General features: G+C 44.2%; 6 protein-coding genes across 13 annotated transcripts in view; 3 read left to right on the top strand and 3 right to left on the bottom strand.

The window, feature by feature from the left end:
• HTR3B (5-hydroxytryptamine receptor 3B) overlaps positions 1-7,560 on the bottom strand; it is a 23,254-nt gene extending 15,694 nt beyond the window's left edge. The window contains exon 1 of one of the 3 annotated variants that reach the window (XM_080983589.1): positions 6,876-7,560. In XM_080983589.1, coding sequence (XP_080839715.1) covers positions 6,876-6,985 — 110 coding nt within the window. In that variant the 5' untranslated portion in view covers positions 6,986-7,560. The remainder of the gene's footprint in view (positions 1-6,875) is intronic. The other 2 variants (XM_080983590.1, XM_080983588.1) reach the window with 2 other exon arrangements.
• Positions 7,561-26,593: 19,033 nt separating this feature from the next.
• USP28 (ubiquitin specific peptidase 28) lies at positions 26,594-59,320 on the top strand. 2 transcript variants are annotated; one of them, XM_080983404.1, is made up of 26 exons: positions 26,594-26,742; positions 31,849-31,926; positions 32,610-32,742; positions 33,471-33,588; positions 34,158-34,320; positions 35,730-35,816; positions 36,316-36,453; positions 37,481-37,554; positions 38,464-38,543; positions 39,430-39,578; positions 41,295-41,422; positions 41,602-41,697; positions 42,665-42,829; positions 43,194-43,405; positions 44,855-44,925; positions 45,896-46,127; positions 48,033-48,221; positions 48,721-48,866; positions 49,027-49,212; positions 50,200-50,295; positions 51,770-51,948; positions 52,297-52,375; positions 54,011-54,090; positions 55,321-55,444; positions 56,358-56,553; positions 57,918-59,320. In XM_080983404.1, exons 1-26 carry the CDS (start codon positions 26,680-26,682, stop codon positions 58,091-58,093), a joined length of 3,438 nt encoding a protein of 1,145 aa, XP_080839530.1. In that variant the 5' UTR covers positions 26,594-26,679; the 3' UTR covers positions 58,094-59,320. The 2 variants fall into 2 exon arrangements, with proteins under 2 accessions (XP_080839530.1, XP_080839531.1); XM_080983405.1 differs by lacking the exons at positions 49,027-49,212; positions 50,200-50,295.
• A 1,791-nt stretch (positions 59,321-61,111) lies between these two features.
• Positions 61,112-62,487, bottom strand: CLDN25 (claudin 25). The gene has a single exon (XM_080983818.1). It carries the CDS (start codon positions 62,112-62,114, stop codon positions 61,404-61,406), a length of 711 nt encoding a protein of 236 aa, XP_080839944.1. The 5' UTR covers positions 62,115-62,487; the 3' UTR covers positions 61,112-61,403.
• A 6,580-nt stretch (positions 62,488-69,067) lies between these two features.
• Positions 69,068-105,660, top strand: LOC308464283 (G protein-activated inward rectifier potassium channel 4-like). 4 transcript variants are annotated; one of them, XM_080983521.1, is made up of 5 exons: positions 69,068-69,116; positions 69,560-69,727; positions 88,404-88,682; positions 90,890-92,138; positions 104,187-105,660. In XM_080983521.1, the coding sequence occupies exons 3-5, from the start codon at positions 88,464-88,466 to the stop codon at positions 104,543-104,545; spliced, it is 1,827 nt and encodes a 608-aa protein (XP_080839647.1). In that variant the 5' UTR covers positions 69,068-69,116; positions 69,560-69,727; positions 88,404-88,463; the 3' UTR covers positions 104,546-105,660. The 4 variants fall into 4 exon arrangements, with proteins under 4 accessions (XP_080839647.1, XP_080839646.1, XP_080839645.1 ...); XM_080983520.1 differs by lacking the exons at positions 69,068-69,116; positions 69,560-69,727 and adding an exon at positions 74,473-74,628; XM_080983519.1 differs by lacking the exons at positions 69,068-69,116; positions 69,560-69,727 and adding an exon at positions 74,473-74,628 and having other exon boundaries at positions 88,342-88,682.
• A 5,656-nt stretch (positions 105,661-111,316) lies between these two features.
• On the top strand, positions 111,317-127,168 carry ZW10 (zw10 kinetochore protein). Of its 2 annotated transcripts, none has more exons than XM_080983459.1 (16): positions 111,317-111,588; positions 113,680-113,814; positions 114,218-114,319; positions 114,430-114,507; positions 114,643-114,802; positions 116,661-116,810; positions 117,443-117,634; positions 118,020-118,183; positions 118,605-118,787; positions 119,969-120,207; positions 120,417-120,488; positions 121,205-121,362; positions 121,967-122,097; positions 122,924-123,055; positions 124,021-124,223; positions 125,618-127,168. In XM_080983459.1, exons 1-16 carry the CDS (start codon positions 111,454-111,456, stop codon positions 125,736-125,738), a joined length of 2,355 nt encoding a protein of 784 aa, XP_080839585.1. In that variant the 5' UTR covers positions 111,317-111,453; the 3' UTR covers positions 125,739-127,168. The 2 variants fall into 2 exon arrangements, with proteins under 2 accessions (XP_080839585.1, XP_080839586.1); XM_080983460.1 differs by lacking the exon at positions 111,317-111,588 and adding an exon at positions 111,869-111,901.
• Positions 127,169-129,213: 2,045 nt separating this feature from the next.
• TMPRSS5 (transmembrane serine protease 5) lies at positions 129,214-140,257 on the bottom strand. Its single transcript, XM_080983585.1, is given in 13 exon segments — positions 129,214-129,959; positions 129,962-130,135; positions 131,237-131,385; positions 131,482-131,580; positions 132,325-132,488; positions 133,313-133,469; positions 134,052-134,095; positions 134,791-134,904; positions 135,893-136,028; positions 137,075-137,218; positions 137,373-137,480; positions 138,520-138,592; positions 140,130-140,257. Coding segments are annotated over 13 exon segments (1,455 nt in total). The 5' UTR covers positions 140,133-140,257; the 3' UTR covers positions 129,214-129,869.
• Positions 140,258-142,639: the final 2,382 nt, after the last annotated feature.

Here is a 142,639-nt window from a genome sequence, read left to right as displayed (position 1 = left end):
TCTAATCTGCAGGGTCCGAGATGTACGCTTTCTCCCGCTTGCCGGGCCTCTGATAGCTGTTTTGATGAGCTGCTGAAGGGACCAGAGTTCCAGCAGGAAACTGTAAATGAGATGTCCTCTCTCAGCACGCTGAGGCTGCTTATGTCCATTTTTTATGAAGGATGCCATGTCAGGAGCTGGGCTGGGAAGCGATCCCTATCTTTGATCAATGTCACAGCAACCAGAATGTTACGGACAGGGCTGCAGGTGTGTTATCCTCAGCAGAGCCTGCGGAATAGCAAGCCCTGGTTTCATCTCAGCCAGGAGGCAAAAGCATATTTCCTTCCTTAACTGGAATCAGAATGCTAAAAGGAATGTTTTAAAGGGGAAACTGGAATCAAAGCGGCCTGAAGAATAAATTTAGTTTCTAAACTCAGGGAATATACCCTAGAACAGGCATGTCCAACAGGTAGATCATGATCTACTGGTAGATGGCAGGGTGTTCCTGGTAGATCCTGGTAGATCTCTGACCCCTTAGTGATCCCTCCTCAAAAAAAATGCCCAACAACTTTGGCTTTCCCAAAAAAGCTCAACTCTGGCTTCCTAAAAGAAGCTCAACAAATTTGCCTTTCCAAAACAAGATCAACAACCTCAACAACTCTGGTAGATCACTGCCAGTTTTTTTACACTGTGAGTAGATTGCAGTCTATTAGGAGTTGGATGTCCCTGCCCCAGAAATATGGTTTGTGTTCTTGTTAAAGACTTGGTTGGGGGATATAGTTAGAGTACAGACTAGGATGAGGGAAACCGGGGTCAAATCCCCACTCAGCCATGAAGCTCACTGGCTGACCTTGGGCCTCTGTTCGTTAGAGAAAGAGGTATGATCAATAAATAAATGCATGGATCAATAAATAAACGTGTCAGCTGTTAAGAGAGCAGGTGCTCAAAGTGCCAAAATATTTTATTATGCACAACATGCTTCAGAATTATGAGCTTGCTTCATTAGTGGCTGTGCTTCTCATCACCAACCTGTAAATATAAACACCTGTGGCTTTCACCTTTGCCATTTTATACAGCATCTGTTGATTGATTTCATAAAATTCAAAAACGACTTGATTATAAGAAACCTCAAAGTGGTTCACAAAAGATAAAACAGTAAAAAAAAAATTGTAACTTTACTTTAAAGGACCCAAAACTTAAAATACGAAAACAGATTAAAATTACCTCAACTTTCTAAGCATCTGTGTAGGCTTGTTGAAACAGAAATGTTTTCAGGAGGCACTGAAAAGAGTACAGTGGAACCTCGGGTTGCGAACGTGATCCGTGCGGGAGGCACGTTCACAACCCGCAGCGTTCGCAACCCGCAGCGCTGAGTCTGCACACACGTGTGACGTGATTCGGCGCTTCTGCACACAATGCCGAAACCCAGAAGTAACCCATTCCGGTACTTCCAGGTTTCAGCACGTCCGTAACCTGAAAACGTGTAACCCAAAGCGTCTGTAACCCAAGGTACCACTGTACAGTGAAGGCACCTGCTTAATCTCAATAAGCAGTGAATCCCAAATATGCACACATTACGAATTGCAGTAGTCTTAACTTGGAAGTTGTCAGATGTCTCTGCCCAGGAATGGCTGTAGCAGCTGACTATCAGGCTGCTGCCAGCGACTCCCATGTCTGGTTTCCCAGGAATGTACAAAGACAAGGAAATGTTTCTTACCACTCACTTTTTATTCAGTATTTACAGAGAGAGGCTATAGAACCCAGCCTCTTGGATTGTCCTGAGTGACTCTCTACCCCCCGTCTCTTCCACTTCCTCTTTCGTCACTTCTATGGGTGCTGCTACGTGCCTTTTGCCTTTGAGCTCTCTGCTCTCCTACTTTCAAGGCTCACCAGGTTCTGGGAGAGGGGGGATCTGGAATGCTTTCTAAAGACACTGAGTCCATCAGCTATCGCCCCCTTGGTGCTCCCTCTTCCTCCTCCTCCTCTCCCATGATTTCCCAGCTTTCCCCCTCATCTGCCTCTGAGCTGTGACCTCCCTCAAACCCCTGTAGTAATTCTAAACTGTCTTCCCTTTCCTCCTCCCTGGAAGGGTCAAGCTGGGGAGGCAGTCTCCACCATTTCTCCTCTGCCCAGTCCCTGACACGGACACACCAGTCTCATCTGGTAAAAGGCACTCTACCACACCTGGGCCTCTATGACAAAGCTGGGTTGAGGAGCACCCCACATTGTGAACCTGATCTTTTGGGACATTTGTTCCAAAACTCTTCCCATCATGGACCAGCAGAAAATTCCTGAGGATCTTGGAGAACCACTTAAAGATTTTTTTTTTTGCCCACCGTAGCAATTGGAGAGCACCGTGCTAAACGATGTGTGCTTTTTAATTGTGCTTTTGCAGACACAGACCACCCGACTGAAGCTCACGGACCACCAAGGGTTCACAGACCAGTTTGGGAAGTCCTGCTTTGGGGCACAGATGGGGAATCTGTGGCCCTCCATATCTTGTTGGACCACAGCTCCTATCACTCCTGCCCACTGGCCAGGTTGGCTGGGGCAGATGGGAGATGGAGCCTACCAACATCTAGAAGGCTACGGCTTCCCCATCCCTGCTTTGGGGTAAGTGCTGCCCCATTCATAAATACGGCTGCCCCATTCATAAAATCTGCATCAAGCAGATTTTTAAGCTTGATGCAATCCCAAAAACAGTGCAATGCGTGGAAGTCCTGCTGAAGACTCAGCGCCCGCTGGCCTGTGTCCAAAATGGAACCAGGTTAGAGACTTTAACCTGCTACACCGATTCAGAAGTCAAAACCGGACGTTTCCATGGGGACAGCAATGCTCGATGGAGTTAATGATGGTGCTAAAAATAAGCCTAATAATGATCAATTGTCGGCTGTGGCGCAATATCATTGCGAGCTTTGTGCCCACCTGTCCCCATTGTGGCTACCACCAAGGAACGTGATGCTTCTGGGCTGCGTTCCAGCAAGAACTGTGGAAACAAGCAACATGCTTGAGCTAATGTCAGGGACAGAGACGGCTCTCATCATTAGCAGCTGCACATTTCCTTCGGCAGCCTGGAAGCGTTGCAAATGAGGCTCCTAAAACTCAACTGTCAACGGAGCTAAACGAATAGACGTTGTTGATAATAACAACATCTCCCCGGTGTAGGAGCACACAGGGAAGTAAGGTTGAAGTGGCCACATTTCAAAGCTGCAAAGTATCTTTTGGGTATTAGCCCCCTGTAGCAAACATTCACGTGCTTTAATCCTACCCTCTGGGAGTGTCAGAAACATTCCTCGCCAGTTTGGCCGCAGCTTCGGAGTTTTGTGCTGCTTCGGTGAGACTCTGGGTTGTGATAGAGAGAGACCACCAGAAGTGTGACGCAATCAAGGGAAGGGAGCCGCTTACACAAGACTTTAGCATCATTGGAGCAACTCAGAGAGGGAGAAATACTTGCTCCTCATCAAGAACCAGGAATGTCTGCTTGGCTTCTCAGTACATTGGCTCCCAGTATGTTTCTGAGCACAATTCAAAGTGATGGTGTTGACCTTTAAAGCCCTAAACGGCCTCGGCCCAGTATACCTGAAGGCGCATCTCCACCCCCATCGTTCTACCCGGACGCTGAGGTCCAGCGCCGAGGGCCTTCTGGCGGCTCCCTCATTGCGAGAAGGAAAGCTACAGGGAACCAGACAGAGGGCCTTCTTGGTAGTGGCATCCGCCCTGTGGAACACCCTCCCATCAGATGTCAAAGAGATAAACAACTACCTGACATTCAGAAGACATCTTAAGGCAGCCCTGTTCAGGGAAGTTTTTAATGTGTGACATTTTAGTGTATTTTTGGTCTCTGTGGAAGCCGCCTAGAGTGGCTGGGGAAACCCAGCCAGATGGGCGGGGTACAAATAAATTATTATTATTATTATTATTATTATCCTTGAGATTTTATTTATTTCATAAGATTTATACACTTGACAGGGGACGGGGGACCTCAAAGTAGTTCACAGATAGAATAAAAAGATAAAATTGTAAGCAAGAAGAATTAGCAACAATAATTTAAGACTTTCGAAAAGTTAAAATAACAATAAACTAAAAGCAGATTAAAGCTTGCCTCAGCTTTCTAAAGATCGGATCAGGCTTGCCTAAACAAAAAAGTTTCATCAGGTGCTGAAAAGTGTGCAGCAAAGATGCCTGCCTGATATCATTAGGCAGGGAGTTCCAAAGGGTAGGTGCTGCCCCACTAAAAGACTGAGTTCTTACAAATGCAGAATGAGTGTTACGTGACACCTGTAATTCTACCAATTCTACCAATCAAAGCAGTCAAAAGGGAGTATATGGAGTAAGGCCATCTTGTAGGTGCCTGAGACACAAACTAGATTTAATGAACACTCATTTCAGAGTGCTTTGTAAACTGATAGTCATAGCCTCTTATATACTAACATTTTATGCTCTTCCACTTCCATTTAGTGCTCCTAACCCTTCTTTTAGATTCTTATAGTACCTTCTGTTTTAATAATTTTAGATCTTCAAAATGTTTTACAGATTTTAAATGATTGTACCCCACCCTATTGATGCTAGTCTATGACCGTAATAAAGATTTGATGATGAATCTTGAAGATAAACTGGTCCCAAGTTGTTAAGGGTTTTATATACTAACACCCAGTGCTATTTTTCTAGAAAAAGAAGTGCCAGAACTCACTATGAACACCTCCCTTGTTCTCTTCTAATGGCAATGGCGCCCACCTGAGAGGTGCCGGAACTGAGTTCCAGTGAGTTCTGGCTGAAAAAAAGAGCCCTGGTAACACCTTGAACTTTGCCCAGTTCCAAATAGACAACCAGTGCAGGTCTCTGAGCACAGGTGTAATATGCTGACAAGGCCTCACTCCCATCAGCAGTCGTGGAGAATCACTCTGCACTAGCTGCAGCTTCTGGATCAAGCACAAGGAAAGCCCCACAGTAATCTAGTCAAGAAGTAACCAACGTATGAACTACTGTGGCCAGCCTTTCCTGGGTAACTGTATTCTGCACCCATGACTCCCAGTTGCCTCTGTTTTGTGCAAAATCATAGGTTCACACACACAGAATGTCCTGACTATAATAGTCTTGAACATAGAGAATTTCCTTCCCTAAAGGCGTTGAAATCCAGCATCTCTGCACTCATTCCACCTCCTGCAAATATGTGCAAGGCATGAGTCCTGCTTTTGTGCATGCACAAAAATCATGGGGGCAAACCTTCTCATAGGCTGTGCCACTTCAGACTGCAGGGGGAAGCTGGCAGTTTCAGATGCCCCCATAAAGAAAACAATCACCCTGCTTGTATTGGTTTGTTTGCTTACTTGTAGCATTTGTACGGCTGCCCATCATTCCCTGAACGGCTCACAAGCAAAAAGCCAGGAAATGCAAGATGAAACTATCAAGATTTTAAATATAAAACCCAGCAAATGGCAGCATAAATATTTGATCAGCAGAGAAGAGTAAAAAAAAAACAGTTCTGCAGCAGAAGTAACGGTAACATGACGGTAAAGAGGGGATTACAAGTGAGATATTAAAATCACAATTTTAAAAGTCCGGAGAGAACAACACCAAAAAGTATTCAAGAGGCACTCACGAGGCCAAAATGTAAGCTCAAAGCAAGCCTCATGGGAGTGGAATAAGGGCAGATGGATTTTACGACCATCAAAAATGTCTTCTCCTTTGGGTGACTGCTCCATCACCAAGAAAAGAACAATGCACATCACTTTAAAAAGAGGACTAAAAGGGGACACTGATTTGCATGTAAAAATTTTACATAGACTAAGTTATATGTATAGATGTGCATTTGGAGACAATTACTCTAGCTTTAATAGAAATACAGTATATCTCCCCTCAGTGGAGAAGACATGGGGCAGGTAGCCTGTGTTTATGCTCAGTTTGCTGTCCAGGTGCTGAAATCTGTTGACAGGCAACTTCTAATTGCCCCCTTGCTCTTGTTCCGTAGAATTCTTTAAACTGGGTAGCCCATCAAATAGAGAACTGTCTTCTGTGCAGCAAAACACGTGGCCACCCTACCTTGGTAGCCACCTGTTGCACCCCACTTGACAGGACACTCAGAGTAGGGCCTGGGAAATGGATCTTGAGTTTCAGGTGGAGGTCTCTATGGGAGAATACGATCTTTCGGGCACCCCAATGCCATGAAGGCTTTAAAGGTGAGAAACAGCAGCTTGAACTGGGTCTGCAGATGGACTGGGAGCCAGCGCAGCTGACAAAGCACAGAAGTCATGTGATCAAATCACCCAATCCCCGCTGTATTATGGACCAAGTGCAGTTCAGATACATGTAAAATCCGGCATGTTTGAAAGAAGTGCTCTCACCAGCAACCAAATTTTCTGCTTGCTTCTACACCTCCCCCCCAAACAGCACTAAAGCATGCAAAGTGCTACATTCCAGGTCAAGCATTATTGCCACCTGATTTTGCTGCATGTTTGAACAGGGGCCTTAGTGGCTATAACATCAAGGAGAATTCCACCTCCTTATTACCTTTCAGGGTGGACTTCTGGCTAGTCTGCTGGTTCCTTTTCTAGATCACTGGTTGTTTTGTGTGTATTTTAACCTCTTGCATTAGCTGACACAAACCACCCTGAACTGTGAAAAGGTGGCTCAGAAGCGTGCTAAATGAATAACTTATGACTCGCATACTTGACTGCTCAGGTGTTCAGCTGAGAGTCATCACCAAGTGCTAAGTTACTGAGCAAGGAGTGTGAGTGTATGAATTGACCCAGTGATCAAATCTTCCCTTCCCTTCCACTCTCTCCCCAAGTACTGAAGTCAAAACTGTAGCCTCCTCAGGGCAAGGACCTGCTTAGGTTGCCCTGAAAGATGCCATGTATACAGATGGCAATGTAATAATAACATACCTGAAATCTTACCTGCAACAAAAATGAGGAGCAGGAATACCTTCATCATCATCATAGCTACCACCTGGTAACTCACAGAATCTGATTTTTCCCAGGAAAGGACTGATTCTCCAGCATCTCATCAGAGGAGCAGACAATTCTTAAGCAGGAAGTTCACCTTCTCTCTTCTTGTCCGTTTCTTCATTGCACATCAATGAAATGTCCAGCACCACCAGTATTTCAAGCTCTGAAAGCCTTTCTGCACTCCCACGAGATCTAACACTCGCCACCTCTTCTGCTTGGGAAAGTGATCGCAGACAGCATTTTAATTCCGCTGACGTGCTGGTGCTAAGTGGCTGATGGCAATTGGTCTGAAGATGGAGAGTTGAGGTTGTGGGGAGTAAGAAATCCTACTCCTAACAGGATTTCGCAGAATGCTTTTACCTGGGAAGCTGCCTTATGCGACGGTCTTTGCAATAATAATAATAATAGCATCCCAAATAGATCCTCTGCATCAGACTTATGCACTGGCATCTCTGGCATTGACAGCAATTAACCTCACTGTCTTGAATTACCTCAGGTAATGGAAGCTTTCTATTGTCTAATGAAGAACAATCACTAACACCGTAAGCCAAGGAGGAGGGAGGCTGGTGTTGGGAGATCCAGACTGCATGTCATCTTCTCGTCTCAGCTCCCTTTAATTAAAAGACATGCTGTGCTGTGATGGATGGGAGAACTTAACAGCCTCATCTCAGAAGGGAAAGGAAAGCCCTCTTTTCAAGCAAGGTTATTCCAGGGGACCTGTCCTCTACTGGACTGGCACTGAGGTGTTGGCAAACACTTTTTTAAAACAAGGGCAATGTTTTAGAGGGAGCCAGTGACTTGGGGAGCAATTCAAAGGGGCACCATCTATTGCCTCTCTTCCCATGTGTACCAATATAGCAGCAAAAGACTCTTTAACACACACACCCTTTCCACTTTGATGGACCAACTGTTCCTTCTTATCCACTCATTTCACTTACATTCTTACAAATGGGGATGACCATTTTAATTAATTTTATTGCCCACCCTCCACCAGTAAGTCCCAGGACAGGTTACAACAATTTAATATTGTTTTTGAAATTGTTTTTATTTGATTTTACAAGTGTAAAGTTATAACAATACCAGGTACACATCCATATATATTTATCTGAATCTTGAGACTTCTCACCTTCTCCTCCATGGGTCCTATTGTCAACATTTTGAACTGCATACTATTTCATAATCTATATTTTGTATCTGACCATATTGTCTGTAACATTTGTTACATTTGCAAGCGTTATTAAAATCCTGCTAAAGTTTTTATCTGCTTACAGTGCTCTCCTAAATAAATTATAAATTTTCCTATTCTTTCTTGAAGTTTTTGTCTTCTTGGTTCCTGAGCTTTCTGGTCAGCTTTGCCTTTTGAGCATAGCCCACAGCTTGTTTTGCCATTCCTCTCCGGTAGAGACTCCTTCTTTCCATCTCTGGGCTAGTAGAATCCATGTGGCTGTTGTCACATACATAAAAAGTCTTTTCTGCTCCTCAGGGATGTTGGCACCTACAATTCCTAATAAAAAAAGCTTCTTTTTTTACAGAAGTTATTTTAAACATTCTTTTTCCAATTCATTATATATCATTTCCCAGAAAGCTTTTATTACCATCCACGACCACCACATATTGTAAAAGGTACCTTCTTTTTCTTTACATTTCCAGCAGGTATTTGTACTTGAGGTTACAACAATTTAAAATACAGTATCAAAAACAGTTGAAACAAATGACAGTCACATGAATTTGGGTGGATCCAGAAAGCACACATCTCAAGTGTCAAAGACCAGGGCAAAGAGGTGTGTTGGAGGCCTGGCTGAGCCTCTTGCCAGGTCTGGGGAAACACAGGGCCAGGAACTGCAAGCAGCCCCCAGGCCCTTCAATCCAGTCCCTGGGACTCTCTCGAGACTATGCCTGCTCTCCCTGGACTACATTCTTCACTAGTCCTGCTCAATGTCCTCCTTCAGTTCTTTAGCCTGGCAGGAATGTGCCCCTCAATTGCTTCCCGGGATGAAGACTGAGAGATGCACATGTATAGAGAAACTTTCGGCTTTTGCATGGCTGGAATTTAGGCTCCTCTGCAAAGGTGGAAGTACGCCCATTGCTGTGCCCACTTTCGCCTCTGGCCTTGCCCTGTTTGATGTGCCTTCCCTCAAACCAGTTTCTTTCTTTTTATATATATAATTTTTATTCGATTTTCTGTTTTACAATTTAGAATATTCATTTATACAACCTTAAAATATCAATGACTTCCCTTCTTCTCTCTCCATGGTTCATTTTACATAGCATAAATCCTTGCATATTTTATATAAACTAAACCATTCAGAATTTCATTACAGTCATACCTTGGGTTACAGATGCTTCAGGTTGTATTTTTTCAGGTTGCGGACCACTGAAACCCAGAAGCGCCAAATCACAACCCACGTGTGCGCAGAAGCGCCGCTGCGGGTTGCAAACGCTGTGGGTTGCGAACGTGCATCCCGCACGGATCACGTTTGCAACCCGAGTGTTCACTGTATTACTTCCATCAAAACTTATTTGCACTGTTGAATTTATCTTCATGCTGACAACATTTTCAAGCGTACACAATTTCCCCCCATATATCCAGTAAACACTTTTTCCAATCTTCTTTAAAAGAATGTTCTTCTTGTTCTCTTATTCTATATGTTAGATCCGCAAGCTGCGCATATTCCATCGGTTTAAGTTGCCATTCTCCTTTGGTTGGGACCTCGCTCGTTTTCCATTTTGGGGCTAACAAAACATGGGCCGCCTTAGTGGCATACATAAATAGCCATTTTTGACACCTGGGAATTTCCATCCGACACTCAAACCAGTTTCTATCTGATTAGGAAGCAGAAGCCACAGTTAAGCCGAGATGTGTGTGAGAGGTTTTTCAGGCAGCCGTTGCTCACGTGTGGATGACAGTTTTAGTGAGCTGGAGTTCATCACAGAAAGATAAATCAGAGAATGCAAACAGGGCGAAGGCACACACAAACACCTGCAATGCAAGAAAGTAATTTGTAATACAACTGGCAGGGTGGGGTGGGGGGAGAAATGCCTTGCTGCATTTCTAGCTGCTAACATGTACATAGCCTCTGATCCCACCAAAGTGAAGGGCTTGGACAGATACACTTTGCCACGTGCCTGCGATACCCCTGTGGCTCAGGACTCTGCACCATCACCCAGCGGCAGAGCAAGCCGATTGGGCGCCTGGGGCGGTGTGTGTGCCCTGCGCCCAGGGGCGGGGCCACATGCATGCTGGGGTGGGGCCAGATGTGGGGGGGGAGCCGGGGCAGGACGCTCCGTGGGGCCTCCAAGGAGTCTGCCTGCCTCCTCCCACTCAGGCGCCCTACAGCTGAGGGGGAGGCGGCAGGCGGACCATTTGGGGCAGCACGGAGCCTGCAGGCACCCAAGCCACCGCTTCACTCCCAGGAGAGATGCATGGCTTGGGAGAGCTGCAGCCTGGCATCAGTGGTGACCCCTGCGGCGGCCCACCCCCACCGCACCCCCTTCCTCCGTCCCTGCCATCACCTCCTGCACCCCAAGGGAAAAGGCAGCAATGAACCCAGACCAACTCCACAATTAGCAGTGCTGGATTGCCCAGTAGGCAGACTAAGTACATGCATATGGCACCAGCAAAGCAGGGGCGCTGAAAAAAAGAAGATAAAAAATGATAAGAACTTTGTTCAACTTCCTTACACTCCGCTACACACTCTTCCCCAATTTTTCTATTCTGTTTCTAATATTTATTCCCACACACCTGTATGTGTCGTACAAACGTAGATCAAATTAATGTGGGGAGATCAGATTCTGTCATGTGTTGCAATAAATCTTTGTTGTTGTTTTTATTTTAAACTTTTATTTCACAGTTTACTGTTGCTTTTATTTTGCATTATCTAATGAGGGGGTCCCATATAGATATATATTTAGGGTTTCAGCCCCTAAATGTCTTAATCTGGCCCTGGACATTATAGTGTGGAGAATTGCCCAAAGTTCATCAGACTCAGCTTCTGAAAATGAAGCTTTGACTTTGTGGTTCCCAATGTGGGGCACATGCCCCACAGCGGGGCAATTTGGTTTTTAAGGGGGGCAATTCAAGAATGAGTTATTAACAGTGAATGGCCTTTTAGGCTTCCTCCACGTGAATAGGAGTTCACTTTTTGAATAATAAGAATGATATGTCACGGGGGAGGGGGTATCAGGATTTTAGAGATGCTTAGGTGGGGCATGGCCAAAAAAAGTTTGGGAACCACTGCTTTATAGACTTCCAGGATCAGAGCCTTGCTTGGAAGAGACCTAATAGAGGAAGCCTCAGTTCCTTTCTTGCTGATGCAACACTTATCCTCTCTAGTTCTGCAGGTTTTTAACTCTCTTTTGGACAGTTCCTTGGCTGCACCTGCTGTTGTGCCCAACCCCTTAACTCTAGTAGGTTTCCCTACTAGCCTGACAACTCCCCTATCTGGGTTCCTCAGGCTCCTTCGGGAGGAAGGGCAGGACAGCAGTGGAAGAAATAAATAATAATCCCCCTTGCAAACTGCAGCATGGCTGTCTTACCAAGAGCAGAAGTACTGTAGCTGGCTGCTTCATAAATCACAATTCTGAAGGGTCAAAACAGATGATGAGATCATGCAGCCAGAAACTCCCAAATGAATAATGGGCAGTAGATCAGACTAAACCAGCTTTCCCCAACGTGGTGCCCTCAAGCTGTTTTGGACAGCAACTTCTGTCAGCCACAGTCTAAAGAGCCAACCCTGACAATGGAAGAAGCAGTACAGATTCTCTGAACTGTATCCATTTGATCATTCAGCCTGATTCTACATAGCCGTTGGGTTGGTTTGTGCTGCACATACAAAGAAGATCAGGATCTGCTGAATCAGGCCATTGGCCCATCTAGTCCACCATCCTTTTCCTGGTGGCCAACCAGGTGCCTATTATGGGAAGCCTGCAAGCAGGACATTGGTGTTAACAGCAGCACTTTCCCTACCTGCATTTCTATGCAACGGGTCTTCAAAGGTATATTGCCATCAGTGTTGTGGCTAGTAGTCATTCGAGCCTTACCTTCATGCAAACATGATTTGGGTTGTCCTCACAGCACCCCATATATATATATATATATATGTGTGTGTGTGTGTGTGTATATGTGTGTGTGTGTGTGTGTGTATATATATATATGTGTGTGTGTGTGTGTATATATATATATATATATATATGTATATGTATATATATATATATATATATAAACCTTTCACACTCTGCCTTCTGCTTCATCCCAGGGAAGGAGGCAGCAAGATTCAATGAAATGAAGATTCAATGAAAAGAAAAGGGAAGCAATAGTTTTATGGGGGCACCAGGAAAATCATTCATATTGTCTTGAAGTTACTAGCCAAGCTTGCAAACATGTTCAGCAGCCAAGATGGGTTTAAAAGGCGGGGGACAGATTCAGATTACCATATTTTTCGCTCTATAAGACGCACCAGACCACAAGACGCACCTAATTTTTGGAGGAGGAAAACAAGAAAAAAAATACTCTGAATCTCAGAAGCCAGAACAGCAAGAGGGATCGCTGCGCAGTGAAAGCAGCAATCCCTCTTGCTGTTCTGGCTTCTGGGATAGCTGCACAGCCTGCATTTGCTCCATAAGACGCACACACATTTCCCCTTACTTTTTAGGAGGGAAAAAGTGAGTCTTATAGAGCAAAAAATACGGTATCTCATAGATTTGGGCCACCTCAACATCCTGTTGCAAACAAGGCCACTTTTGCCTCCAAAAATCAGGCCAAAGGAAGCTCAACCGATCTCTCTGAGTGCCCCCCCCCCGCCCAAGAAGAAACAAATGTTTGCAAAATTTTCCAAATGTCATTGTTATCCAGATTTGGAATGCAGGAGTTTGAATTTGTGCTTTAACCATATACTTCAAAACTGCAAGAGGTCCTAGGCATCTGGTGCTGCTATTTGGGGCAGTGAAATGTCTCAGGCGTTGGGATGAAGTACTAAAATAGAGAGGTGACACCTTGTTGAAGACCTAGGAAGATTTGAACCACTTTTTGTGGGTTTGCAAACAGAGCCAGTTCAAGACATTTTGCTGCCCGCAGCAATGGACAAGGTGGCAACCCCTCCCGGTTCTGTGCACAGAAGCCAAAAGGAATGACAGCTGAATCTTCCTTAAGAACATAAGAAGAGCCCACTGGATCAGGCCAATGACTCACTGAGTTCAACACCCTTTTCTTACAGTGGCAACTCAGATGCCTGTGGGAAACCTGCAGCGAAGGAGTTCTCTCCACTCCTGTGGTTTTTAGCAGCTGGTATTCAGAAGCATCACTGCCTCTGATCCTGGAGGCAGAGCATGGCTAGTAGTCACTGGTAGTCTTGTATGCCATGAATTTGGAACTAGCTTGGTATCATTTACACTCAATGGCATTTCAGACTCTCCCATTGCTACCTGGAGAGACCAGGGAATGAACCTGGGACCTTTTACACTCAAAGTACTTTCTCTGCTCCTGAGCTATGGTCCTCCATCCCTCATCAATGTCCTAGAGGTTGAAGCTGGCAAGAGAGGAGTTGGGTGCATGGGACGATCTCTTCCATTCCCTTCTAGGATCTTCTGTGTGCCTTCTCCCTCTCTCTCCCTCTGCTGCACCCTTCATGCTGCTCAGTAGGAAAGCAACAATCTAGCCCTGGCCCCTCCGGAATGGCCATCTGAATTATCGAGATGGTGAAAGGTTTATTATGCAAACATAATAAACGTAATAAGGGACGTGTTTATTATGCAAACAGCAACTGAGTTATGTGTCCTTTAAGACTACTAAATAGTTTTTAATTACTGCTATATCAGTAAATCCCATAAATATGCAAATGCAATTAGTTCACAAAATAGGCCCTAAATATCTTTATTCCTCTCCAACAAAGTTCTTTGAAGTTAATCGCCAGCTCCCTTTGTTCACTCCCTTGGCAGCGGAGCCGAAAATGATGGGAATTATGACAGATGTACACATTTTTGGGAGGGGAGAAGTGTATTTTCCCACCCCCCCCTCATCCAAATGCCACATCTGGACAGGCAGAGATGGGATATGGAGGAGGGGAAGAAGAGATGGATGAGGAAACACCCCCTCCCAGAGAACAACTTCATCATTTGGCTCACAGCAAAGTGTTTTGTGCTGTGCACAACAGACATATCACAACAAGTGGGTCTTGCAACAAGATGCAAATGCACATAGTGTTCCCTTTCTGGATTCCAAACAGTTTAATTTCCTCTTCCCCCGGTTTTCTGTTCTCCCCCCCCCCCAAAAAAGAGAGAGCAGCCTGTTAGCATCCCATGCCCTCCAAGCATGCTCTGCTCACATTGACCCATTTTAAGCACACAGATGGTTGCACCCCCTGCTAAAGTTTTTGCTGTACCTTTGGAAACCTTGAAATTCTCCTAAGCTTCCTGACAGCTCCCACGTGTGTGTGTGTGTGTGTGTGTGTGTGCCCATTTGGCTACATAAGGAGCAACACTCAAAGACTTTGGATCATTTCTTCTTCTTTGGTGATCGTAGCCAAGTAAGATTGTCTTCCATGAACATGGTCTTAACAGTGAGTTAAGTAAGTGTCTGTGGAGGCCAATTCCGGATCCCCACGTCCTTCCACAGTGGGGACATTGGTTTCCGGGCAGGAGTTGATCACAGTGAGGGTTTGCCAAGCGTGCCTTCCTCTTAACACGTTTCTCCATTTCGTCCTGAGTTCGAGCGTCTTCAAAGCCCATGACACCTTTGGTAAAGGCTGTTCTCTAATTGGAGCACTCTCAGACCAGTGATCCCCAGTTGTTGGTGTTTAAACTACTTTTTTTTTAGATTTGCCTTGAGAGAATCTTTAAACTTCTTTTGTTGACCACCAGCATTAAGCTTTCCATTTTAAGTTCGGAATGCAGTAGTTGCTTTGGAAGATGATAATCAGTCATTCAAACAATATGACCAGTCCAACAAAGTTGATGTTGAAGGATCATTGCTTCAGCGCTGGTGATCTTTGCTTCTTCCAGTACACTGGCATTAGTTCGCCTGTCTTCCCAAATGATGTGTAAAAATTTTCGGAGACACCATTGATGGAGCTTATAAGTGGTCCATGTTTCACAAGCTTACAGTAACATTGGTAGTACAATAGCTTTGTAAACAAGCATTTTTGTTTCCCTGCAGATGTCCCAGTCCTCAAACACTCTGCACTTCAGTCTGGAGAAAGCTGCACAAGAGGTACCTACAGCAAAATGTCACCATACAGAATGCATCGGCTTCTGTTCAGCATGCCAGTGGTTCCATCCCATTCCACCACCACAGCTTTCCATCCTCTTCCCCCAAACAAGTCAGCATTCAGTGGCCACTGAGCATACTCAGACCTCATTTGGCTGTTTTGGGTGGGTGTGTTTGTGCAACAAATCTCAGGTTTCTCCATTGATTTCTGCAGGCAGCATTCACTTCTGTTCCTGGGAATGTTCAAAAATAGCTTCTCAGGCAGGCTGAACCAAAGAATTGCTTAACCAGAAAAGAAGAGAATTCTCTCTGACTTTTTAATATCTGTGTGTATCTCTTCCATCTTTTTTCCAAGATAGTCAACCCTCTCTTTTTTTGCTACCCCCACCTCAGTCACCATTGCACGGGCACTAAGTAAACACATTTCTCATTAGGGGTTTTCTTTGGGGCGGGGTGTAACTTCTTAGAGGTTTCCCTCCTGAAACTTTGTTGTACTGGTGCATATAACACTGGTCCCTAAAGACCTACATTGGCTCCCAGTATGTTTCTGAGCACAATTCAAAGTCTTGGTGCTGACCTTTAAAGTCCTAAAGGGCCTCGGCCCAGTATACCTGAAAGAGCGTTTCCACTCCCATCATTCAGTCCGGACACTGAGGTCCAGCTCCAAGGGCCTTCTGGCGGTTCCCTCACTGTGAGAAGCGAAGTTACAAGGAACCAGGCAGAGGGCCTTCTCAGTAGTGTCGCCCGCCCTGTGGAACGCCATTCCATCAGATGTCAAGGAAATAAACAACTATTTGACTTTTAGAAGATATCTGAAGGCAGCCCTGGTTGGGGAAGTTTTTAATGTTTGATGGTGTTTTTAATATTCTGTTGGAAGCTGCCCAGAGTGGCTAGGGAAACCCAGCCCAATGGGCGGGGTATAAATAAGATATTATTATTATTATTATTATTATTATTATTATTATTATTATTATTATTATTAAAAGCTTGGGGTCCTCCTCTGTATGCTGGTGCCTTCTGCTTGTGGCGTGGGTAGCATCTGTGGCAGATGCTGGGTGGGGAATATCAGTAGCCCCCTATTTGTTCCTTCTGAGTCCCCTGGCTATACATTTCTTTCAGAGAACAAAGCTATGAGTCATGCAGCTCCAAAAAGAGCCTGCTGCTCTCACGTGGGATGGAGGAGGAGGACAGTGTACTCCTGGCTAGTATTGAAACAAGATCCAACTGTCAACCCTGTTGGATTCTGTAAGTGTAATGGGGCCACAGGTTCCATCTTGACTTTTGTTGCAGTCAACCAAATGCCTTGGCCAGCTCTAATTAGAAGGAGCTGGTTTGCCAATTTAAACTGCAACCCTATGCCAAACATAATTATGCTGGAGTAAGTCCCTTTGAAAGGGACGCGGTTGGCACTGTGGGTTAAACCACAGAGCCTAGGACTTGTTGATCAGAAGGTCGGCGGTTCGAATCCCCGCGACGGGTGAGCTCCCCTTGCTCGGTCCCTGCTCCTGCCAACCTAGCAGTTCGAAAGCATGTCAAAGTGCAAGTAGATAAATAGGTACCGCTCTGGTGGGAAGGTAAACGGTGTTTCCATGCACTCCTCTGGTTTGCCAGAAGCGGCTTAGTCATGCTGGCCACATGACCCGGCCACATGACCCGGAAGTTGTACACCGCCTCCCTCGGCCAATAAAGCGAGATGAGCGCCGCAACCCCAGAGTCGGTCACAACTGGACCTAATGGTCAGGGGTCCCTTTACCTTTCCCTTTTAAGTCCCTTTGAACAGTACAGTGGGACTTAAATCTGCAAAGATGTTCATAGGATTGTACCATTAATTAGGTAAAATGGTCCTAGGGAGAGGTGTTCCCATGTATCCTCCTGCAGAATTAAATCAGCCTCTCCCAGCATGGGACCTTCCAAATGTTATGAACATCAGCTCTCAAAAGTCCCACCCAGCATGGTCTTGCTTCAATCCATCCTAGCATGCTATAGCTCTATGGGCTGATGCTGACTTGGGTTGCAGTAGAAACAATATGAAGGGCACCAGGCTGGGGAAAGCTGACTTCAATTCAAATCTTTATTACTGTCATAAAGGTAAAGGTAAAGGTCCATTAGGTCCAGTCGTGACCGACTCTGGGGTTGTGGCGCTCATCTCACTGTATTGGCCGAGGGAGCTGCCGTAAAGCTTCCAGGTCATGTGGCCAGCATGACTAAGCCGCTTCTGGCGAACCAGAGCAACACACGGAAACGCCGTTTACCTTCCTGCCAGAGCAGTACCTATTTATTTACTTGCACTTTTGGGGGTGCTTTCGAACTGCTAGGTTGGCAGGAACAGGGACTGAGCAACAGGAGCTCACCCCATCGTGGGGATTCGAACCGCCGACCTTCTGATCAGCAAGTCCTAGGCTCTGTGGTTTAACCCACAGCGCCACCCGCGTCCCTATTACTGCCATAGACCAGCATAAAAGGGTGGGATACAGTCATTTAAATACTGAAAAGCGTTTTGGAATGCTTAAAGGTATTAAAACAGAAGGTGAATATAAAAGTCTATAAGAATTTAAAAGAAGCTAAAAGAGTATGAGCATTGGGGTGGGTGTGGAAGAGCATAAAAGGTTGATACAGTGGTACCTCAGGTTACAGATGCTTCAGGTTACAGACGCTTCAGGTTACAGACTCTGCTAACCCGGAAGTAGTACCTCGGGTTAAGAACTTTGCTTCAGGATGAGAACAGAAATAGCGCGGTGGCAGCGCGGCAGCAGCAGGAGGCCCCATTAGCTAAAGTGGTGCTTCAGGTTAAGAACAGTTTCAGGTTAAGAACGGACCTCCGGAACGAATTAAGTTCTTAACCCGAGGTACCACTGTATATAAAAGACTTTACTAATTTACAGTGCAATCTGATATGTTCATTAAATCTAGTTTGGCACAGGTAGTCCTTGGACAAATTTTGAGCGCTGCTGTGCAGAATCTAGCAACATTGTATATTGTAGCAGGATTGGTATCTGAGAGCAGCAGGGAGGTATAGGATTGCCCTGTGCACCCTGAGCGCTTATGAAGTAGTGGGGAACTCAGGCTAATACGAATGTCTCTGTAATACAGGCACTGGAGAAGGACATGCTCTACCGTTAAAGTTGACTTAGAGAAATGTACTCAGACAGCTCTGAGGCGGCAACACTCTCTAGCTCCATTTACTGATGTGTTGGTCAGTTTGGGGGTCTTTTAAAATGTAATTTCTACCACCACCACCCCTTTCACCATAAAACAGCCTCAAGGTGGCATATAATAATAAGATACAATAATAAATAGAATTATAGAGAAAAGCAGTAAATAATAAGACAGCACGTTAAACCAGCAGATAAAAGCCAGTGGAAGGTCTGGGGCAGTGCTTGGTTTAAAGGGTTGCTTCATCCAAGTTCAGTTTAAAGGTAGCAATCCCTAAGAAGGAAGAAGAGACCTTGCAGTTGTCCATCCAGACAATGAGAAAACTAGGAGGACTCCACTGGAATCTGAAGGGTAAGAGTTGGTGACGGTATCTGGGGAGAGAATTTTATAATGTGGAGGTTGCCAATAAGTACCCACCTTACATTAGGAGGTGGTGACAGCTGGAAAAAGCCCTCTGTTGAATGAACCAATGCATGGATAGTGAGACAAGGCAGTTTTAAAGGTCAAATCCAGCACTTTGGAAACAAATTGGGAGCCAGTGCAAAGCTGCCCAGAGGCATATGGAAAGGGTAAGTGTGTAGAAACCATTTAGTGGACCTGCCGCATGTTTTAATATTCAAAATATACCCCTGTCCTGTTCAGAATTACCGTAATTTGTTATCCCTAAAGTTTTTGCAAAGCTACTGCTGCCATGCACATTTTGCATAGTCAGAGTGCCATCTGGGGGCCAAATCGGATTTTTCTGGTGTGTGTGATTTGCTGTCTGATAAATGATGGGGTGGTAACACAGCATGTCCTGCTTTCATTTTAGGTGCCATTTGTTGTGTGATTTTAATCGGAGGATTCATTATTTTGTTATTGAATCACTTCACTTGACAGGGGAACCCAGAGCAGGACCCCTGAAGTGGATCTCAAGATTCAGGTCAGTGTATGTGGAAGAAGGCCATGTCATCGATATCCTGGTTCCAGGCCATCAAGGGTTAAAACCAGCATTTTAAAATTGGGCCACAAAAATGGGTTTGGAGACAGTGGAGCTTCCTTAAATTTGTAGGAGACATTTTCCCAAAATGGTGGTTGGCCATTCTGTTGCAACCCTGATCACACTAACCATGGTGCCTAAAAACATTTTTTTTAATCAAAGTATATGTTTTGGGATGTTTCAATAACAGTCAATCTATTATTATAAAATAATATAATTACATCAGGAAGTATGAAAGAGAGTCAGGGCTTGTAGATGGGGTCTTTTCTAGCCCTGCCTGGGGATGCCATGATTTGAACATGAGACCTTCCGCATGCAAAGAGAGCCACTATGTTGTGTAATGGATAGAGTGTCGGTCCAGGATTCAAATCCCCACTCAGCCATGAGGCTCACTGAGTAAACCTGGGGCCAGACAATGCTTCTTAGTCTAGCCTACCTCACAGGACTGTTGTGAAGATTAAATGAGGAGGGGGAAACCTCATTCACCACCTCGAGCTCTTTGGAGAGAAAAATGAGATGTAAAAGCAATAAAAATTTTTTAAAGAATGTGTGAGCAATGGCCTGTTCCTTGCAAGATAAGCAGAAACACACCTGAGACCTGGTCAGTGCTGTAGCAGAGCTGCGGGAGACAGGGACGAAGCACTACTATTTAATTCACAGAAGGGATGATAATGTCATCTCCTGGGGTGCTTATTTGCCAGTCCTCCGCATGCCAAATAGATAAGCTTTTAACAGAGAGAAACACACCAAATAAGCTAAGCAGAGGAAGAGAGATAGATTACAATACAGTACATAGCTCTGGGTTAAACTGACATTTATATTTTGGAAATTTCCAAAGCCTCTTTATTACAACCAACAAAATGGTTCCAAAATAGTGATAAAGCACTTGAGTCCACTAGAATGCTTCACCATGTTAAGCAAGGGGCAGGGGGAGGATGGATCAACACCATATTCTTAATTATTATTTATTGAATTCATACATTGCCCTATACCTAGAAGTCTCAGGGTGGTTCACATAACAAAAACAAAATATAAAACCACAAAATATATAATCAAAATAAAAACAACAGCCCAATAACGCCCCCCCCCAAACCCCACATTTTAAAAGGGCATAGGATGTCATACCACTCCCACAAAAAAATCTTGGGAACTGTAGTTTGTTGAGGGTGCTGGGAATTGTAGCTCTAGGACAGGAAAATACAGTTCCTGTGAAGTCATGTGCTATAAACGGGTGCTGAATGTGTGTTAAGTATTATTATCTGTCCAAAGCTGCTGGGTACTGAAGCCATAAATATTCCCTGGATCCTTTCCCACTACTCCCTCAGATCCCCCCCCCCCACTCCTTTGCAACTCTCCAGATCCTTGATCCAGTTTTCCCACATAGGGTGCCCTCGAAATGATGCTGGACTCCAACTCCCATCAGCCCCAGCCAGTGTAACCACTGATAGGGAATGATAGGAATTGGAGTCCAGCTGCATCTCAATAGTAGGTTGTAGGCTGGCCATGACATGTCCCTCGTTCCAAAATGAGAGGGCGTTTTAAAACGGCAATAAGCACAACCCCTGTTGTTTCAAACTGCCCACCGCCCTGAAGGGTCTTGTGTTGAATGTGTGTATACAAAGAGAGAGAGAGAGATACATAACTCAGGTTACAGATGCTTCAGGTTGTGCGTTTTCAGGTTATGGACGCGCCAAAACCCAGAAGTACCGGAACGGGTTACTTCTGGATTTTGGAGCTCATGCATGCACAGAAGCACTAAATAACGCTTTGCACATAAGCGTCGAATTGCAACCCGCGCGTGCGCAGATGCAGCGCTGCAGGTTGCGGACGCTGAGGGTGGCGAATGTGCCTCCCGTACGGATCACATTTGCAATCTGAGCATCCACTGTATCTCCATTATTATTTTTGAATACAATTTTTAATTAAATTTTCTGTTTTGCCATTTAGAATACTCATTTTTACATCCTTAAGATATCAAGGACATTCCTTCTTCTCTTTCCATGGTTCATTTACATATCATAAATCCCTGCATATTTTACAAAAACTATACAATTCAGTATTCCATTGTTGCATCTATCAAAACTTATTTACACTGTTGAATTTATCTTAACGCTGACACCGTTTTCAGGTGTACACAATTCCCCCCCCATATATTAAATAAACGTTTTCCAATCTTCTCTAAACATACGTTCTTCTTGTTCTCTTATTCTATAGGTTAAGTTTGCAAGTTGTGCATATTCTGTCAACTTAAGTTGCTATTCTTCTTTGGTTGGGAGGGACCTCACTCATTTTCCATTTTGGGGCTAACTAAACACGGGCCCCAGTAGTGGGCATACATAAATAACCTTTTCTGACACCTGGGGATTTCAGACCGAATAATGCTTGGGGGGTGGGGGGGAATCTATCTAAAGATAGTTTTTTATTTAAGTTACATTATAGTCCAAAGGCTATTCATCAGGAAATAAGGATTTAAATTTTTCATGTGTGCAAAAACTCAAGTCTGTTTTTTTAGTCGTTTATTTTTTTTTTATAGAAATTTATTGGGTTTTACAATAACAATACACATAATAAACAATGTAACATATATCTTGACATAATTTCACATTTTCTTTGGACTTCCTCACATCTCCCGCTCCCACTTTCATCGTTATAACATTTTGTCAGCAATTTATTATCTTATTTGCAATCTTGTATCCCTTCTATGTTTCATAAGCTTCTACTTCTCAAAAAGAGTTATATTTTCTCAATCTCACTTATTTTCTTAAAATCATCTAAGTTTAGTGGTGCTCAGTTATATTAATCTAGCGTCCTGTTTAGCATTCACTCAAATTGCAATATTTTTGTAAATAGTTCTTAAATTTCTTCCAATCCTCCTCAGTCCTCTCTTCTCCCAGGTCTCGAATTCTGCCGGTCATCTCAGCCAGTTCCATGTAGTCTATCAGTTGCATCTGCCATTCTTCCAGTGTGGGTAGATCTTGAGCTTTCCAATGCTTTGCGAGTAGTATCCTTGCTGCTGTTGTTGCATACATAAAAAATGTCTGGTCCTTCTTTACCACCTCTTGGCCGACAATACCCAAAAGAAAGGCCTCTGGTTTCTTAGTGAAGGTATATTTAAATACCTTTTTCAGTTCATTATAAATCATTTCCCAGAACGCCTTCACTTTAGGGCAAGTCCACCAGAGGTGGAAGAATGTTCCTTCACACTCTTTACATTTCCAACACTTATTGTCAGTCAGGTGGTAAATTTTTGCAAGTTTGACTGGGGTCATATACCATCTGTATATCATTTTCATTACATTTTCTTTCAAAGCGTTACATGCAGTAAATTTCAATCCAGTACTCCACAACCTTTCCCAGTCCTCAAACATAATGTTATGCCCAATGTCCTGCGCCCACCTTATCATAGCCGATTTAACCATTTCGTCTTGTGTGTTCCATTTTAACAGCAAGTTATACATCCTTGAAAGTACCTTACTCTTAGGTTCTAACAATTCTGTTTCTATTTTCGATTTCTCCACCTGGAACCCTAATTTCTTGTCATTTTTAAAAACTTCTTTAATCTGAGCGTAATGTAACCAATCTCGCACTTTATCCTTCATTTTCTCCAAACTCTGCAGTTTCCAATTGTCTCCATCTTTTTCTAGAATTTCCCAATATTTTGGCCATTTGGCCTCCATATTGGGTCTTTTTCGGGCCTTAGCTTCCAAAGGTGAAATCCACCTTGGGGTCTTATTTTCCAGCAAGTCTTTATATTTTGTCCAGACATTAAACAGTGATTTTCTGACAATATGGTTCTTAAAGGCCTTATTTGCTTTAACCTTGTCATACCACAAATATGCATGCCATCCAAAAGCATTGTTAAACCCTTCCAAATCCAACACATCAGTGTCTTCAAGAAGTAGCCAGTCTCTTAGCCAGCAAAACGCCGCGGCTTCATAATACAGCTTTAAGTCTGGCAGGGCAAAGCCCCCTCTTTGTTTTGCATCGGTTAATACCTTAAACTTAATTCTGGGCTTTTTGCCCTGCCAGACAAACTTAGAAATATCTCTCTGCCACTTCTGAAAGCACTCCGTCTTGTCCAAAACCTGAAGTGTTTGAAATAAAAACAGCATCCTTGGCAATACATTCATCTTGATAGCAGCAATTCGGCCTAACAAATAAAGTTTCAATTTTGACCAACTATCTAGGTCTCTCTTAATTTCTACCCAACATTTTTCATAATTATCCTTAAATAGACTTAGGTTTTTTGCTGTTATGTTTACCCCTAGGTATTTTACTTTTTTAACCACATTAAGTTCCGTCTCATTCTGAAACCGTTCTGACTCTGTATCAGTCAAATTTTTTCCCAAAACCTTAGTTTTCTGTTTATTTAATTTAAATCCAGCCACCCGACCAAAATCATTAATCAGTTGTAATACTCTTTTCGTACTAGGCTCTGGCTTCTGCAAGGTCAAAACCAGGTCATCTGCAAAAGCTTTTAATTTGTATTGTTTCTGTCCGACCTGAATTCCTTCCACCAACCGATCCCCTCTAATCATGTTCAATAGCACCTCCAGAACCGAAATGAATAACAAAGGGGAGATAGGGCAACCTTGTCGTGTCCCTTTTTCAATTTTGAACTCTTCTGTAACCACATTATTAACTATCAATTTAGCTTTCTGTTCTGAATATATCGCCTCAATCCCATTCTCAAAACCCCGTCCCACTCCCATCTCTTTTAAATTTCCCATCATAAATTTCCAGGAGATATTGTCAAAGGCCTTCTCCGCATCTATAAAAATTAAAACTGCTTTTGTATTTATATCTGTTTGCAAAAGTTCCAAAATGTCAATAATGTTCCTTGTATTAGCAAACAAATGTCTACCTGGGAGAAAGCCAGCCTGGTCCTTATGGATTACTTCATTCAAAACTTTTTTAAATCTACTTGCCAAAATGTCTGCAAATATTTTGTAATCCACATTTAGAAGGGAGATGGGACGGTAGTTCTTAAGTTGTGTCTTTTCAGCTTCCGACTTTGGTATTAATGTGATAAACGCTTCCTTCCACGACTCCGGTGCCCTGTTCCCCTCCATAATTTCATTGCTGAAACAAGACTCCGAGGTGGTTATCACCGATGGAGGCTAAGGCCACAAAAATACTTAATATGGGGGGTGGCTGGGCAAAATACTGTGAAATAATAGAAAGAGAGGGTGACACTTGGAGGTTGCAGAGTTTTGAAAAATTGAAAGGAAAGGTGCGAGACTGGTTTCATTATGCCCAACTTTTAGAGATCTTTAAAAAGGACAAAAAAAATGGTTTCCAGGTGGAAAAATCAAAATTAGAGTTGGAACTACTTGAACCTAAGACGAAAGTGCTTTCAAGAATGTATAACTTGTTGCTAAAATGGAATACTCAAGATGAGATGGTTAAATCAGCCATGATAAAATGGGCACAAGATACTGGGTACAACATTATGTTTGAAGACTGGGAAAGGTTATGGACCACCGGTATGAAATTTACGGCATGTAGTGCCTTAAAAGAAAACATTATGAAAATGATGTACAGGTGGTACATGACCCCAGTCAAACTCGCAAAGATATACCATTTGTCAGACAATAAATGTTGGAAATGTAAGGAGGCTGAAGGAACATTCTTTCACCTCTGGTGGACATGCCCGAGGGTGAAGGCCTTTTGGGAAATGATTTATAACGAGTTGAAAAAGGTATTTAGGTATACCTTTCATAAGAAACCAGAGGCCTTCCTCCTGGGCATTGTAGGCCAGAGAGTGTCAAAGAAAGACAGAACTTTCTTTTTATATGCAACTACAGCAGCAAGAATTCTTATAGCCAAATATTGGAAGGCACAGGAGCTACCCACGCTGGAAGAGTGGCATACGCAACTGATGGACTACATGGAATTAGCTGAAATGACTGGCAGAATCCGAGACCTGGGAGAAGAGGCAGTGGAAGAGGATTGGAAAAAATTTAAGGACTATCTACAAAAACATTATAAGTTATATGAAAGTTGAGAATTTGCTAAGTTTTGGGAAAAACATGCTTCAGTATTGAGATTTGAAAATGATTGAAATTAAGTTATGACTGTGAAAAGTTTAAATTTAGAGTATATAATTGGATGAAAGTACAAAAACACATGAAACAAGGTATTAATTTGCTGTATAATTTTCTTTTATTGTAAAGAATGCAGGGATGGAAGATGTGGGGAAGTCCAGTTGACTATGAAAAAAGATTTGGAAAAGTGAATTTTCTTTTATTTAACTTTTTCTTTTTCTTTGTAAAATCGCTTTTGTTGTGTAATTGACGATGTATCCTGACCTTGGAAAAAAAAGCAATAAAAAAATATTATTAAAAAAATAAAAAAAAACATAATTTCATTGCTGACCTCCATCAACGGTTGTATCAAATAGTCTTTTAATGTCTTATAGTACTTGGAGGTCAGCCCATCTGTTTTTTTTTTTAGTCGTTTAACCACATCAGTTAACAAACATGGATACATATGCTATGCTATTGTTTTAGTTAAATAAATTGTTTGAATTGCTATTAAGGAAATGATTACTTTTCTCCTTCCAATAAAGTACAGCAGAAAGGTTGTCCAAATATAAACAATAATTTCATAATTAACTGTCTATGTATTTCTAATAGTATAACCAAATCAGTAATTTTTGATATAACTGTAAAAACCACTCTGAAAATTTATTATTCCATATATGAAACCTTCATCTGGTTGTAAATATTAAGATTATACCAGCAAGAATGAGTCTTTCTGTGAAAAAAAATGATTGAAATCAAGTCTCACTGACTAATGATTTAAATCAATTCTTACTGACTAGTGATTTAAATCGTGATTTAAATCGATTTGATTTAAATCAAATCCACCCTGACAGAAACCCATTCTGACGTGCATAAATATTTAATGAATGCAGCGTATTAGAAGAACTGAAGTAAATATACTGTATCTGAGGGCGAGATTTAAAACTTTCGCCTCACGTTTAGCGGGGGGGGGGGGGGAGGGAATGCGGACTATTACCGGCCGCCTCGAGCGAAGGCGACTCGTCGTCGGGAGCGAAGCAGCCGCGAGGCGGAGCGACCCGCGCGGTTTTCGGCTCGCGCTCAGCCAAAACGAACGGGAAGAGGCGCTAGGCAAAAAAAGCTCTCTCGTGGGCATGCGCACCGCGCTTCGGGGGGGGGAGCTCCCGGAGGAGGCTCGAACCCGACACGCCCCCTCGCGCGCCCGCGCGCGCTCCTCTTTTCGGAAATATTTGTTTTTCGTTTGGGTGAGGGGCAGCGTGCGCCGCCCTGTGCCGCCCGCTGATAGGTCGGCGGCGTGGGCGGGGCTTGGCGTGGGCGGCGGTTTGCGGGGAGCGGGGAGAGTGGAGAGCTCGGGCCGCCTCTGTGGTGGTTGAGGAGGAGGCGGCGGCGGGCGCGATGACGGCCGAGCTGCAGCAGGCCCAGGAGGGGGGCGCGGCTGCCGTCGAGAGCCAAGGACGGGTGAGGGATTGGGGGCCTGTCCGGGGGGGGGGGGTGTTGTTCGTGAGAGAGAGAGAGAGTCCGAGCTGGGTCGCCTACTTTGGTCCGCCACCCGCGACGGTATACTGAGGAGAGGGAAGAAACCCGCGCCTCCTTTCCTTTTCACTTCTCTGCCTTCTCCCTTCTATCATCCCCCCCTACAAAAAAACAAAACAAAACCCTACTCTGGGTCTCAGTCTGTATACAATCAGATATAGCCGTTAATATTAGCAATATTCATTAGTATTGCGATTATTATTTATTGCTGTTATATTCATCGCTGGTCACATATCTATATAACCTTTTCCTGTAAACACAAAAAAGTCTGCTGGTTCAATATTGCGTGTAGAAGTGTGCTTTGAGCGCCCTAAATAGAGCGCCCTAGATACTTGATGGATGAAGCTGTAAGTGGCAGAAGAAGAGGAGGGCCTGCATGGGTTTACAGGACTTTTTTCTTTGTGCGTCTTCTGTTCCCCTAAACGGAAAACTCTGAAAGTGGGGTCGTATCATTAGCAGGCAAACAAAGAGGAAGGAAGAAATTTCAGGTGCTACGAATCAGTTTATTGCTAGATGAGGCAGGTTTTTTGCCTCCCCTGCAGTCACTTTTTAAAAAGTGCTATTTTTCTAGAAAAAGAGATGCCGTAACTCACCCTTGTTCTCTTATAATGGCAGTGGCAGCCACCTGAGAGGTGCTTGAACTGAGTTCTGGTGCTTTCCAGTGGGGAGGGGGGAAAGCCCCGCTCTTCTCTAAACTACTTAAAGTATCTTAATACTTGCTTGCTGTTTTTCCTTTCACACACCTCAGAGATGCATGTCTTCATGGTGTATCTGTTAGTTTTGTATACACTTTTCTTTCGTCAGCTGGGTTTTACGTTTCTTGTGCACCTTTGACATTTATAGATATGAACCTCCCTTGCTACTCCTCAGAATCCCCTTTCGGATTCCTGCATCACTGTGGGTAGGGGGATAATTAAAATTTATGGCTGCTTTAAATGGATTCTAGATGTGTGATTTTAAGGTGGTGTTCTTACATTGCTCTAGAACTCTCTGAGGACCTTGGGCCCAGTGAAAGTAGTAAAGACTTTGCTTGGTTTTTATAGGAAAGTTCAGCTGGGCAAGCGGCAAGCAGTAGTCATGAGCTCGCTCTGATACGTAGGAATATTGCAGATCTGTTGATTCTGCCTTGTGGATTTCAGTGGCAAAAATTCAGCTAAGCAAGATCCACTTTGCACACTGAAATGTGCTGCTGCTAGTGGTGCTGTTTGAAAAAGGTAGCTGTGACTTTATCTGTACATAGGTAGCAAACCCTGTGGTTGGATTGCTGCTTGTGGTGGTGATGCCCTGGTAATACAACCATCCCTTAAATTTGTGGTGCATATGACTTTTTTGCTCCTGTTAAGACTGTCTTTGTTTCATTTATGTCAGGATAAGATGTCTATACACTTAGTAGGAAAAGTTGCTGCTAGGCTGCTAAGTGGGGCAACCCAATTGGACTATGGGTCACTGGTCCTGAATGTGCTACAGTGGTTGGCAATGACCTACCAGGCCAAATTCAAAGTATTAGTCCTTGCGTATGAAGCCTATCCACTATGTCTGACCCTACAATTGGCAGGTGAGACCTTATTGGTGGTGGTGCCACTCAGGGCTGCCTGGTTGTTGACCTTTGACAGGGTCTTTTCAGTGTCAGTTTACCGTTTTTGGAATGTCATCCCTAATGAGGCACTTCTCTATCTCTTATCATTGACTTTCAGGAGAAATTTTAAAACATTCCTGTTTATTCAGGAATGAATATTTATTCAGATGACTGAAATATACTGTTCTTGGCCATCCCAAGATCGTTGGAAGGAACTGTTTTTAGATTGCTTTTTAATGTTTTATCATTGTTGTGCCTGGTGTCCTGGGCCACTTCAGGAGATGGGCATGATATAAATCAAATGAATAAAATAAACAGTTAGATAAAACATACAGGTGATGAGCAGGATTTGTTTTTGGCCTGGCAACCCATTTTGTGGTACCAAATGAAGCTTGTGAATCTGATAACTATAAATATTTTTTATTTACTTGAACTTAAGATGTTTCCTAGTCACCTCAATGGATCTAAGTTTCCTTTAAGAAAGAAAGATAGATAATTGTTACAGATTTTTAAAAGATTAACAAAGCCATATTTGGGTCTGGCCTTCACTCTTCTAAACAGAAGTACGTAGTTTTCACTAATAGTTATTAACAACTACCAATGTGGTTTGACCAACCAGTGGTAGGTAAGCTTTGTCACTGAACCTAAAATAAAACTTACTAAACCTCTGGGTAATGAAATTCCTTTCACAGTTGCTTGTTACAGTGAATATTAATCATAGTCTAATACTAATTTTAATTATCTGTCATGATGATGTCAAATTATTTTCTGAGGAGCAGACAGCTTTTTGGCAGGCTTGTAACATCTTCACAGAATGATGGTGTTCCCAGTATTACAAAAATGACTTGCTGTGTGCCATTGGATGTTGACGAGTTGTGTGTGACACTCAGTGAATGATATTCCCGTGATTAGTATTTTATTGAGCTAGATGCTTCTTTAGTGCTGATTTTAGTGTTCTATTCTGATATTTTTTGGAAATTGTCTTGGTGAGAATTTCGGCCCTTAAGGGCAGCCTATAAATATTTCAATTTGTTTTTAAAAAAGAAACCAGTTCCTGACAAATAATTTAACAGGGTGCCTTAGGGACATAAACTGATCTAAATAAGTTGGAACTTGAATGATGTCTTTGTATCTGGAGTATACTCTTTTTGGGGGAGAGGGGTTGCGTGAACATAGTGAGAGTGGGATAATTATGTATAATGTAATGATTCCTAAACTGTATTTTAATTTCCTTCTGGGACTCTGGATGTGAGATTCATAATTGCCAGTATCTGAGTAAGGGGGTTCTTTACCATTCAGTTTGTCTTTACCTGTTTTCCTTGCTGTTTAAAAATGTTGAATATCCACCCTTTCTGAATGCTAGCCAAACTTTTCTGAAAATCAGCTATTTGATCTCCGGTATTTGGGCCCAGCTTGGTTTGTTAATAGGTGAATTTGCATGCCTTTTTCATATTTTGATAAAAAGGACCAGATAACTTTTTAGCCCTTGGGAATTAATGAGACCTGGTTCCTGACTTCTTTTTCTTCTCATTACCTGAATGGAAATTTATCAGTGTAGAATATTATACAGTCACACCTTGGGTTAAATGTGCTTCTGGTTGAGCGTTTTCAAGTTATGCTCCACAGCGACCCGGAAGTAACAGAACGCGTTACTTCCGGGTTTCGCCGCTCGTGCATGCACAGATGCTCAAAATGACGTCATGCGCGGAAGCAGCGAAACGCGACCCGCGCAGACGCGTCTTATGTTCTACTCAGGATCTGAATGGGGCTCCGGAACGGATCTCGTTCGCATCCAAGGGTACCAATTTGGAGTAATTTGACCCTAGATGCTGCTATGCAACTACTCCTTAATCTGCTTGCCTACTTCATAGAACCTCTAGAGTGAAGAAAAGCTGTATTGTTGTTGTTGTTGTTTAGTTGTGTCCGACTCTTCATGACCCCATGGACCAGAGCACGCCAGGCACTTCTGTCTTCCACTGCCTCCCACAGTTTTGTCAAACGCATGTTAGTAGCTTCGAGAACACTGTCCAACCATCTCGTCCTCTGTCATCCCCGTCTTGTGCCCTCAATCTTCCCAACATCAGGGTCTTTTCCAGGGAGTCTTCTCTTCTCATGAGGTGGCCAGAGTATTGGAGCCATAGCTTCAGGATCTGTCCTTCCAGTGAGCACTCAGGGCTGATTTCCTTCAGAATGGATAGGTTTGATCTTCTTGCAGTCCATTGGACTCTCAAGAGTCTCCTCCAGCACCATAATTCAAAAGCATCAATTCTTCGGCGATCAGCCCTCTTTATGGTCCAGCTCTCACTTCCATACATCACTACTGGGGAAACCATAGCTTTAACTATACGGACCTTAGTCGGCAAGGTTATGTCTCTGTTTTTTAAGAGAGAAAAGCTAGATCATGCTAACTCCACCAGCCAACTGGTTACAGGGCAGTTTGGAGAGGGTCTAGCATGCTGTATATCTTTGGCACCTTGTTGTAAGTGAGAAATGACAAACCTAAATGGCATGTGCAGCCAGCTTAAAATAGCTCCTCATCAAACCCCTGCAAATTCCTGGACTGCTTACGTTTGATAGCATATGCTGCTGCTTTTTGGTAGAATAAATATGTAGACTGCTGGTCCCTTGCCCTGGTAAAGGGATATTTGAACTGGTATTGCTTAGGCCTGGCTATAATTCCTCCTTTAAAGGGCACATGCTCCTTTCTAATCAGGAGCTAGCTTTCACTGAGGCATAAAATGGAACATGTTGCATTTAAATGTATTGATGCCTACTGGTATTTGGAGACTGTAAACTTTTGAGTTGGACAGAATGCTTAATGGCATGTCTAGGTGATCAAATGTCTGCATCTAGAAAGGTCCAGAAAGGTACATTGACCTGTGGAGGCAACCATTGAACTTTCCCTTTTTGTGCTTCACGCATAGAGCCATTGGTCTGCCCTCCTTCCTTGTATGCAGAAGAAACAAACCACACTTTCTGGCTTAGCTGCATGTCCAGCCTAGGGCGTGATGCGTTTTTCTCAAACTGCAGTTGATAAGCCAAGATCAAACCCCGGCTACAGTTCATGGTTTAGGAACAAAACAAAACAAACAAAAAACCATGGTCACTTGTTTTGGATGTAAATCTTGATTTAGGGATTGTAATTTTTTTCTTCACAGTTCAAGCTTAGGCGTATGCATGGTTATTGAATCATTAGCTCTAGCTCATGTGTGAACTGTGCTGATGTTTCAACTTTCCCCAGCCTGGTACCCACCCTCCAGATGTTGATAGACTCCATCTTCCATCAGCCCAGCCTGTGTGGCCATGGTGAAGGCTGATGGGAGCTGTAGTCCAGCAACATCACCAGGGCACTGGATTGGAGAAGGCTGGTCTACAATGTTGGTATTGCCTCACTGTAAGTATTCTATTGTTATTCCCTTATTGACATGTACTTTCTTTGTCCCGTGTGACTGTAGAATGGCAATGTGCTCATCAACCAGCTCAGAGAGATCACAGGCATTCAGGATCCTTTGTTCCTCCACACAGCCCTGAAGGTAAGCATTCTTCTGCCATTTTGGTAGCACTGGTTGTTGCACTATGAATGTCAGACCTGCTCACCAAGCACCTTTCCTCTGCCTCCTCCTTCACTGTTGGGTCCTAATCACCCTCCCCTTAATCTCTGCTGCCTGTGTTCTAGCTGTGCTCTTGGCACTCTTTGTGTTGACCCCGTAGAGCCAGCAGAGGCAGCCATGTTTCCCCAAAGGGATTGCTTCAAGCCAGGAAAAACAACAGTATAAAGACAGCTGTCCACGCTGCCACTCCTGACCTTTAAAAGCACCATCTTAACATGTCACATTTGCTTCAAGTTCGAATAAGAAGAATGCAGAGAGAGCTTTTTAGTGGGCATTATCTTGCACTTGTATTGCATTTCCGGAGAGGATCACTACCATTTACTGAGCCTCTCCTAGCTCAGGATATAATAGGACCCTTTTAGGAGCATGTATGAAAATGTGGTTCCTGTTTGAAATGCTCTTTTCATTTTCATTGCCCTTCTTTAAAGCTGGACCCCACATCTCTTTAGAATAGTGTATAGACAGGGCAGGATGGGAATTGTACTGTACTTTAAATCTTAATTTTTCCAGTGAGTGTCCTGCATAAGCAATTGTTGACCTGAAATACTTTGTCCTGTACATATTTTCTTCCCGTGTTGCACAAATGCTTCGTTCTTTGTCCTTAGGCTGCTGATGGAAACTTAATTCAAGCCGTTAGTTTCCTCACAGAACACCACGCTAAAGAGTCAGGGCAAGAAGCCGTTGCTGCAGAACCATCTGACAGTGAAGGAAGTGCAGTCGGCAAAAATCAGGCAACCAGTAGGTGACTTCTTGCCTTTACCTGAAATATTCTTGCCACAGTTGGATGCATTTTTTGGGAATGCTATATATAGGTTGTGAAAACTTGAGCTATAGGCTCCCATTTATAAAGAGACACTTTGCTGGGGCTAATGAAAGACAAGTATGGACCCATTAACAATTGGATTAGATGAAGAGGCTTGATCATTCCATTTTCATTGTTATGATGATGGGGTGAAGGGGCAATAGATTGAAACGGAAACATTGCGATGAGATAGCAATAGGAACAGTGTTTTTGTAATTATATGCTTACATGGATGAGAGCACATTAATTCTGTTAGATGGGAAATGAGCTTACATGTGGCTGGCTGCAAGCCAGGACCTCATCTAGAACTCCAGACACTTCAGTTGCACACAGTCCTCCAGTCAAAATCTGGATTAAACTGCTTTGACCATCTGTGGGATGTGTGTCCTCATCATTGGAGTGAGTTTGAAAACCATTGTCTTAACATGACGGTCCAAGTTTAATTGTCCATAGAAAGCCTCTGTGTTTGGGTGGTGTTTGGAGTTTGTCTTTTCCAGTGCTTTTGGAAAGCATCAGATGGGGAAGTTTGAAAATGCCTATGCAGTGTTTTGCTTTTAAACTGTTGCCTCCCTGTTTGAAAACCAGTAAAATACTGTGTCTTGGACTGGCTTTGTGAGGGGCACCTTCACTCTACTTAAATAGTGATAGCCACTTTGGTTTCCAGGTCCAGCTGAAGCAACAGAAGATGATGAAGCTAATCTGCAGGAAGCTGTTTCTTCTGGAGCCCTTGATTTTCCAAGTGTTCAAGTTGTAGAGAAAGATCCAGATGCAACAGTGAATGTGTATGCTGTGCTCTGCCTTTTTCTTTTCTTTGTGCATGTTGTTATCAAATTCCTAACCTGCCCTTTCTTCTAAGGATCCAAGGGCAGCAAACAACCAAACAGTAAAACAATACACCAGTCAGCACAGAAAGGGCAGCAGATACCGGTGTCATCGCCATATTCACTCCTTAAGTTTCTGTGAAGTGTATTGGACTATATTTTATTCACACTGTGGAAGAATGGTCTTTATTGCCACTGTTTACCCAGGTTGTGTTAGAGTCAGCAAGATGTTCTCCTCTTGTACATCTCCCACACAGTCTGGTCCTCCCCTGCCGCATTCCATTGTTATCCCAGATAATGTAATCTGATCCCTACAGAATATGATCAAAAGTCAGCCCAAAAAGGTGTGCCCTGCCACAACACCTCTACAGCTGACCACAACAGCCTATGCTGTTAATTGGGGGTGGGTTAAATATAGCTACTCTTCAGTTTTGCAGTTTCCAGTCAGAAGCATGGGAAGTTTTGTGTGAACACAACCCGAATACAATGTAATTTTTGTCACTGACTTGCTGATTTGTGTTCCCTGGCAGAGTTTATGAACCAAGTGTGGCTGAAAGCAACAATCGGTCCAAACGGAAACGGTGTGATGTCTGGGGAGAGACTGCTGCCCAGAGTGAGTGGAGGAGAGCAGGCGACTGGCCAGTAGGGATGAAAAACATTGGAAATACTTGCTGGTTCAGTGCAGTCATACAGGTAAGATGGCGCCTCTAGTTCTTGAGTGCCATCTGCCAGGGCAAAATGGAGAACTTGTGGCCCTCTAGATGTTGCTGGACTCTGAGATTACTTGGGCCATTGGGTACATTTCAAATTGTGATTGAGTGCTGTGGGCACTAGTCACAAACTGACTGCCATGGGGGCATGGTATAACACAACTTGACTGCACTAGGGGGGTATAGTATAGCATAGCACACAATTAGAGTGAGTAGAGTCATTATTGCTCTATTCCCCTGCCCCAAGACTACCTCATGTTTCCTATAGGGAGTCAGCTATTTCCTGCTGGTCAAATGGTGGAGTTAAAGGCCCAAGAACCCTTGTACATTCTTTCCCTGATCCATAAAATTGGATGCTGCTTTTATGATGTTTTATACTATTTATACACTGCTTAGGGTTTGTTTTTTTAAAAAAGTGGCTTTGAAGTACTTTTAAATAAACCATCCTTGACCATTGGCCATGCCTGCTGGGGCTGATGGGAGTTCCAACCCTGTGCTAGGGCAATGCTTCTAGGGTATTTGATACTTTGTGTTAATTTAAGGTTGGTTGTGGTCAGACATATTATTCCATTGCATTCAGCATTCTCTTTAATACCTATGTATTTAATACCTATGGTGTGATGTGTGAAAAACAGGTAAGCATTATTATGGCTTCCACTTGCAATTTACCAATTGGTGTTTGAATTCTAGGTGCCACATATATGGCACATCAGGAAAAGCCAGAGATCAGGATTCTGCCAGAGACTTGTCTTATAATGGGGGTGGGGTGCAGAGGTTACTGCACACTCATTCTAACAGGGATCCATGGTAGTTGGGCAGGACTTTTTAATATAAGAGTTGGTGTGTGTGTGAGAGAGAGACCCTGGCCGCCTTATGGGAGAAAATGGTGTCAAGCTCTCTCCGATGCCTATTTGCCACGGGGTCCAGTAATAATAGTAATAATAATAATTAATAATAATAATTTAAGTATTTATTATTTATACCCCGCCCACCTGGCTGGGTTTCCCCAGCCGCTTTGGGCAGCTCCCAACAGAATTAAAAGCACAATACAACATCAAACATTAAAAACCTCCCTAAAGAGGGCTGCCTTCAGATGTCTTCTAAAAGTCAGTAGGATTGGGAGTGCTTTGTATGTTTCACTGGCTTTAGTGGGAGAGCTGAGCACATGCCAACATCTTTCTGTTACAATGATTAAGGTCTACTTCAGAGCAGCAGTTTGTCTCTGCACAGTGTACATGCTTCTGTGACATCAAAAAATGTGTAGGAAACGCATAGCCTTTGAACTTATCATGAACGCTGGCCTACAAAGAGTGTTGTGTTCTGAACTGAGATCCAATTACAGTCTTGCTTTGATCAGATGAGGCAGTGGTTTAATTTAAGGGTTTTTGTCAGTCTCTCTTCCAGCTGCCAGAATTCCGCCGGTTGGTTCTTAGCTACTCCCTTCCAGAGAGCGTACTGGAAAATTGTCAAAGCCAAAGCGTAAGTGCTGTCTGAACAAGGTCAGGTTGCTCATTTTCTTGTAGTTGTACTGTCTAAAATTAGAATGAACCTGGATGATTTTGATAAGTTTATGAATCTAAAACATGTACTTGGTTTGAAACTGGCTTCAGACTTATCAGAGTTTGAGGCTGGTTTGTTTTGCCACAGCTGGTATCATGCTTTCTTCAATATCTAGTTTATTATTTCAGGCAGAGTAAGGGACTGTATATGAATATTCTTAAACATTTTTGCATTGTAATACATTAGGCGTTCTCTAACTGCTTACTTTCAATGTTTCCAAACCTCTCAGCCTCCTTGAATATTGCCCTGAGTACTAAATGGGCAGTTTCCCAGTACTTGTCCTTTTCTTTGTTTATACCTTGCCTTTGCCATCAGCAATCTTGACCTCTGTGCTATTTCTGTTGGTAAAATGCTAGATCCTGTTACAATGGATTGCTCAGGTTGTCATTTCTGCAATTCATTGTGCTTTTTCATTCAGAAAAAGAGGAACATCGCGTTCATGCAGGAACTTCAGTATCTCTTTGCTTTAATGCTGGGAACACCCTGTAAATTTGTAGACCCTTCCGCAGCCCTGGACCGTCTCAGATGTGCGTTCAGTTCACCTGAGGAGCAGCAGGTAATTAGGATGGTTGTGCCACCAACCTTGATTGCGATCTATAAAGTGGGTGTGTGACTTTAAAACATAGCAGAGGCATCTCAACCTCTCTCCCTACATCTTAGATGGGATGTTTTCTAGTCCCTGAGCCCCACCATGAAGACATGCTTAAAGTGGCTTGGGGCAGGAGGCTTCCCTTTGTCTTCCCCCTTTCCCAGCTATTACCTTATGAGGATTCTGGGAATCATCCCGGACCTATTTGCTTGTGCTTGAAGAGAACCTTGTCAAAATTTAGTTGGCCTCTGCTAAAAGATCAGGGTGGTTTGTGTGTAGCTAACTAGTGTGGTGATGATGATGGTGATGATAATAACAATTTTATTATTTATAACCCGCCCATCTGGCTGGGTTTCCCAGCAGAATATTAAAAACACGATAAAACATCAAACATTAAAAACTTCCCTAAACAGGGCTGCCTTCAGATGTCTTCTAAAAGTCAGATAGTTGTTTATTTCCTTGACATCTGATGGAAGGGTGGTACACAGGGCGGGCACCACCACCAAGAAGGCCCTCTGCCTGGTTCCCTTAATCTCACTTCTTGCAGTGAGGGAACTGCCAGAAGGCCCTCGGCACTGGACCTCAGTGTCTGGGCTGAACGATGGGGGTGGAGACACTCCTTCAGGTATACTGGGCCAAGGCTGTTTAGGGCTTTAAAGGTCAGCACCAACACTTTGAATTGTGCTCGGAAACCTACTGGGAGCCAATGTACTTCTTTTAGGACCAGTGTTATATGGTCTTGGTGGTCACTCCCATTCACCAGTCTAGCTGCCGCATTCTGCATTAGTCTGATGGCTCTTCCTGTGCATATGTGCCTTGAAATGCCTCTCTTTATTTATGCATGTATTCAGTCAGTCTCTGTGTTACAGCTCACAAGAATAGGAACAGTGGGTTCTGTTGCAAACACAATGCAAAAACAGTAGTTGCTAAAAACAACAGACTAAACTTGCTGGTAATTAGCATTTTGGCATTAAGTGTCTTGTCTTTCTTCTAGCAAGATGTGAGTGAGTTCACCCACAAACTTCTGGATTGGTTGGAGGATGCTTTTCAGCTGGCTGTGAATGTTAAGTGAGTCTGGAGAAACTTTAGTTGAACAATAAGTTTGGTATATGACACATCATTGAATACCCTTTCCTTCTTTCCATTGAGAATAGGGTAGCATTTAACATTGTGAGATTATAGCAATATTTCCTACCATGTGCTGCAGCTTGTTTAGGTGGTGGGGAAGACATCTTGAATTAAGCAAGAAGCTCTAGTTCATATTTCAATACATGATGAACTTTCTAAGCAAATGGGGCATTCCAAATCATGTAAGTTGCCCGTATTAATAGCTCCCTGTTCAACTTCCTATGACTCTAGGAGCTTGACATAGTTGGCTTTTGTAGCTAAACTGTCTGTTGAAACTTGGGAAGCATCATTTTCATAATAGCTAGAGTCAGTATGGCAGAATGTGAGTATCTGAAACAGTGTTTGAGACTCTGAATATTCCGGGCTATGTCACTTTAGACTACAGGAGAAAACTCACGGGATGAAATGCTTTCTCACGGGGGAGGGGGACGAATTCCCTGCCTGTAGAAGACTGGTTCATTTGGGGAGAACAGTTCTAGCCTGCCCTCCTTGGTAACACGCTAGTTTTGGGTGGAGCATGGAATCTGTTATATAGAGGAACATTCCATCACATGATTCCATCATCTGCAGCCTTGGCAAAGGTCTCCTGTCTGAGTGGGACCTAGGCCTAAACCATAGTTTTCTAACAAACTGATAACTGCATATTTCAAGTTCATATCCCCTGTCCTTTTATACAGGCCACCTGTCATTTTATTCCATTTTCAGGCACCTAAGGATTGTTGATAAAAGCCTTGGTTTTTATTTTATTTTATTTTATTTTATTTTATTTTATTTTATTTAAAAAAACACTTTGTATTCCTGAGTCCAATGAATTTGTCATGTCTTTATTTGATTGATTGATTTCTGCAGTGGTAACTCACAGGACAAATCTGAGAACCCAATGGTTCAGCTTTTTTATGGAACTTTCCTTACTGAAGGTATTCATGAAGGTAAGGTAGAAGGGTGTTAATTTAATCCTCTTTACATTGATTTGTGTCCTTAGCTGGACTCTATCTGGGCACTGTTGCAGATAGGTCTGTTTTGGCCGCAGTCCAAGCAAAATTAAGCATTTGCAGCTCCCTCTTATGTCAGTAGTGGGACATTTAAATATCCACATTAGCTTACTATTGAAATTAATGAAAGTGCTCAATTACCATGGTTATGAAGATCCTTTCCAAGGGCTAGAGCCTTGAGCAGGAGCACTCCAAGGAATTGACGGTGGGTTCACAGCAATATTTTGTTCTTGTAGATTTCTACTTCTTAAATTCTGAAGCAAGCAGTCATGCATGCTGTTCACTCATATGCAGAAATGTGTGTCTCCCTGTCTTAGAAGGTTTGGTGAACTGCATCACTAGGAAGTTTATATGTTCATGAGAGAACTATCACTAATCTTGACTATTACAAAAAAAAAAAAAAAATCTTACCAAAAAATACAAAACTAATATCCTCATATGTTATCCACATGCGATGAGAATGTAAGGAATACTTGCAATATTCCCAAATTTGTTATTAATATTGGCCCTAAATCAGGAAAAAGTAGGAAAGAATAAGAATTATTATTTTATTATTTATATGCCACTCATCTTACTGGGTTGCCCCAGCCACTCTGGGCAGCTCCCAGCAAAATCTATAGAGCCATTGCACTGTGCTGAAGGCTTATTAAAAACTGTAATATGTTTATATTGACCAGTCAGTTGAAAAAAACCAAAACCCTTGTTTGGCTTAGCTTTAATAAAAACCTCTTTGCAATATCTAGATATATCTGTAAAGAGATATTCTGGTGTGTGCTTGGTTTTATGAAAAGCTGGCTTTTGACTTTTCTCCTTTCATGTTCAGGCAAGACCTTTTCCAAAATAGAGACATTTGGCCAGTACCCCCTGCAGGTAAATGGTTATAAGAACTTGCATGGATGTTTGGAAGGCGCCATGGTAGAGGGGGAGACTGAACCGTCGTCATCTAATCAGTCAGTGAAGTATGGGCAAGAGGTTAGTTCTACACGATTCATCAATTTTACTTACAGGCAACAGAGCAAAGACAAACATGATCCCAAATGAGAAATTGTAAAAAGTATTGTGAAGCTCACATTTTACGTGGGAATAGTTAAGCGTACAGTATTTCGTGGCTGACATGTTCATCAAAGCTAGCATGCCTGGGTTGTATAATTGCTGACTTCCCACATAACCTGTCCAGCATTTACTTTGCAGTAAAAGGGTCTGCTTATTATGTGTAAGTGTGATAAAGTGTTTCTCTTTCTATTGAAGCCTACCCGTACCCGAGTAGGGAGGAACCACTGCCTCCATATTTTCGGAGGGTAAAAGTACAGTTCTTAACTTTATGGTATGCTTTTTTTGTAATTCATCTTTTCCCTCTTCGTGTACACTACACTTTTCATTTTCATCCTAAATAAAATAAAAAATCTTCTGCCTCCACCTATCTTGCTCTTTCTGCTTTTTGATTTAAATCATGACCCAATCATATGCTGCTTAGACATATTTGAAAGCTATTCAGAACTACTTTAAACTACCTAAAGCATCTCTCTTTATAAGAATTGTTTATGAACACATGGCAAAGAATGAAAAATTTGTATTCTGGCATGCAGCTTGAAAGAGAGGAGACTCTGCTGCTGTTTAAGGCCCATTTGTGCAATATTGGTACTTTCTTCTGCAGCATGTGATGTTCCTTGATAGAGCTGATTGGCTCTATGTTGAAAATAATGTCAGGTTTTTTAAATTGCCCACCTAATCTCCCAGGGCTTCACTGTAAGGCAAATCATCTTGAGTGATTTCAGCTCCGTAGTTTAGGATCCCAGGAAGCTTAAAAGCAAAAATCTTAGCCAGAGGCAATTTTTTACTTAACCCTTTAAGTCTTTTTTGTATATCTCCAGCCATCTTAGAACTGCATCTTAAATCGGAACCTTTCTGTTCACATTGCGAAGAAGGCTTTAGGAGGCTGATGTGTTGGGAATAGTCAGGAATGCTCTTACACTGTTCAGTTAATAGAAGTTAGTTCTGCTTTCTCGTCTATAGTTAAATTATCAGCTTTTGTAGCACAAAGAATAAGGATTGCTTTTTAAGAAACATAGATTTTTTTTAAAAAAATTGTCCCTATGTTACATTCAACTGCCAAGGTAAAAGTTGTGGCAACTAGGATAACTTTTAAAAAGTGCATCAGGCCAACTAATTACAAATAGCTCTAAACAGAGGGTGTGATTTATTTATTTTTTATCATGCAAGCTTTGTCTAGCTCTAGATGCCAGAAGGCTATTAAAAGCTTAGAAGATGGAACCATTGGCAGGATATTTCCATTGTGGATTTTAATATCAGCAGCTAGAAAACTCTTCTGCTCAGTGTCTATTTGAAACAGTTTCCGACTTGGCAGTTTTTAGTTGTGATTGTAAGGCTTGTTTGGGTTGCTCTGTAACCTTAAGCCTTTGTACACACCCAGCAATTTAAGGTGGGCTCAGCTTGACTTTAAAATCAGTATTCAGAAATACCCTATAACTAAATGTACAAAATAACATACATGGATCATCCCTCCCCCCTGGGTATGGCACATGACTTCCTATGGTCGATAGATATGGTGAGATCTCTGGTATCTTACATATTTTCTCTAATTAAGTCCTGCTTGAAGCTGCTTGAAAATTACGTGAAGAAAGTCTAGTATCCTTCTCCTGTCCTAAAACCTTTTTTTGTGTGTTCCAGCGCTGGTTTACAAAACTTCCTCCCGTGTTGACTTTTGAACTTTCCCGTTTTGAGTTCAATCAGTCGCTTGGGCAGCCAGAGAAGATACACAACAAGCTAGAATTTCCACAGATAATTTATATGGACAGGTGAGATGTTAACTGGTAGTATCATATGCAAAAGCTCAGACCATCAGACTTTACCCTCAAGGCCTGCTAAAGTAATATTGGCATGACTGCATCAGTCTTCATAATGATTCATGTGTACTTTTGAATGGGAGGATTGATGCTACAAAAAGAGACCACACAAATAAGTGTTTCTCCTTTAGGTTCCTGTATGGTAACAAAAAGCTTGTTCAAGCCAAAAGAGAAAAGATCAAGAAACTGAAGGATCAGATAACGGTTCTACAACAGAAATTGGAAAGGTAGGTGGTCAGCTTTTCGAACTACAAAACTTCATGTTTCCATATTCGGACTGTTATGTATGGTGGTCAGTCCATGATTAGAGCAGCAGTGTCTATATCACCTTTCCCCACATGTAATTAATATGAACGCATTGGACTGGTGTGTTTTTCACTCAGTTTGGGATCTGTGAGTGCAATCTTGGCGGGAGCCTCCACATCTCTCCAGTCATTTCAATGATCTCTCAGAGTGGCAAGGAAAAGCTTTCTATGACACCTCCCTATTCTCCAGCCCACAAAGGATCATATGACTACATACTGCTTCTATCTAGCCACATTTATTATAGCTGCTGGGTGTGTCCAAAGCAAATTTCCTGAAGAGGACAAGCTTTTATCCAGCATTGGACACACACACACACACACACACACACACACACAAGGACATGGATTGAAGGCTTGGCTGTTAAGCTTCTCATGGCTGAGTAACAGTGGCTTGTAGTTGAGACACAATAAGTTCCTTAACTGGTCCTTGGCATTCCACCATGAACAATAACTTTTACTTTATATTACTGTTGGGTAATATAGGCAAATACTGCACTAATTAACACTGCTTGTTTTGGGGCCCATCTTATGTTCAAGGAAGTGGTCTCCATGCGTGTTGACTGACTTTTAGAAAGGCCTACAAACAGATGCCTCTTCCTTCTTGGGTTATTATGCCTGACGTTATAGAATCCAACTTTCAGTGGTAGTTTATCATGCAGTTTTTCTTGGTAGTTAAAATTTAAATTAGATTTACAGTAGTACTTGGGCATATGCCAGATATTTAAAGGGAAAGCCCAATTGGTCGCTAATGCTTCCTTAAATAACTATTGTAGCTTTGATCCCGTTAGAATAATTTAAAGTATACAGGGATTCAATAAACTTAATTGGTGTTTTTATAAAGTAGGATATAAATAACATGTCATAATTCTCTTTGATTTACTCTCTTTAGGTACACAAGATACGGTTCTGGTGCCAGCTGCTTCCCTTTGCCAGACATGCTGCAGTATGTTCTTGAATTTGCAGGTACTAGGCTGCCCGGGGCTGCCCCCTGCACTCAAGACTTGACACCAGTAGCTGAATGCCAAACTTCAGAGACTCCTCCAACGCAAAGCAGGTAAAGAACTGATTTTCCTAAGATATCATTTGCAGCCTCACCTTGACTCCAGAAATCTTGGGATCCTTTTATATATCCTTTCCATTTCCTTGCTTTCCATATTTCCAATGAAGGACTTGGTTGAAAGCTGAGTGATGCCATTCTGACAGAGGTTGGTTTTCCATCGGGGTTGATTTAAAATGAGAAAAATAACATGTCAGCAATTCAAATTGTTGTAACTTGATGTATGCTTCTTTTGGGGGGGTCTTTGGCCAAAAAAGCATCATACTATAGCTCATTAGGTGGCTGCTGAGTTCAGAGAAGTGTTGGTTTCCATTTGCTGGGAACTGTAGCATTGATTATCTTTCTATCCTTCTCTTAATAGGGTGACAGTAACACAAGCTGAAAGTGCCAAGGACGTAGCCTCTGCCCTAGCCACATCTCACCAGGAACCAAACAACAAACCCCTCCAGTTTCCCAGACTTCCTGTGAAGGTGCCAGAAGGCCATGTCCCTCATGAGATCACAAAGGATGAAATAAGTCTTGTTGTGGCCTGCCTGCAACGATGGAGAGAAGAGGTTGAACAAGACATAAAAGGTCTGTGCCCAGATAGTGCCCTCCCTATTACAGTGGTACCTTGGTTCCCGAATGGCTTAGTTGACAAATAAATCGGTTCCCAAACGCCACAAACCTGGAAGTATTCCAGTTTGCAAATGCTTTTCAGAAGCCAAACACCCATTTTGGCTGTCGGTATCGTTTCCGGGGCTAATCAGCCAATCAGAAGCCACACCTTGGTTTTTGAATGTTTTGGAAGTCGAATGGACTTTCAGAATGGATTGAGTTTGAGAATCAAGGTACCACTGTATTGCGTTTGTTTTTTGTTTTTTAAATTGTAAGCTTTTACTGTATTTTAAATGGTCCTGGGAGCTTATGGTGAAAGGTGGACAGAAATTAACAACAACAATTTTCAGTTGGAGCTAGAGTCACTGACTTTCATTGGGTGTGTTCAGGGCTGTTCATTCTCTGCCCCATGCCAATGCAAAATAAACAGTGTCAACTTTCATGGAAACATGCTTATTCTAAATTCAGTTATTTCACCTGCTTGCTTCATTTGACGTTTGAAAGCTTAGTAAGTGTTGGCATATTGTAGGATGCAGACTCTGAGCTGGAGGAGCCTGTATCCTATTATATGTGATGCAGTTTTCACTTGATTATCAGCTGCTTTAGAGACCTGCTGAAAGGCAATAAATAAATACTTTAAATGCAGCCTGCTCTTAATCTGCCTGCACACTTTTGTCTATTAAACCTCCACAGCAATTGAGACTTCTGCAGGTAACCGTATTCTTCACAAAACATCAATAGCCTTGGCAATTTTCATGATTATTTTCTTTATAAATGGAAGTAATTTCTAACCCATTCTTCATTGTTCACCCAATCCCAGAGTGGGATGTGACATTCAAATACAGTAAATGTGAAAATGGACAATATGCTAACAAAGCTACAGCAGCTGAACCAAGGGCACTCCTTTAGTCAAATGCTTGGGCGAAATCATTCACCTTTGTGTGAATAGAGTTTTGGAAATAGGAGCTGAACTACTGTAAATCAATGCTTCCAACGTCATTCTCTGAAGCTGCTCTTGAAGAATGGTGTGGTTAGTAGTATCAAAAGCCACTGAGAGATTGAGGAGAATCAACAGAGCTGCACTTCTCCATCTTTCTTCTGATGAAGGCCTAATTTCAGGCTGGAGTGGGTCTTCTAGATAATCAGTTTCTTCTAAGAATGTCTGGAGTTGAGAGGCCCCTCCCTGTTAATCACTTCCCTAAGGAACGAGGCATGTGGGCTTAGAGTTATTAAGATTGTCCAGGTCCAGGGAGAACTTTCAAAGAATGGGTGCACCGGTGCCTCCTTCAAGGCAGCCAGAAACTACCTGTCATGCAGCAGTGCATGGATTTGAATGTGGGTAGATATTTGTGTTGTCTGTGTCCTAGAAATGCTTAACAGTTAACGCAAGATCAAACATAAGTATTGAATTGTTTTGATTAACAGACCTGAATGCTTCTATTGCACTGCTTTCCCAATCTATTGACCAGATGTACTCAGATCCTTTGCTTCATCAGGTAAGATATTTTGTCTTTTCATTGAGATTATGTTTTTCTGGTCTTGTGCTAGCACTGGTACATGCAAGCAGTGCATGCTGTTAATTGAGTTCATTTAGAATTTTCTTGAAAGTGATATCATCTTATTGGGAGATGGGGCATAACTGCTGTTGTTGAACCTAAAGTAATTCTCTGATCTGTCCACGTAAAACTAGTTTACTAAAGCCCAGCCTTTTCAAGCAGGCATTTGGATTCTATATGATATCCTGCAAATAATGAAATTACCTTGCTGTGGAATGGTATTGCTAATGGGATTCATTAAAACTTGTTCTTAGACACAGGCACTTTCCATTTTTCTACCTTACGCTATTTCCTGTGCTTGTTTCAGTGAGCTGTAGATGCTGTTGTAAATATTAATAACTGGGGGAGTTGGTTCAGTTTTCTCTCCTTACCCCTTCAAAATACATTACTAGGACTGTTCAGATACTGTACCTTGCTGAAAGACGGAGAGCTGCTTCTTTCATGCTTAGAGGTGTTTCTGCCCTTTTCCTCCAGCACGTAATGAATCAAATGCTGGGTGTGTCCTGGATTATACAGTGTCTGCCTCTTGGCTCCTCATCTTAAAAGGCTTGGGTTTCAAGATTCTGCCATCATATTAGTGGAGTTACGTTGTATAATCTTGGTTTTTTCCAATAAATGGTTTGTAATCCTCTGTGTCAATCTGCCAAGTGTTTTCTGGGTAGTCGGGCTTTGACCCCTAAAGTTCACACTTGTCACAATGACTCTGAAGCACTGCTTTCTGCCAACTAAAACCATATTACTCTGGGAAGAAAAGAATCTGTCCCTCTCTGTGTGAAGCCAGGATTGTATGAATGGATAGTTCTTAAAAGGCACAACAGCTGGGAATGTGCCTGGCTGAATCTGGCCTGAGGTCATGTTACTTCACCTGCTAAAAATAAGCCTGTTGTGTATGTGTGTGCATATTTTGCAGGTCCCTTACCACTTGCATGCTGTCTTGGTCCATGAAGGCCAGGCCAACGCTGGCCATTACTGGGCCTACATCTACAACCAGCCCCGAAAAAGCTGGCTCAAGTATAATGACATCTCTGTGACAGAGTCGTCTTGGGAAGAACTGGAGAGGGACTCTTTTGGAGGCCTGAGGAACGCCAGTGCCTACTGCCTGATGTACATAAATAAAAAGCTACCACACTTTGCTGCTGCTGGTAAGGACTTTGAAATGCTTACTTGTCTGAGTGATCTTGAGCTATTGGTTCTGTAAGCACTTTTCTGCAATGCACCCAGTCCCTGCTTGTGGCTCATGGTTGATTCTTGATTGTATGGGAAGGTCTGTAGGGACTTGGGGTTTGGGCTAAGTGATCTCTTCTAAGCAACTGTTTTTCTAGACGCATCTAGTTGTGTATAGAAATGGTACAGTAAAAAGGGTACAGTACTGGAGTGTAAGATGTCTAGCCTGCATTTAATGCTGTTTGAAATCACGAGAGAGAGGATGTCTTGACCTCCTTCTGCAATGCAGGAGTGAGTGCTGAGAGTAATCCTAACTGGGCCAAAGTAACAGCCAACATCCATATGGGGACAGAGATGTTGGCTTAGCCCAGTACATGCTTCCTTCAGGTTGATGATATGCTCTATTCAGATACCTGTCTTCTGGAGCAGTCTAGAAAATTAGCTTGTGCAGAGTAAAAAGATGAACAAGTAAAGAGCGTGCAGGCAAGCAGTTGACCATTGCCATCTCTCATGGCATCTTCCTCCTTTTCTCTGGAACACTGAAAAGACATCTAGTCCATTGGGGTTTGGGAGGTGGTGTGAAACACACCTAAGTAGTCCAGCTGATCTCTCACCACCTCTCACCATCTTTGCCCTGGATGTTGGTGGTTGGAAACCATCATTGGGTGCCAGTTGGATTGAAATGAGGTATTTTATTTTCCCTACTTCCTACATGCATCCCCCATCTTTGCTGTAAGGAGCTTCGGGTGTCCTGTATAGTGCTCATCCTTCCATTTTTAACCTCACAACAACCCTATGAGAGAGGTTAGGCTGAGAGATCTAGTAACTGGCCCGAGATAACCCAGTTGAGCTTCATGGTCCAGCTGGGTTCTGAATCCTGGTTTTTCAGGTCCTGCTTCTGACATTCTTTAACTATACTGGCTCTAAACCCCATACCAGTTGTGCGTGTTTGGGATAGCAGCAGCTTCAGTTTATTTGTATCTCCTGTTCAGGATTGTTCTGGATCAAAAGGCAGCACAGAGATCATCTTAATAAAATTCCATTCCAACCAACCCTACCCCAATTTAAATGTAGACGTGGACCAGGATAAGCATAAGGTTTGATAAGAAGCTGAAAGAATCCTCCAGGCATTGATGGGTTGACAGAGCAGAGGAGTAATAAATTAGGAGCTAATGGTTTGGGAGAAGTTGGGGCTTTCCCTAGGTCCCTTTATACATCATTTGCATTTTGAGCCTTAGCAGTAGGTGTGTGGATGTGTAAAAGGTAAAGAACCCCTGGATGGTTAAGTCCAGTCAAAGACAACTATGAGGTTGCAGCGCTCATCTCACTTTCAGGCCGAGGGAGCCGGTGTTTGTCCACAGGCAGCTTTCCAGGTCATGTGGCCAGCATGACTAAACTGCTTCTGGCGCAACGGAACACCATGACAGAAACCAGAATGTACGGAAACGCTGTTTACCTTCCCGCCGCATTAATACCTATTTATTTACACTGGCATGCTTTCAAACCGTTAGGTGGGCAGGGGCTGGGACAGAGCAACAGGAGCTCACTCCATCGCAGGGATTCGAACCGCCAACCTTCTGATTGGCAAGCCCAAGAGGCTCTGGTATAGACCACAGTGCCACCCACGTACCGTGGGTGTGTAGCCCCCTCCCCCCCATAGGGTGGTGTGTAAACCCAAATCCATTTCTATAACTGTCTGCAACTTCTATCCAAGGTGCTCAGATAAGTAGGGGTGACCCGTAGTATTAATAAACAAAGGTTTCACTGTAGGCTATTCTTTCACAAAGTGTCTTGGTTTAATAGTGAGCCCGACAAGTATTCAGAGGTAGGATGCAAGGGGCAAACGAGCACCAGCACCTTCTGGATATTTTCCCTTTGATTAGATTATGTTAATGGGCAGACCCAGAGAGAAGTGGAATCTCTGCCTCTGGAGCTCCAGCACTACATCCAAGAAGACAACTGGAGGCTTGAACAAGAGGTGGCAGAGTGGGAGGAGCAGTCGAGCAAGATGGCACAGATGGATCAGTCATCACCAGCAGAGTCTCAGGACCTCTCTTCTGACTTGGGACAAGGTGAGAAAAGCAGTCAGTCTTTTTGCGTGCCTCTCCCAATCCCGGTTGTTCAGCCCTCTGACTTACTGGATTGCTGAGAGTGATGCTTAAGAGTCCTGGTGCTTAAATTTCTATAAGAAGCCCTGTGTGGACTTGCCCCATGTATTGAGATGATTTTCAGAGGTTCTTCCAAAGCCCATGCTATTTAGAGGTAATGCAGATTGGTTGCTATCTGTAGAATTTCCTCACTGGGGATGATCCTTGGCACCAGCCTTGTTATCTTTTTATTCTTCCAGATTTATTAATGCATTACTTATAAGACACAGGCTGCTGTTTTTGTCCCGTTCATTGGGAGCATTGCTCAAAAGGTAGAATATAAATCTTTGCCCTCCCACACTAGCTGTAGCTCAGGGCCAGGCACGACCCAGCTTCTAACATTTTGTCTGGTTCTATGTTTTTCTAAATGTCTTGCTGGACGTAGAGAGTAAATTGTGCACTACGCTTATTTTTCTCCCCTCAGAAAGATCTTGTTCCTCCAGCTCTGAACGGATGGCACATTCCCTCTCCTCCGAACATGCCATGATTGCCAAGGAACAGACGGCTCAAGCCATTGCCAAGACAGCTGATGCATATGAGAAGGCTGGTGGATTGGCAGCTCTTGACAAGGTGAAAATAGCAATTGTTGGGCTTCCGGACCTTTGTATCCACCCTTTTCCATGCCTCTGCTCCCTGCCTCCTCTTGCTTGAACCTTTTTTTGCTTTGCTGGCTTGCCTTTCATTTCCCTTTCTGATTTCTTTCTGTTTTCTTATCTCTGTGTGGCAACAGTCAAAGGAGGCAGAACCAGTGCAGCACCTCCCAGAAGAAGCAAACCCCACCACTCAGGCAGAAGAGCCACAGGATGCTAAGGGGATGGAGCTTTCTGCCCCACCTAGCTCACAGATCTCTGAAGTGGATATCCCCAGTGTGGGAAAGATTCTAGTTAGATCAGATGCAGATGGATATAATGAAGAGGTACACAGCTATGTGTCTGTGTGTCTTTTTTGCAGCAAGCAAAAATGTTGGGGATGAGATCTTTCATTCTGAAGCATTGCGAACTAGGGAAGATGCCAGACACTGCGCTCACGGGCTGCATCTTTCCCATTTCAGATGGGTTATGCTTGGAAGTAAACATCCCAGAGCTGTCTCTCAAACCATCCAAATGGTGGTGCTTAGGATTGCAGACTTTCCCACCAGTGGTTTGGTTTCTTTGACACGAGATTACTCCCCAAGGTTGCTCACTTAAAAATAAAAATACTAAAGCTGTTTTACCTCTACTGAGGTCTTTTTGACATCCAAGGCCACAGATGGTGAAGCCACATAACATTCTGAAAACGTGGCAGCATTCCCAGTCCTAAATTTTGACTGCTCTCCTGTGCACAGAAGCAATCCTGACAGCACCATCATTTTTGTCTCCGGATTAAATGGACAGTATGTTTTAGGGCTGGGGGTTTTCAGCATGTGGGTGAGGACTGGTAGGTTAAGTAAGCCAGTTGCTAGCAACCTGCTGTGGAACAAGTGGACCTGCGCATTATGCCACTGTCATCCCATACAGGAAACGGGCATGGGTCAGGACTTGGGTGACGTATCTCTGCATCCCCTTAATTGCCCTTAATTCCTGCTCATCTTTCATTAGACCCTCTCAATGCATATGTGGACACTTAAGTCATAGTTGGTAGAGGGGCACAAAGTTGAGGTGTGTCTACAAATGTGTGAACAAATCAAAGTAACTTAATAATCATGCAGGGCAGTCTTCAACTGGCTGCTTCCATGACCATACTGGTTGGGGCTGTGGGAGTTGCAGTTCAGAATTCAAACATCTGGAAGGCCCCAGGTATGGAAGAAGATAGAACCCTGACTCTGGACTCTGCATGTCTTAGCTCTTGCCTGTTCCGACTCTTTCATCATGTAGCATTTTTCATTTTTCCTCTCTCCATCTTTCTTTTTTCTTCTTTCTGTCAGATGATGCTCAGTCCTGCCATGCAAGGTGTGATCCTGGCTATTGCTAAAGCCCGTCAAACCTTTGATCGGGATGGGTCTGAAGCAGGGCTAGTTAAGGTACTATTGTATACATTGGCCTCTTGGCAGTGGAGAAATGCAATGAAACATTGGCTACGGATGCCACGTGGCTGTTCCTTACTTCGTTTTTCCGTCCTGTGATGTCTTGATTGCAGAGATCATTTGTTCCGTCACAAGAGGTTGATATTCCACTTTGAGGAAGCAGGTCTTCACTGATTTTTGAAGTTTCTCCTCCCAGGAGTCTTCTTAATATCTGTCTTCCACTGAGATAACAAGACTGCTGCTGCTCTTAAAGCATAAACATTCCACTCTGAGTAGAAGTTTGTTGCATGCACCCCAAAGTGCAGCTCCCTCCCCTACTGCTATTGGATATATATATTACAAGGTGTGGTCTTCTCATGACCAAGGGAAGCACTGGACTGGCTTGTGAAGCTTCTTTCTAGTCCTAGAGAGGGTGGCATCCTGATTTTCCTTCATTCATCCTTCCTCTACATAAGGAGGGCTTCTCCTTGTAGTTAGAAAACTTAGAACCTAGAGATAACCATTTATCCTATTCTGCTTTTTCCCCTGCTTGGGGGTATTGTTAGGGGTTGAGGGGGCAGGGATTGCTGCTTTTATTGATTTTTTTGTATATTTATTTTAGATCTTATGATTTTTATGCAAATTCCTTAATTTGGTTGTACTTTTTGATGTTTTATTTATTGTTTATGACTACTTTTGTTACGTTTGTAATTGTGTGGGGGTTTTTTAACATGTTGTAAGCCACCTTGAGTGTGGTTTTAACCTTGGAAAGGCAACATATAAATAAAACGATGCATGCATGTATGTATATTGTTAAGAAATCTTTTGTCTGGTATCCATTGAGCCTGTTTCTCAGCTGTAGAAGTCTCCAAATGAGGACTCATGTTTCTAGCTTAGGTTGTGGACATCTCAAGAAATCTTGCTGTCTCAAAGTGGAGAGGTGGAAATTGCCCATCTTTCAGGAAATCCTCTGAATGATTGGTGAAGGCCAACGCGCTGGGAATTTTCTTAGTAGCCCTGCAGCCTTCCGGAAACAGCCCAAAGTGCCAACTGCCGTCAGAAGCAAAACTTGCATGATATTATTATTATTAATGTTTATTGAGTTTATATACCGTCCTATACCCGGAGGTCTCAGGGCGGTTCACAGAAAAGATCACAGTTGTAGAGATCAGTTTGTTCCTGTTGTTGTTGGAGTTGTGCGCTGAATAAAATCCTCGGTATTGCTGCAGTAGATCATATGGCACTAACTTTTGCATACCAGTTCCAAGGAGCTACTTTGACATGGTTGGAGCAAGGCCTCATGACGGTCATCTGCAAAGCAAAACAAGACCTTGCAGTTGCTTGGCTTCATAGGACTTTAATTTCAGCACATCCAGCTTAAGTTGGTCATGAGCAGCTTATTGATAAGAATGTCCCTCAAAGTCTAAGAATTGCTTGCATTGTGGATTCATAATTGTCAGGCTGATATTGTTCCAATTTTTGGCTTTATTAGGCATTCCATGAAGAATACTCCAGGCTGTACTCGCTGTCAACAGAGACTCCAACACCACAAAATGACCCCCGGCTTCAGCACGTCCTAGTTTACTTCCTGCAGAACAATGCGCCAAAGCAAGTGGTGGAACGGACTCTTCTGGAGCAGTTTGCAGACAAAAACCTCAGCTATGATGAAAGGTTTGTTCAGAACACGTAAGCTGGAATGTCTTCTGTGTGAATAAAAGAAGGGCACAGAATTGCTTTGAAAGTGCTACATGGGGGCTTTGTTTGGTAGGAGTGGTAGCACTGATCAGTATTAGATGGTTAAAGAGATTTTTATTGTTCTGTGTTTTAGCTCTCCGTTTCTAACTTGCATTTCCCCCTCAATGGGCCAAGAAGGCAGCTTCCAGCAAGTCAGCGCTGCTTGCACCTCTGAAATATATAGATGTAATATCAAAACAAGCTAAATCTAAGAGATGTTTCAGTTGACATTCTCTGGCTTTTGGGTATCACTTCACTAAGCTTTCTCCTCCTTTCTGTGAACAGATCAATTAGCATTATGAAGGTAGCTCGAGCTAAGTTGAAAGAGATTGGTCCTGATGAGGTGGACATGGAAGAGTATAAGGTAAGGAGCCTCAGCCCTAAAGTTTTAGGTCTGGTTTATATCTTTGTGTCAAAGCTGCAGCCTAATTGTTAGGTGAGCAAACGCTACTCTTGTGACCAAAAAAGGAAAATTGGTTTCCTTCAGATAAATGGTGATCACTTAAGTTTCTTCAGAGTTGTGTTTTGAGGGTTACTTGCTCTGTCTGAAGGGACACGGGTGGCGCTGTGGGTTAAACAGACAGAGCCTAGGACTTGCCGATCAGAAGGTCGGCGGTTCGAATCCCCACGAGGGGGTGAGCTCCCGTTGCTCGGTCCCTGCTCCTGCCAACCTAGCAGTTTGAAAGCACGTCAAAGTACAAGTAGATAAATAAGTACCGCTCCGATGGGAAGGTAAATGGTGTTTCCGTGCGCTGCTCTGGTTCACCAGAAGCGGCTTAGTCATGCTGGCCACATGACCCAGAATCTCATGACCCGGCCAATAAAGTGAGATGAGCGCCGCAACCCCAGAGTTGGCCATGACTGGACCTAATGGTCAGGGCTCCCTTTACCTTTACCTGCTCTGTCTGAGATGTCTATATTTCCTCTTGCCCTGTTCCGTATCCTGGATAAAATCTGTTCCATTCCACACATAAACAGTAGCAGAAATAAGAGTGCCCTGCCTCCCCTCCACATCCCATTTAGATATTATGGTAAATTTAGTAGCATTCTGTTCATCCATTTTCAGTAGAAACGTGTCTACAGCATTTTTAAAGCGTCTGGCTTGCTGAGACACTACAGAGTGTTTCAGGTGCTCCCTTTGCTGTCTTGTAGATATCCTGCTTCACATTCACTTCAGGATTCATCTGAATCCAGCGCACAGCCTTACTGCATATACCCAAAATGAGGGTGAAGTGCATAATAGGCATCTTATAATTTGTAAGTGGGCTATGATTCCTGCCTCTCTCCACCTGACCTAGGGCGCGGCCTGACAGGTTTCATAAGAACTGCTGCTTCTGCTGCTGCCCAGCAAGGACTGGGGTATTTTGGGGGAAATTTTGTCAGGAGTTTTTGCTGTTATTGATACTAATTTTTTGTATATTTTTATGTGGAAATTGTTCAGTTTGGTTATGTAGTCTTGATGTGTGTTATTTATTTTTATGACTACTTTGCTATGTTTGTAACTGTAAATCTTTTCATAGTGTAAGCTGCCTTGAGCTTTATTTTAACTGTGGAAAGGTGGCATACAAATGATGATGATGATGATTACCATATTTTTTCCGTGTACTAGACAAGGTTTTTTGAATCAAAAATCATGTCCAAAAACAGGGGACGTCCTATACATGGATGGGGGGGGTGGCGCACGCACCGGTTGGAGGGAGCGCAACTTCCCACAATGCCACTGCACGCGGAAACGATCTAGGGAGTGTTTTCTGCCCGCAATTGCATGGGGGGAGAAGTTCAACAACTTTGGGCCATCTCCCCTCATTTTCTTAAAATTGAGTCCCCCAAACTAGGGGGGGGGGGGCGTTTCTTATACATGGGGATGTCTTATAGATGGAAAAATGTGATGCCCAAAAGCAACAAGAGAAAAGGAGCAATATGAGAAAAGCCAGGTGTGAATAAAGTGGGACTTACTGAACCAATAATGGATTGTGACCGTTTTCTTTTTCTGGCACAGAAATGGCACGAAGACTACAGTTTGTTTCGCAAAGTATCTATTTACCTCTTAACAGGCTTGGAACTGTATCAGAATAAACAGTAAGTTTGTGTAAATTGCTTCTAAAGGTTGTGATGAAGATTTGGAGGGTAGCTGAGGATTGGTGGATATATTCTTAGACCCAACGCAGACTGTTGAAATCTGTGGTGGTGCATCATAGCAAGTAGAAATTAGGGACGACCTGAGTGGGGAAGTACTACTTTTCCACTGTGTATAATCATAATTTATTATTTATGCCCCGCCCATCCCCGGGCGGCTTCCAGCAAAATATTAAAATACATGATGTTGCCACTTCTGCATCTGTATCTTCTCATGAACACTTAGGCTCAGAAGGTTTCATTAGTAAGGTGAATTAGTAAGACTCCAGCAAACTTGGACAAGCCTTCTTCTAATGGACACAGGAGTGTCCATAGTCTATATATAAAGATGGTGAAGAAGGGTGGTGCTAGGATGCTTGTGGTAATCCCTCATGCACTGAGGGGAGAGCAGGAACTTCTGAACAGGGTACAGTTGTGTTCCTGTGACTTTTGGTAAATGTTCTAGTTTGTGGGCCAGCTCTTACTAGGCAGCTGTCCTCCTACAGAGTGGTGCATGGGCTACACACTGGGAAAATGTTCCTAGCTCGTTTAAGCAAAGCATCGCTTCCCAGTTATTTGTATTCCAGAAGGGCTTATTTTCTGAACACGGGGAAGTAGTGAACAGATAGGTATAGCCAGTGCTTTTTTAGGGGTACTCTCATTTTGACTCAAGAAAATCACCATTTTATAGTTCAAATCAGGAAAAATTAAATGCACAAAAGTACAAAGAACATGCATTACTTCATATTACACAGCTCACAGTCACTTCCACATTGGCATGAGGTTGTGTGCACTAACATCTTCCCGATTCCTCTACTAGATTCCAACTCCTACTTCACACATTAAAACACTTGCTTTAGTCTGAAACACTGTGACAGGAAATGAGGCTGCCATCGGGGGTAGCAACGGAACTGACGATTCACCATGTTATTCAATGGAACTGACAATTCACCGTGCTAGAGAAGAAACAAAATTTTTTAAAATTTTTGGGTTCTTCCATTAGATTCACAAAATGTTTAGGGGTATGCGTTACCCCCGTGTACCCCCAGAAAAAAAAGCACTGGGTATAGCCATGTGTCCCAGGCAAGTATAAGAGCTATGAATGGCTGCTGTAGTTTGCAATAAATGTTTGCTTGCACAACCTGTTTTAATTCCGAAGATTGCAACTCTCACCCTCTTTCCTGTTCTTATAAGGTACTATGAAGCTCTGACCTATCTGGTGTATGCCTATCAGAGCAATCTGACCTTGCGGAGGAAGGGAGCCAACAGAGGCGCCAATGCATCTTTAATTGCTCTGTACAGAAGAAAATGTCTCTTGGTTGGTATTAACCCCTTCTCCCCTCCCACCACCCCTTCAAGGAGCTTGCTGGTAGAATGATCTGCTTCCAAATCATTGCTTTGTTTTCAATCTTCGTCTTATTCTCATGTGCAGATCCAATTCTTTATGGAAATGGAGTTTACTGCTTTAATACACTGTTGTCCTCACAGTGCCATTGCTCTTCCTTGCATAGTTTTAATTTTCTGGTGGTCTTGGCTCTTATATGGGTGCTGCTTTCTCCACCCCTTCACGTATTGCCTTTATAGTATGCTAAGGGATGTGGGTGGCGCTGTAGTCTAAACCACTGAGCCTCTTGGGCTTGCCGATTAGAAGGTCGGCAGTTCGAATCCCCACAATGGGGTGAGCTCCCGTTACTCTGTCCCAGCTCCTGCCAACCTAGCAGTTTGAAAGCACACCAGCGCAAGTAGATAAATAGGTACCGCTGTGGCGGGAAGGTAAACATCGTTTTTGTGCATTCTGGTTTCCATCACGGTGTTCTGTTGCACCAGCAGTGGTTTAGTCCTGCTGGTCACATGACCCGGAACGCTGTCTGTGGACAAATGCCGGCTCCCTCGGCCTGAGATGAGCACCGCAACCCCATAGTCGCCTTTGACTGGACTTAATAGCTTAGGGGTCCTTTACCTTTATAGTGTGCTCTATCTCTTGGTTCCTGAATGGATTAGTGAAAACCTGTCTCAGGTTGGGGCACTTTGCAGGGAGGGGAATATCCGGCAGATGTTTGGGCTCTTTTTTGCCATGGCAATGTAAAAAGTTCTTTTAAGCAGACAAAAACCCCTAAATGTTCAGCTGCACTCTAAAACTTGCCACAGGAAGCATTGCGGAAAGTGACAGACACCAATCTGAGCTGTTGCCAAAGACCCATAAATGTGTTTCTCGTATTGTTTTGCCACAGAAGTTGAACGATGCTGCAGCAGCTCTGTTTGAAAGTAGCAATGAGTTGAGCGTGGATGAAGGTGTGAACATCTTGAATGAGCTGATCATCCCCTGCATGCACCTCCTCATCAGCAATGATACCTCAAAGGATGACCTGGATGCCGTTGAGGTCATGAGAAATCGTTGGTGTGCTTACCTGGGAAAGGACATGAATGGTAAGAAGGGGGTCCTGGACCTCTTACTCTGTGCTGCTATCATCCTGTCTCTCGCCTAGTATTGCTAGTCTTTATGTACCTCCTGACTGTTTTTCGAAAGACTGTCAGTAAAATGCCCTTGCACAATTACGATAATCCGCAACATTTGCATTTTGCTTAGCCCTGAAGCCAAGGTGGCAAATGTGGCCCTCCAGATGTCAGCTGGACTACAGCTCCTATCATATCTGGCCATTGGCCATGCTGGCTGAGGCTGATGGGAGTTGGAGTTCAACAGCATCTGCTGGGCTACAGCATCTAAAATTTACTGGAGAGACTGCCTTCTTGAATTACTAGATCTTTGTGTTCAAAATATGGGATTTGATTCTTTCATTTCCCCTCTTGTTCGCAAGTAGAAGTAACACCTGCCTCTCAACAGTCATACTTGTATGGGGCGTTCCAGTTATAGCAGCTTGCAGTGTAAGCCAAGCAGCTTTCTCCTGGGGTGAGGAATGATAGAAAATGTTTTGTTGCTGCCAGAAATTACTTGTACATGTTGCATCTGTACCTGGCACATCCTGTGATCAGAGGGACACACTGATCAGAAAACTTACTTTTAAATCTTCATGTGGCATGTCAGTCTTTACCCCAGAGATTCTGGGGCAGGGGGCAGAATATTACTGAACATATCATGAATTAAAATAAGCACACATGACCTGGAAGTTAATCTGTTGTGCATTTTTCTTTGCTAGATTATTATAAATTGGTTAAACTTTGTTCACTTCAGCCAGCAGGGGGTGTCAGGAAGAAGTATTGGCCCTAAAATACTATTTCAAAATAGACAAAAGCTCTGGTTTCTGCAGTTGAGTTTGCTTGTGTTCTGCTTTCATGAACAAGCTTTTTCACATCTGCAATTCAGACTTGCAGATAGTTGCTTACGGTGAGAAATATTTCCTTTTAGACAAGTGGCTTATCTAACCAGTACCACCTTGTAAAATGCAGGTGGTTGTGAATTGGGTACAACTTAAAAGGTATCTCTTACTGTGCACTGAGAATGAGGTGCTGTTGTAAGTGTTTGCAAGTTGGGTTTGTAGACATCTGTGATGTCTGCAACACTGTCTTCACAAGTGTTTATGGGAAGTGCTTGGTGAAGTTGTGAATAAGTTCCCTATTTTAACTTGTAAGTGCCATTATGTTGCTTTGAAGGAGTGGGAGAAGGGGAAACATGATTGAGGGAGCTTCCAGATTGACATACAGATAAGCATTCCAGAGTTTTTCCTGCATCTTCTTACATTTCACAATCTTAGTTTCAACAAGATTTCAAAGCATTGCTATTGGGTTGTTGTTGTTGTTGTTGTTGTTGTTATTTGGCTCTTCTTGTCTTACAGAGGACCTGCAGCTAAAACTGAGTGAATTCCTACCCCGCCTGCTAGATTGTTCCTCCGAGGGCATAGTTCTGAAAGAACCACCCAAGATCCGCCCCAATTCTCCCTACGATCTCTGCAGCCGATTTGCAGCTGTCATGGAATCTATTCACGGGGCCTCGACTGTCACTGTCAAATAAAAACTGCCGACTGTACTGCATTAAGCTCTGGAGACCACAGGCCCACCAGCGTGTGGAATCCAGCTGCCGACCACCTTTTGGAATGGAGCAAGGAAGAGAGATGCTACATTGAGACAATCCACATTCAGACCTAACCAAAACTGTGCTAAGAAAAGGGCTAAATGGGACATGACACCCCCTGGTGTGCACCATATATGGGCAGGCACTAAATTAGAACATGTCTTGAGGTTTCACTGTTTTACGTTGCCTATAACTGCGTTTGCCTTGGCTTCCTACAAGAACACGGTAGGAAGACACTTATTTTTTTAAACGGAAATTTTAAACACAGCATATTGTACATATTCTGTTGTGCTCAATTCTTATGGAGTATACAGTGGTTTGATATGCTCATTGTGAGCATTCCATGCACGCTCTGTTATATTTTGAATGCACTTGCCACACATGCTGGTCTATTCATATGTCATAATGCCAGCAGTATGTTATCAGTGCTGATAGCTTTTGTGCTGTCACTGCATATGACTGGGCCAACACAAGGGAGTGCATTTAAAGCACAATGGGGAGCATGTAACCTGGAGCCTGTTTAAACTGGACCTCATTGACATCGAAGCAGGACTGATTCAGGGAATAAGCCAGACAGTCGTAGGTAATTTTAAGAGCAATAATTCACATTCACCTTTTTCGTGGAAAAACACCTTAAAATGGGAGCCTATCAGTTGAGGCCCTTTCCGTCAGATATCTCCTGATGTGGCGGTAACAGAAGAACCTGGTAGCCTGGGTCGTAAAAAATACAGGCATTCATGCACACTGCATTTGTGTATGCTAGCAACTCAAAACACAGTTGATGCCATCAGGAGAAATGGTGATGGTGGCAATATTTTACAGTTGCTACAGAATTGCAAAAGTCATTCCAGGACAAGAATAGAGATGCAAAACAAAACCCCTAAGGAAACTGCTTTCTCTGACCTCCCAAAGCATATTTCCTTTATTACCAATCACTGAATTTTCATTATCAGGCTAGTATTGGCAGTGACAAGGGCTCTGAAGTCAGGAATAATAAACCTTTATAAAAAGATACTGCTTAACTGGCAAAGTCTACTGCCAATATTTTTAAGCAATCTTTGTTTTACTGGAATACATTGGCAATCGGGATGTAAATGGAAATACATATTTGAGAAGCCTTTTTCTGTTTTAATTAAATGTGCAATAAAGAATTTTACCCTATTTAAATTTGTAGTGGATTGCTTTGTTTCTTTTGAGTGTATAGACCAGGGGTCAGCAAACTTTTTCAGCAGGGGGCCGGTCCACTGTCCCTCAGACCTTGTGGGGGGCCAGACTATATGGGGGGGGGGGAGAACAAATTCCTATGTCCCACAAATAACCCAGAGATGCATTTTAAATAAAAGCACACATTTTACTCATGTAAAAACACAGAGATTCCCAGACCGTCCGCGGGCTGGATTTAGAAGGCGATTGGGCCAGATCAAGGCCTTAGTTTGGCTACCCATGGTCTAGACTTTATCTTTCTCCTTTTCTCAACTGTGTTTGAACACTGGGAGTGTTTGCTATTGGATAATTTTTGCAAAGGTCACCACTGGATTAGCCATATAACATGACTTAGTCTGCATCCTACTTGCTTTGGTGCTAAGAATAGATTAATTGCTCCACTACTTCCAGTTGTGGTGTGCCTCATTATTTAGCCTGTGATGCTGATCCTTGGTCAATCTAAAACATTGACTGGTTAGTTTGGGGTGGACTGCTGTGCACATACGCTGGGCCCCTATGATTACATAGGTGTAAGGTTCCTGGAAAAGATCCTGATGTTGGGAAAGATTGAGGGCAGAAGGAGAAGGGGACGACAGAAGACGAGATGGTTGGACAGTGTTCTCGAAGCTACCAGCATGAGTTTGACCAAACTGCGGGAGGCAGTGGAAGACAGGAGTGCCTGGCGTGCTCTGGTCCATGGGGTCACGAAGAGTCGGACACAACTAAACGACTAAACAACAACAAGCCTCCTGGAGAAAATGTTGTTTGCCTTTACTTTTTACATTTTAGATTTGGGCGTTGCCAGGACTAACGAGGAGCCTAACCATGGGCCTCTTAACCATCCAAGTATTCATGCTGTTTTTGCTCTGATTAACTTGTAGAATTCAGAAGAGAGACTTATAAAACTCTTTCCCCCTCCCTGCCCCCAAATGAGAGCATCTGTGTTATCAACAGAATCAGGCTTGCAAGTGATCCAGGCCTACCTAACCTTTCCTTGAAATCTGCCCAAGAAAGGAATTATATGTTGTTGATGAATGCAATTTAAAGGAGCTTCTGCCAAAGTTTCAATCTAGAATTACTTTCTTGAAGTTCAAAATCACTGCCGTGTTCAGTGTACTCATCTCACCTGCTACCTGCTTCAGTGCATAGGTAGGTTGAACAGTAAAGAGATCATCTTCATTCAACACCTACCATATGGATCCTAGGTTGCAAGCCTTTGCCTACTTGCAATGGAGTAAGACCCATTGAGTTCGAGGTGGGGTGGGCTTCTAAGCAGACCAGTATAAGATTGCACCGTTAGTAGGTGAAGTCAGGAGCAGAGACACCACAAATAATGAAACTGTAATTCGCAAGGTCTTTTTCTCTATGCTTCATGCTTCTATTTGAGAAGTGTCCTTTTAGCCATTTCCCCCAAAACCCTATTACTGTATTGTCTCAAAAGACAGAGATTTCTGATTCATGTGAAAAGCAAACAAACGGTTCATTATTTTTTTACAGTGCAATTAAGTACTCCTTAAAAGGTTTGACAATGCTTGTTGAATAAAACTTGATACCTTGCTATTGACATTGGATATCATAACTACAGTCAGTCTCCTTGACAAAAATTCTTTCCAGCGAAGGGGTATGTCATTAAACAGCCACTTTCCTGATTGTTTAGACTGAGGAAAAATTAGTCTTGCACAGGAAAGAACTGGGATTCTAATCCTGTATCCATTCCCCCTGTCCCCATCTTAATATATTAATAATACTCTTGCGAATTTTGAAGGAAAACAATTTATTTCTATGCATTCATGTTTAAGTTTCCCACATTGCAGTAATTGAGATGGGTATCCCTGTTGCCACTGAAAATGCCACACAAAATGGTATGACACATGTAAGTACAGAATGTTTGCTTCCCCAAGCATATTTTTCAAAAAAAAAAGTGCTCCATAAAGGATGCTTGGAAGGATCCTAGACAATAACCCAGTTTCCAGCCAGTCAGATATAAGCCATTCTGGCCATCTCAAATGGTTCTCATGAAACCTGTAAAGAGACATTAGTAGGCAGCTCAGATTACAAGGTCTGCATTTTTAGGTGGCAAGTACTGATGATGACTTTGTAACCTGGGATCCTTTCGCACTTCTGGCTTACGGTGGACAGCGAACTGCTTGGACTTTGTTTGGGTTTGTAGGAAACAAGTTGAGCAGATCAGAAGAAACCCACCTAGTATGAGGAAAAACCCAGCAAACCAGCCCAGGAATAATGCTTCACCGAATCCCCACCTTGGGACAATCTCTGGCACAGTTTTATCCCAGAATTCTTGCACTACGTTGTAGGCAACCCAGGAGACAGGCACAAGGGTTGCCATTCCGGAAATGCAGAAGAGAATTCCTCCGGCGATTCCGAGGCGTTTTTTCAGTTCCAGGTTTTGTTCCCTTATCTTCAGACAGTTCAACCCCAAAATAGAAATACAGAGGGCAAGGAATCCCAGTCCATTAGAGAGAACCATTACAATCCTAGAGATTCTGAACTCCAAAGGGAGGGTTAAGAGGGAGCCATAGCTTTTGCACTCCATTATGTTTTCATCCTGAATGACGCAGGCATGCCAAAGCCCTGTGTTCCATGTCTCCAGTTCATTCAATTCCAAGTTGAGGTTCTTCCAAAAAGGTATAGAAGTTGTAACACAAGAGGAGACCCAGCCGAAGAGAGAGATAATTAATCCCCCCAATTGGCCTATGGTACTGTAGTGCCAAGCCATATTTGGACTCTCGACCAGCATACAAAACTCTCTGCCTTTGAATGTTCTCTATTCCAGATGAGCTTGATTCTTGCGGCAGAAGTTTTGATAGAGCTACGGTGCCATCAATATGCTGTAGGTTTCAATGGAGCCCATCTGAACTGGTGCTAGTTTTTTAAAAGAGCTGTGGAGGAGGAGCTGAAGAGAATACCACTCATTCCAAGGTGTGGCCAAGCTTTTCACATCTGGTTGGTTTTGCCTTTATCTGGAGGGGAAAAAATACAAATCCTAATTCAACTTAATTCATGTGCAAGGCAGAAATGTCAACGTTAATTGAATTGATGCAATCGACCAAGTCCCTTTCAGCATGCGGACGGGCACAGATGAGGCTGATGGAGCAACTTCTTCAAACAGATTCACCGAAACGTGGCACAAAGATAACTGTAAGCTTTGCAGTTTGAAATCCCACTATGCAGGTGTTCATTTCTACATACCCTTTTGGGTTCAGAAACACTTTGTGCAGTACCGCCTCTGCAGAATTACCATATTACTGGCAGAGCATGTTGATCTTTTCACCAATTAGCCGGGGGATTTTAACTCATATTTTGCTCGTCTCTTCAAGTTAGCTGGGACAGATGGTCTCTGTTACGCTAAATGCTCCATTGTCCAGAAGCTCTGGATAGGAAATAAGGGAGATGACTATAGAAGGAAAGGAAAAACATGGATGGGAGATGAGTTGATCTGGATAATGGGGAAGGAAGGAAGAAACAAACCAGTGTCTCTCTGTCCCGTGCGAAGTTCCAAACCATAGTTGGCAACAGTAGAAGACCAACATCTACCAACGAGCCCTTGGGCTGAGGAAATGTTTCTTTAAAATGAGCTTTGAAAGGTTCTCTTGAGTGGTGCTTGAGCCTTTTTTCCCCATTGCAGAGGGTGGAGTATTTGTCATTTCTCAGATTCCCCCCCAAAAACCTGGCCATTCTCCAGATACTGAGTAAATACACAAAGCTCAGAGAAAACAGCTGTGTATAGATTGTGATTCTACTTAAGGATCCAAGAGACCACTCAGGGGTCAGAGGTGACGGGCCCAGTTTGCTCAAGGAGCAGCTTACGAAGGTCGCTTGCTGGATAACTTTTGCAATCAGTGTAATGCACATGCCACCTGTCTTTTCAAGTAGCTTCTTGGGACCTGTGCACTAGTTAATAAATGGAGAGGTTGTTGGAAACAGTTCATTCAAGGTGGGAGCAATCAACGGCAACCTTCCCTGCTTCTGTGTGGGACTGTGTATGCACACAGTGAACTCCTTTTAAGTTTATAAACTGCTAACTTTTTTTTAATGAGGAGGGAACTAAATATAGAATAATCTTGCTTCCTAGGTTGCAATATCGGTTCTTCTGCATGCTATTAGCCAAATGCTGACAAAACCGCACTGCAATAATCAGTCAACTCATCTCCTAAACCAACCTTCCCTAGCCAGGTCCTCTACACATCTTAGACTGCGTGGAGTGCTGGCTGGGGTTGATGGGAGCTTTTGCTTAATATAGACAGAGCCCTCTAAGGCTGGGGAAGGCTACCCTAACCAAGCACATTCCAGCCTCCAAACATCCTTGGGGGTTCATTCAGCCACCCTATATGATTTCCCCATCTGTTTCTCCACGTGTGGATTTGTCTAGCATTGAGATTTAACGTGTTTATTTGCCCTGTCTCTTCTTACTCGTCTGCCTACTTTATTGTCAAGTAAAGTACAAGTAGTCAATGCTGATAAATTTCCACATCTTCCAAAAGCTTCACTTTGGCCTGGACTTAGCACTGAAACATGGGCTGTGTCTTCAGAGCTCAGCCCTAAGATGTTTATGTACGTATTAAGAATAAGGAACCTCTAAACATGTAGGAACATCCTTCTTTGTTAAGCAAGGGGTGTGGATTTGATTATCCTTCTGGTTCTTTTCCAACTCTACAATTCTTTGATTCTAGGATGAAGTTACCTACTAACTCCGAGACTGAGGTCTTTCTATAAATCTGCTTTTTACAAATCAAACTATTGCATTTTTTATTATGATGTTTTAATTTGTTGGAAGCTGCCCAGAGTGGCTGGGGGACCCAGTCAGATGGGCAGCATATAAACAAATTGTTATTATTGTTTCAGGTGACAGCCTTGCCTTTCCCCACAAGCTTTCTTGTTTCCTCCTAGTTACAAGACAGAAACACTTGTGTTGTGGTTGCTGCAGAGGTATAAGTTATTTTAAGCAAAGCATACAGCTGGAGTGATCAGCTAGCAATTCCAGTGAAATCTACCGCAGAGCTCCTCTCCCATTGCAACATATACACACTCTCATGAATTTAGAAATGGTTCTCAAGAAATTCACAGGAACAAAAATTTTGTTTTACTGAACTGAGACCTAAAGATGCAATAGACTGCAAAGTCTGTTTTAAAACATCCAGATCCGATTCCCTGTGGTTGTGCTGTGCTGCCCGGGGCTGATTGGAGTGGTAGTCCAAACAGGTGGAGACCAGTAGGTGCGTAAGGCTAACTTGAAAGAACATGGCTTCATCAACTTTATGCCAAGATGCATCTTCAAAGGGGACATACCGTTCCAGTTTTAAAACAAGATAAAATTCATTTTGCTTAAAACAGCCATTACAAAGTATGCCAACAGGGTAGGCACTTAGCAGATCATTTTGGACTCACAGCTGTCCATGGAGGCACAGGTCAATTCTGTGTCCAGGGCAGCTGTCTACCAGGTCCATCTGGTACGCAGGCTGAGACCCTACCTGCCTGCAGACTGTCTTGCCAGAGTGGTGCATGTTCTGGTTATCTCTCGTTTGGACTACTGCAAATACGCTCTATGTGAGGCTACCTTTGAAGGTGACCCAGAAACTACAACTAATCCAGAATGCGGCAGCTAGACTGATGACTGGGAGCGGCCACCAAGACCACATAACACCGGTCTTGAAAGACCTACATTGGCTCCCAGTATGTTTCTGAGTACAATTCAAAGTGTTGGTGCTGACCTTTAAAGCCCTAAACGGCCTCAGTCCAGTATACCTGAAGGAGTGTCTCCACCCCCATCGTTCTGCCCAGACACTGAGGTCCAGCTCTGAGGGCCTTCTGGTGGTTCCCTCACTGTGAGAAGCGAAGTTACAGGGAACCAGGCCGAGGGCCTTCTCGGTAGTGGCGCCCACCCTGTGGAACACCCTCCCATCAGATGTCAAGGAAACAAACAACTATCTGACTTTTAGAAGACAGCTGAAGGCAGCCTTGTTTAGGGAAGCTTTTAATGTTTGACACACTATTGTATTTTAATATTTTGTTGGAAGCCTCCCAGAGTGGCTGGGGAAACCCAGCCAGATGGGTGATGTATAAATAAATTATTATTATTATTATTATTATTATTATTATTATTATTATTATCATCATCATCATCATCATCACATCAGCGAGGTCGGTGTGTGTGTGTCTTTTCATCTGGGTAGCACAGGATCTCTATACACACTGCTTAACTTCACACCCAGAGATGCACTCCATTGTCTCTTGAGAATGAAACTAGCAAAGTTTGTTCCCAGACTCTGGAACTCCCTCCCTAAAGAAGTTCAATTGGCTTCCTCCTTGTCGTCCTTCTGATGGCAGATGAAGACTTCCTTGTCCCAACAGGCTTTGTGGAACTGACTGCTTTTAATGAAAGGACTTGGTGCCAAGCTGTTTTTATTGTAATGTTTTAATCGTTTCTGTGTGTTTCATTCCCCCCCCCACACTTTTTTGTTACCAAAAACATCTATTCAAAAGTTGGAATACATCTTTGTCCACTGCCATCATTGTATTAAATTATTGATTAAAAAAAATGTTTTTTAAAAGATAATTTTTATCTTTAAGCCACTTTGACTCCCTGTTGGGGGAAAGACAGGGTACAGTGGTACCTCGGGTTAAGCACTTAATTCGTTCCAGAGGTCCGTTCTTAACCTGAATATTTTCTTAACCTGAAGCACCACTTTAGCTAATGGGGCCTCCTGCTGCCACTGCGCCGCCACTGCATGATTTCTGTTCTCACCTGAAGCAAAGTTCTTAACCCGAGGTAATATTTCTGGGTTAGCGGAGGCTGTAACCTGAAGCATATGTAATCCAAGGTACCACTGTATAAATAAATAAATATAGAATAATGTTAAGAATGATGCTCTAATGTCAGAAGAGGAGAGCAACATAATGCAAGACCTCAAAGGGAAATATTTGTACAGGAATGAACACCTTAGGACTTTTAGATTAAAGCCAATACTTTGAATTGCACCCAGAAACATACTGAATGGGATACACAAAAGCGGAAATGTTTTAAGTACCAGTGATCTATTTATTGTCAGCATGGTGGGTCCTGGTTTGAGGATCTCCATGACCCTCTCCTTGCATCAATACATGGTGCCATGCATGCAGATTAGGAAAAGAGGGAGACTGCATTTATCCCTGAAACCACAAATGCAAATTGCAGTTGAAGCAGATGCCTCTAGACATCGTTTACCTGAACTCTGGCAGTAAGCAACTAAGTGATTAAAACCTTCCATATGTATTAATAATCCTCGAGCCGTTTACAACACTGGCTAAGTAGTTATTTATAACCAACAGGTTAACCATTGCTATTTTTAACCCGCCCCCCTCCCTGTGTGGCTGGAGACAGGTTTAAATGTAGTCTGCAGATTTTCCTGGCTTTTATCCTCTCCCTGTCTCTGGACTTAGAATATTTCATAGACCACAAAGCGACTTACGATTCACTTAGTACCATCGCGGCCTCAGAGCTGGGTTGAGAATTTTTCCGCCCCAGTGCAGTGAAAGGGAGTCCCTGTCAGTCTCTACATAGAAGGCAAGATGGTGTCTTGCAGGAAGAGTTTAGTGTTGTACCATTCTATGCATCACTGCAGGGCTGTGGTGGTCTTAGATGAGATTCTCAAAAACCTTCTCTAGCCACAGAGTTTACACTGGGCAAATGGCACCCTCTCAAAGACTTTTCATGAGGAATGGGATTGTTTTCAGTCTACCAGGCAAGTTTTATTCTGAGGGTGATAATTGCTGTAGGAATAGGAAGGGCGAAACTTACTGGAAAAATAAGAAATCAAGATAACGAACTTTTAATAAAAGAATGGAAATGGTTTATTGAATATTTACAAACAAACTGTAAACAGATAAGACCATTGGCAGGATTGTTGTAATAACCTGCAGTTTTATTAGAGTATACATTTAAAGTAGATGAATAAATGGTTAAGGTAATTTGGAATAAGCAGGAAATAGAAAAAATAAATTTAAAGAACTGCAGAAAGAGGCGGAAGGAAGTTGAGTTTCGGAATGTTAAAATGATTGTAAAATTATTGAAATGTATAAAATTGAAAAACATAAAAATTGTTTTTTAAAAAGATAATTCCTACAGGAACTCCACTGATTTTGTGATGCACAGCTCTTTGTTGTTCTGGCATCCTATTGACCAATCTTATTGACGAAAAAGGAGGGTGCCACCCCCCACTCCCCACTTCCCAGGGTATAGTATGTGCTTTCTATGAGATGCTGATAGAGTTGACTGCCTCCCCCACCCCCATTACTTTACTCTTGCACGATATATAGAGTTGCCATATTACAAAAAGTGTAAATTCGGACACAGAAGTTGAGCTTTTGTTTTGTGGCAAAGTTGTTGAGCTTTCTGTGCAAAATCTCCGCACAAAAATGAAGTTCTTTTAGCTAATTTTTGGGAAATTCGCTAAAAGAAACAACTCCTGATATGGTCTGCCATACACCTGGGTTTTCCTGGACATTTATAACCAATACTCGATAATTCTGCCCAGACGCTATATTTGACAGACGAATCCCAGCTATGGCAGACCTAATGTAGGCAGTTATGGCCCAAGACATTTTGGTGACTGTGGAAGAGGTCTGGGTGATACCTGGTTTTCAACATCGTGATATATCACCAGCTAAACACTGTGATATATCAATATATCATGATACATTTTATTCAAGTTGGCACCCCTGCCCCTACCAGTCAAGGCCCTGGCGCCCCTCCAAAATTGTAATTTTTTATAGCTGATGTTTTGGAAATTAATTCTTTTACCCGGGTTGAAGGGGATGCTGATCTGACTGGAAAGCTCAGTTCAGTTCTCCTGACCTCTTACTTCCTCTTCCCCAGAATGCTTTAGGCTCTGTTTGGGGGTTCTTTCCCTGCTCTAGTTTGAGAGCGAGTTGCCTGCTTTTCCTTTCGTTTTGGAATATTGGGATTTTGCCTCTTTGGGATGGAAGCTGTTGCTTGCTTTCTGGCCTGTGATTTTGTTTTGTTTTGTTTTTGGAGGGGGAAAGAGAGGTGCAGATGTTTTACCTGTCTTTTGGATGGGCTGGTTAATAATAATAATAATAATAATAATAATAATAATAATTTATTTGTACCCTGCCCATCTGGCTGGGTTTCCCCAGCCACTCTGGGCGGCTTCCACAGAGACCAAAAATACATTAAAATGTCACACATTTAAAACTTCCCTGAACAGGGCTGCCTTAAGATGTCTTCTGAATGTCAGGTAGTTGTTTATCACTTTGACATCTGATGGGAGGGTGTTCCACAGGGCGGGTGCCACTACCGAGAAGGCCCTCTGCCTGGTTCCCTGTAGCTTTGCTTCTCGCAATGAGGGTTCTGAGCATCACTCACTTTGGTCCTGTGAAGTAGCTATTCTGTGGAGCCCATGATGCTTTTTTCCATTTCCAAATCTGCTCCATACACCAATCAAGGTGGGGACCCCTAATGTCTCCTAGCATCATTCCTCAGGCATTCAGCAGCCGACTCCTTGCGAGGGCCACCACTGAATGTCTTCTTTCTCCTTTCTCTTCCACTTGCCTTCTCCGTGAGCACATCTCCTCCTATCTCCTTCATAAGCAGGCGTAAATATAGACTCTTAATCTCTCCTCTCGGTAGGTGTCATTCAGGCCTTTTTCTAGGTGCGGAAAGCGAAACTCGGGCCGTTGGGGTAGACAGGTTCTGTCCTGGTTCTCTGGAGGAGCAGAAATCCAGACACCTTTCCCCACTCAGGTCAGGAATTGTGTCTTACTCTCCCCTTTAAATTACCATCGCTTTCTCATTCTAGTTGACGGTTAGCATTTCAGTCTGTCCCACACAACGCATGGAAGAGCTTGGAAGTTTAGAGCAGATGCCGGCAGATGTGCATGTGGGGAGGGGGGCAGGGGGCAACATGGACCCACCATGTGCCTCAGTCTCCAAGAGATTAACCCTGTGGGGCCTGGAGTCTCCCAGCCAGCGTCTCTCCTCCTTGCCCAGGCCTCTCTGATTAAATCATCTTGAGGTAATTCTGCGTGTCATTGAGACAGATTAACGGGTGACCTTCTTCTCCCAGAACAGGATTGGAAGGCTGCCGCCTGGCTCTCTCCATCTCCCCCACCAGCTCTGAACGCACAAACTGGGGAAGAAAAAAGGGGGTTTTTTGATTGGCTTTTTTTTTTTTTTGCCTCTTCCAGAATGGATGGGAACGCGTTGGGGAGTGCAATGACCCCGGAGATGAAGACCTAGCAAGGGGCTCTAGATTAACAATCCGGTAGGAGCGACAGCAGAAAGGACGGGAATTTGCTGTGCCTTTGGGGCTCGCTGGATCCGGCCCCCGCAGCACACTCCGCTGGAGAGATGAGGTAGGTGTACTGCTTGCCACCAACTCTGAACGCCGAGGGGCTGGAATGGGATGGTGGTTGGGTCTCTCGTTTTGGCTGAAGTCAACCGGGGGAAACTCTTGGAGGAAAGTGACAGTTCTACAGTGGATAAGTGAATATATAGGATATATGGCTTCCCCATATAGGCTATATAGACAGACATAGATATATGATCAGGTTTCTTCCTCTCCCAATGAAGAGGGGTTCCCCCAGTCTCCTCTCCTGTCTATAAGGTAATTCAATGTATGTCTGTGTCCCTCAGAATTTAGCATGGCAGCTGACTCCTTTCTTGGGTGTTGTTTAGGATGGGGGTGATGGGGTGGTGCCCCCCATCCCAGTGTTTCAGACCACATCCTATTTCCTTGCGGCTACCTATATCTTATAATAGGTGTACCGATATATCCTGGTTCATAGCTAAACATCTTTAAATCCGATGCTATTTGCAATGCGATTTTACATTTATCTTAAAGGAAGCTCCCTTGAGCCTCTCTGTGGATCTTACCTTTCCCCATCACACACACACCTCTGCTTTAGTGGGATCACTGCCTGGTGGTTTACAGAAATGCCCCCCTCCCAATCCCAGCTCATGAATCCAGAAAGGAAAAGGAAATTATCCTGTGAGCACACTTAACTACTTGAAGGCCCTCCTGGATGACTTTAATAAAAAAAAAAAAAATCCGTCTTTGTGCAAGTAGGAAGCCATTTAATGTTCCCACTGACATTTCACAGATGAAAACTGGAACATTCTTGGGTACTGCTTGTAACAGGCCTCTGCTTTCCCCAGGCGTCATTGCCTGAGGTACTGTACATTCTTCCACTGCCCACTGTTGCTTGCTGCCCATTAACCTGACCATAGCAGTTGACTTAAAATAACAATTAAGCTTGTTGTCCTATGCACACTTACACACAAGTAAATTCCACCAAGCCTACTGAGACTTAGTTGCCAATAAATACAGATGGAATTGCTCTGTGAGAGTGTTTTGGTAGGATATTTGGGTTGGATTCACACACACACACTTAGTTCTTGTAGGGAGTAAACCCCATTGAACTTAAGGGGAGATAGGCTGTGATCCATTACCCACTTGCCTTAAACTAAGCATCACTGAATACAGTGGGACTTGCTTCTGAGTAAACATGCCCAGGACTGTGCTGCTGTTTCCAACTAAATACGCCTACAGGGTTTTGCTAGAGAATTCTCGTATTTGTCGGAGAGTAGGTGTTACGCAAAACACAGCCAGTATTTGCTACCCAGGTGCAGGGAGTGAAGGGGCAAATGGTCGTGGGGATTTTTGCATCCACACATGTGTGTGATTGGTGCACAAATTTTTTACTCACTAGGTATATACTCCTCTTTACCTCCAAGGGGTTTCGTGCCCTCCTCCTGTTTTATCTTCATGGCAGAACTCTCAGAAAGGTAAAACTAAGAGAAGGTCCGAGTGGGGATTCCAGCTGGTGTTTTTGTGACCCTGGTCTGACACTCTCACCACCCCACTGCTGGCATTCAGATACCTCCCATCTGATGTATTAAAACAATAGGTGCAGGAGATATTTGAAACCCGAAGAATTCTAGCGTGTGCATCTTTGTGCCCACTAACAGAATAGAGCAGCTTTCAAAATGGCAAAAAAATACAGGAAGGGTTTTGTCAGGAACAGGGATTGGCAATGCCCCTGAAAAATGGGCTAGTTGGGTGCATGGGATATAGCAAGTGGCTTGCATTTTGTCAGGTCAAAGAGAGCAGGCAGGAGTTGGGGAGGACCTGAAATGCTGTCAGGAGTGGGAAGGAACTATTTCTGCTTTCTGCCTGTATTTTCCTAGGCCAGCCTTTCCCAGTCTAGTCCCCTCCAGCCCTGGCTGGGCTGATAGAGTTGGTAGTCCAAAACCTTGGGTGGGCACCAGCTTGGAAACTCATCTTGGTTGTTTCTGCAGCACCTGATTCCCTTGTGAACACCTTGATTCTTTCCCTGATCAGGCCCACCGTCTCTTGTTAGGCATTGTCTTTCCAAAACTGCCTGGAAGCAGCTGGATGAATTTCCAACCAGCTTTTGCAAGCCATTCCCAATCCCTGCTGCATAGATGACAATTTGGAGGGAGGGATCCAGAGTGGGGTGGGTCTTGGAATCTTGTATCATTTCCGGGAAGTGAGGCCAAAGGCATCTGTCAGTTTTGGTTCCTCACTGTTCCTCATTTTTTCAGGCTTTACTTTGGTTCTCCACATTTCCACACCAGCTTGCCATTGTTAATATTATTCTTATTTAAAAAGCCATTCTGGAAATTCATCAGCATTTTAGTGCCAAGTTCTTCCAGTGTATGGTTGTCTCAAAAGTTGAGCTGTGCAACTCATTCTGTTGGTGCAAGGATTTCCACTTTCCCAAAGGAGCTTTCTCTCCTCCTTTTCCCCACCATGCTCCCCCTAAATTTGCTCTAAAGGTCCCCCCCAACTCTCTGGAGCAGATGGGGGGGTGCTGATGGAGACAGGTAAGGGGGAAGTCTTTGCTTTATCACTGACACTTTAGTTGGATACCACTCAACTGTTTTGGTATGCAATTTTGCCTAATATACACATGTCTGCAACACAATTTTCCCAGTATAATGCATTTTTAGACCATTTTCACTAATATGTGCATTTTTATGCAAGCCCTAAATGCATTTTTATACACAAAGCTTGGCTAGAAAACTGCATTGCAAAATTCATTGAAGTGCAGATTTTGATGAATTTTGGTTCATGAATTGTTGCTCATTCTCACAGTGAATATCAGAGGAAGTGAGAGAGCAGCAGAGACCTGTTGCCTTCAAACTCTCCTTGCTGGGTTCCTAGAGGCCTATGGTAGTATGTAGGAGGCTGGGCTAGATGGACCTGTGTTCTCATCCAGCTTCAGGTCTCTTCTGATAGGCACATATTGTGTGTGATGCAGACCAGCCTTCTGCAACCTCATGCCCTCCAGATGTTTTGGACTTCAGTGCCTATCATCTGCTGGGCCTCCCAAGACTCACTCTTGAGAGTCAAATTCTGAACCAGGCTGTCCTCTGTTTAGATCTAGCCACTGCCATTTGCCAAGTAGCCCTAAATAAGTCACTTGTTTGTGGCCTCAATTGGGCACCTATGTTATGGTCGTAACAGCATTGATGCAATAGGGGTGCCATCTGCCAAGAGATAGTCTCTGGACCTTCCAAAGTGCTGTGTAGAATAAAATACTATAACTACCGCCATTGCATTCCTTCAAAAGATGCAGCTTCATGGAGGCAAAAAGGAAGCAGTTTGGCTCCTTGGGAAGATAGGGTGGCAATCTTTATTTATACCCCCATGGTTCTTCTCCTTCTCATTTAATCCCCAGAACCTGTGAGGTAGGTAGGACCAGTCACTATCTCTCAGCCTAAGGTCACCCAGTGAGCTTCATTGCCGAACCTTGGCCTCCCAGGTCCCAGCCCAGCCTGGTACTGTCACTACACTGCTTCTTCTGACTACTTGGGGCAAGGAGGGGGAAGAACTTGGAATCTGCCTGCCAGAATAACACCATCATTCTGAAGTGCAGGCGCTCCTCATAACAACCTCCATAGGCATGATCCTTCTAAGACTGTACAACAAAAAATGGTTTGGTTTGATTTTGAAAGCTGATTTATCAGTGTAGGTATTATGGCACAAATAGAGCCCTCCAGATGTTGCCCAACCTCAACTGCCACCACCCCCAGCCAACATGGCCACAGTGATCAGGGATGATGATGGGAGAGTCTCACAGTATCTGAAGGGCCTCAAGGTTCCCATCCTTGGATTATGACTTCAAAACCAATTCAGCTTTTAAAAAACCCATATCCCTGCTCCCCTCCTGCTCTGCTCAGTGTCCAGCCTGATGAAGAGTTCTGGTGGACCTAGAAACTTACTTGCTGTTTTGTGACATTTTGGTTCGTCATAATCATGGTTTCCCAAACTTGGGTCTCCAGTTAGGTTTGGACTACTGTTCCCATCACCCCTGACCACTGGTCCTGCTAGCTAGGCATCATGGGAGTCCAAAAACAGCTGGAGACCCAAGTTTGGGAAACCCTGGTCATAATAAATGGATTTTCAAAAGAGAAAAATGCCAGGTTTTAGGGGAAGAGACACTGATCAGTTGTAGGGCATCTGCTGTGCACACAGAAGGTCCCAGGTTCAATGCCTGGCATATCCAGGTTGGACTGGTAGTACCCTCTGGCAGTGTGGACACAACTGAACTAGGTGGACCAATAGTCTCACCTCTGTATAAGGCAGCTTCTTACGTTACCACAGCATGCAAGACTAAGGGAAACCACCTCTCTCCCTCTGCTTAGGTTTTGATGGGTTTCTCTCTGAGAAACTTCATTCACCTGGTCTGCAGAAGGTTGGCAAATATCCCCCCAGGTGACAGGGGCACCACCCTCATCCCTCTTGCTCCACTGCAGCACGGGATACAAGTACTGCTTGTGTTGCCAATCAGGGTTTCTCCCCGCGGTGTTGCCTGCCAGCTCTCTCACCGCTGAAGGATTTCCAGGAACTTGGCATTTCATAATATGTGCGCCAGCAAGGATTACAGCAAGAACGGCTAGGAACACCACAAATCCGATTGGTGCAGAGAAGCTGGGTTTCCCTTCTCCCTCCTCCTCCTCCTCCTCCTCCTCCTCCTCCTCCTCCTCCTGGGTTTGAAACATAACCCCGACTCAATATGTTCATAAGGAGGAGGTGGTGGGTCAATTGGCAATCTTTGCCAGGTGTGTTCACCTTTCTTCTTTTGGAGGGGCTATGCATGCATGAGCAGCCTAGGCACATGGTATATTTTGTGAGTAGTAAGAGGAGGGAATCCTTACTCCATCGACTTCTGTCTGGACCAAGGAGGATTTCCTTGTGAGCCGCCGAGATCTGCAAAAGGCAGACGGGGTAAGCTAAGTCAGACATACACAGCCTGTGTGCACAGATAGGCTTTTATCAGTGGTAGCCGGTGATCAGTGGAACTGATGGGGCAGAAGGCAGGGAGACCAGCTGTCTTTGGGGCCTGGGCTAATGACTGGCAAAGCCACCCCTTGACCGGTTGCCAGTGTGTTTAGAGTGCTGGACTAGGACCTGGGAGACTGGAGTTCAAATCCCCACTTAGCCACAAGGCTCACATTGGGGGACTTTAGATCAATCACTGTCTGCCTCAGCCTAAGCTACCTCATATGCTATTTAACACTTTCATGAGACCACTGGGAGAAGTTGTCCGGAGTTTTGAGGTTTCCAGTATGCTGACGACACCCAGATTTATTTCTCCTTTCCACCTGAATCCAAGGAAGGTGTCTCTGTCTGTCAGTGTCTGTGCCTCCTCCACAAGAGGTCCAGAGGGTGGCAACATGAGAACGGGCCTTTTCTGCCGCAGTTCCCCATTTGTGGAGTGCTCTCCCCAGGGGGCTTTGTCTGGCACCTTCGTTATACAATGGTACCTCAGGTTACATACGCTTCAGGTTACAGACTCCGCTAACCCAGAAATAGTACCTCAGGTTAAGAACTTTGCTTCAGGATGAGAACAGAAATCGTGCTCTGGTGGTGCGGCAGCAGCAGGAGGCCCCATTAGCTAAAGTGGTGCTTCAGGTTAAGAACAATTTCGTGTTAAGAACAGGCCTCCAGAACGAATTAAGTACTTAACCAGAGGTACCACTGTACATCTTTAGGCGCCAGGCGAAAATGTTCCTTTTCAACCAGGCTTTGGCTAACATCCTATACCCTTTTAAATGTGTTTATGAGAGAGCATGGGGAGTATTGTTTTGCTTTTTTTAACGATTTATTTTGTGGTTTTATGCTGTGTTTTTATTTTGTCAACTGCCCTGAGATCTCTGGGTGAAGGGTAGTATAATAATCATCATCAGCATCATCATTATCCAGGCAGACAAAACAAGACAACGCAGGGATGCCCTTGGTCAGATGGAGGAAGGGACAGCGGTGGTGCCGTGGGTTAGACCACTGTGCCGCTTGGGCTTGCCGATCAAAAGGTCGGTGGTTCGAATCCCCGCAACAGGATGAGCTCCCGTTGCTCGGTCCCAGCTCCTGCCAACCTAGCAGTTCGAAAGCACACAGTGCAAGTAGATAAATAGGTACCGCTCGGGTGGGAAGGTAAACAGCATTTCCATGCACTGCTCTGGTTTCGCCAGAAGCGGCTTAGTCATGCTGGCCACATGACCTGGAAAAACTGTCTGCGGAAGTGGACGAACGCTGGCTCCCTCGGCCTGTAAAGCAAGATGAGCGCCGCAACCCCAGAGTCAATCACGACTGGACTTAATTGTCAGGGGTCCCTTTACCTTTACCTTTAGAGCAGGGAAGAGGGATTGAGTCTGTGCTGGATGGGTTAATACTCCTCCTGAAGACACAGGTTCACAGTTTAGGCATGCGACTCCTTTGCTGCAACAGTTCCACTGGCTGTTTCCCAGCACAATTCAAAGTGCAGGTTATGACCACTTTTAAAAAATTCTTTATTTGGTTTTTCAAATTAAATTTTTACAGAGATATATCAAACATAAATCATTAAAACACGATTCCAAGGAATCTCCTGGACTTCCATCCTCCCCTTTGTGGGTCCTGTTATTAATCACTTCCTTCTACATCTTTTATGATGATCCAAATCTTTTACATTTCCATTGTGTCCAGAATTCACCCTTAAACTACAAGTGATATTCCAATCCTGCTAACGATTTTAACTGTTTACAATGGTCTTTAAGATAAGTTATACATTTTTCCCATTCCTTATTAAGATTTTGGTTTTCCTGTTTTCTTACTCTTCCGGTCATTTTAGCCATTTCAGCCTACTCCATCAAGTTCATCTGCCATTCTTCTCTGATAGGAACTTTATCTTCTTTCCATCTCTGGGCCAGTAATATCTGTGCAGCCATGGTTGCATATTACCTCTAAAGCCCTACATGGCTTAGGCCCAAGCTATCTGAAAGACCACCTGCCTGGGCTTTGAGATTTTTAGGGAAGGTCTGTCTCTTAATTTTGCCATGCTTGCAGGCTCACAGGTGAGGGCCTTCTCAATGGCTGCTCCCAGACTCTGGAATGGTCTCCCTGGAGAATCTAGACAGGCTCCCTCTTTGTTGTCCTTCTGCCGGCAGGTGAAGACTTTCTTGTTCCAACAGGCTTTGGGGGGATTGACTGATTTATTGAAAAGACTGGGGGACATGCTGATTTCATTGCAATCATTTGTATGCTTTTATACAGATGTTATATATATATATATAGTTTGAATTCTATGTTTTATTTTAGTGGTTCCCATTTTTATCTGCAAGCCACCTTGAGTCCTGCTAGGGATATAACACTGTAGCAGTAGTAGTAATAATAATAATAGGAATAAAACAGGGAGAATTATGTAAGCCACATTGAGCTCCTTGGATGAAAGGTGGAATATAAGTGTAATAATAATCATAATAAAGTAAGAAGGCAGGCAGGTGGGGGCTCGCTGAGGCAGACAGAGGTTGGTGGCAAAGTGCTCCATTTTCCTTAATGGACCACCCTCTGCTAGTTTTAATCCTTATGGGGCCATGGAACCTGTGTGTATGTGTAGAGATTTTCATTAGGAAAATGGCAGTGGGGCAAAAAGGTGCTTGAGAATCCCCCCTCTGTCTCCACAGACATACTTGCTAAAATATAAGACATTGTAGTTTCAATCAAGGCGCCCTTTGCCTTGTCTGGTTGGACTGTCAGACTTACCTTTGGTTTCTTACCTTTTTACACATGCTTGCCTTAAAATCCACACCTCAGTATGATCATCGATGTCACTTGGCATTTTCTGTCCCTTCAAGGGCTTTGTCAAGGAGTGCATGAATGGGCTTGCTCCATTTGGCCCTCCCACTAACCCTGCAGGGTAGGGTAGGCTGACAGGGAAGGGCTTGCCTGATGCCACCCAATGTTTTTGGTGTCTGTCCCAATTCCATGATGCCACCCACCCTCACTCCAATAGGCACCTTCAGAGTCTAAACTTGACATTAATGTGTTTGCACTTAACATGCATATTTCTTTTCTTTTCTTTTTCTAAATGCAAATAGTATTAGCTGGCTGTGCATATGCGTGTGATAATTCTTGGCGTCATAACTGCCGTGAAGAATATATGTCATTCTTTCCTGCCCTGCCATAGTTCTGATGAAAATCTCTCTTCTGAAATTGACATTTGCTTTGGGAGGTGCAAAGAGGAAAATCCCCCTCCCTCCTGCAGAGAACATCTTCAGAAGAAGGATTTTGCTCAGGACGGTAGCAGGGGAGGAAAGGGTTACACCCCCCCTCCCCAGCTGCTATCATCCTGATTCTTCTTAGAGCTGTGCCCCTGCATGTTTAATTCCAAGAACACATTTAGTTCATTCTCAGGATGCATATACAGAAAGATGCCAGAACCGAGATCCTTGCTGGTGGAGAGAACCTATATATACCTGTATCTTGGTCCCAAGGTGTGTAGGACTCTATAAACCAAAACCAGCACCTTGGGCTTAGCCCAGTAGCTAATTGGCAGTCACGTTGGGGTCCAACATCTGGAGATCTACAGATGTTTCCCAGCCGCTGCTCTAAATGTATTGCCTTTCTCCTCTGCTTCTGACTTCTTCCTTGACAGGACTCAACATTCCTAAGGTCCTGTTGTTTTGTTGTTTGAGTGTTCCAAACTGATGTTCCAACTGATGTCGGGGCGCGGAGGGAAGAACCAATACAAATAGCTGTGATGCCACACTCTTAGGCCTATGTTCATATGAACATAGGCAGCTGCCTTATGCTGACTGAGACAGGCAACTGGTCCATTGGAGTCCAACACCCTTTTAGGTGGAGACATGGGGGATCTACCCGGAAGACTTCCTTGGTTCTTCAGTTGAGCGATTCCCCCATCCAATTCCCCAGACCATTCCAATTCTCCAGTTTCACAACTGAGCCACTGAACCACTGTGTTCATATCCCTTTCTCAGCTGCCGTGTCTCCAGATGTCTTTTCACATACACCTGATCAGGAAGGATCAGAAAGGTGGCTTGGACAGGTGTGCCTGCGGGTACTCTGAACCTCTGGCATGTATTTTGAGCATCTAGGATGAGATGTATTAGAAGTAGAGCATCGCAGGAGCTTTAGTACTGCAGTCACAAGGCACTTGTAAAGGGTAGGAAATATGTGGCCAACTCCCCCCAGGATAGCCAGTTCATCGGGGATGATGGGAGTTGTAGTACAGCAAGATATGGAGAGCTGCAGGTTCCCCATATTTGCTCTAAGGAATCCGTCATGGTTGCTAGCCAGTCATTCCTTTGATTGGGAAATTGCTTGATAATGCCTCACAGTGGGTGGCTGATGTTTTCTCAGCAGAAGCTAGTAGTTGGAAGAGGTCACCTCTTGCAAGAATTAGCCACCAGAGCTTTGAGAAGGTGACCTGCTAAGGGGACGGACTGATGTAAAGTATGAAGGGTAAATAAAATGTGCATTTTATGGGACAAGAGAAACAGGTGAGAGTGAGATGAGGACTTTGGTGATGTTAGGGAGTGGATCTCTTGCCTGGCAGCAGTGCTTATGCTGTTTTGGATCGTACCCTCATCTAGTCCAGGCTCATCTAGTCCAGCATCCAATTCTCATGAAGGATCAATGTGTATATTGTCCCTTAATTCGAACTAGTTGGCCTTCTGTCGCAGTTTTCCACTCTTGCACAATGCGAACACTTGCAGAATCGTAGGGTTTAAAAATTTCCCAGCAAGAAAATTCTCACCCAAAAAGGGGGGGGAGTGAAGCACAGGACCAGCATGCTGAAGAAATTGTGCAAATATGTACGTGAAAGTGTGCATCTATTTGCATGAATGCTGGATGGAACCAGTTCCCTGACTAAGTGTTGTGAAATGCTGCCAGGGTCACGGGGCAGAAGGTTCTCAGGCTTCACCCATCCAACCTCCTCCTCCTCCTCCTCCCACCTGGCACCTGCTCAGACTGCTTTGAACCTGGAGGGAAGGGCTAAGAGATGCTTGCTGCCTCTTCAGCCTGGGCAATGCTATTATGTCACATAATTGGCTTAGCCATCTGCTATTACACTGTCAGCCCCCACACCCTAACCAAACATGGATGTGCAACTGGACTTGGCTGTAAACCCATTATTTTGACACACCAGGGACTGAGACGGGAGATCCCTCACCAGAGCGGTCAAACCCAACCTCTAACCTGCCACCACTTGCCATCTGGCATGGGTGGCGGGGTGTGATGGGGAGGGGGAAGGCAAATCACAGCAAATGACCAGCTAAAGGAAAGGCTGTTTTTCTCGCTAGACTTTAGACTGCTTAGCTTTCGTCCTCTTTTGCCCCAGCTAGTTCCAGCTGGGAGCATTACGGTTGCCCTGTGGGGGTCTGTGCAAATACAGGCATCCTCTTTCCACAGAGAGGCATGCAGATTACTTCTGTGGATTATATATGTTGTGGGTAGCAAGAGCTCTTCTAATGGATCATTCTTAGCACCCTCACCAAATGTTCTTGGGAGAGAAGATAAAAAACACTAATGCCCATCTGCAGTATAGATTCCCTGGTGGGTCCCCCCTTTTTTTCTTTTGCGGTTTTGGCAATGCTATGGGTTCAAGCATTTCTTGCAGAGCAGTCAATAGGAATGGGGGAGAAATTTGGTTTTGTGCATGTTTAACGAGAAACTATCAAGTTTGCACTTCTTGAATTGAAAGAAAGCAAACCTTTGCATTTTGCAATGCAATTTTCCACCCAAACATTAGGCTGTATCAGCTAAGTTCTACTAAGAGTAGATCCATTGAGATCTAAGTTAGATGCATCCATTAACTTTAATGGGTTTACTCTGAATAGAATGAGTATTGGACACAAGGCAATATGTACAAAAAAATGCATATATTAGAGCAAGTGACATACAAAAAATGCATTGCCTTAGGGGGAAATTGCTTGCAAATAGGTGTATATTAGTCACCATTGCATGCTAGGGTGTGTTCATTAGGAGAAATTCACACTAAAATGCTGATGAATTTTCATGGGGATTTTAAAGGGATCTCAAATTGCTGCAGAAATGTGGAGAACCTAATTTAAGATTGGAAAAATGAAATCGACATATCATCCATCCCTCTTGCCAGCCCGAGTGGCAGATCCCTGGTTTTGAAGGTCACTTCAAACAAAGATCTTGCATCTCTTTCTTTCTTAACCTGCACTTTTTCAAATCTTCATGGATGTCTTCTGAAAACCGAGATGCAAATGGCAGCCTTTGCTGCTTCTAGCTCATTTGGACTCAAAATGCACTCTAAAGCGCTTGCTTTGTACTTCTTAATATTTGAAGGGTCCATGTAATTTCTAAACCTTGGAATGAGGAACTGTGACTGGTCCCAGCTGCTGTCACATGAACCCATGGAGAAAAGCGACCATAGCTGTTTCAGACATGGCTGGACACACCCAGTGTACACAAGTAATTTTGGATTGTGCCATTAACATGCATATCCCCCAAATTCCAACCTTGTATTCCTAGAATTCCTGGTTTTCCCTGTCCACTCACCATCAGGAGACACTATGGAATACATTTGTCCTCATTTATCAGGGCCTATGGGGATGCGGGTGGCACTGTGGGTTAAACCACAGAGCCTAGGACTTGCCGATCAGAAGGTCAGCGGTTCGAATCCCCGCGATGGGGTGAGCTCCCGTTGCTCGGTCCCTGCTCCTGCCAACCTAGCAGTTTGAAAGCACATCAAAGTGCAAGTAGATAAATAGGTACCGCTCCGGCAGGAAGGTAAACAGCGTTTCTGTGTGCTGCTCTGGCTTGCCAGAAGCTGCTTAGTCATGCTGGCCACATGACCCGGAAGCTCCCTCGGCCAATAAAGCGAGATAACCCCAGAGTCGGCCACGACTGAACCTAATGGTCAAGGGTCCCCCCCCCATCAGGGCCTATTACTGGGAGCTGGAGTGCATCAACAATTGGAGGGCACCACGTTGGTTACCCCTGCCATATATAATCATCATCATTACCATTGCCCTTAGGATGGAATTCAATGTTGTGCTAAGTGGGGCATGTGCACACAAAATAAGGTACACTCATGCAATGAGAGAAGACTGTGTGGTGATAGGATGGCCATCTTCAAATACCCGAAGGGCTGTCATGTAGAGGATAGAGTAAGCTTGTTTTCTGCTGCTCCAGAGGATTCAAATTGAAATAAAGGCGATTCTGAGTAAACATTAGGAATAACTTTCTGACGGTAAAAGCTGTTTGACAGTGGAATGGATTTCCTCAGAATCAGGTGGACTCTCCTTCACTGGAGGTTTTTAAACAGCGTTTGGATGGTCATCTGTCAGGGATTCTTTCTTTTTTTTATCAAAATTTTTTTATTGGTTTTCCACAAATTTTTGAACACACCAACAAACAAACAAACAAACAAACAAACAAACATAAATCATAACCTTATTAAGACTAATCGTATTAACATTGTTAAGTGACTTCCTCGTATTCCCCTGTTTGAATTTCAGTGTATATCATTTTAACGGTTTTCCAAAACCTATATTCTCATAAACTTAACTTAATCACTTAACATCTTTCTTACTTTCCTAATCTAAATTTCAACATATTGATTTATCACATTACATATTTAAATCCTAAGCCTATCTGGTATTTGCAAGCTTTTCCAATTAGTATCTGTCAGGGATTCTATAGCTGCGATTCCTGCATTGGGCGTATGATCCTTGGTGTCCCTTCCAACACCACCGTGCTGTTATTCCTCCCTCTCCTCCCTGTGTGTGCCCCCTAAACCTGTTCTGGGTTTCCCCTCAATCTCCCAGTTCAAATTTAGAAGGTGCAGGATGAGAAGGGGAAATTGTAGCATGAGTGGACCTTGTTGCACACATGAAACAACTTAGCTGATTCCTACCTTTAGCATGTATGCTGTACAGTGGTACCTTGGGTTAAGAACTTAATTCGTTCTGGAGGTCCGTTCTTAACCTGAAACTGTTCTTAACCTGAGGTACCACTTTAGCTAATGGAGCCTCCCACTGCCGACATGCCGCCGCTGCACGATTTCTGTTCTCATCCTGAAGCAAAGTTCTTAACCCGAGGTACTATTTCTGGGTTAGCGGAGTCTGTAACCTGAAGCGTCTGTAACCTGAAGCGTCTGTAACCCAAGGTACCACTGTATATCGCTTTTAGAATAGCATAAGCTGAACACTGGTGAGGCACGTGATGCAGCTGTTTTAAAGGCTACTGCAATCTTAGGCTGTCCTAACACAGTTATAGTGTCCGGCTGGGCTGGGTGATATCTGCTTTTCAATATTGTGATACATCACCAGCTAAACATCACAATATACTGACATATCACCATGTCTGAAATATGTAGAGGCATTGGCTGGCTTCACGGTTTTTCCCGTGTTGTGATTTTTGCATAGTACACACACACACACACACACACACGATTCATGATATATTACCAGGTCAAAACATATTAAACCGATATCACAATCTGGATTTCAAACAGATTTTGGACGATATATTGATCAGCCCTAGTGTCCAGATGACAGGAAGCAGAAGGAAGTTCCACTCTATTCTGCACTGCTCAGGCCAATGTGGGCGCCAGTTTTCAGAAAGGACCCTGACAAACTGGATCATGTATGGAGAATGCTGAAAGATCTGGAAACCAAGTCCTGTAAGGGGTGGTTGAGGGAGCTGGGTGTGTTTAGCCTGAAGATAAGAAGGTTAAGGGAAGAAAGCTCATTTAATTTCATTGTACACATGTTGTACAATGACATTAAAGGTATTATTATTATTAAGGGGAGGGAGGGCCACATGAGAGCATTTTTCAAATATCTAAAGGGCTCTGTGAGATGGAAGATACTTTTTCTCCATTGCTGCAGGAACAGAATGAGTGGGTGTGTTTTTATTTGTTTATAAAAGTATTTATATACTGTCCTCTCACAAAACACCAGGGTGATGTACATGATTATAGGCAAGCACACAAAAGCAATATAAAGTGATTATCAAAAATACTGGTTAATCAAGTGACACTTTAGCTTCAGCTAAACTTTAGGAAGGACTTACTAATAGTAAGAGCTGTTTGATAGGGGAGCAGCCTGCCTTCTATTTGCATGTATACCAGTACATAGGCAAGGATGCAACTAAAAGCTAACCATCAAACTAAAACTTGTACAGTGGTACCTCGGGTTACATACGCTTCAGGTTACATACGCTTCAGGTTACAGACTCCGCTAACCCAGAAATAGTACCTCGGGTTAAGAACTTTGCTTCAGGATGAGAACAGAAATTGTGCTCCAGTGGCGCAGCGGCAGAGGGAGGCCCCATTAGCTAAAGTGGTGCTTCAGGTTAAGAACAGTTTCAGGTTAAGAACGGACCTCCGGAATAAATTAAGTACGTAACCAGAAGTACCACTGTATCTTGCAATACGCCTATAGTTGTACCTTGGTTTTCAAACGTCTTGGGAGTCGACCGTTTTGGCTCCTGAACGATCGAATACTAGAAGTGATTATTCCGGTTTTTGAATGTCCAACGTGACTTCTGCGGCTTCCGATTGGCTGCAGGAACTTCCTGCAGCCAATTGGAAGCCCCACCTTGGTTCCTGAATGTTTTGGAAGTTGAACGGACTTCCGGAATGGATTCCATTCAACTTCCAAGGTACGTCTGTATTTGCACATGAAATACCTTTAAATTTAGTAACTTGTTTGTATTTAGAGGCCCAGCATAACCTGAGGTTCCAAATTGTAGTTTATTTAGCTTGTGCATAAATCCAGCATCGGGAGAACCCCAGTTGCTCTGCCCTTGATTGCAAGAGGGTGTTAGTTGTACTATGGTATGTGCTCAGAGGCTGCAAAGCCAATGGCAAGGCATAAAGTTGGACTGGGAACCTTTCCTATCTGAAACCTTGGAGATCTGCTGTCACTCAGGGCAAAGGCAATGCTAAGCAAGATATACCATTGGCCTAACTCAGCACAAGGAAGCTTCCCATGCTTTTAATGAAGGCTTCTCTCCCAATGCAGTTAGAAGCAGTGGCAGCAGGATTTTCATCAGGATTACAGTGTGGAGTAGCCCTCTCTTTCCCCAAGGTCCTGCTGCAATCCTGCTACCTCCATCTGTGAAACATGGGAGGCTTTAATAATCCAAACGTAACAATCTGGGATTACGAAACCTCGGAGCATTGAGGTAGGAGTGGGTGAATCTGTGACTCTCCGTTTCTCAAATTCATTCTAACATCAATTTGTGGGTGGGTGTTTTTTTAATCCAGTTGAAAATTCATCAGCCTTTTAGTGCAAATTTCTCCTAATATACACGTTTTTGTAATTTCCCCTAATATTTTTCCTCATAAATACCCTTTTGGGCACACTTTAGTGCACACAATATTGTATGCATCGGAAAATTCAGAGAAGCATAGATTTCAAAAGATGGCTGTGTTGTTGTTCGCAAATTGTTTTGGAAAGCGTGAATTAAGGAAATTCACTTTTTAATGCAAACTGAATCTAATTCCCCCCCTTCCCTATCTTTAAGAAAGTGTCTGTTTGGATAGACGTTTTGGGGACTGATATATCTCTCGCATTGAGGACAGAGGCCTCTGGTGCTCGCTCACAAACAGGGCAGCCCAGCTAACCTTTTGAAATGACCTTTGCCAGACTCTAATAGGATCTGGTGCTTAAGAGGACCGCAGCCTAAATCAGGTGTATTCTGAGCAAAGGCGGGTAAAAATGGAAAGCTTGCATATTTCTCCTGCGGATTCGCTTGGGAGGAGCCCCTTCCTGACCCAGGAAGCCAGTTCAACTCTCGTAATCATGTTGTAAAAGGGAATCTCCTCTGTGCAGCTTACATAATACTCTGAAGAATGAGGTTTTGAACTGGTCTGGGTATGGAAGGTTGTCCGAGAGAATCTCGTAAGAGCTAATAATAATAATAATTATAATAATTTCTTATTTATACCCCACCCATCTGGCTGGGTTTCCCCAGACACTCCCAACAGTGTCCCATCTGTTGGGCGGCTCCCAACAGATTAAAAACAGAATAAAGCATCAAATATTAAAAACTTCCGTAAACAGGGCTGCCTTCGGATATCATCTAAAAGACAGATAGCTGATCCTTGAGATCTGATGGGAGGGTGTTCCACAGGGCAGGCACCACCACCGAGAAGGCCCTCTTCCTGGTTCCCTGTAACCTCACTTCTTGCAGTGAGGGAACCGCCAGAAGACCCTCGGAGCTGGACCTCCAGGCAGAACAGTGGGGGTGGAGACACTCTTTCAGGTATGTTGGGCTGAACCTCAAGGGATACAAGACACAGGTGGATAAATTGACCCTCACAGGTATGGTAAAAGGTAAAGGACCCCTGGATGGTTAAGTCCAGTCAAAGGCAACTGTGGGGTTGCGGCACTCATCTCACTTTCAGGCCAAGGGAGCCGGTGTTTGTCCACAGGCAGCTTTCCGAGTCATCTGGCTAGCATAACTAAACTGCCTCTGGTGCAACGGGACACTGTGATGGAAGCCAGAGCACACAGAAACACCGTTTATCTTACCGCTGCAGTGGTACCTATTTATCTACTTGCACTGGTGTGCTTTCAAACTGCTGAGTTGGCAGGAGCTGGGACAGGGCTCACCGCTGTCACACAGATTTGAACTGCCGACCTTCTGATCGGTGGGCCCAAGAGACTCAGTGGTTTAGACCGCAGCACCACCCAGAGGAATGAACATAGGGAGCTGCTTTCTACTGAGTCAGACCATGGGTCCACCACCTAGCTCACTACTGTCCAGTATCAGTGGCTGTCCAGGGTTTCAGATGGGGGACATGCCCAACGCTGCCTGCTGATGCTGACGATTGAACTTTGCATGCAAAAGCAGTGCTCTTCCACTGATCGTTGACCCCTCTCTATTGGCGGGGTAGGAGAGCTGAAAAGAATGTCAATATATTTCACATCTGGCACCCAATGCGCCCCTTTGGTTTCAAATAGTACATGGGCAGGTGAGTCTAAAAAGCCCAGGACACAGATTTTGATGGCCCTCTAGCAGCTATAGTGGCTCATTTACCAGAAATAATGTACCCGTATTTTTCGCTCTATAACACGCACCCGACCATAACACGCACATAGTTTTTAGAGGAGGAAAACAAGAAAAAAAATATTATAAACAAAACAGTGGATGTATGATTTTTGTGGTTCATGCTGTGGCCACAGACATGTGATCTGACAGTGAGTTTGGAGTAGCCCAATGCAAAAATCCTGAGGATCCATGTGGATCCATGCTTTGTAACCACGTTTTTGCACCACTGCGGCCCCAGGCAACAGTGGGCGCGTGATTTTTTTGGTGCAAGATGTAGCCATGGACATGTTATGTGATCTGATGGTGAATTTGGGGTGACCCAGTGCAAAAATCCTGAGGATCCATGTGGATCCGTGCTTTGTGACCACGTTTTAAGTGGGGAGGGAAGGAAAAGCACTCAAGGGACAAAGAGAATGATGCTGATAATAATGCAGAAGAGGGGTTTAAGGGGAGAAGAAGCATGCATGGGGTGGGTGGAGAAGGATGCTGCTAATAATGAAGAAGAGGGGTATAAGGGGAGAAGGCTCCTCTCCTCTCCCACTTTGCTCCTTTAAAGCAAGCAGGCTCTGCTTTTCTCCCTCCTTCCCGCTCATCCCCGGCTTAGCGAGCTGAAGAACTTTGCTATTTAGCGAGCTGAGTGGGGAGGAGAGAGGGACAGAGAGCCTGCTTGCTTTAAAGGAACCAACCGGACAGGAGCCGCTTACACTCATGTAAGCGGCTCCTCTCCTCTCCCGCTTTGCTCCTTTAAAGCAAGCAGGCTCTCTGTCCCTCTCTCCTCCCCACTCAGCGGCTCTTCTCCTGCTTTGCTGTTTCAAAGCGAGCCACGGAGGAGGGAAGGAAGGGGAACCATGGATCCTCTGCTCACGACTGCAGCATATCCCCCGCCACCCGTAGGCATTCCCTCCATAACACGCACCGACATTTCCCCTTACTTTCTAGGAGGAAAAAAGTGAGTATTATGGTGCAAAAAATACGGTATTTAGCGTTAACTCTGGAATTGTCTACTTGATTCTGAGCAAACTAAACTTCCTGATGCATATTTTGCTCTAGGAGGCTTAGTTTGGTCAGAATCAAGTAGACACTTCCAGAGTTAATGCTAAATACATTACTTCTGGTAAATGAGCCACTGTAGCTGGTAGGGGGCAGCAAAATTTTGTGTCCCAGACCCAGATGCTGTCTGAAACCAAAGGGGCTCATAGGTTGCCAGATATTAATTCTTTTTCCAGCTTTCCTACCCCACTGTATACATGAAATGACTTTGAGAGAAATTATCCAGGGATTTCCCCTGCTCTTTCTCTCTCTTTCTTTTTTAAAATTTTATTTATTGATGCTTATTCAAAGATATACAGAATTACATACCCATTACAAAGTATATTTTTAATAATATACTAAAACATCTACTTCATCTAAAATTGGAAATTTCTTACGGACTTTTGGTGTGAAAGAGAAAATGAGCTTGTAATATCTGGATTTGACGATCGAAAAAATACTGGTTTATAGAAGGTAGAATGGTTGGACCTTAAAGAATACCATATGTAGCTGCAGAGAGCAGGAAGTTCTTTCATTTTACTCTTTCTTGCTTTGGTTTTCTTTCTTTCCCCTTTCTCTTGTTTTCTCCTCTAGATTTCTCCTTTTATTTTCTTCCTTCTGACTTTGCTCTCTCTCTCTCTTTTTTCCTATGGAAGGATCCTTCACCGGAGGAAGCGTAAGGCCCTGGGTTAGGCCCCCACCTTGGCCTGAAACAAATGATGGTTTTGCCCCTGGCTAGCAGCAGCATGGAGTTGCAGCCAGACAACGGGCTCTGTGTCCGCAACAACACTGGCGACTGGAGGCTGAAGTCTGAAGAGTCACGAAGCCGCAGAAACTCCATCCCCCCAGCAAAGGCTCCAATTGCCAAGCACATGTTGGCTTACCTGCCTCGGCCCCCCACAGAAACAAGCCAATATGGGACCTTTCCTCAGAAGGTACGTGGGTGGGGGACCTAGAGTTCCCTTGCTGGTTGAAACACTCTGGGGAATCGCACCTCTTTGAGGGGAGCAGAGAGTCTCCTCACAACTCTCCCTTAACAAACTACAGTTTCCAGAATTCCTCAGGGTGAAGCCTGCTTGTGTATATACAAAGACGTGGGCATCAATTTACGATGGGGTGGAAGGTTTGCACGCAATGAAGGACTTGCTCACAAATTTATTGACAGCTGCACGAATTATGATAGCTAGGAAGTGGAAGGGGCAAGCAGAATACAAAATGGAAGAATGATACAAAGAGGGGTGGGATATAGCTATTAATGATAAAATGAACATGTGTCATTAAGGGTAGACGGGAAATATGCAGGAGAAATGATTCTGAGGAGATATGGAGGGTGTTTGTAGAATTTGTACTGTTAAAACGGAAAGGGGTCAAACGACTGCAAGAGGTGTTGAAATTTTGGAAGGCTGGATAGTTACAATGGAGTGGTCTCGGTGGTGGGGTACACATTTTTATTCTTATTTATTTATGATTATTACTTTGTCAAAAATAAAAAATTTTAAGGGTGTGGGCATGTGAGCCCTGGAGGGTTGGCTGGGGACGGGAGAATATAGGCCTCTTACTTTAAAAGGTGGGCCACCCCTAATTTCAACAATAAATGCTTGACTTGACTACTGCTTCCTTCTCTTAAGTTTGAGTGAATTGTCTTACCTTGAACAAAACTTGGATAGAGCAATTCCATCTGAACATCAGAGATGTGCTGTCTCTGATGTCTTTTTGGCACCTACTGAAGATCTTTCTCTTCCAACAAGCCTTTTCAGATATTTTCCCCAGTCTGAATCTGTACAGGAATTGTTTTTAAGATGCTTTATCTCATGTTGTTTGCCATCCTGGGATACAAATTTAATAAATGAATAAATAAATAAATGGTGGGACAGATCCAGTTGCCCTGGTGACCAGTCGACAATCTCTATTTTTTTTTTAAGAATAATTTTTTATTAACCGACCAATCACATCAAATCAAACCAAATTACATAAATTCCAAATTACACAGCCGAATTTTAAATTTTTGTTGGGGGTACCCATATTTCAAGTTCCGAAGGGATCCAATCAACTTCTTGCTTCTTACTGCTGTTTTAATGTCCACAAATCTAATCTTATGATGTTCACAGTACTATCCAGTCCTTTCTTATTATTTTTCCACATCTCTTGTTGTTATTTTCATATATTTTTCCTTTCTCATTGTGACCTCTGATAGTCTCCGCAAGCTGGTTAGAACAGTTTGTAATCCGACAATTTCTAGAAGGGATTTCAGAATGTTTGCAGGGCGGGAATTCACTGAAATTCAGTTCCATCACCTCTCTGGTAGGTGCCATTGCAAGGGAGACGTTCATGGTGAGTTCCAGCACCTCTTTTTCTAGAAAAATAGCAGTATGGGAAATACATCCTTGCCAAACAAAATACTGTTGGGGGAGGGCTGAAGCTCAGTGGTAGAACATTAGGGCTTTAAAGCCCTAAACGGCCTCGGTCCAGTATACCTGAAGGAGCGTCTCCACCCCCATCATTCAGCCCAGACACTGAGGTCCAGCACCAAGGGCCTTCTGGCGGTTCCCTCCCTGCGAGAAGCAAGGTTACAGGGAACCAGGCAGAGGGCCTTCTCAGTAGTGGCGCCCTCCCTGTAGAACACCCTCCCACCAGATGTCAAAGAGAACAACAACTACCAGACTTTTAGAAGACATCTGAAGGCAGCCCTGTTTAGGGAACTTTTAATGTTTGATGTATTACAGTATTTTAAATTTTTTTTGGAAGCCGCCCAGAGTGGCTGGGGAAGCCCAGCCAGATGGGCGAGGTATAAATAATAAATTATTATTATTATTATTATTATTATTATTATTATTATGTGCTTTGCCAGCAGAGCATCCCAAGTTTGATCTTCAGGTAGGACTGGGAATGTCCTCTGCCTGAAACCCTAGAATGCCACTGGCAGCCATTGTTCGCAATGCTGAGCTAGATGGACCAAGAGACAAACGTGTTATAAGACAGCTTCCAAGTTTCTATCCTTATCTTGTGGAGGGATTTTTTGTCCTTCAGCTTCCAATATGGGGTTGTGCTTCAGTGAAGAGCTTCCATGATCTAGCCTTAACTAACGACTCACTATTTTGGAAGACAGAGATGGAGAGCTTACTAAGTTTGTTTTCTTTTCCAGCCTGAAATGATAGCTGTTTCGATGGGTCCTTCAGACAGGAGCCCCCAGCAAACGGAAACTGCAGCCACCAAGAAAAGTGCCCTGACATGCAACTACGTGTCGGTACCCTGCAGCTCAAACATCCCCAATGACAGGACAGTCCTTCTCCAGCGGAGGCTCAGCACCGCAGAGCAGGTTGTGCCTATCAAGCATCGTCCCAGAGTCTCAATCGATACAGATGAATTGCCCAGATACCACCGGTCCTCCAGGACTGACCCGCCGCCACCTTCTCTGTTGCGGGACCTCAATGCCCGGCTTTATCCCCAGCACGCTTTCAGTGCGCCCAACATCATCAACTCGTCGCGGAACAAAACCCCAACCCGTAGCATCATTTCCGTGCCCTCCTCGGACAAAGGGCAGAGCCGGCGCTGTAAACTCATAGATGATGACCGGCAGTTTGGCTGGGGGAACAAGCAGCAGCGGCAGCGCTACGTCACCAAGGTGGGCAAGTGCCAGGTGAACCTGGGCAACATTCAGGAAAAGAAGAGGTTCCTCTCAGACATCTTTACCACCATTGTGGATCTCAAGTACCGCTGGTTCCTCTTTGTCTTCAGCATGTGCTACATCATCACCTGGGTGGTCTTTGGCATCATATATTACTTTGATGCCTGGGTCCGAGATGATGTCAACCACATAGGTGACCCCGAGTGGAAGGCTTGCATCGAGAACATTGATAACTTCATCTCTGCCTTACTGTTCTCTGTAGAAAGTCAGCGGACAATTGGCTACGGATCTCGGATTGTGACGGCCAATTGCTCAGAGGGAGTCATCTTGCTAATGGCCCAATCCATCATTGGTTCTATGATTGATGCCCTCATGGTGGGCTGCATGTTTGTCAAGATCTCCAGACCCAAGAAGCGTGCCCAGACCTTAATATTTAGCAAGAAGTGTGTCATCTCCCACCGGGATGAGAAGCTCTGCCTCATGTTCCGCATTGGAGATCTCCGGGACAGTCACATGGTAGATGCAAAAATAAGAGCCAAGCTAATCAAGTCCAGGCAAACAAAGGAGGGGGAGTTCATCCCACTGGAGCAGTCAGAACTGAACCTGGGCTATGATACGGGGGAGGACCGACTGTTCCTGGTGGAGCCACAGATAATTTGTCATGTCATCAATGAGGTCAGCCCCTTCTGGGACATGTCCGCGGACACACTGAAGAAGGAACAGTTTGAAATCATCATCATCCTTGAAGGCATTGTGGAAGCCACAGGTGGGTGCACTGTAGAGTAGAACATCAAAGAAGGGGACACATTCTGGAGACCTGTTTGGGTGACCCTACAAACTCAACACGAGTGAGCTTTGGAGAAATGATCCACTTTTCACTCCGCACTGCAGTTCTGGCTGCTGGCCCTACCTCACCTCTTCTTTCTTTTCTTCTTCTTTTTTATAAAAAAAATATTTTTATTGATTTTCCAAATTATTACAGATCAAACCAAATTGCTGTAATACAATTTCTTAAAATCAAGTTCCCCGCTCTGGTTGCAATCATATGACCAAGATTTTTCCCTCCATAGCTGCTTCATTTCTTATTTAGTCTCCAGTTGACATCCTTCACTTACCATCAAACCATTCTTCCAGCTGTCTGCTTTTTCACCTTACCAAACAGCACCTCAGTTTCATCTTGTAAATATATACAGTGGTACCTTGGGTTACATACGCTTCAGGTTACAGACTCCACTAACCCAGAAATAGTACCCCAGGTTAAGAACTTTGCTTCAGGACGAGAACAGAAATCGTGCTCCGGCGGCACAGCAGCAGCAGGAGGCCCCATTAGCTAAAGTGGTGCTTCAGGTTAAGAACAGTTTCAGGTTAAGAACGAACCTCTGGAACGAATTAAGTACTTAACCCGAGGTACCACTGTAATCAATTTCAAGTGTGTAGCCCTTCACGTACAATTTTATTCCAGACCTGGAGTGTTGAAAGAGTTCAGTTTCTTTCTCTCATTGTTCAATCCTTTGCAGTGTTTATCTGAGTGGCACAAAGTCACATTCCATATCATTCCACTGTTATCAAGCTGACAAGTGAACTGCAGCCATAGATATCTCACAGAGTGAATTTTCCAGACATCCACCATTAAATTCCCCTCTGGAGTTCTTTCTCGGCACACAATACACAGCAAAGTCCCACAGAACTGTTTAACCCTGTAAGTTCTGATTCTCCTCAAATGTCTTTCCTACCTCATTTCAGCATTTATCCAGCTGCGAATCATTTTTCTCTTTTCCCCCACTGCATTCCTCCAATGACACCCTTGTCCAACGGTATCATAATTAAAGTCCTTTCAACTTCAGTCAAGGGGGGGGCATAGCAAAACTTTATTAAATTCCTTGTAGAACATAAATCAAAAGCCTCCCTCCCTCTTTTTTGAAGTGTCAAACAAAGTAGCAACTACACACGTCTCTTCATTGTAGCAGAGGACAAAGAAAAGAAAGACCATTAAAAAAACCATAAGAAAGCACAAAACTCCTTTTGCCCCCACCCTTTCCTTCCAGGCTGTTGTAAGGATTCTCAAGCTTAAGGAAACATTCAAATACCTTCAGAAAACCAGTCCCGGTTCTTTCGGTGGCTGATTGATTGCAGCATATTAGCATATGATGCTTCGAGAGCACCTCTTGATTAACGCCAATTATCCAGATTGAGGAGGAACCTTCCACAAATCATGCCCGTAACGATGGCTTATCCATGGCAAGGGCACACTCTCAGATCGGTCCCATTCTGCCTTTCAAGTTGGCAGACACAGGATTGTGTTACACTGCGGGATGCAATGAACTCCCCACTGAGGGGCATTGAGTGGGTTTATGCCAGGGGTCAGCAAACCTTTTCAGCAGGGGGCCGGTCCACTGTCCCTCAGAGCTTGTGGGGTGCCGGACTATATTTTTTTTTGGGGGGGGAATATGAACGAATTCCTATGCCCCACAAATAACCCAGAGATGCATTTTAAATCAAAGGACACATTCTACTCATGTACTGGAGTTTCCGCCGCCCATGTCTCTTGAAGGACAATGATGTTAAAGTTTTGGCTATAGAATGGAATATCTGTAGACTGAGATAAACATCTAGACCAGGGGTCTGCAACCCGCGGCTCCGGAGCCGCACGTGGCTCTTTTACACCTTTGCCGCGGCTCCGGGGCAGATACTAGCGAGGGGAGGAGGCGCATTGTGCGCCCCGACACTCCCCCACTGTGGCGGGCGCTGTACTGGCTGTGACGTCGCATGGGGGCGACGTCCCGACGTCACCTTCCCGCCCGCCCACTACATTGTAAGGGGCATGTACGCTGGTCACTGCATTGAAAGGGGGCATGTACGCTGGTCACTGTTTTGAAGGGGAGTGAAGAACACACACACACACACACACACACACACACAAAGGTAACTTCTTAATTTAACGTTTATTTCTATGAGGAGGAGTAATTCTGAAGGGTCAAACAAAGAAATAATAAAAAAGTGACAAAAAAGTTATTTTTATAATGACGAGTTTTGCGGCTCCCAGTTTTTTTTTCTTCGGAAATGGGTCCAAGTGGCTCTTTTTGTCTTAAAGGTTGCAGACCCCTGATCTAGACCAACCGGCCACATTCCATAAAAGGATATTTAGGGCATTGGTTGATTCTTGGATTCTTGGATTTTGGGCATCCTTGGAGATTTTCAGCCATTGATTCTTTAGGGCGGTGGAGTCTGGCGTATTTGTAGGGAGGTGGGGTAGGATAGAAAAACCTTTTGTAGTAGGGACTGATTTGGTGTGTTTAGTTTCTCTGACAGTTTTCTCATGTAAAAGCATGCTGATTCCTGGACCGTCCGTGGGCCGGATTTAGAAAGTGATTGGGCCGGATCCAGCCCCTGGTCCTTAGTTTGCCTACCCATGGTTTATGCCTCATCTCCTCTCTTTCCCTTGCCTGAACATTGCCGGAGGGCTACAATAAACATCCACCATTAACTCACTGGCGTGGCCAGAAACCACCTCACCTCTTCTTTCTCAGGAGAGTAGAGGGTCCTGGGATCTATAGGAGAGCCAGAATATATGTGTCTCTGCACACCTTTCTTGCTACTTACACTCGCTTCATTCTCCTGTTCTGTACATAGCATGCTTCAAATGTCTGTCCCAACCCTTCTGCAACCTCATGCCCTTCAGATGTTCTGGATTCCCAAGTCCCATCATGCCAAGGGAGCATGGGCTGGTGATGATCAAGGATGATGCAAGCTGCAGTCCACAACATCTGGAGGGCAGCAGTTTAGAAGAAATACCTATTTCTTTCTTTTTTATTATTATTTATTGAATTTATATACCTCCCAATACCCGGGGGTCTCAGGGCAATTCACAGAACAAAATCAAGATCTAAAACCACAAAATACCTAGTAAAAATAGCAACCCAATAACCCCCCCCCCAAAAAAAAACCCATTTTAAAAGGGCATAGGATATAAATCGGATCAACCAAAGGCCTGGTTAAAAAGGAACATTTTTCCCTGGCACCCAAAGGTGTATAATGAAGGCACCAGGCTAACTTCCCTGGGGAGAGCATTCCACTGCAGAGAAAGCCCGTTCTTGTGTTCCCACCCTCCGAACCTTTCGAGGAGGGGGCATGCGAAGGAGGGCCTCAGAAGATGATCTCTGGGTCTGGGTAGGTTTATATGTCATCTTTCAGTTAGGAAAAAAATCTGGTGCCTTCCATGGTTCCAGTTACAGATAGGTAGCCGTGTTGGTCTGCCATAGTCAAAATAAAAAAAATCCTTCCAGTAGCACCTTTAAGACCAACTAAGTTAGTTCTTGGTATGAGCTTTCGTGTGCAAGCACACTTCTTCAGATACACTGAAACAGAAGTTGCCAGATCCTTCTATATAGTGAGAAGGTGGGGAGGGGTATTACTCAGAAGGGTGGTGGGAATGGGAGATTGGCAGATAGCTGGGATGAGCCTGCTGACGACTCTTAACGACTGTAATGGGTCTTACAGGAAAAGGCAAGGGGTGAGAAGGTGAGAAATGGCTTAGTCATGTATAATGGGATAAGAATCCAATGTCTTTGTTCAAACCAGGTTTCTCCATGGTTTTAAGTTTGGTAATGAGTTGCAATTCAGCAGCTTCTCTTTCCAGTCTATTTCTGAAATTCCTTTGTAGTAAAACAGCTACTTTGAGATCTTGTATAGAATGTCCTGGGAGATTAAAGTGTTCTCCTACTGGTTTCTCTGTTTTGTGATTCTTGATGTCAGATTTATGTCCATTTATTCTTTGGCTAAAACATTTTTTAATTTGCTCAAACATCTGATCAGCGTTCTCTACTCTAAACAGAAGCTAATAAAGGAGGAACTCCTTGTATTAGACAACTCTATCAGGAACCACCAAGCTTGGCAAGAGTTCCAAAAGGAAAAACAAAACATTTACCACTCTCAACTGGAGCTACTGAAAAAACAGAAAAACAAGAAACTCTCTAACCTTTCCAACCTACAGGCTACTAATCAAAACAAGATCAACAATATTGTCAATCTCTCACAGCAAGCACTCAGCCCAGCCGAGGAATCAGTCCTTTCACGTGGACTGTCATTCTGCCCTGCCAAATCCCCACACATGATTCAGTTCTACGGGGACTTGGAAGCATTTTCCCGCTGTTTATGCCTGAAGGAGTATTTTCAACACACACAACAACAAGACCAATCAGAACAAACAACAACTTCACAACACAACACCTCTCAACCCACTGGAGAACAACAACCACCCTCCCAACAGAACACTGACCACCAACTACCTCCGAAAAAGTGTTACACAAAAAGGGACTCCACATGGACCCCTCCTGATGGACGCAATACCACACTGGACTTGTACATTGACTGCTTCCGCCACAGAATCCAAACAGATGTGACCAGAAAACACCATCGCTTACAACAAAATCTAAACCATGCTGAAAGGAGAGCCATAGATAATCTCAGAAACAACCCAGACATTATAATTAAAGAAGCAGACAAAGGTGGAGCTGTCGTCATCATGAACAAAACTGACTACATTCAGGAGGCTCACAAACAACTTTCCAATACCGCCTTTTACACAAAATTGGACTCAGACCCCACACAAGAATACAAGAAAGAACTGAACAAGATTGTTAAGGAGCTACCCCCACACATCCAAGAACAGATCCTCACCAACACACCAACAGAACCTCGACCAGGAACTTTCTATCTTCTACCTAAAATACACAAACCAGGAAATCCAGGACGCCCCATCATTTCAGGTATTGGCACTATTACAGTGGGTGTCTCCGGTTATATGGACTCTGTTCTGAAACCATATGCCATCAGTGCTCCCAGCTATGTACGTGACACCACAGATTTTCTGAGGAAAATACAATCTTTAAATAATCTTCCCAACAACACTATACTAGCTACTATGGATGTGGAATCTCTGTATACCAACATCCCACACAACGATGGTTTACAAGCTATAAGGAACACCATTTCAGATAAAACCACAGCGGACCTTGCCACCAAACTCTGCCAATTTGTCCTTACCCACAACAACTTCAAATTCGGTGATGACCTGTTCCTTCAGATCAGCGGCACAGCAATGGGCACCCGCATGGCCCCACAGTATGCCAACATCTTTATGGCAGATTTAGAACAACGTTTCCTAAACTCCTACCCACTCAAACCTCTCTTGTATCTGCGATACATTGACGATATTTTTATCATCTGGACACATGGTCAACAGACCCTGGACACCTTTCACCAGAAATTTAATGATTTTCACCCCACAATCAACCTTACAATGAATCAATCTATGCAAGAAATACATTTTTTGGACACTACTATAAAAATACAGGATGGGCGCATGGACACCACCTTATACCGTAAACCAACTGACCGACAAACATATCTACATGCCTCTAGCTACCATCCCAAACATACCAAACAGTCCATTGTATATAGCCAGGCACTACGTTGCAGCCGCATCTGTTCCAATTCTACAGACAGAGACTCTCACCTAAGAGATCTACAGCAAACCTTTTCAGAACTAAAATACCCAGCAGATGAAGTTAGACAACAGATCAACAGAGCCAGACTTATACCCAGAGAGAACTTGCTGCAAGACAGACCCAAAAAAGAAAATAACAGAACACCTCTAGTCATCACATACAGCTCCCAAGTTAAAACTGTACAACGCATCATCAGAGATCTACAACCTCTCCTGGACAATGACAGTTCTCTTTCTCAAGCTCTGGGAGGAAGACCTTTCATTGCCTACAGACAGCCACCCAATCTTAAACAACTCCTAACCCACAATAATACTACAACCAGACTTAACACGGACACTGGCACCAGAGCCTGCAATAAACCCAGATGCCAACTTTGCTGCCACATACACCCGGACAACACCATTACTGGCCCCAACAACATCAAACATACCATCTCGGGACTATTCAATTGCTCATCATCTAACATTGTGTATGGCATCAAATGCCAACAGTGTCCTTCAGCTCTCTATACTGGACAAACAGGCCAAACCTTACGCCAAAGAATAAATGGACATAAATCTGACATCAAGAATCACAAAACAGAGAAACCAGTAGGAGAACACTTTAATCTCCCAGGACATTCTATACAAGATCTCAAAGTAGCTGTTTTACTACAAAGGAATTTCAGAAATAGACTGGAAAGAGAAGCTGCTGAATTGCAACTCATTACCAAACTTAAAACCATGGAGAAACCTGGTTTGAACAAAGACATTGGATTCTTATCCCATTATACATGACTAAGCCATTTCTCACCTTCTCACCCCTTGCCTTTTCCTGTAAGACCCATTACAGTCGTTAAGAGTCGTCAGCAGGCTCATCCCAGCTATCTGCCAATCTCCCATTCCCACCACCCTTCTGAGTAATACCCCTCCCCACCTTCTCACTATATAGAAGGATCTGGCAACTTCTGTTTCAGTGTATCTGAAGAAGTGTGCTTGCACACGAAAGCTCATACCAAGAACTAACTTAGTTGGTCTTAAAGGTGCTACTGGAAGGATTTTTTTTATTTTGAAAAAAATCTGGGTCATTTACAATATAACAAACAAAACAGTGGTACCTCGGGTAACAGACGCTTCAGGTTACAGACACTTCAGGTTACAGACTCCGCTAACCCCGAAATAGTACCTCGGGTTAAGAACTTTGCTTCAGGATGAGAACAGAAATTGCGCAGAGACAGCAGGAGGCCCCATTAGCTAAAGTGGTACCTCAGGTTAAGAACCGACCTCCAGAACGAATTAAATAACCCGAGGTACCACTGTAATCAAAACCATCTCAGTCAAAATTCATCAAAGGTTAAAAATCTGGTAGTTATTTTTTTAAAAAAAATATTTAACCTGACACCTCTAGGCAATCAGTACTGGTGCCAGGCAAGCATTCCCAGGAAGAAAATTCCATAAATGGAGGACCACAACTGCAAAGGGCCTCTCCTCAGTCTCCAGCCAATTTACCGTATTTTTCGCTCTATAAGACGCACCAGACCACAAAACGCACCTAGTTTTTGAAGGAGAAAATCAAGAAAATAATATTCTGAATCTCAGAAGCCAGAACAGCAAGAGGGATCGCTGTGCAGTGAAAGCAGCAATCCCTCTTGCTTTTCTGGCTTCTGGGATAGCTGCACAGCCTGCATTTGCTCCATAAGACGCACACACATTTCCCCTTACCTTTTATGAGGGAAAAAGTGAGTCTTATAGAGCAAAAAAATACGGTAAGTTGTATGGCTGGAGTTTCCAGAGGAGCAACTCAGAAGAAAATCAGACTTTGGACAGGCTGATGCGGGTGTGCTTCCTCCTTCCCCGGGTTCAACAACATGGAGGAATTTAAATGTGAGCACCATCACTCTGTGCTCAAGTAACCAAGCTGAGAGACATAATCAGAGTAGTTTATAAGCAATTCAAGAACAAAGGAATTGCTGTTAAACAAAAGTAACATTTATTTGCTGGTGGAGGGAGGGAGGGAGCATTATGCAACACAACACACTAGCATATTTAATTCAGCCAATAATTTCTGTGTGCAGATGCATGTATAAGCACTGCCGTTTCTGAGCATATCAATTAGGATTTTTTGTTCGTTTGCTTTTAAAGTGGAATCCGCACTCTCAAGTGAAAAGAATGTGAACATGTATTAAATTAGGGTTGCCATATTTCAAAAAGCGAAAATCCGGACACAAAAGTTGTGCACCTACAATGGTACCTTGGTTCTTGAACTTAGTCTGTTCTGGGGGTCCGTTCCACTCCTGAAACTATTTGAAAAACAAGACGCGGCTTCTGATTGGCTGCAGGAGCTTCCTCAACTCAAGCAGAAGCTGCGTCGGATTTTCAGCTTCCGAAAAACATTTGCAAACTGGAACACTTACTTCTGGGTTTGCAGCATTTGGGAGCTGATTTGTTCGCGAGCCAAGCCACCCGAGAACCAAGGTACCACTGTATTTTTAAGGACACTGGCCAAAAAAATCAACACTTCCGATATGAACAGCAATATGCCTAGATTTTCCTGGACATTTTGACCGATTTCTGAAAATTCTGGAAGCTATTTTCAGTGTCCGAATCGTGGACATATCCGGGAAATTCTGGATGTATGGCAGCCCTAATTAAATGCACACAGAATAAACATCACAGAGACAAATCAAATCAAAACATAATTATTTGCAGTGCAGGATGACTGTGTCCTATGCCATCTGGTGGCCATTCCTCTCTGTCTTGTCGTTTCCAGAGGGCCTGCTTATTAAGCACTCAACATGATTAGTTTGCGCAAAGTATGTGGGGAGGTTAGATGACATCGACCACTTATTGAGCATTTATTCTGATTTGTTCGTGAAAAGGTTATAAAGTACTGCATCAACCAGGCATGATGCCCAAAGATCACAAACTGTCTGCTGGGGCAGGGGAAGTGAGTTTGTTGTGCAAGAACTCCAGAACCACCGTATTTTTCGCTCTATAGGACACACTTTTCCCTCTCCAAAAATTAAGGGGAAATGTGTGTGCGTCCTATGGACCGAATGCAGGCTCCTTGGCTTCAGCGATAGCAACGCAAAGCCTCCGAAGCGCAGAGGGAGTGCTCCCTCTGAGCTCCGGAGGCTTCGTGTTGCTTTCGCTGAAGCCTGGAGAGCGAGAGGGGTCGGTGCACACCGACTCTCCTGGCTTCAGCGAAAGGAACCTGAAGCCTCCGGAGCGCAGCGGGAACTCGTGCTGCGCTCCGAAGGCTTCGGGTTCCTTTTGCTTGAAGCCGGGAGAGCAAGACTCTCCCGGCTTCAGCAGATAGGGAGAGCTGCGCAGCGCCCCTTCAGCCAAGCGGGAGGAGAAATGGAAGGGGCTCCGTTTCTCCTGTCGCTTCGCTGAAGGGGCGCTGAGCAGAGAGGGGGAGAATTTTTTTTCTTGTTCTCCCCCTCTAAAACAAGGTGCATCCTATAGAGCGAAACGATACTTTAATTACAAAGCCTGAATTTGCTGGTCTGTGACTGAATCCCACCTCAAAATAGCAAAATCCTAAAAGTGCCCTTTCTCACATACCGGCAAAATTGTTGGAAGAGGGAGCAGCAGCTTGGACAATTCCTTTTTTAAAAAAGAATTATTTAATTCCCTGCTTAAAAAACAAAACAAAAAGCCACCAACATGAACAACTGAAAGCATCTAATGGGGGTTAAAAATAACAACTTGAAAAGAGCTTATTAAACAGCTGGCCATGTTCCAGCAAAAGCTCTTTTCATATCATCCCCTCTTCAAGCCTGCCTGAAGTGTCTTCACCTGTTTCCTGGTGGAATTTAAGAGTTTGGAGTCTAGTAGGTCTCCTTGCTGAGGAGGGAATGCCACAACTTGGGCAGCACAGCCTGATAAATGGGGCTGCTTTCTCAGGCCAGCATCTGAGCCCCAGAATCCCTTGCTTGGGTGCTCAAATTCTGTTCACGTAGAAATACTGTCCCTTGAAGTCAGAACATGAACTGTCACAGTTTTGTGAATTTTGTACACTGGCTTCCGTACCATGCATTTAAAGCACACTGTGTCCCGCAAAGAATTCTGGTTACCGTGTGTAGAACGTTACAGGCTAAAATTGGGGAGAGTCGAGGTGGGGCTGGTTTTCCCCTTAAGAGGGTCCCCTACCCTTCTCTCCCTATAATACATGTACAGAATAAGGTCAGATAATTCAATCAGTAACAGAAATGGGAGCAGAAATTGCCATTATTTGCATATTTGACCAACAAGAGGAAGGGAAAGCACGTAAATATAAGCACTATTCACTATTGTGATTTTTTAAATCTACAAATGTTACACAAATTTGTTGTTTTCTGAAGTGTTTTTGGCATTCCTCTTCCACTGAAATGCACCAAAATTGGTCTTAGTCACAGCAGATAGTGAGATAAACAACGTAGGTTTTAGCAGAAGCCCATACGGTAGTGGAGTTGATTGGAACAAACACGGAATATGACAGATATCACTGCCCTAGCACAGAATGAGATTCCTCCCAGTTCTGATTCTATGAAGCCGATATTCCTGGTGACTAGCAGCTTGTTTGTGCAATTGGATACCCTGATATGACAACCACTTAGCCTCTGTTCAAAAAGCAAACTGGAGGTCAAAACAAGTAGAAGTGAGTGAAGTGATCATAGCTGAGCGGCAGAGCAGACGCTTTGCCTGCAGAAAACCCCAGTTTCAATTCCTGATGTGGCCAGTGAAAAGGATCAGATAATAGATAGGAAGGATCCTCTCCTAGGGATCCTGGAGGACAGGTACCAGTCAGAAAATACTGATCTAGGTGGACCGAAGGCACAGTGGAAGATGTTGTTAGGGCCTCACTCTCTTTGCATGCAGAAGGTCCTGGGTTCAGTCACCAGCATCTCTGGTTAAAGGGGTCAGGTGAGGGGAAAGAATCCCCTTTGCCACCACTCGAGACTCTGGACCACCACAGAAAACCAGAATGGGCAAAATGAGCAGAGTTTGACCTGGTATAAGGCCACTTCCTATGGAAGAGTCAAATCCAATCCAATATTTATCACAGTCAGTGAGCATCATAAAAAACCCCAAGATGGTGATGCACATTGAACACATCCAGATGGGCATAACAGAGTAAAAACAATACAATAAAAAGTAAAAGTAGCACAGAGTGAAACAAAATGGGCATCAACATTTTAAAAGTTGTAGTTGTAACCAGTACTCCCCCCCCCCCGGGGGGGTGCTACTCAAGGGTACACAACACTGGCACCTTTTTTCTAGAAGAAAAGCACTGCCTGTAACACAAACTTCAAAGAGAGAAATGTAGAAATGCCTGAGGTCAATTCCTGGCGGGTTTTGCTCGCTGCAGCACAATACTTGATCACCCGGAGAGCGATAGATGGAACAGTATCATCAATGCCTGTCAAGGTCAGGTGTCTTGACTCAGCTCCTTATTTCCTGGGATAAGTTGACCTGTCAACACGAGGCAGCTTGTTAACTTTGGTGGGTAGAGTTCATGGTTGTGCAGGAGAGAGAGGGAGGTATCATGTTCAATCTCCAAAATCTTTGATAGGGCTGGGAGACCTGTTTGAAATTACAGAGACCCTTTGTCAGTCACAGGGGACAGTATTGAGCTGGATAGACCAATGACCTGATGAAATAAAAGAGCTGTATCCCACGTTCCGAAATGTGGGAAGTTCAAGACACAATCATACCTTGGTTCTCAAACAGCTTAGTTGATGAACAAATAGGCTCCGGAACGCAGAAAACCCAGAAGTAAGTGTTCCTGTTTTCGAACGTTTTTTGAAAGCCGAACATCCGACGCGGCTTCCGCTTGAGTGCAGGAAGCTTCTGCAGCCAATCGGAAGCTGCACCTTGGTTTTTGAACAGTTTTGGAAGTCAAACGGAATGGATTAAGTTTGAGAACCAAGGTATGACTGTAGTTGGGCACATGTGTCTTACAGAAACAACCCCAAAGTCCTCATTTCATGCAACACTCTTAAGTCACAAAGCCAGTTCCAGGTTTCTGGGGGCCTTTGTTCCCCTCCTTTTTCTACTTGAACCCCCCACTCTCCCTCTTGCACCCCCCCTTAAAGTAAAACAACTATTGACCCATATGGCAATCCCTACACAAAAATATGGGGGTTGCCAAATTCAGACAATGCCAATGTTTCAATTTCCACTCTTTGCTCTCCATTTTTTTTCTGCAAACAACATAACTTAGATGTATAACTTAATCTGCGATGCTATACATGCTTCCCCAGGAGTAAGTCCCATTGAACCCAATAGGACTGTATGGTGTCTTCCACATTTCCAACCGCCCACTGACATACTTTTTTCCCCCAGGAATGACGTGTCAAGCCCGGACCTCCTACGTAGAGGACGAGATCCTGTGGGGCCACCGCTTTGAACCCTGCATGACGTTGGAGAAAGGCGCCTTCCGTGTAGATTACACCCGCTTTGAGAAGACCTTCGAAGTCCAGACGCCAGTGATTAGCGCACGAGAGATGTATGAACAGCGGGAGATGGAAAACCAGGACCAGTCGACTCTCAGCTTGTACTGGGACCATCTGCTGCACCCCTGTCTGTCGGCAGACCTCAACAACGATGGTCCCAGTGACGAAGGTCTCTCCAAACTGGGCTTCTCCAACATCACAGAAGAGGAGAGAAGCAGCGAATACAAAAACCCAGAGGCCAGTGTTTGAGCAACCTCAGGCATTCAGGGCTTCTCTTTCAACCAACAGGAACCAAGAATAAAGCGATGCCCTTCAGATTCGCAGGAGGATATCTGCCCTTTTTTTCACATCATGTTGTGGTTGTTGCACTCCCGGGTGGAGCTGTATGGAAAGAAGGCTTGTTCTGTTTCAGCAAGTCCTCAAACACATCCCCTGCCCAGCCATTGTTGACTTCAGGGGACTCTTCCCATTAGCTCTCTCTGGGTTTGCCGAATTAAGATGATGCCCTGAAATAAAATTGCACTACAGGACAGCTCTTGGGGCCGGATCCCTTACAAAGAGCAACTTTTGTGTTCCTGAATCAATGCCCAATTGGGGGTTCTGGTTTCTGCAAGCAGACGTTCAACGCTGAATCTGTCCCTTTGAAAACAACAACAACCCAAAACCCTTTTGACTACTTTTATTGGCATAGCTATCGCCGTCAAAGCTGGATAGCTCGTAAGGGTTGACCGGAATCTTTCTTTGCTTCGAGTTTAACCACTTTGGAAAAAGCTTTGCGTTGGGTGTCCTGGGGTCTGTCCAGTTCTCTGGCTCCCCCCTTTTCTATGCCACATGCAGTAGGTGCCTGGGCTGCAGGCAGCACCCCCAACTGCAGCTCCCTCCAGGCGCAAATGCGAAAGTGTCTCATCTTGTCACAGTGCCATACAGAACTCTTTCTTGGTGGATGTGTTGTCCTATCTATCCCTCCCTTTCTCATTGCCCATGTGCATTTAGCTGGCCCCATTTCTCTCCTTCTTTGCCTAATGGAAGCCTTTAGCTCCTGGGCTCACCAGTCTTACGGTCCCTCTTTTGCTGTGGCTGCTGCTAAATGGAATTATTTTTTACACAAAGCCACACACCCTTTTCCAACAAGGACACGGGGAGGGGAAACGGGGAAGCGAATAAAGTTTATTCTTTGAACAATGATATATTGTGTGCCTTCATGCTTTGCAGATGAGTGCTGTGAGGCAAGTATCAGCTGGAGACATGATCTGGAAATGTTGAAAGCATTGCGGGTGTCTATGAATGGGACTTTCTTCTAGATATTTAGAGTGAAACGGGATGGGAGGTGAGGAAAAGAAGATAATTTGGGAAGAAGAGCCTGTCCTGCAATAATGATGTTTACATGGGCTGTGTCTGTATCTCTTTACTCAATCTCAATCTCACATTAACTTGTACTGCGAATGCCCTCCTGTCTACAGAGCAGGGGTGGGTATTCCTATGCTAGCATTCGGATGTTGCTGAACTGCAGCCCCCATAGTAATTGACCACTGGCCTTACTGGGGCTGACGGGAGTGAAAGTCCAGCAACATCTTACCAGAGAAGAATGGCAAATTAAATTGTTGCACTATGCCAAAATGGCAAAATTGACCGGAAAGCTCAGGAACCAAGAAGACCAAAACTTTAATAAGAAATGGGGGGGGGGGGTTTAATTTATCTTGGAGACCAGTGTAAACAGATGAAAACATTAGCAGGATTGCAATAACACTTGTAAAGTAATGGGTATTATGGAGATAAGGAAGTTTTTATATATATATATAAAATGGGAGTATTGAAAAGGATGCAGTAGAAAAGATTTGATAATAGAACCCATGGAGTGGAAGGTGGGAAGGCCAGAGATTCATTGGAATCTCGTAATTGTGTGTATGTGCTATGTTATCTTTACAATTTTATACTTGTAAAATCAAATAAAAATTATTTCTGGGAAAAAGAGAGAGTCCAGCAACATCTAAAGGGCCACAGATTCCCCCGCCTACTACAAAGCTTGCATTTCAGTTTTATTCTTTATTGAAAAACAAAAAGGTACAAAATTTCAAGTGCACAGAGTAAGATAAGACACACAAAAAAGAACAAGAGACAGTACCCGTGTAGGAAAGAAAACAGAACAACAACAAAAGATATTGTGTACATTACAAAAAGGGGGGAAATAGTAGTTAAGCAGACCTTAACCTAATATGGTGTTTAATAATAAAGACAAATAAAAATACAATTAAAATAATAGGTAAACCAGCTGCCCCATGGAAAGTACATGCTACACCGTGCTGTTCCTCTTTTCAAATATACATAAGTAGCTCTAAGCTTCAAAGGGAGATCAAAGGAACCTTGCATGCAGCCTCCATATGGTGGTCTTATTTAGCCTACTCTTGTGCATGGAAGGGCCACAGCTCAGTGGGAGAGCGTCTGCCTTGCATGCAGAAGATCTCACGTCTATGCCAGAAATACTGACCTAGATGGTGGATACTCTGACTTTGTATAGTTCTGACAACTTTCCTATGTTCCTGTGTAGGCTCGACATTATGTGTGAATTCAACATGATGTGTCAAAGCCGTTACTGACAAGGCTAGAGTTGCAGCCATTGCTGTGTTCATAAACAGATTACCAACCCTGAACAATCCATTTCAGAATTTACTCTGAGCTATTAAAATAAAACAAAACTGCTCAGTAGTTTTATGCAGAAGATTTGTTGGCTTGGCCTCCAACGAAGCAACTTGCTTCAGCAAGTATGTAAGACAGCCCCAAACTGGTGCCCTGCTGATGCTTTGAATTACAATTCCTAAAAGAGATGTCACCCAAAACTTCACAAGGGCATCAGGTCTGGGAAGGCTGATGTAGGATTAAATGAGCTTGTTTTCCAATGAGACCAAGTAGGGGGGAAAGTCGTAATACAGTGGTACCTCGAGTTACAAACACTGCAGGTTACAAACACCGCTAACCTGGAAAAGTTACCTCAAGTTGAGAACTTTGCCCCAGGATGAGAACGGAAATCGTGTGTGTTAAGTTGTGGGTGAACATATCAGACGACACAGCGATTCTTCAAACAGCTCTTGTTTATTCACAGGCCAGGACAGAACTGAACTGAAGGGTTCAGTCAGCCTGCTTATATAGAGCTCCAGTACAACGTAACTGTAACAACTTTCTAAAACTTTTATTATTATTATTATTATTATTATTATTATTATTAAAATAATATTTATTCCAGATTTAAAGTTACAAAAAAGAAAAAGAAAAACCATACAAAGAAGTCTTTAACCATAACAAAGTAAGAAATAAACAAGTAAAAAAGAACAATAAGATACAATAAAAAAGACTTAACAAAAAATATAAAAATACATTGAGTTAAAATAAAACAAAAACAGATTAAACCTTTACATAGCCTTTTCCCTTTACTTAGTTCCATGACCTCCTCTCACCTCCCAGTTTTGTATTCTAGTTCAAATCGTGTTTCCAGCAAATCCTTCTAACCTTATTTTCATTTACGTATTTTAAAATTAAAGTAATGTGATTAAACCTCCTCTAATTCATCAATTTCATCAACTCATTTTTGCTTAGTCCATTATATCATATCTACCAGAACGGCCTAATATTCTTTTTCCAACCTCTTTCTAACATTATTTTATATTGCAGTACTTTTGAAGATATATTTTGAATTTTTTCCAATCTTCTTCCATCGACCCTTCTCCCTGGTCTCGAATTCTGCCGGTCATCTCAGCCAGTTCCATGTAGTCCATCACTTTCATCTGCCATTCTTCTCGGGTGGCAACTTTCTAAAACTATCCAATCACTGAACGTCACTTTCGATCCCTTATTTGCATAACTATCTACAGTATCCCCCTGCTGGCCCAGGGTGAGAACTTCAGTACAGAACACCGTGCCGGTGGCACATTGGCAACAAGAGGCCCCATTAGCGAAAGCATGCCTCTAGTTAAGAACAGTTTCAGGTTAAGAATGGACGTCCGGAACAAATTAAGTTCGTAACTAGAGGTACCACTGTATGACATTAAGTGCAATGCTCCAGGCTATGCATTTAGGTAACAGAGGGCAAAAACTGAAAAACAGGGGAAGGGAAATGGAGAGAACTGTGCAGAACATGTCACTTTGGGGGAAATGACATCTATTCCTGAATATACTTGAATGTTTTATTAGTTACTCTGCTATACATATAAAGAAGCTGTCCAAACACATTTAGCCTCTGTGAACTTCAACTCTATGGGAAGAGAAAGACTGGTGAGGAGGTAATTAATAGTTACCTTGTTATTTCTTTAGTAGGTCACAGCAGACTCAGACAACGAATCATCCTCTCCTAAGCTAGCAGCTGCTCCAGGAGCAATTAGAGGCTCTGTATGCTTCAGCTTGATAGGGCTTACCCCAGCACCACTCATCTGAAGGGCTGTTGCTCAGTGGTAAAGCTTTGCAGGCAGAAGTGTCCCTGGTTCAGGAAAGAACCCTGCATGAAACCCTGGAGGTTTGATGCCAATTAGTTGCATCAGTGTTTTGAGGTATTTGCAGTCTCATTCACTTACTAAGTTTATATCTTGTGATTGCAAGAAACCTCTGGGGTGCTTCACAAGGAAATGCCATTTATTTATTTAAAATATAAAGGTTTGGATGTTCCCTGATGTAAGCGTGAATCTTTGCTGGTTCTTTTCATCACACACACACACACACACACACACACAGTTCAGGACTATAATCTACAAGCCTTTTGACTCTACAGTGGTACCTCGGAAGTCGAACGGAATCTGTTCTGGAAGTCCGATCAACTTCCAAAACGTTCGGAAACCAAGGCACGGACTCCAATTGGCTGCAAGAAGCTCCTGCAGCCAATCGGAAGCTGCGTCGGACGTTCGGGTTTCAAACAGGAATATTCACTTCCGAGTCTGCAGCGTTCAGGAGCCAAAATGTTCGAGTTGCAAGGCAGTCAACCAAGGTACGACTGTACAGTGGTACCTCAGGTTAAGTACTTAATTTGTTCCGGAGGTCCATTCTTAACCTGAAACTGTTCTTAACCTAAAGCACCACTTTAGCTAATGGGGCCTCCTGCTGCCGCCGTGTGATTTCTGTTCTCATCCTGAAGCAAAGTTCTTAACCTGAGGTACTATTTGTGGGTTAGCAGAGTCTGTAACCTGAAGCATATGTAACCTGAAGCGTATGTAACCCGAGGTACCACTGTACTTGTAACCTGAAATGTAAAGAAAAGCTGACTATTACTTATTTGTACATTTATAAATCACAGAATTGCAGAGTTGGAAGGGGGTCTGAGGGTCTTCTAATCCACCCCCCCCCGGCAACGCAGGAATCTCAACTGAAGCATCCATGAATGATGGCCATTCAATCTCTTCTTAAATGTCTCCAATGAACGATCGTCCATCCCCTTCCAAGAAGTCCACGGTTGAACAGCTCTTCTGTATTTAATAAGAACCAACAAATGAGCAAATCTAGGCTCCTCTGAAGGCCGATTCTAAGTGCATTTAACCTCACAGATTTTCAAAGGAAGAGCAGCAAACAGTGAAATCTTATACATTACACAGAAGCAAACCACACTGATTTCAATGGGGCTTAATCCCAAGTAAGTATGTATAGGATTGCAGTCTGTGTGTGGAGAATTTCCTAGGGCCATCACAACTACAACGCAGCTTTAAAGTAACCCCAGCCCCACTTCTATGCAGACCCCTAAAGAAAGCATCCAAATTCTGTAGTGGACAAAACAGCCCTGCTGGGTCAGGCCAATGGCCCTTCATGAATTGTGGAGGGTTGGACTAAATGGGCCTTGGGGTCCCTTCTGACTCTATGATCTAGTCCAGCAACCTGTTCCCACAGCGGCTATCTGCGGGAAACCCACAAACGGAAGATGATCACAAGAGCCATTCTCCCCTCCTGTGGCTTCCAGAAACTGGTATTCAGATGCATTACTGCCTCCAACTGTGGAGGCACAGCATAGCTATCATGCCAGTAGCTACTGATAATATTTTCCTCCCTCACGAATTTATTTAATTCTTTTTTAAAGCCATATAGGTTGGTGCTGGTCATTACTGCATCCTGTGGGAGTGAGTTCCACAGCTTAATTTACGGGCTGTGTGGATAACTTTCTTGTATATGTCCTGAGTTTTTCAACATTCAGTTTCATTGGATACCCCCGAGTTCTAGTGTGCTGAGAGAAGGGGGGGGGGGTAAAAAACTATTTTCATGTTGCCTCTTCCTCGCCTTTTTCCTAAACTAGAAAGGCATCAGACGCTGCAACCTTTCCTCCTAGTGGAGTCGCTTCATCCCTTTCCTTATTTTTAATGCCCCTTTCCGATCCTTTTTCAGCTCTGCGATATCCTTTTTGACGTGAGGCGAAAGAAAACCGACCGATGTGTTTGTTAAGTGTTTCTTTCTGCTCATCAACGACAATTAAGAAAACGCACAACTATAACAACTAAATTTTCAGCACTATGCTGAATTACAGCAGCAGATGAACACCCCCCCCCCCACACACGTTCCTTTGAGGGAGGTCCCTATGCAGCACTGCCCTCCCCGGTTTGCATTTCTATATTTAAAAATAAATCCTGTCCCCCGCAAGGCGCATTTTCCACCCCATGCCGGCAGGCGAGACTCGCCAAGCGGCCCAAAAAGGAATCCAAAGCAGAAGCTGCTCTATATTTCAATCTCTATGGCCACAGATGCGCAGCCGCCATTGGGCCTCGTTCGGGTTTTCTTAAGAGAACGGAGCTGCGGCGCTCTACCCCTCGGCACCTCTATGGCTCCCCGCCCTCATTTCCTATGTAAGCTTTGCGAAAGCACGCCACGTTTTAATTTATTACTTAACAAATGCACCCGTTTACTCTCGAGAGGGGCCCCCTCGGTGCCATCTCTCCTCGTCCGGTGTCTCTGTTTTTAGATGTCAAGGCCTGAGAAACGACTTTCCGCGGGAGACCGGAAGCCTGCGCGTGCCGCTCTACACTTCCCCAGCGCCCCAACTCCACGGGCGGTCCTCCCGGGGCGGGCGCAGGGCACTCTGGGAATGTAAGGTGTCTCCCGGCGGGAAAGGCTGACGCGCGTTCCCTTTCCCGTGATGCCTTTCGCGCGGCTGAGGAGAAGAAGTGCTGGCGGCGGCTGCTGACGAAGGCGCCGGCTCCCTCATGGCGGAGAAGGCCGAGGCGGAGGCGAGGAGCGCCTCGCTGGTGGAAGCCGTGCTGGCCTGCTCGGGCCGCCTGGAGAAGGAGGGTCTCAGCGGCCGCATCTCCCGCCTCTCTTGCCGGGTGGAGGAGCTCAAGGTGCGAGGAAGGGGAGGGGGGAAGGGGGAGAGAGGTGGGCGGGGCCTCCGAGAGGAGGGACCTGTCACCCAGTGGGCGGGCCTTGGCCGCAGAGGGGCGGGGCTTACATGGGCGCCGCCCCTTTCGAAGCCTTCCTTTTACCCCCTGAAACCCTTTAATGGAGTGATCTAAGCGAGAGTGTTTCTGAGCCCGTGCGGAATTATGTATTCTTCTATTTATTCATCACCATGTGTTGGCTATTTGCAGATTAGTTGCGCTGCAGAAAGTGTGTTGGGGAGACCACACATTACAAGGAATGCAAAATAGCTTTAAGGTAAAGGGACCCCTGACCATTAGGTCCAGTTGTGACTGACTCTGGGGTTGCGGCGCTCATCTTGCTTTATTGGCTGAGGGAGCCGGCGTTTGTCCGCGGACAGCTTCCAGGTCATGTGGCCAGCATGACCAAGCTGCTTCTGGCGAACCAGAGCAGCGCACGGAAACACCGTTTACCTTCCCGCCGGAGCGGTACCTATTTATCTACTTGCACTTGATGTGCTTTTGAACTGCTAGGTTGGCAGGAGCTGGGACTGAGCAACGGGAGCTCACCCCTTCGCGGGGATTTGAACCGCCGGCCTTCTGATCGGCAAGTCCTAGGCTCTGTGGTTTAACCCACAGCGCCACCCTTGCAAAATAACTTTAGCTAGGTTTTAATAACAATAACTCCTTTTACACTAAATATATCAACAAGCTTGACCCAACCACCAACCCATCCCCCAGGGTACTGAGAGAGCTAGGTGCTGCTCTTTATATACTATACCCAATTGCTGACACAGCTTAATTAACACAATTTAGCAGCACCTGCTATACTGTTTCACAGCTGTAAAACTAGGTCATGTTATTTGCTCTGGCCCTTAAAGACATACACATCTTGTGGAACAATAATGAACCTTTACATTTAAAGAGACCATTCAACATATTTCACCTTTCTTCCAAGGAGCTCAAGGTGGCTCTTGCAATTCTCCCCATTTTACCCCCACAACAACCTTGAGAAGTAGGCTAGGCTGGGAGAGACAGTGACTGGCTCAAGGGCCACGTGCTGAGCTTTATGGCCGGGTAGAGGTTTGTATACTGATCTGCTAGGCCAGTAAAATTTTCCAAACTTAAGGCTCCAGCTGTTCTGGAACCACAATTGCCACCATCCCTGACTTCTGGTCTTGCTAGCTAGCGGTGGTGGGAGCTGTGGTCCGAAAAAACAGCTGGAGGCCCAAGTTTGAGAAACACTGTGCTAGGCCCTAGTGCAACACTAACCACTATTCTATGCTGTGATGAGCTGGCAGGTTAATTTTTTCACCCGGTAGGTAGTTTTTTCAGAGTTCGACACTGGTGTGTGTAATGCTTTTTGTTTAATTTCTCCCCATTTTACCCCCACAACAACCTTGCTGTAGAATAGCACGGTAAGATGTTTCCTTATGCTGCGTCACACCTTTGGTCCTTCCAGCTCAGTATTGTCTACATACAAACTGGCAGCAGCTTCTCCAGGGGACAGCTACAGGTCCACCTGGAGATGCCATTGGAAATTGAACCTGAGACCTTCGGCATCCAAAGTTGATGCTCTGCCACTGAGCTTGGCCCTTTCCCATAGAGTTGGTCGTCTAGTCCTCCCATGTTCTTCAACCAGATGTTGTTGGAGTGCCACTCTTAGGATCTCTTAACTGTTGGTTGAGCTGGCAGGGGTAATGGGAGTATTCTAGCAACATATGGCATCCCAGGGTTAAATAATAACAAATCCACTGCTTACTGCAACAACTGACAGTTGGACCAAAGAGAAGTTCTCTCTGGATCAATATGACTACTGTGCCCTTGGGGGTTATTTGCCTTCCGCTGCAGCATACAACATGTGTTGCTTACTTGAGGCCTCTAAAGATAATTTGCTGTGCAGGGACCTTGTTTGTTACACCTTTTATCTACTTGTGTTAAATTGGATTGCTTGCAATCTCTGAGGGACTGGCAAATGGAGAATCATGCTTTTGGTCAACTGATTGGGTTCCATGAGTTATTGCACTTCTGTGATTTTATGTAAGTTTGAAGTGACTTTTCCTTCCACTCTTCCAGGATGAAGTCTGCAGCATGGTTAACAAGAGGTACATAGAGTTTCTGCCCAGTATGCAGAGTGCCAAAGATTTGGAGTCCCAAGTGGAGGAACTTTCTGGCAGCATTGACCAGCTGAAGTCCAGGATTGAGATGGAGGTGATGCAAAGAAAAATAATGGGCCTTTACCAGAACTGAGTCTTCAGCTAGTTAGAAGGACTAAGAAGTTCAAAGAAGTTAGAAGGACTAGAAGGACTAAGAAGCCAATCCAAATGTCTGACAAAAAAGCCCCATAAAATTATATGATCATAAAATAACTGCAAATTGGAAAGTAACTTTTTTGTGTGACCTTGCTGCCTGAACATCACAGCACAGGGTTTCCCCCCTCAAATAATACTGTATCTAGACCTAACTAGATGCTAAGAAGCTTCCATGGGCCTAAGGAGTATGCTTTCTGTGCCTAGCCCTACAAAAAGGAGGTACGACATGTAATAAAAAACAGCTAAATAATGTTTGCAACCCAGACTTGTACAAATGCTTTGGTTTTGTGGCTCCTTCCCAGGTTCAGCATGACCTGAACGTGGCCATTGCAGAATTTTCTGAGCTGAAACAGCAACTGGAGAGAGACACATTAGTTCTGACTGGGCTGAAGCAATTGCAGGAGGTGAGAGGGGGCATCTCTTCCCCAGTTGCAATGCCAATCTATTTATTTGTTTTTTCAGACCTCATTCTGAATATAGTCAACAGTAATTTTTCCTTCTTTTTATTTTAAAGTTCGAAACTGCTCTCAAACAGTTCAATGCCTTGCTGCCACAAAAGAAGTATGTGTCAGCAGCCTGCCACCTGAACAAGGTAATTCCAGTTGCTTTGGGGACTGGTGGTCTTTTGTGACTGCTGTGGACTTTTGTATCCCTCTAAGAATGGACTTGCTTGGCTCCTGTTTGTGCAGTTTCTTACTCTTTGTCTCTTTCTCCTCTTTTCTGTCAGGCCCGGAGGATTCTGAAAACGCTGGAGTCACGTCGAGGCTTTGAGCTGAAGATTCTGAAGGCGCTCCGCAGGGAGCTCATAATGCAGACCCAAAACATTATCTACCTCTTGGGTCAGGAGTGGCAGCAAATGGCTGTGTGGAAGGTTCCTCAATCAAAAGGTTTGGTGGGGAGCATTCTTTGGGGGTTGTGAATGTGTACTTTTTGGAGGGCAGAGATGAAACGGCAGACAATTTGACTTTGGCTGATCTCTGGTGGAGGGGAGGATATCTCAGTGGTAGAGCATGTGTTCTGCATTCAGAAAGGTCCAGATTTAAGCTCTGGCACCTCCAGATTTTTAAGAAAGTGAGGTAGCAGGTGCTGGAGCCATTGCCACTCAGAGTGAATGGTACTTAGTTGGTTGGACAAATAGTATCACTTAGTAAAAAGTTGCCTCTTAAGTTATTGTGACCCAGCCTTGTTGCAAATTGGAAAAATGGTCCTGCAAATACATATTCATATATGTGTAGGGCTTTATAAGATTAAGATGTTGGTAGTCTTTGCACAACTAAAATGTTAGTACAGAGAGTATATGTGGGCTTTATTGTCCTGTTTGATCACATAATAGAGTCTAAAAGGGTTTGTAGACAAATTTCCCCTCCAGAGTTATTGTGGTTCACTTATTGGGCTTGGTTCAAGAATTGCTTTCCTGCTTTCCTGTGGACTTATTCTTGACTATACATAGGCTATTCTTTCTCAACCACTGTTCCCTGTCTGGTGGGGGCAATGGGAATATTAGTAATGTACCTTATGGCACTGTTGAAAACAACAAGCAAGCAAAGAGATACAAAGAAATTCACAAGTGCTGGAAGTTCTATACAAAAAAGTAATGGTTCCTTTTGTCCTTGGGTAGTGCAACCAAAGTAATTGAAATGCCTAGAATTTTATGGTTAGCAATGCCTATTGTAATATTATTGTCTGTGTTGACAAACTTGGAAGAGTTGGGAGATTCTGAAGAGCACTTGGAAGTCTTGGCTGAAACTTGTAGGAACCAGCATTGAATCTCAGAGTGCCTGGAAAAAAAATTGGTGGTTGGTGCTGATAAGCTTCCTTTTCTTTCTGCTTGTCTGTGACTGCAGAAACAGACTTGGGGGGGTGGGAAGAGTGTGGCTTGTCAAGGACCTGACAGACCATAGTGCATTTTTTGTGGGCTGTGTTCAGTTTGGTGTTCACAAAGTGCAGAACCAACTCAAAAATTATGGAAATTCTGTGCCCCGCCCCACCTTGTGCTGAATCCTCTCAAAGCCTGCCATCCTGCTTCCCTTTTTCTGAATGTTGACAAGGAACTGTTTGGGTTTGCGGATTTGAAACAGGTCAAGCATGCTCTGCAGGTTACATCTTGAAGATTTTTATGTCTCCTGGCACTCTGCACTTTACATGTTTCTGAGCTCTCTGGCAGGATTGTGGCTGAGTGTAACAGGGGAAGGAAAGCAATTTGGATTCAGGAAGGATGAGCTTTCTCTTTCCTATCTAATGTTTTGTGTTTTATATGCATTCTGTTTTATAGAGGAGTCTGTCCCAAGAAGTTAAAGCTAGTAACATGGGAAGCTGCCTTATTATTGCTGCTGCTGTTTATTAAGATTTACAGCTAATAAATAAAAAAGCATGTTCACGTTTATATGGTTGATACATGGAATTCTGCTTTATACTGATTCAATGGTCTTTTCCATTGCATGCTACCTAACCGCCCCCCTCCCCGAGCTGTCATGCAATGAACCTAAGACCTTCTGTGTGCAAAGCAATCTCTACCATGGAGCGATGGTCTCTTGCTATTTGTAAATATCCATACCAACATGGGACATGCATCTCATTGGCTCCTATTGAACACATGCAAGCAACCCTATTTGTGGAATTGCCTGTGAATTGATATTGAAGTCTGGAAAGGCAGGCCATGCAAAACCCATCCTCTGTGTTTGCTCTTTTGCTTTGAAGCCAATGTTTTGCTGTAACGGGGGCTTGTCCTGTGTACTTCTTGCTTAGAAGCGGGCAGCCTGGAGTCAGCCATGGAGACAGAACTGTATTTGTGCAAGGTGCTGTCCAAGGAGGATGTGGTCCCTGGCCCAACAGTGGCATCTGTGCTGCAGGCATTTGCGATCCTGGATGAGCTGCGTTTGAAGTTCAGGCACTTCGGTAAGTGACTTTCACTGGTGACAACCGAAATTTGGCTGTAGTTAAAACCATATGTCATTTGAATTGGATCAGGTTTCCAAACTTTAGATACCTGAAGCACAGCTGTTTTTCTGGATTAAAATCAGAGACTTGCTTCCCTCTTCCCTCACAGCAGTCTGTTCTTAATCAGCTCCTAAAACAGTGGGGAGGCATCCTTCTTCCATCTTCAGTATAGCTCAGTTAATATTTTCTTTTCCACCTCTTTATTATTATTATTTTGCCTAGTCAGTCAGGAATAGCATTGGACAGGGGTGATGCTCTTGTAAGCATGGAAGGGTCGTAGCTCAGTAGCTGAAACATTCATGGAGATGTGGGAAAGAGTTTAATTAAATATACAGAGTCAAATTGCATCAGTTTGATCTTTTCTTTGTTAAGAGCAGTATTTTCGAATTCCTCTTGCTTGCTCCAGAAGAATCTACTACCCTCTTCTTCCTTGCCCACCCCCTTGTAATATCTTCATTCTTAAGTTAAGCTAGACCAATTCAAGGAATGTTGCAGCAGCCCAAGTGGAAATGCCTCCCAGCATGCTGCTTCTACTTTGTCTTTCAACCCCGGCTATTAATGGCTCCCTCCTTCCCTGTTCTTTGTGCCAGGACAGTTGCTGCTGAAGTACATCCTCAAGCCGCTCATCTCCCACCCGTCATTGCAGCCCTTGCCTGAGGAGCACCCTGATGCCGTCACGCTGAGGTTTAGGTCTGTGGGCTCCAATCTTGGCCACCCGTCCCCCGTGGAGGTGTTTGCCAGGATCAAGCTGGTACTTGAGGTCCTTCACAAGTATCATTTAGGTATGGAGCTCCTTGCTAGCCGGAACCATGGGAGGTGGCAGTCAGAGTGGGCCAGGAGAACTTCTCGTGTGTTGCTGAAGAAGATGCCACAGAACTTGGCCAGGGAACCTGTGGCCTACCAGATGTTGTACTCCAACTCCCATCAGCCTCATCCAGCATGGCCAGTGTTCAGGAATGATAAGAGTTGTAGTTCAACAACATCTGGAGGGACAAGGGTTCACCAGCCTAGCCATTGAGGCTTCTAAAAATTATGCCACTGTTTTCCAAATGCAGAGGAAATCTGCCGAGGGGAGCTGCCCCTATTGTGCATGCTGGTGTTTTGTGCCAGGGCATCGAGGGGGCCATGATTATTCTCACATTCTGAACTCTGTATCTGTTTTCCCAGGTGTTCCACTTGAGCACTGTGCAGAGGAGGAGAACAGCTCCAATCTTGTCCTGGCAGAGGTGTTGGGTGACACAATCTGGAAGGACATTTCGGACTGTCTCATTCGCGACTGCTTGGTGCATTCGATCCCAAACAACAGCAGCAAACTGGGGCAGTATATTGAGGTGAGCGTTGCAGCAGCTGAGGGACTGTGAAGGATGGGAAAGGCCTGTGGAACAGTTCCCTAAACCCTCTTCCCTTTGCCTTCAAAGTTACCCCTTGAATTGTAGTTGTAAAGGTTTGCTTAGCGGACGAAGGCAAAAGTTCAAAATATGCACATACTAAAATAACTGGTCTTTTCCTGAGTGTCTTCCTTTTTTCTCTGTTGTTAGTAGGCCACTATAGCGGCTGATAAATTCTAATGCGTCAGCTTCCCATGGCCTGCTACTAAACCAAATGATCCATAATTTCCTTATTTTATGGGGATTCAAAGCCTGAAAGCTGGAGACAGGCACATTCATTCCCAATACTGGGCCTTCTGTTCCACCCATAGGTAGCATTTACGGGGCTCACTGTTCCTCCTCTCTCCCCCATCCCCTGGTTTAGGTTATTAAAGCTACTGAGGAGTTTGAAAAAGCCTTAAAGGACATGCGGTTCCTAAAGGAGGATGCCACCGACTTGCTGACCTATGCCCGTAACGTCAACTGCCACTTTGCTAATAAGAAATGCCAGGATGTAATAGTGGCAGCCAGAAATCTGATGACATCGGAAATACACAACACCGTAAAGGTAGCTGAGCCAATAGAACCTCTGCTTATTTCCTCAGTGTTTGGGTATTTTTCCAGGTGGATTGCGTAATCCTGTGCATTGTTAACCATGCTTACATTTTAGTGGTATGCATTTTTTTTTTGGTCTTTTTTAGTTATGCCAAAGTATGTGAATCAAGCAGTGCTCTGGGATAGCTCTTTATTTTGAGCAAAGTCCAGTTTTTGAAACAGGAAATGCAAGATCCCCATACAGAGTTGTGCTGCCCTACACAGATCAGTTTAGTACTGTATTGGCCCAAATATAAGCCGCACCTGAATATAAGCCACATCTTTTAAATTCAAGGGGGGGGGGGAATAAAAAAAGTCAATACCTGAATATAAGCCGCTCCCTTAAAATTCTGCAGCCGTTCACACCTGTTCCGGTTTACCGTATGTCTGTTTCAGCAGTGATATCATAAAAGCCAATTTTTGTACAGTTGTGAATTTTAGCTGCATTTTAACTTTTCGCGGTCAGAATTTGGGGGGAAAGTGAGGCTTGTATTCAGGCCAGTACGGTATGTTTGGGGCCTGCTGAGCTGTGCACTGAACCTAACCTGAGTTGTTTCTATGGTCTTCCTAGGCACTCTTGTAGTAAGCTTTTCCCCTCTTCCTAATTGGACTTGTATTCTGCTCTTTCTGGTAAAACAGAAGATCATTTAACTTTTAGTGGTCTTCCTTCCAGACTCGTTAAAAGTCCTGCATTCCAATCCCAACACAAACCCTTGACTTTGGGCCAGTCATTCTTTTCCACTCAGGCCTACCTCATAGGGTTGTTGAGAGAGCAAACAGGCAGGAGAGAAAATAACCATATGTATATCAATCTGAGCTCTTTGAAGGGTGGCCTGGGGTATTATTGAATACAGTGTTAGGAGCTATTAAGTCCTCCTAATATCATTTGAATTCCTCAGAAGTAGCCATGAAAGTCAGACTAGTCTAAAACAGCCTTGTTGCACCTTAACAGCTAACAATTTTATTGTGGCATAACCATTTTTAGTGCTAAAGCTGCCACACCGCGCTTTGCTTTTGCTACAAGATACTAACACTTGTCACACCTCTGGAATTTCTTAAGTTACTTCAGTTGTGCCCTAAGTTGGTATTTTGCTTGCGCTGCAGTTCCACTCCCCTCCTTCCCCTCCAGTGTACATCTTTATTTTCCCTTCCTAGGTTACCCCAGACTCCTCTGTAATTCTGCCCAAAATGCCTGACCCCGGAGCAGGTGATCAGTTAAAGGTGCAAAAAGTATCTGAGGCTCTTGACAAGCAGGCGACAAATTTGGAGAATGAGAAAAGGCTGAGCCGCCACACCTTTTCGTTTCCTGCCTGCCGCATCAGTGAATCTGTACAAAAGTTGATGGTGTTGGCTTATCAGACGCTCCAGGAAGCCTCAGCCAGCACGGATCAGTGGTGAGGACTCTGAGTGAATTGTTTGGGCTCAGCTGATCTCGGGGGGAGGGGGGTTGAGTGGGTATGAATGTAGGCCTGCCATGCAGCCAACAAATGCTTAAGTCCTGCAAGCATTTTGTGCTGTAGCCGTGATGCTTTCAGCCACACAACTCAGATAATGTTTCTGCTTTTCCTTTCTTCTCCCTGCGTCCCCCCCCCCCCATCCCCAGCTGCATCCAGCTCTTCTACTCTGTGCGGAACATCTTTCATCTGTTCTGTGATGTGGTGCCGATGTATCACAAGTGAGTGACATGAAAAACCTCGCCAGGGAGGTGAAAAATCTTTGTTTCTTCAGTCCCCCTTTTCTCCTTTTGTTCTCTCTTAAAAAACAAACAAAAAACCTTTATGAAGACATAGCTTAATGTCTTTGGACAGTGATCCTTTGGAAATTTCAGAAATGTTTGAGCAACAGCAGCTTTACATTCCACGCAGGTGCCAGAGAACAGCTTGCCTAAACCCATATAGTCTGAAGAAAGATGCAACAGCAGGCTCCTCCACTGGCAGCTAACATATCTCATAGAGTTGGAAGAGACCACAAGGGCCATCGAGTCCAACCCCCTGCTATGCCAACTCCATTGCTTCATTGCTATGCCAACTCCAAATGGGCACTGCATGATCCCAAAGGGACTGCCTTCCCTCTGCCTTCGCCTCTCGCCCTTCCTCCATTAGGGGTTTTCTACCCCAAGGATGGGAGACACGTAGTACTTCATAAAGTGTTGGGCTCCGAAACCCATCAGCCTCAGCTAGCAGGGCCAATGATCAGAAATGTTGAGAGTTGGTCTGCAAAAGCATCCGAGGGGACCACATATCTGTTCTAAGCATATAGACAGAATGACATTCCTGCTCTGGGAAACATAGTGGCTTTATTTTCTTTAGATGGTTGCAGAGGAAAATGATCAAAAACTGTCTCATGACCATGTGGGAATATCTGCTCTCCCCCTTCTTTTCCTCTCCCTAGAGAAAATCTCCAGAAACTTCCCCAGCTGGCTGCTATACATCACAACAACTGCATGTACATTGCACACCACCTTCTGACCCTGGGCCACCAGTTCCGGGGCCACCTAATGGATGGAATAGCCACATTTGTTGACCTTGTGCCTGGTTTCAGGAAACTTGGTGAGCCTGGAGGAAACTTACTTGTTCATGTTTATGGATATTTACACCCTGCTTTCCAACCCAGCTGGATTCTCAAAGCAGCGTACCTTTCAAATGCAAACAGAGATTCAGTTATAACAGGGATATGTGGTGTGGTGTGTGTGGCATTGTGGTACAGTCCAGGTTCTTCTTCTTGTTATACCAACCTGATGCTCTCCAGACATTTGGACTCCAGCTCCCATCAACCCCAGCCAGCATGGACAATGTTTAAGGAAGATGGGAGTTGTAGTCCAACAGCATCTGGAGGACGCATGGTGGGGGAAGATCATTCTAGCGGGAAAGGGGTGGGGGACGGAACCACAGGTGACCCTGAAAACTAGTAAATTTGCCAACCCACAGTAGCAATCCCTCTGCCCGGTCTTCTTTTGTATTGTATTTCTGTGGGACTCCTCACAAGTGCAGAGGAACATTCCCCTGAGTTCCCTTGAAAATTCTCCTGCTGTACTTTGCAGGGACCTGCTGCTTATGAAGAGGTAGATCTTTGGGTAGGTCAGAAACTTGCCTGGTGGTATTATGGTTCCTGGAACTTGAGGCCAGAGTTGAGACTTCTCCCTCTTCCCCACAGGGACGGAGTGTTTCCTGGCTCAGATGCGAGTGCAAAAGGAGGAACTCCTGGAGAGACTCTCAAGCGCCAGGGATCTCTCCAGTGTGGATGATGACGACAACTATTCAGCGGCAAACAAAGCTGTGCGGCAGGTGAGTGGAGGTGAAGCTTTTGAGGGATCGGCTGCAAGCTTTTACAGTGCCCATCATTTGAAGTCTGTACATTACACTGACACTGAAAGGCAGGTACTGTTCTGAACAATGAAGGAAGATCAGGAGAGCCCTACTGGGGCTGTTTAGTCTGTTCTCCTGTTTACAGCCCTGGCCATGTAGATTCCACCAGGAAACCTCTAAGCAAGGCATGAGAGCAACAGCCTTCCCCTGTTGTCATTTCTCCCCACACTCCCCCCCCCCCAGCAACTGGTATTGAGTGGTATACTATCTCTGAACCTGGAGGTTCTACTTAATCATCAAAGCTCCCCCTTTCACAGCCATCTCTGCCGCTGAACATCAACACATTTTGCCGGAGACACCCCCATAATTTGGCTAAGAGTTGTGTAAAGAAACAGTTTCTGAAACTTTCTGTTTGCTGCCTGTCAGTTTTACTGGAATGACTCCAAATTCTAGTACCTTGGTACCTTGGTAGTCGAATGGCTTGGCTCCCAAATGCCGCAAACCTGGAAGTGAGTGTTCCAGTTTGCAAACGTTTTCTGGAAGCCAAACGTCCGACTTGACTTCCACTGCTTCCAGTTGAGTGCAGGAAGCTCCTGCAGGCGATCGGAAGCCATGCCTTGGTTTTCAAACGGTTTCGGGAGTCGAACAGACTCCGGGATTAAGTTCGAGAACCAAGAATCCCTCCATCAACGTGCCTACTTTTCTAAGCTGCATCCTGCCACTGCCTGTTCCTCCCCACCCCTACCAGTCACATTGTGAATCATCTTGGGTTTGTATGTATTAAGAAGGTGCAGTTTCTTTCAAGGTCTTGCACCAGCTGAAGAGGCTTGGCATGGTCTGGCAGGACGTTCTTCCAGTGAATATCTACTGCAAGGCCATGGGGACTCTGCTTAACACCGCTCTCACTGAGATCATCAGCAGAATTGCTGCCTTGGAGGTGAGAACCGTGTCGGCCACAGGTGGTTTCTCAGTGTAGTTGAGGTCACTCCTCCCCGCAAACACAGTTGCTTCTCTTAGTGTGAGCAGCCTTTCTTCTGTGGATCTGGTTCATGTTTTAGAAAGTTAGAGCCAATTCTTACGATGATGGAAAAGCCTCCCCATGCAGCTTCTCAGGCACTGCAAGCCTGACGTTTCCAAATTCCATAGCATGGAATCACTCCTCTAAAAAAAAACAACCCACAATGGCAATTTCATCTCTGTCAGGATCTACATCTTTAAGTTTAATACAGCTGCTTTTGAACTTGTGAATATGCTGTTTGCATGGGAATTGGCTTCTTTTAAAAGAGAGAGAGAAGTCAAGTGTTACACACTTCCTATGCAGGAGATTATTTTGAATGTCCTGATGGGCACATAATTTCCGTCTTGGTTGAAAAGACCTCATCTTGGACTGTTACTTCAAGGGAAATATTTGGGCTCTCCTCCGGGGGATGGGGGGAGAGACTATTCTCAACATAAGGCGGCAGCAGAAGTTAAAACTATAAGAATAAGTCTGCTTGTCTGCATCAAGCGTTGATGTCTTCTGAGATATGCAAAATTTAAACCTCCAGTTTCTGCATCTCTTGCAAAAGCGATCTAAGTGTGCTACTTGAAACACTTTTCTCGCTAATCTGATGATAGACTTGTGGGTTTCTGGAAAGTGGGCTGGGATGTGCAAACGTTCAGATAAATCTCATGCCAATTTCTTTTTAACATTTGATTTTATTGGTTTTTTAAATGAATATTTTATATTTTATGCAAACTCTACAGATTTTTTCAGTTAAGTGGTATATAAATCATGTAACAAAAAAAAGTATATTCTTTCTGATTCATCTAGAGGAAAATGAATTACATCACAGAGAGCCTGTTGTTTGACACCACCCAGTCTCCCTGTCCCATTTGCTCTTGCTCTCTGCCGTATTGCAGGATATCTCTGCTGAGAATGCAGACAGGTTGCATATGCTTTGTCAGACGATGGTGGACGAGGGACCCCTGGTGTTCATGCCCCTGCCAGAAGAAAAACAGAACAGACCCTTCCAGGAGGAGGTCCCCGTCTACGTGCTGAAATGGATGACGTTCAAGGAGCTCATGTTGGTGCTACAGGCCAGCCTGCAAGTAATTGTGGACCGGTGGGTGTTCCATACAGTCTGCTCTGCATCCTCCCTATTCCTGTTAGCCCTCCCAGACCAGTAAGGATTGTCTGGGAGAAGTGGAAAACACCAGACAGTGGCATGATATAGCCTGGCTTGGATGCTTGTTCTGTGCCTGCCGCCTGCCCCAATCAAGAGGTGGTTTTCACCAGAGAAACCCACATTTTGACTATTGTAGTAGTACACATTTTTGGTTGTTCTGCCTCTGAAGACGGTTCAGAAACTTCAGCTAGTGCAGAATTCAGTGGTCATGTTGCTCACTGGAGCAGGACGGTTTGAGCATATTACACCAATCCTGGTCCAACTGCACTGGCTACCAATTAGTTTCCAGGCCCAATGCAAAGGGCTGGTTTTGACCTATAATGGCTCAGGACCGCAATACTTCCAGGATTGTCTCTTTCCATATGAACCTACCCAGTCCCTGAGATCATCTTCTGAGGCCCTTCTTCGTGTGCCCCCTCCTTGAGAAGTCTGAAGGGTGGCAACACGAGAATGGGCGCTCTCTGCATTGGCTCCCCTTCTATAGAATGCTCTCCCCAGGGAAGTTCGCCTGGCGCCTTCATTATACACCTTTAGGTGCCAGGCAAAAATGTTCCTTTTTAACCAGGCCTTTGGTTGATTTTATAGTGGTACCTCGGGTTAAGAACTTAATTTGTTGTGGAGGTCCGTTCTTAACCTGAAACTGTTCTTAACCTGAAGCACCACTTTAGCTAATGGGGCCTCCTGCTGCTGCCACGCCGCCAGAGCATGATTTCTGTTCTCATCCTGAAGCAAAGTTCTTAATCCGAGGTACTATTTCTGGGTTAGCGGAGTCTGTAACCTGAAGTGTATGTAACCCGAGGTACAACTGTATTGACATCCAACACCCTTTAGAATGTGTTTTTTTGGGGGGTGGGTATTGGGTTACTGGTTTTGGTTTGATTTTATATGTTGTTGTCTTGTTGCGAACCACCCTGAGACCTCCAGGTATAGGGCGTGTATAAATTGAATAAATAATAATAATAATAATAATAATAATAATAATAATATAATAATAATAATAATAATTAATAATAAAAATAAAAATAAATTTAATCTTCCAAGATCCAGGTGTGTTTCTTTAAAGAATGTGACATCTTTGCTTAAAAAGATGCTGGAGAAGGAAGGAAAGGGCAGGAATTGAGGTGGGGTAGATCGGGGTCCTGTAGCAATGTGCAAAGAACAGGCCTCGGTACAAGGACCCCAAACCCCAACCCACTGACCACAGAAAGCCATGGGCAGAGAGGTTTACAGAAAGGCCTCCCTCACTCTCCCTGCCCTTCTCTCCTCCCTCCCTCAGCTGTTTAAATAACCACTCTTGCTCTTTCCATTTCTTTTGTCTTTGACTCTCCCAGGTGGGCGGATGGCAAAGGGCCCCTTGCAGCCGCATTCTCCGCAAGTGAGGTGAAGAACCTAATCAGAGCCTTGTTCCAGAACACAGAGCGTAGGGCAGCTGCCCTGGCAAAGATCAAGTAGCTTCAGTGCCTCTGCTGTTCCTAAAATGTTGTCTTCCTGGACACGCTGCAGTTGGCAGAGCCGGTGTCTTCTCACCCCCCACCTGCACACACACACTCATCCACTTTGACCGTATCTCTTGAAAATGACTTCCTGGCTTTTGTGAGCAGGATCTTCCTGCAGACCAGGTTGAGTTTCCCAGAGGAGCATCGCCTGAGGCATTCAAGCCAGCACAGCGATTGTGTTGCCTGCCCAGGCCTCCGAAGATGATCACCTGACATGACCTGGCACCTGTGGTCCAGAGGGAATCCTGGCTTGTCGGATGTTAACTCCTGACGTGCACACCTGCAGGTCTTGCCAACCCTTTCCTTCTGCTTTGGGTGTTTGGTAAAACCAGTTTGGGTCCGGTGGAACTCATGGCAAACGTGCCCCTGCAGTACATCTGACTGGGAGATGTGGGGCTCTCAATGGCCCGGGGTAATCTGATTCCTTGTGGCAGAGCATCTATGCAGAGTTTTTTTTGTTTTTTGAGGGGGGTGGTACCTCCCCTTTGTGCATCTTACCTCATCTGTTTTGCAAATGGCTTCTGAAGCACACAAGGCTTGGAAAAAAATCTCTGTGCCCTTTGAAGGGCCTTAAAGTGCCAAAACGTCGTAGTTTTACCAGCTGCTGCCTTTAGCGTACGCCATGCAGCACGCCTCAGAAGTTGTCTTTTTACCCTGAGTCCTCTTCTTTTGTTCTTCCCATATAGGGTCTACGGGTGGGGAAGGCCGGCCATGCTGCCAGTCGCACCCTCCTGCCTTGGAGGTACATCACATGCATCCTGTGGCATCAACAGCATGGAAGCCTATGTTTGTTCAGGGAACTATGCACAAACAGCAGAGTATGGATTAGTGCCACTGCTACAGATGTTCAGGGGGCAAGCCAGTGGTATGTTTGATATTGAGGGTGGGGCCAGAGGCTTAGTCCTGCTGTTCCTTGCTGATGTTCATGGAGAGCAACAGAAGAGGCCTACTTGTCTCTTTGACAACTGCAGTATTCTTTCCTTGACTTAATAACTACATAGTTAATCAAAACTGACTGCTCATAAGCTTTCTCCTCTTTCGCTTATCAGGTTAGGCAGATGTTCTCTCCCACATACCCCACCTCCATCTACAGAATTTGAGATTGAGCATTTGTAAAATATGGAAACCTCAGTCTTCTGGTTATTTGGGGGAGAGGTGGGGCTTTTGGTTGAACACTCCCTTTTTCTTGTGTCCCCCTCCCCCAAGCATTTAAACCTCCATTCACAGAGGCTAAAATTCAGTCACTGTCTTGTCTAGCATTCATTAAGAAGATAAAATCCAAGACTGGGGGGAAAATGTTACTGGATTAATCATTACTTACAAATTATTTTGTATTCTCATACTTATTTCTTTTTGGGAGCCATTAAATAGGCATGTAAAAAACTAGCCTCAATGTCATTGTCTCCTTTACTGTGAAATATGGCCAGTGCCTCTGGCCTTGGTCATTTTGGTTGCCCCTTTCCAGTTTTTTGAGATGGGGTGATCTGAACTGTGCACAACATTCCCAGTTTGTTCACACAATAGATTCATATAATGGCATCATTAGATTTTTTGCAGTCCATTCCCTATTGATCTCTAGAACAGAATTAACTTTTTTTTTTTGCAGATGCTGCACCCTGGGCTGACATTTTCCTTGAGCAATCAGTCACAGCCCCTAAGATTCCTTTCCAAGTCATTCATTGCCAGCTCCGAGGCCACCAGTGTATATGTGAAGTTGTGATTTTACTGTATTGCCTCAGTGCATCACTTTACACTCACTTGGAACCACATTTGCTCATTCATCCAGTGGCTGTCTGATGGTGTGCTCGTTGCGCCCTCTTTCAGCTAAAAGCTAATGATATTAGCACAGGTGAGGGCTTAGGAAGGTGGGGGGTTTTTTGGCAAGGCAGATATGTGCTTGTTCACCCAGCAGAATGTGCTATTGAGCAATTGCGTAAGATTTCATCCTTGGAACAGAATGTTCTACAATGACAGGTTCTCAGCCCCATGTGCTCAGAAGTGGGAATGTTGAAGGGGCAGGAGAAACTTCCTAGTTTGAGTTCTGGATTCTGTGCTGTTGCAAGGTGGGACAATGGACTCTGGATGTGGGGCATGCAGAGGCTCTTCTGTGCTCACCCACTGGCGACTAGTAGCTCTGGAAGGCAACGGGACAGCTTTTGAGCCATTGCTTAACCCTGAATTTCTAAAATGAAAGCTGCTGGGTTTGTGTCTGTCTAGTAGGCTAATCCTATGTCTTTCAAGTCATTGTCCCCAGTGATAGTGGCTCAACACATTTTGGGGAAAGGGCAAGTTGGCACCCCTCCTTTTCAGTGTACTGAAGCCAACTGGACTGGCAGTTGCCTCTTCAGTGATAGGAGAAAGTCCTCCACCTACTTAGCAGTCTAGCTTAGGGAGTACAGGGCAGGCTGACTTCTGAAGAAGAAGAAGAGTTTGGATTTGATATCCTGCTTTATCACTACCCTAAGGAGTCTAACAACCACTACCCTAAGCGGCTAACAATCTCCTTTCCCTTCCTCCCCCACAACAAACACTGTGAGGTGAGTGAGGCTGAGAGACTTCAGAGAAATGTGACTAGCCCAAGGTCACCCAGCAGCTGCATATGGAGGAGCGGGGACGCGAACATGGTTCACCAGATTACAAGTCCACTGCTCTTAACCGCTACACCATACTGGCTCCCTGCCCTGCAGCACACCCAAGGCAGCTGCTTCCTTCTGCCTAATGGTTGGGCTGCTCCCAAAGCTGGGTGCAGGGTTGGCTGGGGCAAAGCATTCTGAAAGGCTCTTGTCAAAATAAAAAAAATTCCTTCCAGTAGCACCTTTAAGACCAACTAAGTTAGTTCTTGGTAACTTAGTTGGTCTTAAAGGTGCTACTGGAAGGAATTTTTTTTATTTTGACTATGGCAGACCAACACGGCTACCTATCTGTAACTGAAAGGCTCTTGGTTATTAAGAGTTCTGTGCTGGTTCTGCCTTGGGGAAAACCTGGCACCAGCACAGCTCTTGGAGGGCATCTTTTCATATTAAAATAAAGTAGAAATAGTAGCATCTTATTTTCATGGGGCGGGGAGGGCTAAGGGGCCTTCCCTTTTCGCTTCTCTCCCCTTTTTGCATTTTATTAAATTAATAATTAATCATACATAAATAATCATAAAAATGTGCACCTTACTACTGAGACCATTCCATTATAACTCCAGCCTCCCAAAATTTTGACACTTCTTGCACTGGTTTAACCCCTTTCTGTTTTAACAATACAAATTTTACAAACACCCTCCATATCTCTTCAAAACCATTTCTCCTACATACTCCCAGTCTTACCTTAGTGCAGGGGTCGGCAAGCTTTATCTTGCCTGGGCCGGATCGGTCCCATGGAGATCCCTCCATGGGCTGGATCGCGCGTCTGCACGTCTGATTTCCAGCGTCTGCACGTGGGTAGATGCGATTTCCAGCACCTCAGAAGTGAGTCCCTGTGCCCCGCTGTGCTGGTTTAGCGCAGCACGCGAGCAGGCAGCTCGGTTTGGGGGTGGCTTGTGGGCCGGTCAAACGACCTCCATGGCCCGCTTCCAGCCCATGGGCCTTAGGTTGGTGACCCCTGCCTTAGTGGCACATTTAAATTTATCATTAATGGCTATATCCCAAACCTCTTTGCACCATTCTTCCATTTTATATTCTGCTTGCCCCTTCTACTTTCTAGCTATCGTAATTCGTGCGGCTGTCAATAAATTTGTGAGCAAGTCCTATATAGCCTGTGAACCTTCCACCCCATCATAAATTGATAATAGTGCTACCTCTGGACTTTTGGTCAGCTTTAACCCTGTGATTTCTGCTATCTCCTTAAACACCCTTTGCTGGGGGGGAAACGTGCATATTTACACCCCCACCACATGTGAACATAATTGTTTCGTGTCCTCACACCCTTTTTGTCCCAGAAGTGCAAGAACTTGTGTGAGTCTCTCCTGCACTGTTAAAGGGCTCTGTAAACATAAGAGCCCTGCAGCTGGAGCAGACCAAAGTCGTCCTAGTCCAACATCCTCTTTCCTGCAGCATCCCTGTGGATTATGTGGTCCTCGGGATGCTCCAAATGTGTGTTCTCACATGGTGAATATTTGGGTAGTTGGCAGGAACATCATTGCAGTCAAGTGTTCCACTGCAATGATGGTTGCATGAACTGGCTCCAGCTCTCCCAGCCTCGCCCCCCGCTCACCTCCATGACATGATGGATCCAGTCCAGGAACTTTGCCACCTCTGTATAAACACCAGGTTGTCCAGGCTCCTTGCACCCTGTCCTCTGGCTCCCAATCCCTACCAGACACCAGACGTGCTCAAGCAGACAAACCAGAGGTCCTCCCCACTTGGCCTGCAAAAAGCAAGGAGATGGTCTCGTGATATGTGTAGATGTCCTGATCTCTCAATCCAGAGGGAAATAGGATTTATTTATTTTTTACCTGGCCTTCTCCTGTAACCTAGTCACTCTGCTTTTTACCAAGCTATTCTTAATTCAGGGAGGAGACATATTTCCACCAAGTTTGCTTGTTTAGGACATCTACAGTGTCCCTTCCCATGACAGTGTTCTCTGGGTGGCGTATGAACAATAAAACATTAAAATCCAGTAATAGCTAGGGGTAGAGGAACAGTAAACAAATTCTAGCATTAAAAAGGCAAAAGAAGAGAAGACATAAATGAAACCACCAGAAGAGAGAGCTGCTTTATCATGTTTAAACAGAAAGGGAAAGAATTTACCATCCATGGAGTAGAGACTGATTGATAAACATTTGCTTTTTTTTCTTGGGAAATATCCATTTTGAATAGAAAAGCAACTTAGACAAGGTTCTATAGACCTCATTGACTAAAACTGAGGCACTGTCAGCTGTGTTCCATTTTCTCTCTCTGCAAATATGTGTATGCAATTTTAAAAATGAAGTCTCTGAGCCCTTTGTCTTGAGCTGATGTAAGGAAAAGTAACGCAGGAAATACTGTATTCTGTTACTCATATTAAAACCTGCTCCTTCCTGAATGCAAAGGCAATTTGAAAAGCTATCAGAACACTAGGCTCTGATTTTATTTTTTAATAAAATAACTTTTGTCAAATGATTATTTCACTAATATGTAATACAGTTTGAAAACAATCAAATATTTTAAACTACTTTTCCTTGGATTCTGGCCATTCTGTAGGGATTCCCTCACCCCTTAGGGACTCCTCTCACCAGTGATGGATTTAGGCAGCGCAAATGATTCTGCTGCAGTGAGCGCTGAGCCTAGGGGGTGCTGCAACTTTGGCATTGTGAACTGAGCAGAACGGAAGGCAAGAGGTGGTGGGAGTGCCAAATTTTGGTCTCGCACAGTGTGCCGCTTAAATTTGCAAGACCGAAGTCCGCATTTGCTCTCACCCTGGTATTTCTGACCCTACGTATCCCCTATCCCACCGCAACTGCAAAGCCACACACTTCCCAGCTATTACCTTGCAGGCCTCAGTGTTTCCATCCAAGTAATGGGCACAGAGCATTCTAGGGCTGAGCTCCCCTGCCATCCTACATGAGCTGTTGCACTTCTGGGTGCTGAGCAGGGTCACTGGCATTTCCATCAGTGTCTCAGCAGGGTCGCCTGTGGCTGCAAAACAAGGAGCAACATCCTGTTCCTTGCAACAATGGTGTCTCTATATACATAAACATTTTTTAAAAAAATCTCCCTAGGTTAGTTACTTACCATTGTCTAATCTTGTGGTGTCCTGAGCCGAAATCCAGCATGTGCTTCCGCTAGGGATGTCTTGATGGTACTGGGGTAAACACACAGCTCCAACAGTATCTTGGAAGGAAGGATATATCTTATAGCCATTGAACTGATGGTGTAGGACAGGGGTCTCCAACCTGCGGCCCATGGGCCAGAAGAGGCCCACGGAGGCCTTTTAACCGGCCCACGAGCTGCCCCCAAACCAAGCTGCCTGCGTTCTGCGCTAAGCCGGCACAGTGCGGCGTGGGGACTCTCTTCCTCAGCTCCAGAAATCGCTTCTGCACATGCCCAGACGCCAGAAATCGCTTTTGCGCAGGCACAATTTTTGGTGTCTGGGCATGCGCAGAAGCGATTTCCGGCACTGCAGATGTGCGCAGATACGATTTCTGGCATCGCGTTGCACTGGTCCAGCCCACGGAGGTTCTCAGCGGGAGTGATCCGTCCCATGCCCAGTAAGCCTTGCTGACCCCTGGTGTAGGAGTTCCAGTTTCCACCTTTAGCCTTTGTGCCAAGACCAAAGCTTATGACATGAGAGTCCTTCTCAAAGTGGGATGGAAGGTGGCTGTGAGTCTGCTTTGCAGTGGCCATTCCTTTCTTTAAAAGTCTGGTTTAAGCATGATACGATGTTGCCCATCAACAGTTAGCAAAACCTGGACAACAGACTGAGGAAGCACACCATGGTACAATTAATTGCATTTCCATTTGAATTATAGCAATTATTTATAAATGTGCACTTACATGTATAAAGCTCCCTTTGCAAATCTGGATCCTTTGTTATGGGTAAATGGCCCACCGTCATCGGCTGCTGGCACAGCTCACCTGAGAAACGCAGAGGCTCCTTCAGCTTCAACATTGCAATGTCATAGTCGGGGCTCCTGCTGCTGTAGTTGGGGTGGGGAACCGCCTTCTCCACTGCCACTTCCACCTGCTCTTTGCCACTGGTGTGGTCTTCAAGCCCAGCAAAGGCCACCCAGCCGGAAAGCCTGGAACGAAACAAAAATCCTGAGCATGCTTGGCCTTCCAGTTCTGCCTCACTGGGCTTTTTCGCTTCCAGCTCCAGAGGATGAATGTGCCAGATATTCAGAAAGGGTTTCAAGACCGAATAACGACGATAATAATAATAATAATAATAATAATAATAATAATAATAATTTATTATTTATACCCCACCTATCTGGCTGGGTTAAAAATGTGATAAAACATCAAACATTAAAAACTTCCCTAAACAGGGCTGCCTTCAGCTGTCTTCTAAAAGTCAGTTGTTTATTTCCTTGACATCTGAGGGGAGGGCATTCCATAGGGTGGGTGCCACTACTGAGAAGGCCCTCTGCCTGGTTCCATGTAACCTTGTAGTGAGGGAACAGCCAGAAGGCCCTCGGAGCTGGACCTCAGTGTCTGGGTTGAACGATGGGGATGGAGATGCTCCTTCAGATATATTGGGCCGAGGCCATTTTAGGGCTTTAAAGGTGCTTGGAAATGTACTGGGAGCCAATGTAGGTCTTTCGGGACCAGTGTTATATGGTCTCGGTCTAGCTGCCATATTCTGGATTAGTTGTAGTTTCTAGGTCACCTTCAAAGGTAGCTCCACGTAGAGCGCATTGCAGTAGTCCTGTCTCATTTTGCATGGAAAAACCCAACATGTTTGGAAACAGTGGGGAGAGGAGAGAAAACTTGTTTGCATACCCTGCCTCCTATTTACTAAGACCTTGCTTGAAGAGTTCATTACAATTCTACGATTCTATGAAAAACCTTTGGCCAGATCTGCACCTTCTTTCCTGCTGTTGGAGTCAGATTCTCCCATGCTTACTTGTGCATGCAGTGAGCAGCTGTGACGATCCACTCCTCCGACACCATAGATCCTGCGCAGAAATGGTTGGCCTCGTGATAAAGGGTGATCTGCCATGGCCAGTGCCCCGGAGATGGCTCCTTTCTCTCCATTGCCTGTGGAGCCTTGGAGCCACACTCTGTGGGGAAGATGAAAGGTGGGGGGCTTACTCCTCAGATTAGCTCTCAAGGAATCTGAGAGAAAAACAACCTTTGCTTGAAAGAGTGTTGAGGTATTCCTAGGGTGAAGGGCCACAGCCCAGCATCCTTTAAGAATGTGAAGGTTCCTGAGGCACACCTCAGTTTTGTGCAGATTGGACCTCAGCCACAGCAAAGGATGGCAATAAAGCATGTGTATTTGATGCAGATAAAGGCTCCCAACGTGCAAATGGCTGCACACATTTTATTTTTCACCCAGAGTCTGCATTGCCTTAGATCAGGCATAAGCAACCTTCAGCCCTCCAGATGTTTTGGACTACAATTCCCATCATCCCTGACCACGGGTGCTCTTAGCTAGGGATCATGGGAGTTGTAGGCCAAAACATCTGGAGGGCCAAAGGTTGCTTATGCCTGCCTTAGATGTTTGTCTGTTTATCAAAGATGGCTGGATGTTAACAACATCGCATTTGGCTGTTGGTGGGAAGGTGCTTTTTTCAGGGCAAATCAGGGGACCAATGTATGATGGTTTCTGAAGTACCATAAGGTGAGTTTGGGTTACTTACCAGAACATTTGAGGGCCACAATGCGACCCGAAGGGCATCTACTCCTGAATAAAACAAATTGGTGGTTAAATGCTGTGAAGCCCAAACAGACCCGTTATGCACAGCCACGACAATTTCTGGATATAGCAGTCTGAGGAAATTGGTAAGCTGATAGAATCCTCTTGACTGATCAAATTTCTGTGGCATTTTCCAGACAAATATATCCTAAGGCAGATTACAAAGAGCCAGTAATAGGCTGGCATCTGCCTGCCTCAGGAGCATAGGGGCCAAGGTCCCTTTGCCCCCCCCCCATAAAATATTTGCGGGGGGCCTCCCTCCCCAAGTTGATGGACAGTGCCATTCAAATGGTGTGTGCGCACCGTGTTTTGTGATTGATTATGCGGGGAGGGGCTTATCTGCCCCCCCCCCAATATTTTATTCATCCTGCTCAGGAGATATTACAAGTGGTTGCAGGGGTGTGTGAATTAAAATGTGCAGTACCCAGGGGAGGGGAGTAACGGGATTCGGAGAATCCCTATTTTTGGATTTGAAATTGTTTTGGCATACAGTTGTGTGCATTTGTTACTATTGTTTCTGTTATGATGATTCTTACTTTTGTATGGTTGGAAAAATCACACACACACACACACACACATATAGAAAGCAATTGGATGCCACTCAAAAAGCCTGAAATCATGTTTTGACATTAAACAAAAGAAAAGAAAAGAAAATGGGAGTTCAGCTTAAGCAGGGGACCCACCTCATTTGCCACTTATCCTTGATGTTTCGTTTCCAGTTGGGCAAAATCTGAGCAAACTCTTGGGTGGTGTTCAGCTTAACATCTGTTAGGTTTACCCCTTTGTGGTGGGTGAGCCTGCAGGAGTGACAGACAGGAGTCATCACTTTGGAAAAAATCACACCCCTGTGTGTGTGTTCATGAATCTATGGCTCTTCCTACATTGGTATGGACTACTCCAGGGATGCCCTCCAGATGTGGTTGGACTGCAGCTCCCATCAGCCCCAGCCAGCCTGGCCAATGGCAAGGGATGATGGGACTTGTAGTCCAGAACACATCTGGAAGGCCAAACATTGGCTGCCTATTGGCTGCTCATTTTAACTGGAGTTAGCTGGGATGCCTACACCACACTTCAACATGAATTTCCATGTGAGTTTGCAAATAAAATGATAAAGGCCACATCAATTTTAAAAAATGTTCAAAATAATCAAAGTTAGTATTTTTTAAACTACATATTAATAATCAAATCTGAAAGTTGCATATCTATCTATCTATCATCTATATCTGCCTTTTTAAAAGCCTGGCAGATGTTGATCTGTGACTGGCTGAAGCCTGGATAGCAGCAAGATCTGATAAGAGAAAGTGATTTGTATCAGATTCTAGTTTGCAATGTGTTACTCAGTTCAACATTTTGTCATTTAAAGACAGGTTGTAAACCACTTGCAGATTCCTTTGGAAATGTGAAATGGTATGGGAATGATTTAAATACATTTTAATGAATGAATGAATGAATGAACAAATGAATGATAAGTGGTATGGGAGAGTGTCTCTGAGTGGAAAGTTTGGGAGGCAGACGTGGTACCGAAAATAAAAATGTCACCCAGAAAATTAGCAAAGTGTGTGTGTGTTTGTGTGCATGCATGTAAGAGTATGCTACAACCAGACCTGGAAGACTACAATTTCAGTGATGCGAAATAATGAAACCTCTGGAGGGGTTCTGTAGATATCCAGAACAGGTTCCATATCTTGTGAGCTGATGGACTGATCTATGCAACTGCCTTTCATAGACAAGACAACAAAGCATGGGGGATTGGGAAGATTTGACACCCCATCTTGCTGCACTTACCGGGCATGACCCAACCACCTGCAGATTTGCATCCCCAGGGAGACATCCCAGTTTTCATGGCATACCAGAAACCAGTTGGACTGACCCTCAACCTGCACTTCCAATAAGAAGTTGCTTCTGTTTATTCTGAAAAATACTAAAAAGGGGTGGATTAAAAACCTCATCCTGCTGGGCTTGATCTGCTCCTGCTGGGAAGGAATTCTGTATTATCCATCAATTTGGGGCAATCAGGCCTTCACAAGGCATTTTTTTTAAGGGGAGGGGGAGATAGTGGCAGCGTAGTGGTGTAAGGAGTATGCAGCTGTGTCTACTTCTTTCAGCTTTTACCTGATTGTTTGCAATAGATAGATTTCTTCTGTGAGCCTCACTCATGTAGACACCTTTGCACAGATGAGTTGTGCTCCTCAAAAGATCTGCTATCCATACAGTCAGCACCCCAAAAACACATTCCACCTTTCTTCTAAGCACATATGGATGAACTTGTCAGTTTTGAGTTCTCTCACTTTCTCATTTTTCCAGTCTTCGGTTTAGAGTTTGCCATTTTTTTTAAAAAAAAAGTGTTCATTTTAAAAATGTTGTGTTAGTCACTGTACTATATATCAGCTGTATCCTGCATTCTCTCTCTGCTAGCGCTAGGGCTTTTGCAGTAGCAGACAGGTGAGTTTTAACGTTGTGCAACAGAGGAATACAACGCAGCAATTGCAGTTAGAGTTACCAGATCAGAAACATCCCAGACCCTGAGATTTCAGGGCCCAAACCGAGACCATAGTGGTGTCACAGAGGCAGACCCTGATGATTCTTCCTCTGCACACCCTCCATCCACTGAGCCCCGGAGATAGAGATTCATTGGGACAGGGATGAGCAGCTCACGGTGGAGAGTCTATGCAATTTTGCAGCTGGTTCCTGGTAACTGAAGCTTGGGAACAGCATGCATAATTGTACTATCAATCAATCAATCAATCAAAAGTACTCTTGCCCACCTGGAAATTCAAGCCCTCCCCCTGCCACCCTGGAGGTCCGGCAACCCTAGCTGCAGTAACGGAAACGTGTGCAACCCATTGCACAACAAAGTTACCAACAACGTGGTTATGCGTTCTTTTGCGCACCAACACCCATTTCACAGGCAAAACGAGTACACCTCTTTAGTGCCTTTAACTTAGTGCTACATTGGAGATTCCCAACCTTTTTTGCTCCCGGCGTCTCCAGCGAGGGTGTCTTGGTCCTTCTCCCCTTCTTCCATTGTTTCCCTGCACCTTGTTAGAGCAGCCTCTGGGTCCTGGAGGGGGAACGACCCCTGAAGGGGAAGGGGCTTCTGCAGTTGTTTCACTAAGAGGACAATGGCAGAAGGAGGGTGGAACAGCAGCCTAGTTACTGCGCCCCACATAGCAGCCACCAGAGCTGGGCTACCGAAGAAGCAACTTCTCTCCATATGCCCACTTAAGCCTGGCTATGCACATCCTCCTAGCTGGCCTGTACTTACCCAGAAACCAAACCCCAATGGTTGTTCCAATCAGCAAGCCAAAGGATCCCAGGAGCAAGAAGCACCTCTGGGCTGTGCAGGAGCTTGCAAGAAATGTTTTTGAAGGCACTTGATACAAAAGGAGAGAGAAATTAGATTATGGGGTGGGAAACTGAAATATCAGAGAAGGGCTGTAGCTCAGTGGCAGAGTACCTGCTTCACACGCAGAAGGTCCCCAATAGCATTACCAGGTAGGCCTGAGGATGTCCACTCCCTGAAACCCCAGAGAGTTGATGCTGGTACTGAGCCAGACAGATCAAGAATCTGACTTGGTATAAGGAAGCTTCCTCCTTGTTCCTATAATCCTGTTAGTGCTCTGGGTTTCATCTTGAGAAAATCTTGATGGCAGGAGGTGGAAAGCAGGAGGAGGAGGAGGAGGAAGATGACCACCTCAGAAGACAGGATCCACAGGGGCAGCAGATCCCAATACACTGGTACCTTGGTTTATGAACTTAATCCGTTGGGGAAGTCCATTCTTAAACCAAAACTGTTCTTAACACTTTCCCCAATGAGGCCTCCCCTAGGATCCCCATTCTTCCGTGGGGGTTTTCTCAGGGGGGGCGCCTAGCCCTGGCGCTCACCCCCAAAGCTATAGCTGCCAGAACCGTGCCGTCCTTTAAAGTGGACGACATGGAGCATGCCGCCATTACCACCGCAGCGAACCAGAAGTCCATTCTTAAACCAAAACCGTTCTTAAACTGAGGCATGCTTTCCCCAATGAGGCCTCCCGCCGCTGGTACCCTTCCACCATTCGGATTCTGTTCTTAGACCAAGGTAAAGTTCTCAAACCAGGACACTATTTCTGGTTTTGACGAGTTTGTAAACCAAATCGTTCTTAAACTGGACTGTTCTTAAACCAAGGTACCACTGTATAAACCTGTATTCGGGGCCAGCCCATTCATGAGACAAGGTGAGGTGACCAGGATTCATCAAGGCAGCAGATCCCAATGTCAGTCTTCCTTCCCCACTTGTTCCTGATGTAAATCGTCCCTCACCTCTTCTCCCCTGGTGGGGAGGAGGATGCAATTTCGGGGTGTCTTGGGCTGGCCCTGTATACTGCCCAACCAGCTTTTATAACTCTCAGGTCCAATCCCATCAAATAGCTCACCATTCTCTTCCGACGCCCATGATCTCTCTTCCCCCTTTGCCTCTGAGGAGGGACCAGGATTGTGGCTTTGAACCTGAGGGTCAAACCACACATGACATTTATTTGCAGAGGGAGATGGCTGAAGGTCAACCCCATTTGGGTGGGTGGGCAGAGACAGCAATTTTGTGACAACTTAAAGACTAGAATGGTCTTACGGCATAAGCTTTCAAAGTCTAAAGTCCATTTCAAAAGCGTTATATACTGTTAAATACCTTTCTGCCAGCCTCCAAGTTTATGAAAGCGAGAGTTGTATGTAAGTCACCCATCAGTCATTCTGGATCACATCCTGACAAAACCAACCACTGAACGTTTATCAGTATTTATCTTATGGAGACAGTTCCCTTCAAGAGCACAAGGACTGTCAGGACTTACTAAATGAAACAAAACACTCCCTGCAGGTCTCCAATGTGATTTATCATACTGAGTGTGAGAGCCCAGGATGCCACAGTCAGTTTGTGTGTAAGAACATCAACTGACCTACGCACATATTTTAGGAATCATACTGTAAATCCACCGCAAACTTGACAAAAATATATCTATCTGAAGAACCACTTGCAAAGCACTTGGGTCTGGAAAATCACAGCCCCTCTGATTTATCAGGTACTGCAAGAGAGAAACTACCTTGTTCCAGGAACACTGGAAACAAGATAAAATGTCTGGATTTACAGACTTTTAACCTTTAGACCATATGTCCCCACTTTGGGGCATAGTAATACTGACAGCACTTAGCTTCAGAAAATGCAATACGGTAATATTTTTGCTTTGTTAGTCATTGTTAATACGCACACAACCCACACCCATAGCTAGAAACAGAGAGAAAAAAATGGGGCTGTATGGGAATGAAAGTTCAAAAAGTACAGCAATTGTAGATAAGCAAAGCAACCAATTCACAGCAACAAAAACTGGTGATTACCCCATCATTCAGGTTTTGCTGTGTAAATTACCCCCAGCAGTGGGAACAGGAAACCATAGTCTCAATTCAAGGCTAAGCTTATAGATTCAGACTTCTTGATTGGTTCTAACCAGACAGTTTCATCCTGGAGTCTCCCTCTAAAATCCCTCTGTTTAAGAAAGGAAACTCTTAAGTCAGAAGTGTCTGGAGAGATTGAAATGATCCCACTTCTGGTTTCTGAATGCTGCTATTTCTGATGTCAGAAATTTTGTTTCCATTTGTTCTTTTGCATAGAGACTAGCCTGTTAGTACACTGCAGAAGGGGCATTACCTGAAGGAGGTGTGTGGCTTGGACCACAATGGAATCTGAATCAAATTTGGTCAAAAAAATCTAATTATATTTCATGACAAATCTAGTGACACACGCCAAGAATGTTTGAAGAAACCACCCCTGCAAAAGACAAAAAATAGGCAGAGTGATTTACCAATGTTTCTGACTTTGAATTGGCAGGGAATGTTGGAGGATGAGTGATAGATACATCATCAGTCATTTTATTTCCAGATTGCCCCTTGCTCTCTTATCTCCACAACTGTAGGATGCCAGAGTCACGCTTGAGATGCTTGAGATATTCTGCAGCTCATGTAGCCAGTGGAGAAGAATTTAACAGGGGTATCTTACCATTGCAGGGAATGCCAGTAGGTCAAAATGATGTCTGGAGCTTCAGTTCATTGCTTCAAGGTGTAGGAGATGGAGGCTGAATAGGGCCAAGCTGATGACCCATCATTAAATAGGCCACTGGCTCAGATTCCTCTCCTTGTGCATGCACAATCCATCCACCTCCTACCCCCACAGTGAATAGAGCCATTGTTTTAGCCAGGAGGTCAGGTGGCTGGTTGGTTGATTTCCCCTTTATCTCCAACTAGCTGATGGGACACCTGGAAAGAGAGACAAGCATGTGGTTGCTTAGCAACCCCGCCTCTCTCTCCCAAACCGGGAAAGATGCCCCAACCCGCATGGTGCAGGACAACCTTCCCGGGTGCTTGCTCAGAGCAAGAAGGCTGAGCGATGTTTGCAGTTGATGAAACGGTGTCGAAAGCAGGAGCACAGGACAAGGGCTTTCTCTGGCTGGAGCTTTCTCTGGCTGGAGTCAAAATGTTATTGGGGGAAGTGAGAAATCACTGTTATTATTGAAGGAAATGGACTCCTATTCTCATCTCTCTAAAGGTCACAAGCCATGTCGTCATCACCAAAGTTCCACAGCTGTCCCTCTAACACATGGCTCCTTTGTGTGACGTATAGTCACCCACATTTGATGGAGAGAAAAAGAGGTACCAGTTTTTAAGTGAACGACTACGACAGTGATCCAGATCATGGTGTCTGGTGGGGAACCCCACCGAAGGTTGTTTATTCTATTTGAAAGGGGTTTTGTATCTTTAGTACATGGGTGGGAAGTGTGTGGCCCTCCAGTTATTGTTGGTCTCATTTCTGACCATTCATTCTGCTGGCTGGGATTGGTGGGAACCAGAAGCGCCAGCTTTTAAAGGAACCCGGTCAGGGGAAAATAATTGAAATCCCCCAGAGCTTTCAAAGACTGTAAGAAAGGAATGTGGAACATCTGTGGCCCTCTAGATATTCAGGGGTGAGCAAGCTTTTTCAGCAGGGAGCCAGTCCACTGTCCCTCAGACCTTGTGCGGGGCTGGACTATATTTTTTTTTTGGGGGGGGGGAATATGAATGAATTCCTATGCCCCACAAATAACCCAGAGATGCATTTTAAATAAAAGCACACATTCTACTCATGTAAAAACATGCTGATTCCCGGACCGAATGTGGGCCAGATTTAGAAGGTGATTGGGCCCAATCCGGCCCCCGGGCTTAATTTGCCTACCCATGATATAGATGGACTACGACTCCCGTCATCCCTGACCATTGCCCATGCTGGCTGCTGGGAGTTGGGAGTCCAACAATATACGCTGTACCACCTAGAAAACATGCCTTCTGCCTGTAAAATTTATGTTAAAAATTGCATATTTCAAAACTCTGTGCCTGCTAGCAAAGTTGTTTCATCCTGTACCAATGCAATACAATTTCTGCCCTTCAAAGAGGTAGCCTTGAATGAAATCAATGGGTTTTCTTGAGTATGCTTAATTTCCGAGTGGGCATTCTTCTTTGTCAGATTTCTTTTTAAAAAACTCCCTAATTGCAAGAGTGCTCAAAACGGGCAATATCAAGAACAATTCAAAATAAAATGTTAAATTAATATATATAATATGTATTTCCACAGATAATGAAGCATTTCTATTTCAGCAGGATTCAGCTCCATGTCATGTAGCTGCTGTGTGCAAAAGGTAGTTTCATAATAATCATATTCCATTGCTGGAATGGCCTGGGAATAACCCAGACCTTAACTCAGTCGAAAATCTATGGAGTTGACTAAATACACTTGCTAGTCAGAAGCAAGCCAGCAATAAAACCCAATTAATAGAGGCAATAATTCAATCTTGGTTTCACATTATTACAGCTGCAGAACTAAAAAACTTGGTTCACTCCATGGGAAGGCGTTGTAAGGCTGTAATTAAAGTTAAAGGTTACCCAACTAAGTATAAACAAACTTAGTTGGTCTCTAAGGTGCTACTAGACATTTTTTTTAAAAAAAATTGTATTTATTCCAACTAAGTATTAACTGACATGGTGAGAATTTCTATATATCTCATTTTTCCTATGTGTTACACATTTCTTCTTTATGACTGCTGTTGTAATAAATAATCCTTCATAAAAGTTATTGCATTACATTCTTCATTAAATTATCTTTCCATTGATATATAATTCTATGGTATTACTCCAAAAAAAGAGAGTGGTGTTATGAGCCATCAAACCTCGGAAATACACTTTTTCCAAAAGGTTTCCACAAGTTTGGCCACTAGTGTATATTAAGGCAAGCTCATTGTCATTCCGATAACTTGTTTAACAATGCCTTACCCCAGATTTGTCCTGGCTGCAGAGAGAGGCAATGCGGAATACCTGTTCAACAGCTGCCATCTCAGCCAGCCTCATTGTTCTCTGCCTGCTGGCTGTGACATTTCAAAGCCAACTTTCCTCAACCTTCATTACTTTCTCACCAGGACAAAGACAGCCCTCCTTTGTGGTTGCCACTCAGTGCTCTCATTCTCTCAAACGGCTGCCAATAAC

Source organism: Podarcis pityusensis (assembly GCF_964106645.2).
Source record: "Podarcis pityusensis genome assembly, chromosome: 15".
NCBI classification, from domain to species: Eukaryota; Metazoa; Chordata; class Lepidosauria; order Squamata; family Lacertidae; genus Podarcis; species Podarcis pityusensis.
This window is presented reverse-complemented; position numbering and strand designations above follow the sequence as displayed.

Coding starts and splice junctions, on each gene's coding strand:
- USP28 (XM_080983404.1), top strand. CDS start 26,680: ATGACGGCCGAGCTGCAGCAGGCCCAGGAGGGGGGCGCGGCTGCCGTC. Junction 26,743..31,848: donor CCGTCGAGAGCCAAGGACGG/GTGAGGGATTGG, acceptor GTGTGACTGTAG/AATGGCAATGTGCTCATCAA. Junction 32,743..33,470: donor CGGCAAAAATCAGGCAACCA/GTAGGTGACTTC, acceptor TTTGGTTTCCAG/GTCCAGCTGAAGCAACAGAA.
- CLDN25 (XM_080983818.1), bottom strand. CDS start 62,114: ATGCTGGTCGAGAGTCCAAATATGGCTTGGCACTACAGTACCATAGGC.
- LOC308464283 (XM_080983521.1), top strand. CDS start 88,464: ATGATGGTTTTGCCCCTGGCTAGCAGCAGCATGGAGTTGCAGCCAGAC. Junction 88,683..90,889: donor ATGGGACCTTTCCTCAGAAG/GTACGTGGGTGG, acceptor TTTCTTTTCCAG/CCTGAAATGATAGCTGTTTC. Junction 92,139..104,186: donor AGGCATTGTGGAAGCCACAG/GTGGGTGCACTG, acceptor TTTTTCCCCCAG/GAATGACGTGTCAAGCCCGG.
- ZW10 (XM_080983459.1), top strand. CDS start 111,454: ATGGCGGAGAAGGCCGAGGCGGAGGCGAGGAGCGCCTCGCTGGTGGAA. Junction 113,815..114,217: donor AGTCCAGGATTGAGATGGAG/GTGATGCAAAGA, acceptor GCTCCTTCCCAG/GTTCAGCATGACCTGAACGT. Junction 124,224..125,617: donor CTGCAAGTAATTGTGGACCG/GTGGGTGTTCCA, acceptor TGACTCTCCCAG/GTGGGCGGATGGCAAAGGGC.